The sequence below is a fragment of the Lissotriton helveticus genome, chromosome 4_1, assembly GCF_964261635.1.
Source record: "Lissotriton helveticus chromosome 4_1, aLisHel1.1, whole genome shotgun sequence".
NCBI lineage: Eukaryota > Metazoa > Chordata > Amphibia > Caudata > Salamandridae > Lissotriton > Lissotriton helveticus.
In genome coordinates, this window is record NC_136063.1 from 414032220 (window position 1) to 414176398 (window position 144179).

Sequence of the window (144179 nt, forward strand, 5' to 3'; positions counted from 1 at the left end):
TCTCAAATGTGCCGACAGCAGTCTTGCAATAAAGTATGCTCTCTCTAAAGCGAGCGAGTCAAACAATGGTTGTAGAGAAAACGCCGTTAGCACTGGTAACGCACTCCATCAACTGGTAACGTTGTCCACTAGATAGATAGACAGTTATTCACAGTTAGCTAACCAAGTCAACACGATGACACGATTACCTCCAATAATTAAGAAGTCTCAAATGTGACGACAGTACACTCTCTCCAAAACGAATCAAACAACATCACATCAACAGAAAGGCAAAATCGAAGGTCAAGTGCTTCGGAACTGCCAAATATATCGAAAAGAAAGAAAAAATAATAATGATCCACAAATCCAAGGATATTTAAACTGAAATCCACGTATTAAGAGCCTTCCAATGCTCGCAGAATAGTCCATAAAAATAAATGGTAGGGGAGATGATGCTGGAATTGCTTGTCCCCAATCAAGCAGGGTTCCTCGTTGCCAGTGTAATAAAGATAAGTACTCCAGAAAGATGTAAAACTTATAGTAAGTTTATTAGAGATTAATCAGCTCAGCATCAACGGTCCAGATGGATCAGCAGTCTCAGTCAAAATGCCCCAGCCAAGCTTAACACTCTATGATGTCATAAATTCTATGAAAGTATTCTAAACAACCGTAGGTAAATTACAACAGGAACCTTCACCCAGGGTCTGGCAACTGGAAGCACATATGCTTGCCCACGTAACAAAAGTTTGGACAAACCCATCAGAAGTGAAAAGTCACCCAGTCAGGTTGGAAGCAAACGCTTTCCCGGAAGAAGATGTGTGGAAACCGGAAGTGAAAGGTCACCCAGCTGGATTGGAAGCAGATGCTTACCCGGGGAGTGTGTGGACATCGGAAGTGAAAGGTCATCCGGTTGGATTGGAAGCAGGCACTTACCCAAGGGGAGTGTGCGGCTACCGGAAGTAAAAAGTTACCCGGTCGGGCTGGAAGCAGACGTTTGCCCGGAGTGAAAGTGAAAGGTTGCGTCCCCAGGTGATAGGTCACCAGGGGCAAATGGACTGGCACTGAATGTAAGGCACAGTGCTGAGCTTATGGGTCAAGGGCACAGGCTCGCCTAAAAAGTTAAATGGTGTTTAAAGGATCGCTTGTAATTTGAAAAATGCCTAATAAACTGCTGCCCAATTCTTCCCTAAATGTGAAATTGGTGTGGCCTGAATTTATTGGGATCTGGGTGGGGCGACTAGATGGGGGGTGCCTCTACTATGCCCCTTGGTTTGGCCCCCACTCCCCAAAGGGAGGGGGATAGTGGCTGGACCGGGGGCCTTAGGGGAGGCCACCCCCATGAAACAGAACCCGGACAGGACTGGGTCGGGACAAAGGAATGGAGGCAGGGAAGGAGTTGGACCCGCAGATCACAGCACTGGGTCAGCCCAGTCATAAATTCAATCTTAGGAATTCGGCGGAGAGGTGGGAAGGTACTTAATAGAGGCGCCTGGCACAGGGCACTCTTTCTTCTGGGAATTTCTACAAGAGAAAACCCACCCGCTTAGGAACTAGAAGTAGGGGGGGGAGACAACAGGGAACATTTGTCGCAGAGGCATAGGTGACTTGCAGGAGGTCCTTTGGTATCCAAGGTTGGGGACAGGTTGCGAAACGGGAACAGGCCACAAACGGGACAGTCAGGACCCAAGGGGGTACTGGTAAGCTCTCCCAATGGCCTTTGTTCAGAAGAATCGAGACTAAACAATTAAGTTCTTTAATTTAGGACAGAGCCTGTGGCACGGAAGTAGTTGGTGTACGGTTACCGGGTCACCTTCGCAGCGATGGGTGGGGGAACCTTCACCCAGGATCTGGTGAAAAGTTTGGACACACCAGAAGTGAAAAGTCACCCGGGCGGGTTGGAAGCAAACGCTTACCCGGAAGGAGATGTGTGGACACCGGAAGTGAAAGGTCACCTGGCCGGGTTGGAAGCAGATGCTTACCCGGGGAGTGTGTGGACACCAGAAATGAAAGGTCACCCGGTTGGGTTGGAAACAGGCGCTTACCCAAGGGGAATGTGTGGCTACTGGAAGTAAAAGGTTTTTTTTTTTGTTTTTTTTAACTTGAAAACCCTTTATTAGGAACAAGAAATCATACAGTGGTACATACACAGATGGAGTACAGTATAAGCAGGCATAGTGGCAGATACACAATAAAGACAATAATGAGATTGGAATGTGGGCAGTCTCCAACTCGCACAATACATAATGTACATGGTGGCACGGTGCACCCCGATACAGAGAGGGTGCTGCGCAGCAGCAACACGTCACCCTGAAAAGGAAGCACAGCATAAACCTCGAGGCCCCACATATCACCAGGCGTAAATCAGTACATTAACACATAATAACGATCCTCAGCCGGCAGCAGGTGTCGGGGAAAAAGGACAAAAAAAAAAAAGGTCATGAAAAGTGTACAACAGTGTAAGCAGTGCCAAACAATGCTCTATCAAAGACCATGAGAAATAGTCATGACATGCCCATCTCAGCCCACCAGAGCAAACAAGACACTGTTCAGTAGTGGGTAACCCGAGACAAGGGAAGCTGGTGTCGCAAAATGCAGTGAGAGTGAGACCCCTTACGGGAGCTCTCCCCGGCCAGCGCCGTCAGAATCCTCATCATGGGCGGGTCTAGTCAGCCAGTAGACCTGCAGTGGGCTCCAGAAATCTTTAGGCCTGCATCGCACTGGCATCAGTTCAGCATATATATTATATTGATCCTGACAATACATCATGTCGTCTAGCCAGTCCTTAAATTTTGGAGCCCTGCCTCTACCCCATCTACAGGCTATCCTACGCTTGGCCAGTAACAGGGCCACATCTGCAAACCTGCGATAGGACAAAGGTACGTCTTTCGTGTATCCCAACACCATAATTAATGGATCAAACGGGACAGTCTTTTCAGTCATGATATCCAATGCCTCTTGGACCTGGAGCCAGTAGGCATGAATCGCAGCGCACTCCCAGGCCAAATGAAGAAACCCAGCTCCCTCTGCCCGGCAGCGAGCACATTTATCATCGTCCGCCAGGCGGAATCTGAACTTCCTCACCGGAGTATAGTAAAACCTCTGCACAAATTTATAATGTATTATCTTTAATCTACAGCTAGAGGAGATATTAGCAGTAACGCCACAGCAATATGCCCATTGGTCATCAGTGATGTCTATACCCAATTCAAGAGCCCATAGTCCCCTCGCATTACTAGGAAGAGTGTCTCGCTGTTTCCTAATGGTGTTGTACAATTTAAAGACCATATGTCTACCATCAGACACTAGCAGTGCATGTAGCGGCAAGGCAACCCCCGGTTCATGTGGAAACTGTGGGAGTATAGCACGCAGACCCTGTCGAAGCCTCACATAATAGAAAACCTCCAGAGGGGAGGGTGACTCCCCCCGGAAGAACTGGCCCTGTGTGCGAAGAGTGCCCTCAAGAAAAAGGTCGCCCCAGGTGAGCACATTGTTCCGCTTGCACATAGCCCGAAACCCAGTCTCTTGTAACAAGGATAATGCCGGATGGTATGCTAGCGGCAGCGCCGGGGAATAAAGCAGCGGTAGTTCCAGAGTGGTCGCAATACGAGACCATGCATCTATAGTGCAGTGTACCGTGGTGGATCGGGTATCCACATCGCGAGCTCTTCCCAGTACCATGCCTTCTAGTGGAAGGGGGTGCACTATCCACTCCTCAGTCGCTATCTGTGGCATAAAGGGGGTGGGACGCAACTGGAAGTAAAAGGTTACCCAGTCCGGCTGGAAGCAGATGCTTGCCCGGAGTGAAAGTGAAAGGTTGTGTCCCCAGGTGATAGGTAATCTGGGGCAAATTACCGGCACTGAATGTAAGGCCATGCCGAGCTTATGGGTCAATGGCACAGGCTTGCCTAATAAGTTAAATGGTGTTTAAAGAATCGCTTCTAAATTGGGATCTGGGTGGGGCGACTAGGTGGGGGTTGCCTCTGCTAAGGATGTGTGGTGACGCTCTAGTGTTTTACCGTGCGGCGTCACTGGCGGAAACGGAAGCGCTGCCATTTTGTAGAGCCGCGACTTTCGAGCCCGTCAGACGCTCTCCCCGGCGCTCGGAGCAATTAAAGATAGTCGAATCCTGAACACCGGCTCAGTGTCATATTTTAAGGAATTGAGCACCACAGCAAGGTGTAAGGGCATCTTTACAATGGTATGGTGTAGCAGCACTGAGCCACACGCTGCACAACCTACCACCCTCATCAGTCTGAGTGCGGCAGAGGGACGAGTGCGGGCCCCAAGAGAATGAAGCCCCTCCCCAAGGCAAGAGCGTGGCACAAGGGGCACGACCTGGCCACCAGAGAGTGTAAATTGCGCCTGGCAAAAGCTGGTAAGTGCTGATTACCACGCTGAGCACCAGAAAGGGGAGGCACCACGCACGAGAACGCAACAGAGCAACAAAGTGAAAGGAGACCGCTGCAGACACGGGCGAAGGCAAACCAGGAGGGAAAAGACACACCGTCCACAGCACTCATAAGAGGGAGAACAGCAAGGGGTATAGAGCAAGAGTGCAGGAGTGTGAAGTATCCCCGGAAGGCCCCACCACGAACCGGTCAACTGAGGAATGGAAATAGCCAAACCCATTTACAAGCTTCAGAACGCAGCCCTGGACTCCCCAGGCACTTCCGGTAGTGGAGAAGGAAGCCCAGGCCCTGCACAAGAAGACAGACAGGAAGAGAGACATGCACAGGGAAGCACGCCAAGCGTTGTCGCACAGCAGAACCCAGGCCAACGCAATGCAAGGAGAATGAGTGCACAATAATCCTCCCTCACCAACCTGGTCTCATTCTTACCCAAGAGAGGGGAACCAACAATGCCATGGGAGGACTGGAAGAGGTATTTTCTGAGTTATCTATCAGCTCTAGAGGAAGAGAGCGAAGGGGCGTACTCGAGCTCCCGGAGGAAGAAGATACTCCTGCACAACCTAGCCCGGAAGGAATCAGGGTATATGACAACCTAGTGAAGAAGACCAGACTTCCTACGGACACAGATGAGTTCCAACATGCGATCGAAGATTTGGACTCGCACTACCGACCCGTGGTATGTGTAGCCATAGACAGGTGCAATTTCTTCCAGAGGAAACAGGGCGGAGGAGAATCGATCGACGAATACGTTTTGGCCCTACAGAAACTAGCAGTGACCTGCAAATTTGGAACGTTGCATGACGAACTGATAAGGGACCAGATCATAATGCATACATCCAACACGGCCATCCAAGAGAAATTGTGGGTCAACGGTGATGCTCCTCTCAAAGAAGTATTAGCGCTCGTGAAGAAGGCGAAACTATCGAAGAGGTGCACGGAAGCGGCGAGGAAGGAGACAATCAGCAAAACGGCAGTTTGCAAGGTTTCAGAAGGGAACAAACCAGCCAAGACCCAACAAGTAGGACCATCCAACACACGGTCCCAAAAGAGATACCCTCAGAGAGCAGGGGGGATGCGAAGGCCCAAATGGAACAACAAGGAAAATTGTTACCGGTGTGGAAGCCCAACGCACGTTGGCAACGACAAGGCCTGCCCAGCCTTCAGGGCCAAGTGTTCGTACTGTGGCATTATGGGCCACTATGAAAAGGTATGCCGATGCCGGCCCAGGAAGACAGAAGTGAAGTACGTAGCCCAAGGTGGCGAGGAGGAGGAAGAAACACAGGAAGAAGAAGAAGAAGAGGAAGTCTTGTGCATAGATGACCAAGTCCTGGAAATAAACTGCTCGGGATCCATGAAACCAGTACTGAAAATGAAGATCGGCGGAGTAGAAATCGACATAGTGGCGGACTCAGGGTCCCCATACACGATAATCCAATGAACGGTGTGGGAAAGAGACTTTCAACAAAAGACAAAAGCAAGCCATACGTCCTGTCACATATACAGGCGAACCCATGCCCATGGTAGGGTATTGTCCTCTCACGTTCCAATTCAAGGGGCGAATGGCGGACGGAAAACTGTAAGTTGCCGAGAAAGGGCCTTCGGTCCTGGGATGGATTGATCAAGGTGCCCTAGGAATTCAACTTAACCCAGGAGGAATCAACCAAGTCCTGATGACGGACACCGAACAAGCATACAAGGAGGGGGCGTGGAAGAGAGAGTACCCGGAGGTCTTCAAGGGGACCATAGGTCAGATGACCAAATTCATGCACAAAATACGCTTGAAGGAGTGAGCGCGCCCGGTGAGCCACAAGGTCCGCAACATTCCATTCCGAAGTAGGGAGGCAGTACAAGAGGAACTACTGCGCCTGGAAAGGTGTGGTATTATTTATTTATTTATTTATTTATTTATTGTCATTTTTAAAGCGCAGCGAATACCCGTAGGCGTCTCGGCGCTGGCTAAGGGCGTAGGTCGACATCCAGGGAAGCCAACGGAACATTCCTAACTATTGAACAAACAACCAAGTCTTAAGCTGTTTACGAAATATTAGCAGAGATGGACTAGTCCTGATATGAGAGGGTAGGGAATTCCAGAGTTTTGGGGCGGCAACCAAAAAGCGCCTATCGCCCCATGTGACTGTTCTGGTGCGTGGTACTACTAAATGATTGAGATGGATGGAGCGGAGAGAACGAGTTGGCATGTAGCGGGGAAGATTATGTTTGAGAAAGTGGGGGCCTTGATTGTTGAGTGCCTTGTAAACAATACACAGCGATTTGAACTTAATTCGACTGCAAATCGGGAGCCAATGAAGTTTCCTGATGGTGTTGGAAACAGGTGCAAACTTGGGAAGACCCGAAAGCAGCCGGGCTGCTGCGTTTTGAATTGACTGCATCTTGTTTGTCACTCGAGTTTGGGCATGTAGGAATAGGGCGTTACAATAATCCAAGGCGGACAACACCAATGCACTGATCAGAGTTTTCCTGGCTGAATCCGGTAGAAAAGGTAGAATTTTCCTTATCATTTTGAGTTTCATGTGAGCCGTGGCAGCAATTTTGTTAGCATGTGCCATGAAATTAAGACCCACATCGAAATTGACGCCAAGATTCCTGACTTTAAGAGCTGGATTAGGAGGCGTTCCAAATGATGTTGGCCACCAGACAGATGACCAGCCAGGAGAAACGTGACCGAAAATGACCACTTCAGTCTTTTCTGAATTAAGCTTAAGACAATTCGTGGCCATCCAGTCACCTATGGCTACCATCCCTCTTGTGAAACGTGTGGCCACCTCCTCACCATCCCCTTTAATGGCCAATACCAATTGGGTGTCGTCGGCATAGGAGGTTAGGCTCATCCCAAATGCTTTGATGACACTAGCAAGGTCCGACACATAGATATTAAACAGTGTCGGACTTAGGGATGAGCCTTGCGGAACCCCACAAGGCAGGGACACCTTAGAGGATTGGTATGGTCCTAGGGATACCGCCTGCGTTCTGTCAGCCAGGAACGATACAAGTAGGTCCAGCGCAGTTTTCTGGACCCCCATCCGTCCGACACGGTCGGCCAAGATCTTATGGTCGACCGTGTCGAAGGCCGCAGAGAGGTCCAGCATGACCAGAACTGCTGTCCCCCCCTGATCCCGTATGGCTCTGATATCATCAGCCGCTTTTAGGAGGGCGGTTTCCGTGCCGTGGCATTTACGGAATCCGAACTGGGTGTTATCGAGCAGCTGATGTTGCTCTACAAAGTCCGAAAGCTGCTGATTCATAGCTTTTTCTACGACTTTGGCCAGAAACGGAAGACTGGCTATAGGCCGGTAGTTTTTTAAGTCGTCTTTGTTAAGGTTGACTTTTTTTAATAAGGGCTTAACCAGTGTATGTTTCAATGAGTTGGGAAAAATCCCAGAGTTGAACATAGCATTACAGACCAAAGTAATGACCGGAATCAATGTGTCCATAACTGGGGCGAGAACTTTAAGCGGGCAAGGGTCCAGTGCTGACCCTGTTTTAATCCTGGAGATAATAAACTTTGTCTGATCCATAGAGAGGTCGGCAAAGCGTGTCAACGATTTGTCCAGCGGGGGAAGGGAGGGAGACCGATGACCGGTTTTAGTATTCAAGGCAAAAGCCTGGTAAATGTCATTTACTTTCGTGAAAAAGTAATTGGATAGGGCATCGCAAAGATGTTGTGAGGGGGGAGGTGAAAGATCCTGCGTGCTGCCGGAGAGGAGCTTAGTAATGTCAAATAACTCTTTACTTGAGTTTTTTGCCTTTTCAATTTGTTCGGCGTAATAAATTCTTTTTGCCTCTGCAATCATCTGTTTATACCGAGCGAGTGATTCCTTGTATATTATTTTGCTCTCGGTATCGTACAGCTTTCGCCAGTGTCTTTCCCTATGTTTGTGGAGTTGTTTCTGCTTTTTTAGTTCATCAGAGAACCACGGTGCACTGGGGGAAATTCGGTTCCGGGAAATAGTTTTTAAAGAAACTAACTGATGTGTGGCCTGACTAAGCCAATTATGGAACTGATTAGTCGCAAGGATAGGGTCGTCTGACAACGAAGGCAGTGTTCTTTCCAGAAATGTTTTCAGTTCCCCCTCGTTTAAGTCATTCCAAGCTTTCACCGACTTGGGGATATGGGCAAGAAGTCTAGTCTTAGAGCTGTCGGGAATAACTAACTTACTTAAAATGGCATGGTGATCCGTCCATGGCATGGGGAGGACAGCTGAAATGTGTAGCGTCTTAGTGTTGGTAAATATGCCATCCAATGTGTGACCTGCCTCATGAGTTGGGGCGGAAACTAGTTGTTGCAGACCTAACGTTTCCATGTCAGCTATGAGACATGTTGTATCGACGTCACTGCCTGATTCGAGATGGAAATTAAAATCTAGCACCGTAAAGGAGTCTTCAAGTGCAATGGATTCTAGTATTGACCCCAAACTAAGTAGGAAAGGGGCACGGGCTCCTGGTGGGCGATATATCAGCACACCTTTAAAATTGAAAAGGGCAGTGAACTTGATACTGAACATTATAGCTTCGCATGAGGTAGATGGTATCGGGGAAGTCCTGATCGGTAAATTATCTCTGGTGATAATAGCAAGCCCACCTCCCCGCTGGCCTATTCTATCCTGCCTATGTATCGTGTACCCGTGTATTGAGGCTATCGAGAGTGCGGAATGGCTCGCGCCCCTCGTCATCGCGCAGAAACCCAATGGGAAGGTACGTTTGTGTGTGGACCTAAGGGAACTGAACAAGAAGATATGGGTGGACAAGTTCCCACTACCCCGGATCAATGAGATGCTGTCGAAGACAAAAGGGATAAAGTGGTTTTCCACCGTGGATCTCTCATCCGCATACCATCAAATCGCGTTACATCCTTCCTGCAGTCACCTAACGTCATTCATAACACCGTTTGGATGTTACAAGTTCCTGAGGATGCCGTTTGGACTAGCATCGGCGGCAGCGGTATTTCAGAAACTAATGCATAGACTGTTTCAAAAGGTAGATGGAGTACAATACTTCCAAGACGATATCTTCATAATGGGGAAATCGAAAGACGACCACGATACCAAACTACACACCGTGTTGGCCATACTGGAAAAAAATGGGCTCACAGCGGAATGCGCGAAATGCAAGTTCGGCGTAAGATCTGTGACATACCTGGGTCACGAGATCAGTGAGAAGGGAATAGAGCCGAAGAGAGCAAATGTGGCAGCCATTAAAGATGCACCCACACCAACGAGAAAGGAGGACATCCGCTCGTTTTCAGGCATAGCAGAATTTTACAGCAAATTCATCCCGCATTTCGCGTCCAAAACCCATCATCTGCGGCAACACCTGAAGGAGAAGTACATGTTCAAATGGTCCAACGAAGAGCAAATGGAGTTTGATGCCCTGAAACAAGAGATCTGCAATGCTGTACCCCTCAAGGGATTCGACCAAGCCGCCTTGTCTATATTGACCACTGACGCCAGGGACAAAGGGTTGGGGGCAGTGTTGATGCAGAGATCACAAGAGGGTGAAGTCACCATGGTCAGCTTTGCCTCAAGGTCACTGGTGCCCAACGAAGAAAAGTTCAGCGTGATTGAAAAGGAGATGCTGGTAGCGGTATGACGTATGAGCCATGGAGCGCTTCAGACAGTTCATATGGGGTTCTAGTTTCATGCTCCGCACGGACCACAAACCACTAGTAAAGGTCCTCGCCTCCAGCGGACACGCTCATGCGACACCCCGCATAGCGAAGATGACCTTGAGACTAGTGGACTACGTATACGAGGTGGAGTACATTCCCGGAAACAGGAACAAAGTGGCTGATTTCTTAAGTAGGGCGGCAGCTATGGCAGGCGGCAGACCAAGAACCCTCATGATGGGAAGGCTACATGGTGGCGCTGACGCAAGACCATGAAACGGTAATCAGCGAGAAGGAATGGGAAGAGGCGTACACCCAAGACGAGACCTTGGAGGCCGTGAAAGGCTACGTGACACACGGGTGGTCGGACAAGAGACACCTCGACAGCCAGCTGAAGAAGTTCTGGGAAGTTCGAGAAGAACTGTCGATAGGAGACAATCCAGTGTTCTTACTAAGAGGGGACAAGGTAGTTCCCCCGCAGACCTTGGTGGAACACCTCCTAACTATCCTCCATGAGGGACACCTTGGCATACTAAAGACCAAGACCAGGGCAAAGCAGGAGTACTGGTGGCCTGCCATGGACAGCCAAGTGGAAAGACATGTCCGGATGTGCGAACCATGCAGCAGAGCGGACAAAACACAGATCTTGCTGAGGCCACCCCTGGGAAAATTCGCCATCCCCACCAGCCCGTGGGAGATGCTATCGGTGGACATTTTAGGACCCATCCTGGATACCCACGGAGTGCCGAAATATGCCATAGTACTGGTGGACTGGTACTCCAAGTGGCCGGAGGTGGAAGTGCGTGACACAGTGGACACGGAAGCCGTGCTTTCCTTCCTAACCTCCACATTCGTGAGGGAAGGTATCCCGAAAGTGATCACCTGTGACAATGGACCGCAGTTCGTGTCTGCAAAGTGGGATGCTTTCAGGACCCGCAACGGAATAGAGGTCAAACACACTCCACTCTACCACCCAGTGGGGAACGGATTGGCAGAGAGGTTCAATAGAGGGATAATGGGGTCAATGCAGGCTGCGATAAGTGCAGGACAAGATTGGGAGAAGGAGCTCCCGAAACTGTTATGGGCGTACCGCATCAGTCCTGCCAGCACGGGGTATAGCCCCTTCCGAATACTAAGAGGGCGGGACCCTTTCTCAAAGGACAATCTGGCGTGGAAACATCTAATAGTCCAGAGCAAGTGGTCCCCGGCTGTGGTGCGGAGGAACATTGAAAGGGCTCAAGCCTTGTATACAGAACAATACAACAAACGACTAAATGTTCAAGAAGTGGCCCTAGAAAAGGGCGAGTGGGTGAGAGTGAAACAGGCTGTGTTGAAGAAGAAGGGTGACAGCAAATTCACACCACCGTTGCAAGTAATAGAACCGTATGCTAGGCCGGCTCTGCTCAGTGATGGAAAGGTATGGTCGCAAGACAGGATGGCAAAGTGCAGCAAAATCCTAAAGTGGGAAGTTCCTGATAAGACTGATCCGCTCGGCATGGAGAGTGGCGAAGAAGCGGGACAGGAAGGAGCAGTGGAAGCGGACAAGTCAGGAAACCAACCGCATTGGGAAGGCGATGAAGACCAGCGATTTCAGGAGGAAGGTGAAGAAGATGGAAGAACCAACCCTCCAACACCAAGGAGCCAAGGACGTGATGGACGCAATCGAGGACTAAGAATGACAACACGTAAGATGGACGGAAGCACTGTCAGAGACCAAAGCGAGAACACCAGCCAGGAGCCTGTGAGAACAAGGTCAGGCAGAGAGATCAAAGCTCCCAAGAAATTCGATGACTTCAGCATGGAAATCAAGTAAGACTGTTCCATTGTTTTCCCTCATTAGACACTTCCACCAGGACTGAGCATTCATCATGTTCTAGGTGAATTTACTGTGAGGGTGTTAAAGGGGGGAGATATGTGGTGACGCTCTAGTGTTTTGCCGGGCGGGCATCGCTGGCGGAAACGGAAGTGCGGCCATTTTGTAGAGCCGCGACTTTCTAGCCCGTCAGACGCTCTCCCCGGTGCTCGGAGCAATTAAAGATAGTCGAATCCTGAACACCGGCTCAGTGTCATATTTTAGGGAATTGAGCACCACAGCAAGGTGTAAGGGCATCTTTACAGGATGCAGTTGTGCTAAAAGGAGGGGGTGGCTAGCACGCTGTATACACACTATTAAAGACACCTTTGTCCAGGCGTATGGCACTTTTTGCATGCACTTCTTTCAGAAAGGTCAGCTTATAGGCAGTGACAAGCTATTTCGTTTTTTATTAGATTCCGTAGTATTAGGCACGCAGGGATACATAAGGCGGTTTTCGTCTCACACAACACAGGCACAGAGCTCTCAAAACGAAATGAGAAAAGGGTGAGGCATTTGTGGGCAGGAGGCAAGGCATTGGGAATCATAAAATGTACATCCAAGCTATCATTGAGTAACCCGGAGGCAAAGCCAATGTACCCCTGAGGCGACAATCTTCACGCCGTACCCCGGGGGTAACAAAGCGTAGCCCGGTTTTTTTCCTGTTCCACTTCTGAGGCAGCCTGTCAGGCCTCCCCTGTTTTGCCCTGTAGATGGCGCACCCCCTCCCTCATACTGCAGAGGAAGAGTCAACGGCAGTGGCTGAAAATTAAAAGCGGGGCCCTAGTCTTCCGTGCATCGGACCCACAGTAAACAAAATTGTCTTATCCGATCGCCGTTCCCCAGCGTCGCTCCCCTGCTCGGATATGGACACGGAGGGACTGGAGCCTGCCGGACTGAGGAGTTAAAGGTGAGGCAGGGGTGGTGGCGGCGGCCATGGCGTATTTTTCTCCGCTTTGTTTTGGTTCTCCGGTAGCCGCTCTGCTGGGTTCCTGCTATCTGCACGATTGTGAGTTTCATACGTAACTATTTTCATCAACATGGCATTTTTTTTTCTATTCGGTCAGTGTGATGCCTTATGCTGCATGATGGAGAGACCCTTTTTAACGTGTTTTAATTTTAACAAATGTGTATTTTTCTATTGTATTGTAATATTTATAGAGCTTACTACTCCTATGCGAGACGTTAAAGCGCTTGCCTACATAGATGGCATATTGCCACTTGATTGCTAGAAACGGAAGTATCGCGTGATGTTGTTTTTTTTTTTTTACAAGAAAGGGCATGCTTCACATATTTTGACACAAAGAAGTGCTGTACTGCAAAATAAAAATAAAAAACACTTAATTCGCGTATATTTGATGTAGTGGTGCTAATGTGATTTTTTTTGTAGGCTAATTCTATGTTGTGCTCATTTAAAGTTTAAAAACATATGTGTTTCCTTTTATGACTGTCCAAAATATGACATTGGTGCTTTTCAGTGGAAAACTCACTGCGGACTGCGATTGCAGTGTCAGAAGAACGTGGATTGAACTTTGACAGGCTGAGAGCTTTGCAAGTTAGGAAAAATGTATCAATACCCTTGCAATTTCAGTTTGGTCTAGTTTCTTTCAGATAAATATCCCCTTTAAAAATATAATTTCTCTAATGAAATTAAGTGGTAAATAATGAATCGTCAGTAAAACTCAGAGGCGTACCCAAAACATCGGGAAGGGTGATTTGGGCACGCAACACAGTTTTGTTAAGCCACAGGCTCTGTGCTGGGCGTTAATATTTTCAGTTGGGCTTGATAATATTCAGACTATTTTAAGAGTGGCACTTTGCATTTCCAGGTTTCCAACTTACTGCAAGGACTGTCTGAGCCAGTGCTGTGTTGCCAAATGTGTCTTTGTTCGTGGTCCATGCATTGTTAGACCACTGGTGAACAGTATAGTTAGAAAAATAAGAAAACATATGAGGACTAGAAATGTATGGAGATGGTGTTGATAAGATATTCATTCATTGAGCTCCTATGTGACACTTCAGATTATTAGGAGGCAGTCACAGTGCCAATAACATACTTCTGGCTCGTGTCCATAATGACTTTAGGTGGTTCAACCTGTCTGGGTCCCATCAGCAGAAGGACTAGCCTTCCAAGGCTTTTCATGCCAGTCTATGCCACCCTGACAACACTTGCGACCTCTGTAACAAGTAGTCCAAACTCTCATAGGTGTCTGAAGAGGGTGATTTGTTCTAAACTCACATCTGCTACTTGTCACAATGAAGTTCAACACCAACAGCTAATTCAGATCTGCTTTCTGCTTTAAACACTACATTTTAACTCTCATGACATGACTTCTATAAAGGGAGAGACAGAAGACTAAGACACAGCACTCAGCTACCCGTACAGTAGTTCATAGCCCTAACCATCTCTGGCTGCATCTCCACAAAGCCAAGGCACCAATCATGGCCCCAACCCATATCCTTGAACCAGCAAAAGTGATTCAGTTGTCCGATGCAATTGCAGCCACCGTAAAGGTAATCATTTACCATCCTCAGTGTCATGGAGCCATGAATCCCAACTGCATTTCTTGATTCTGTGACAGATGGGTTAATTCTTCCATGAAACAGATGTTACCTGAAGAACACTTTATAAGAGGGGAAATCATGGTAAATGAATAATACACCACAAAGCAGAACCCAAGCAATGAGGGAATTCTTCCTCATGCCACTGGTTGTCAAGCAAGTCTTCCTTGATGCTTGACCTGTGGCAAGCTTCACCATTCTGTGTGACACTGCAGGTCCCAGGCTCCAGCAAGAAGTTCCAATATACAAATATATGCTATATAATTGTTTGGCATGTAGAAGAGAACCTTAACTGGGAAAAGGTGTCCAAGTTGGACTCCAGTGATAAAGCTAATGTATTCCGCATCCCCCTCATCCGTTCAAGAAACACTACCCAGATGGCAGACTCAGAATCTAGCCTCTCACAGTGTTATTGCTAATGAACACCTCTGCAACAGTATATGTCAGTTCCAATAAACAGTTGAAACAGTTGAAGCCTTGCCTTTAGTAACTATAGATGCCTACAGACCCAAGTCGGGGGGGTGGAGACTCAGAGTTTTTTAGCTGTCTAATGCCAAAAATTGCCTCTACTTCAATATAAGTCCTTGGGTGAAATATATTCCCCCGATTTTTCTTTTTTTCCAAAGTGTCCCATCTCTCTTCTGAAATGTTGGCATGTATGAGGTACCATCCACAAAAATCAACTCTTTTGTTGCTAGATGTCTTCAACAACTTAGCTAGACTTGAATAAAAGTAACTTCAGTGAACGCTGAGGCACTGCTTAGTTGTAGCATAGCTTAATTGCTGAGATTGATTTGCTTCAACCACTTTACACAACACATATTAAAGGAGATCCTACATATTTGCAAATGCTACTGTATGGGAGAGGTATTCTCCAGTAAATGGTGGTTTTCTGAAAAGAAAACTGGCTGCACTACACATCGGCACCACCTTCAAATGCTTATGCTGAAGCATTCCTATTCGTCAAAGCACTCCAAAGTTTTGAATGTTGGTGATGCTATTTTTGACCCCACCCACTTTTTGCCAAGCACAAGCATGTTCAAGTATAGCACTCGTCTTTTTAAACAGGTATGGTGAACAATTGGGAGAAATTCTTGAAGATCTTGGCATTTCGTTTCATCAGTACATTGATGACACACTGGCAAACATTACCTGCATCATGACTTCCCTGATTCCATATCCAAATTTGCATTTTCACCGCATTGGCACACTAATGGATCGAATCAAAGTGCCTATAATGTAATGCTTTAAATAATTAATTCCTTCTCTTAAACCCGAAATCTGACCCAGCAACCTAATATTTTTGGATTGAAACTTTAAATACTATTGACATAATTTCTAAAGTAGCTACCGTGGCAAAATCTCTGGCTTTTCTCCTTGACCAAAACCTAAACCGCATCCAATCTATGGCTATGTTGACCAGATTTAGTTTTCATTAACTCAGAAATTAAAAGCAAGCTACATTCCTTCCATCAGGATCTGAAACAGGAGTTTAGTGAACTTGTGAGTTTTCTGTGGCTCTATCCTCTTCACTGGCGCCCCGAAAAACGGACTTAGCCCACTAAGAGCTGTGCTTCATGTTGCTTCCAGGTTTGTCACCAGCAAATATAACACTGTATCATACCAACCCAGCGCTTGTCCACCTCAAATGGCTCCTGTTGAGGCACGTTGCTCCTTGTAAAATGTACTTCTCACGTACAAAGATATGAACCTCCAAATGCCTAGATTTCTCTCCCAGAAGTTATCTGTAGCTGAAGGCTCTCACTCTATACGTTGGAAAGAGGAAGGTCTTGCTTCGCTCTCCTTTCTAAGAAGGTCACAATTTACATGTCCTTCTCATGTAGTGCCCCAAAAATCCAGACTACCATCATATTAAGATTTCTCCTATTCTTAGCTCCTTCTTAAAGAATGTCCTTTGAAAAACATCTGCAGTTGGATTCCTAATTGCAACTTTTGCATACCCTGTCAGTGCCGCTCTTTGCTTTCTGTTCTACTGCTTCATAAACATATAAATTGCGACATTATTCCATATTGTTATGGACTGTAAATTTGAAATTGTTTAGTGCCTTCCATAGCTGACTAATAATTATTAGCCTGTCTGTATGAGTATTGTTTCTTTACCTGTACCTGTGCCTCATAATCCTGCCACTTTCCTAGCTAACTTAGACCACCAAATTTGATTTTATGATGCCATTATTTCAACCTACACCTATGCACTTTGTTTTGTACCCATTTCTGATGATCTGCAGCTGTGACATATTATGACCACTGTACAGCTTTGCTGCACTCATATAATGAAAATTGTCCAGCCCCGCATCATACAGGCCTACTGTTTCCTATTTGTCGCCTTCTGCTTTTGTAGCTACATGTAGACATGTAGACTTGCTGCCATTGTAACTTCGTAACCTGATTGTACAGTGCTCTGAAACCTCTTTCAGTTGGAGTTTGTGTTATGTAAGACAATACTTAAATACAATTGTATTATTTCCCTCTGAGGTTAGTCACAACATAGAATTCAAGTGTTTCTAAGGCCGAAGGGGACATCTCCCCACAGTTACCACAAGGCCTGTGACGCCCAGGCCATGATGAGAAGGCAAGGAAATAGATGGAGTCCGGCCCTGTGTATGCCGGGGAAGCTTGCACTGTTACTGCCTGGTGGTGTTTCTTCACAAGTGTATTTAAGTGACTTGAAGTATACACTGTTGCTGTCTCTAGTGTACCATCTGTGTGTACTGCTGTTGCCTGCCAGTACCTATGCTTATGAAGGAAATTTGACCAGCTGTTGCCAATGCTGCTCATTTGTGTGTAAGTTAGCTTATACTGCTGCTGCCTTTCGGTATGTGTTCAGTGTGTGAGACAGGGATGTGTGAGTACCAGCACACATACTCTACTTGGCAGTTGTGTGTGGAAAGAAGTGTGCACAGCTACTTCCAATGTTAAAACTGCTTTCACTTCTGCCTCAGTGTTGTACGTGTGCAGTATGTGGAAGTGCTGGCACTGCTGTTGCCCATAAAGTACAAGTTCAGTGTGTAATAGTGAAGCTCGTGGGAATCTGTTTTTGCAGTGAAGCAACCCAAACTATGGGCGTTACCAAGTATGGCTGATTATTGCCTAATAGAAGACATTAAAGTTGAAAGACAAAGTTAGAAACCTTGCAGGGAAGTATGCATAAAATACCAATGATCTAACACAAGCATAAATCATTTGAAAATGGTACCACCAAACTAAACTTTTAATTTTTTCTTTTTCTTTTACAGATTATATCTTATGCAGGACATTTCCCAGGCAATATATCATACACAGTACAGTACAGTATAACCGAAAACTGATATTTACGTAAAAGCAGGTATGTGATTTTTAGGTTTCGCCAGCACAGTTCTTGAGAAATCTATTGTTTTTAATTTAAAATTAAAAGGTACTTACATTACGCCTCCGCTCTTTCCTGGCTTCTCATTGGTTCCTGTGCATGCCACTTACCTTTCCTCCATTTCTATTGGCTGTAGCATATTTTCCTTTATTTTACAAATGCTTGTTTCTCATCTGCTTTTCGTATCAGTTTCCCGCTGCCAAAATACCGTTAACATCCGCTTTGGTGGAAGTATATTTTCATAAACTTTTGCCTTCTACTATTGCAGCATATTTATATGTCAATTTATCACCTGGAGAGATTAAGTGATGTGCATAGAGTCACAGGTTGTTGCGTGGCGCTGCTGAGACTCGAAACTTTATCCCCAGCTCTCGAGTCAGCAGCCTAGGTCGCTGCTCCACATCCTCTCTACTCCTGTGTTATCTGTCAGGGCGCTCCTTCCTTCTCCCAGACGATGATTGACCAAAACAGCTCTTTATTCATTACATTGGCGAAACCGATGCATTACCAATGCTTATTGCATCAGTTGCAGTTTTTGGACCAAATTACATCACGCCAACGTTACGCAATGCACTTTTTCACCTACTAACTTGAGAAAAAATTGCAATTTTGCATCATTCGGTACCAATGTTGTTGCATTGTTGGTCTTAGAAAGAAAAAATATATATCTTGCAAAGATGCTACCGTTTATAGAGTAGCATTTTAATTGTGTTGTTAGGTTAAATGACCACATTGGTCGCTACCTCACACCTTACCTATCACTAGTTCCTTGCTCTTTCTCCCAAGAAAAACCCACATTTTTTTCACAGCTAATCCCAACATTTCGTTTTGTATGGGAGGAGCAGTGTGACTAGTGTAATGCAAGTGTGTTCACAGTAGATCGTTCTTTAAGAGCTCTTGACACTCTCAACATTAAAAACAAGCATTTGCAATGCAATAGGTCTCGCATTATTAAAGTTAGAGCTATTGGCATTGTAAATGGCAATGCCTTTTATTTATGTTTTTGCTTTTAAACATAAATAAAAGGCATTGTCATTTACAATGCTAATAGCTTAAACTCTCGCAAAAGTGAGACCTATTGCATTGCAAATATGGGACGGGCAGCTATAAGTCTCCAGCTGGACGCATCCTTCGGATGCAGTACCAGCGAGACCTAAAAGGAGTGAGGGATAGAACAGGTAAGCATGAGATGCTGGTGCATGGGTGGATGGTGTGTGAGCTCTTTGGGAGAAATGATTTGATGGCTTGCCTGTATGGCAGAGACTGCTCAGATCATGCACTATAAGTATTTAGCTGTGCCAAAGAACGGATGCGATAAAGAATGAGGCGAGCCAATCACACCTACAGATACTTCCCATCTTAGGTGGTCCGGACTGGTTTGTGAAATGTATTTTTTTTTACCCCATTGATTATGGTGCATATGGAGTTGCCCAGATGGGAAGGCGCTACCTTTGAATGTAAAGTATTGCATCAGCTGCAGTATATGTTCTGTTTCCACATAAGTGTGGTGAGTTATAAACCTATACTAATTAGTAATATACAACAAGATATAGTGTCTACTTTAGGAGTCCATCCAAACTTGGCAGGAATCAAACCAAAGTAATATGATTTGAACAAACCGTTATAGAATATCTTCTAGGGGTTAGTCCAGGAATTGCAGAGAAACAACCTTGAAAAGATCAAACTCGAAATACATGAGCCTGTGGGCCACAAGATGTATCTGGACGACAACACCCACAAAAAAAAAAAAAAAAAAAAAAAATCAGACTGTATATGCACACAGGTCTGTGGGGTCCACTCAGGTGCTGCACTTGTGCAATCCACTGAAATCATACTGCTATATGTAGTAATCAGACACTACGTGTAAAGTGGGCCAGTTGAGAATGTGTTACAGTGCCTGTCTCTGGCTGTGGTACAGTCCCTGTCTCTGGCTGTGGTACAGTGCCTGTCTCTAGCTGGGGTACAGTGCCTGTCTCTAGCTGTAGTAAAGTGCCTGTCTCTAGCTGGTGTACAGTGCCTGTCTCTATCCAGGGTACAGTGTCTCTATCTAGGGTACAGTGCCTGTCTCTAGCTGGAGTAAAGTGCCTGTCTCTGTGTGTGGTACAGTGCCTGTATTTAGCTGACGTACAGTGTCTGCTTGTAGCTGGATACAGTGTCTGTCTCTATCTAGGGTACAGTGCCTTTCTTTAGCTGTGGTTAAGTGCCAGTCTCTAGCTGTGGTAAAGTGCATGTGTCTGGCTGTGGTGCAGTGCCTGTCTCTGGTGCAGTGCCTGTCTCTGGCTGTGGTACAGTGCCTGTCTCTGGCTGTAGTGCAGTGCCTGTCTCTGGCTGTGGTACAGTGCCTGTCTCTAGCTGTGGTAAAGTGCCAGTCTCTGGCTGGGGTACAGTGCCTGGCTGTGGTACAGTGCCTGTCTCTGGCTCTGGTGCAGTGCCTGTCTCTATCCAGGGTACAGTGCCGGTCTCTATCTAGGGTACAGTGCCTGTCTCTGGCTGTGCTACAGAGCCTGTGGTCCTGCCCCCACCCCCAGAGGCCTGGAGGCCGCGCTCCCACTCGTGCTTTCGGCCGCGCTCAGACAGGACATCTTATCACTCGCGCTCCGAGGCTCCAGGATGCGTGAACCAGGATAGGAAAGGCTAAGAGGGGGGGGGGGGGAGGGGCACTGCAGGGAGCGGAGGGAAGGAAGGAAAGAGCCAGGGAGGGAAGAAGCAAGAGGCGGAGATCGGGAGAGACACCCAAGGAGCAGCACAGGAGGTCGGGAGAGCAGCACCGAGGGTCCAGTGTGCCGCCCCCCCATTCCCCCCCTTCCTTCTGCATCCAGCCCTGCTCGCCTTTGCACCCTTGTGTAAAGTGGCCAGTAACCCTTAGCGCTCACTCTATAAACACGTCCAAGTGCACGCGGCACACACGCACTGGTGTTTTTATTTGAACCTGTCCCCTGCGGCTTCTTAGCACTGTAAATAAAGGTGTCACTCTTTGTATCAGCTGCAGAAGAGTTAAAAACGATGTTGCCCACAATAACGAACCTGCAGTAGAGACTTCAACCCGCTCAGCTTTTCCCACCTATCCGCGTATGAGATAGTTCTGCGGGGTAAGGCTCTCGCTGTAAAGATATGTGTGGAGAATGCACAGAGGTGTTAACTATCACACGGTACTCCGAGGGTTAACGCACGGTACGGAGCGCGGGTTCAGATACCGGTAAGGAAGCTCCGTTGTTAATGCACCTGTCCCCCCGCATCACCGCCGCAGCCCGGGACAAACGGAACATCGCCGCCGGCCTGCGACCAGGAAATCAGGCAGGCCGGGCGGGACAACCGGAAGTAGGAGGGCGGGAGCCTACCCCGCCTCCCACGGAAGAGCCGCGGCTGTTTTGAGCACCGGAGTAGGCAGGAGCTTACCCTGCGCCCCGGTGCACTCGCCCTGAGATGGAGGGAGGAAGAGTCCTGCTGCCGGCGCCTTCCACGAGGCTCCCAGGAGTGAGGGAGAGCCCGTGGTAACCGGCATAGAGGAGCCCTGCAGCTGCCGATGAGAGGAGAGCCGCCGCACCAAGGAAGCCGGTGAGTGGGGCTTCGCCTTGTTGCTGAGCTGCAAGGGCGGGGGGCATGTGTGTGTGCGTGTGCGGCGGCGGGGGGGCTCTGTATGTGTGCGATGGCGGCGGGGGGTCTTTGTATGTGTGTGTGTGTAGGTGCGCTGGTGTGTGTGTGGGGGGGTCTCTGTGTGTGCGTGTAGGTGCGCTAGTGTGTGTGTAGGTGCGGCGGCGACGGGGGGGGGTGTGTGTGCCTGTGTATGCGTGTGGCTGTGTATGCGTGTGGCTGTGTGTGTGCGCATGCGTGAGTGTGTGTATGTGCGCATGCGTGAGTGTGGGTGCGCGTGCACGCAGTCAAATCCAGCTCCAGAGAAGCGCGTGGCACCCTCTTGTCCCTCATTCCCCCGAGACGGATCACTAATGTTGTCGAGACTGCACGCATCCTTCGGATGTTATTCACATTGTACTGCTTTACAGCTTTTAAAACAGCAGAAAATTAAAGTTTTTAACAATCTAAATGTCTATGTGACTGACGTTTTGATAAAAATATGTTTCACCTCCTATATTTTTGTATCTGAAATAGATAAACCAGGAAGAAAAAAATGTGGTTCCTAATGAAATACCTTTGTATCCAGAATGCTAGCAAAATGGCATGAATGATAGTTTCATGAAATGTCTAAGCAAAACTGCAGATTTCTTAACGAACCCATCAAACTTGAGAAAGGTGAACCGCAAGGAACCTCTAGCACAAAACCCATTTGCCTTTGGTTGTACTGGGGCCCTTCAAAAGAAAGGGCTTCATGGACATATAGAGGCATTCAGCCAAACTGTGACTAAAAACAACTATGGACATGCCCAGAAACCAACCTGTGTAATTCTGTTACAAAAAGCTCTGTGCCACTCAAAACGAACAACGCAAAAGTGTGTAACAATTCTCTAATCATAAAATGCAGTGATCCCCAAAGAAAAGTTCTTGAAAGGGAGGCATGCCCATCAATCGTGCTCCTTCGTTGTTCCCACATCTTCCCAACTCCCATCTCCCTATTCCATATCTCTTCTCGTATTCCCCTCCTTTTAAAAGTATTTTTGATCAAATGTGTTTATAGAACAGTGTACATAGGTTCCAGCAGGACTTCTCACAAGCAAAATGAAAGAGAGGAGGTCCGTGCCACAACCCACTTATCTCTTTTTGTGTTTGTCTGTGCACATGCATGGGGCACCATTGTTCCCCTCCAGATCAGTTTTCTCAAGGTACCTGTAACCCACCCTGCACCCTCTTTATGTGTTGTACATGGTAGTCTAGCAACACAGCAAACTAGGTAGAGGTAGTCCTGGGATAATCAGCATATCTTTTTATGTTTAAATTTGTTTATTGGTTTCAAGGAAAAGGGTAGATTAGATAGTACAATGCCATATTGAGGCCACAGAAAAAGGTACATGACATGTTGGAAGAACCACTTCGTAGGTCATAGCACATAACTTGCAAAAGTCATAGGGCCCCACCATCGATCTCTTGTTGTGTCCACCCAATGAGTTATGGCATTGAGCAATAATCGTCTGTGAAGCCAAACGAGTAAGAACAGAAGTAACAAACCCCCCTCCCAACCCCGGAAACTCCCTCCTCCCCAACTAGTGTGCCGAACCTTGTGTATGTAGGGTATCGCAGTTACGGCACGTTCACTGCGCTTCCTTTCCAGACCCTGAGGTGACATAGTTTGTGTCTGTGAAGCGCAGCCGACAGAGGTATCTGGGGCATGTACATTTGTTAAACTCTTGAGAGAGAAGTGTAATCAGCGGTTGCCAAACTGTATGGAATGTAGTGGTAGTCTGTGTGAGTGTAGCTTGGAGACGCTCCATTCCAAATGTAAACCAAAGTCTGTGTAACCAGCCCGTGTGAGTGGGCCGAGTGCTAGTCCACCAAAGGAATAAAATGTGCTGGGAAGCAGCCTGTATCACCAGACCCATTTGGCGCCCCTAATGGATTTCAGAGGGAAAGTGAGTGTGTTCGGGGGTCCGAGAATGGTGTAGGCTGGAAACCTTGGGATTGCAGTGTCTAGGCAGCTATCTATATCGTTAAGGACTGCTGTCCAGTACGCCTTGATTTCTGTGCATTCCCATAGGAGATGTGTCAGAGTGCCTATTTCCCCGCTTCCCCTCCAACAGTACGCGCTCCGGGAGGGGTTGCCCCTGTGTAGCCTAGCAGGTGTGAGGTACCAATATTTGGCCAGCTTCACAGCTGACTCCCTGCCCGCAGTATTCCTTGCTGTGTGGTTGGCCCTGTAATAGATCGACCGCCACTCCTGAAGTGTCGATGTTCTCCCCAATTCCTCTTCCCAATTCCCCTGCCCTGCGGTGTGGTGTGCCTCTGGGAAGGGAGAGCATCTTGTAGATGTCCGTGATAAGGCCTCCATCCGAGTCCTTTGTAACCAGCCATTTCTCAAACTCAGTCAGTTGCCTCTCAACAAGTGGGCCAATCTCGGGTTGCTTGAGCCAATGCCTGAGCTGGAAATATTGATAGAGCTGTGGCGAGGTGATGTCGTACGCCTGAGACAGCCCAATGAATGGAATAAAGCCCTCTAAGTCGAAGAGATGGCCCGCTGATCTATAGCTGGAGCCTCGCCATTGTGGGAACGATTGGGGGTCAGTGCCTGGGGGAAACTCAGGATTGTCCAACAGAGGAGTGAGCGGCCAAGGGAAGGTTGTGAGCTCTCGACCGGCAGCGGCCGAGTCCCACACTTTCAGTATACTGCGCGTAATGGGTGAGTTTTGGAGGTAGCGCGGTCTGTGTAGGCGGCGGAGGAATGGTATTTTCCACAAAGACGTTTGAGCCATGGCTCTATCTTGGCAGAGCCATCTCTTCTCTGATTCGGGCCTATACCATTCCACTAGGTATCTCAGCTGCGCAGCTTGAAAGTATTGCTGTAAATTGGTAATCCCCAGGCCCCCCTCCATCCCACGATATGCCAATTGCTTATGCAATCGCGGTCTCTTTCCCCCCCAGATAAAGTGTTGGATCGCCGCCGCTGCAGAGTTTTAATGGTTCCGGCCAGCGGGATCACGGGGATAGTTTGAAAGATGTATAGTATTTTGGGGAGTGCCGACATTTTCACAGCCGAGATCCTTCCCAGCAGGGATAGCGGTTGTTTCGTCCATCTCTCCAGGTCTCTTTGAATTTCCGTTGTTATGTGAGTATAGTTCAAAGCTACCGTCTGGTCTGTAGATGGTGTGAGGGTAATACCCAGGTAAGGGAGTTGCAACTGGGTGGATAGTCCCCTCCGTCTACTGGTGCTCCACGGTGAGTGTGAGCATTTTTACTATCCGAAAGCCTGACACCCTGCCGAAAGTCTCAATCTCCTCCAAGAAGGCCGGCACCGAGCGCTCGGGATTATCTAGAACCGCCAAGATGTCATCTGCATATAGGCCGATAGAGTGTGGCTCCCCGCCAAAAGTTATACCTCTAATGTCGGGTGGTCACGTACTCTCTGTGCCAGTGGCTCGACGTAGAGCGCGAACAGGAGAGGGGAGAGGGGACACCCCTGCATGGTGCCGCGTTGGATATCGAAGGGACGGGAGCATAAGCCATTAAGGCGGACCCGTGCTCGAGGGCAATGGTAGCAGCTGGCAACCCAGGCTTGAAAACGCTCACCCACTCCGAAGTGTGTTAAAACCTTCCTCAAAAAGCTCCAATCGACGCGATCAAACGCTTTTTGAGCGTCAATGGCTAGGAGAACCGAGTCCGATTGCTGGAAATGGGCTTTGTCTATCAAGTGGAGGAAGCGTTTGGTGTTGTCACTGCATTGTCTGCCAGGGATAAAGCCCGGTTGGTCCGGCTCTATGATCCCCGGGAGCCAAGGTCCAAGCCTCGAGGCCAGCACCCCCGAAAAGAGCTTAACGTCAAGATTAAGTAAAGAAATTGGTTGGTAAGCGGAGCATTGAATGGCGTCTTTGCCCGGTTTGGGCAGCACTATTACATCTGCCTCCAGCATGTCGGGTGGGATGAAGCCGGGGCCCTGAACTGAATTAAAAAGCTTTGTAAGCAGCGGTGCAAGTAGCGGACAGAATGGTTTATAAAAACCGGCGGTCGGGAGAAGGCACTGATCACCTCATCGATTCGAATAGGTGCATCCAGAGCGCTCGCGATCCCTGTGTTTAGCACGGTAGTTGCCGCGCCCCGTAAGTAAGTGTTAGCGTCGGCCACTGATATGGGATCCGCCTTGTACAGGGATGCGTAGTAGTCTCTAAACGCTCCTGCTATTTGTGCCTCATCACGTAGTTCCTCCCCCCTCTCATTGGGCAAGGATAGAATTTTTGAGCATTGAACCTTGGCCCGCAACGCGCTCGCAAGGAGGCGTCCCGTTTCTGTTCCCCCCTACATAATAGGTATGTCGTAGGCGGAGAGCTGCGTACTCTGCCCGGTCCATGTCTAGACTCGCTAATTGTGCTCTGGCAACTTTTAGTTGCTTCCAGAATCTTGGGGCCCCTGTACGGCTCTGTACCCGTTCTAGTTCTACGACCTTGGCTGTGAGGACTTCCCGTTTGGCTTCACGGTCCTTAGCTTCCGCCGCCGCTACGGCGAAGAGTTTGCTCCGCACTACTGCTTTTAACGCCCCCCACACTGCCGTCATAGGCGTATAGGGGCGGTCATTGACCGCTATGTACTCAGTGATGCGCTGGACTATCTCTTCGCGCTGTAAGAGGGGTTCTCTCAACCTCCATCGTCCAGGGGGTCTCGTGATAGTAGGGACTCTGATTGTGATCTCCACGGCATCGTGGTCGGAGATGGCCGCCGGGGTGATGTCTACATCCACCACCCGGGTGTCCAGCTCAGAGGAGCCTATGAAGTGGTCCAGTCTAGCATAGGTGTGATGCACATGTGAGTAGAAAGTGTATTGTGATGCCCCAGGATGCTTAACCCTCCACAGGTCCTCCAACCCCCTTTGCTATAAACATTGTTTACCTGCCGCCGAGAGAGCGCCTGTGCTGCCATAGCGGTGGCCTGACCTATCCCCGTCTTTGTCCATTACTAAGTTAAGGTCCCCCCCCAGGAGTAGTAAGGAATCGGAGGAGTGCAAGGCCTCCGACAGGGCATTTTTAAGGAAGGGCTCTTGTCCCGTGTTCGGGGCGTATAGGGATCCCACCGTCAGCTGCATGCTTTCCACTGTGATACTATGGGCCAGAAGTCTGCCTTTGATCTCCCCCACTTTATCTCTAACTTGACCATGGAAGTACCTGGCTACCAGAATCACAACTCCCGCCTTTTTGTCAGAGGAGGAGAAGAATTGGTGAGGAAACGCTCAGGACCTCATCCTATGCCAGTCTTTAGAAAGTAAATGCGTTTCTTGAAGCAGGCAGATCGCGGCGCCCGAGTGCTCCAGATATGATAGTACCGCTCGCCGCTAGATGGGGTTGTTGAGGTCCTTCACATTCAATGTTATAATTTTTAATGTGGCATTAGCCATCTGGGCGGCTTTGAGTGATGTGTGCGCTGTTTGCCCACTGCTGTCGCCTTGCACTACGCGCGCGGGCCACTGCCGCTGTCGGCACACTGGTTTACAGGCCCCGCAACTTACCCAACTCCCACCCCCAGCCCAAACCACCCGTCCACCCGCCCACCCTTCCCCAACTACCCCCTTCCGGACTCGCCAACCTCCCTCCCCTACTCTGACCCCAACACCCCCTGCCTGCCTCCCCTCCTCCCTAACCCCAACATAGAGAATTCAATGTTGCATCATAGTCCCAGGCCAGGTAGCCCCTAACTCAGGCCTGTGGTAAAGTCACGTGAAGGAACTTGTGGCACTGGCGACCTCTCCGGCCCCCCGACCAGTATGACTGTGATTCGATGGAAACCCCTCACCCAGTCCGGTCAGTCTGCCGTCGATGCGCCCCTGGACACCTCCTGAATGGCCAGGGCTTGCTCCTGGGCCACAGTGGCTGGGTCCGGTTTCATGGAGGTTCTGGATGAGCGTCTGCGACCAACCCGTTGCCACCCATTCTGGGGTGGACGCTGCGACAAAGTGGGCTGGGGTCCTTGCGAGTTGTCTGGCGAGGAGGCGTCCTCGTGGAAGTCAATACCCAGAAGGGCGCAGGTATCCTGTAGGGACCTCATTTGATGCAGGGACCCATTCCATTTGAAAATCAGTCGGAAGGGGTGACCCCAGGAGTAGGGGACTCCCTTTTCACGTAGGAACGTCGTGACCGGCTTGAAGGCTTTCCTTTTGTGAAGGGTGATGGCTGAGAGATCCTGATAGAGTGTCTCTGGATGTCCCTGGTGCGTAAGGGGTTGCTTCTGTCTCGCCTCTCGCAGGATTCTCTCCTTTAAAGGGAAGTCGGGCAGGAAGGCTAGGATATCGGGAGGGGGTGCAGGTGCGTGGCGCGCCAGGCCAACTCTGTGCGTCCTGTCTATGCAAATGTCAAAATCTTTAGTTTCCCCCAGGATCTGCCGGAACATACCCTGCAAGAAGGCGACGATGTTCTCCCCCTCCGTTTTGGATGGCACTCCGCGGACCCTAATGTTGTTCCGTCTGGACCGGTTTTCAAGGTCCTCTGCGTGAGCCTGCAGGTCCATTTGCTGGTCGCGGAAGCGGATGAGTTCCTGCTGAAGTTGTTCCATTTCTTCGCCTCGAGAAAGTTCCGCTTCCTCCACTGCCGCCACTAGCTCACCCAAACCATTCACGTCTCTGCGAAGTTCGCGATGCTCACCGGCCATCTCCTGCTTCAACATTTGGAAGTCTTCGCGCAATGAGTTAAAGAGAGTTTCGAGAAAAGATTTGGTAATGGGTACCTCTCCGTCCCCCTGTTCTACAGGCGGCTTTGCTGGCGGGGAGGGGGGATTCTTGTCGCCGTTAGGAGGAACTTTGACGAGCATTTCTGTAATAGTGCGTCACCTCTCCTTCCTGCGGTGGCCATCGTCGTCTCCCACCTCGCGGCGGTCTGTTAGGTGGCTGGGGTCTGCTGGTGTTCCTTTGCCCCTCAAATATGGAGACTGATGTATCCCGGGTCGAAGACAGGGACCACGCAGGCGGAGGTACGAATGGGGAGCCGACCCAGCAGCAGATTTGCCCCCCGTGAGTCCCTGGCGGGAAGCTCCGCTTTCAAGGGTGCAACTCAAGAGGACCACCACCACAACTCGAGAAACCACTTTGGCTTTGTCCCTGGTATGGTGCTATGAGGAAGAGTGGGGCCCCAACACTGTAAGGAATCCCAGCGACAGACGCAGTGTGTGCCCCGGGGGGGCTGCAGCCCAGTTCGGCAGGAAGACGGAATGCCCTTTGTACCCCCTCAGGTGTCTCGCAAGACTGTCTCTCACCTCGAGGGCCGGTGTGCGTCCCTTTCTCCCTCTTGTCAGCTTCGTGCCAATTTCAGGCTGGGCCCCGGTCGGGAGCACCGGATAGGCCTCTGAGCCTCGGCCTAGAGTTCCACGCTGAGTTGGTGCGGGCCGCTCCAGGTAATGCGGTCTCTCGGCGCCCTCACGACCACCCAGCGCTGCGGGGGCACAACCTCCCCCGTCGTCGGTTGATGCCGGCAGCCGTCGGCCTCCTCGCCCCCACTCCACCACCGGCGACGCTCACCAGGGGTGGGGCAGGTCAGTAGCAGGGCAGTCTTATAGGCCTTCAAGCCGCGGACCAGTGTTACGAGCCCGCCCGGGCCCACGGCGTCAGCTCCCAGCAACGTCAGCCGTCAGCCTATTCCCCCTGCTCCTCCGTGCAGGCGACTCCTCACCTCTGCCGCTAGGGTGTCTTGTGGCAGCCGACACCGACCGGCACCCGGGCACTCGTTATGGGACCCACGGCACACCACCGGGATTTTAAGTTTCGCGGTCCCCTCCGGGGATCCCGTGGCCGCCGCCTCTAGCTTCCAGTCTCCGCCGCCGCCTAAGTTGATGCCCGGTTTCTCTTCTGCAACCCCTCTGGGATGGGAGTCGGTTGACCGCAGCAACGTGTCGCTGGCTCCGTTGGTCACTCAGGATCTAGGTGCATGTCACAGCGCCCGCGCCGCAGACGGCAGCCATTTCGTGGAGGCGGATCACAGATCGCACTCCTGTCTCATGGAGTCACCAGAGACCCCGCGCAGCTCCACGGCCAGGCACCCCTCATGGGACAGCACACAGCCCAGGAACGCAGCGAACTGGGGTAATGGTATGCTAAATTGGCCGGGAAAGGGGACCTGGAGCGGGGAGCCTCAGAGTTCTGCTACCGCTCAGGTCGCCATCTTGGCACGCCCCCCCAGGATATCTTTTTGATAGTTCGGAACTAGCTTTGCCTCTTCCTACCAGCCATAAAACTTGGTAAAGTAATGGAAACAGTAGCAGAAATAGATTTCCTCCTAATTGTAGCAATGCTTGTCAAACATCAGGAAATGCATTCTCTCCAAATTGGAGGAGTGTTTTGGGCAGAGGCAATGGGTGATAGTACAGTCATGGAAAAGTCTTAAGAAGTACCCAACCTTATGGGCCTTTGTAAGAAGCAGGTTCTGCATAATATATACCAAAGTAGGGAATAGTGTGCACAAAGTCCAGTGGATCCCACTAGGCTTAAGTGGATAATGCTAAAAGCTCTATTTGTGGTAGTGTGTTAGAGCAGTTAGTTGGGGGGTGGAGGGGTGCCTTTAGACGTAGAAAGATCTTTACTGGAGCCGATTGCGGTTAGGGAGACCCTTTGTGATGAGGCCGCCGACGTCTTTGTGGAGTCCAGGAGAGGTCAGCCACTGATGGTTTCGAGGTCAAATTCGCTGGGGATACTTCACTGGACAGGTGAGCCACTCAGACTCGGGCGGCGGGTGCTGGGTGCAGAGGGGCAGGCGTCGCAGTCCCAGCTGGATCCGTAGTCCTTGGAGTTGGTTTCTTGTGAACAGGGCCGCTGTACTCGGGAGATACAGCCTTTGTTGAAGAGCAGGCAGTTTTCCTTGGGTTTCTGGAAATCGCTGGCTGCAGGACAGGCGTCGTCATCTTTGCAGAGTTTTTAAGCGGGAGACAGGCCAGTAGGGCTGGGTTCAAATTAGGAGTCTTCTTCAGGCTTGGAAGCGCAGCGTCTTCTTCGTCCTTCTTTTTAAGTCACAGGAATCTGAGGATCAAGATTCAGGGATGCCCTTAAATGCTCAATTTAGAGACGCTACAGGTACTGACAGGTAGTAACCAATGGGCTACATACCTTTAGGGAGACTACACCCTTAGTATGTCCCCTCCCTTTGGAGAGTGGGCATCCCTTAATCATATTTGCTCAAATTCTTCCATCCAATATGGAGGATTTTCTAAGGCGGGTATCACTTAAGCTCGGGACACCTTAGGGGCGGTCCTGGCTCAGAGGGGACACACCTCTCCTGCTTACTAATTTTCCTACCAACCTTGCTGCCAAAAGCGGGACTTGGTCAGGGGGGGCAGGCATCTCCACTAGTTGAAGAGGCCCTGGTTAGCATAACAACGGGCAGGAAGCCTTTGCGGCTCACTGCCCTTGAATGCTGTTCCTATTTGGGGGTAGGCGTAAAGTACCTCCACCCAGAGCAAGCCTTGTTTCTGACCCACAAGAGCACAAGGCCCCCACCTCAGGGAGTCCGAAACATGTCTGGAAGTTGCAGGCTTTTAGAGACTGGTCAGCCACACACTAGAGAGTTGGTCGTTTTTTAGGGGCATCTCTAAGATTCCCTCTGAGTGCATTTTATAATCAATCCAACTCTGGCATCAATGTGGGTTTATTATGCTGAGAAGTTTGATACCAAACTTCCTAGCTGTTAGACCTGGCATCATTGGCATGAGTCTCTCCTCCATTTTTTCTGTTTGCCTCCTCTGTTTACGATGTTTTTGCTGGTAAATGCTTTGGGCACTGTGCCACTGCTGATCAGTGCCACAGTGCAAGTGCTCCCTATGTGAAATTGCTGTATTGATTGAATTCCATGTTTGGCTTATTTGGTTTACTGTCAGTCCCTAGTAGAGTGCACCAGGAGTGCCAGGGCTTGTAAATACAAATGCTGCTAGTGGGCCTGCAGCACGTGTTGTGCCACCCACAAGAGCGGCCTAGTAAAAGTATGTCTGAAGGTCTACCATTGCTAGACCACGTGCAGTCTGGTACTGTCACGCAGACTGCGCAAGTACACCTACTTGCCAGTCCCTAAACCTTCCCTTAACTTCATGTTAGTCACCCCTATGGTAGGCCCACGGGCAGGGTGCATTGTAAGCATAAGGTAGGACAAGCCTGACAAGGTTGGTATGTCCTAATAGTGAATTACAGCCATATTCGTTTTTCACTAGTGTAAGGTAACCTGCTCTCCATCAGTTAGAATGGGCTGCCAGGATTATTAATGCTATAATCCTAGCGGGCTCTGGGAGCATGGTGCAATGTCGAGTTTGGTATCCCTGAACTCAGGGTTTAATAACGCATCAGTTTGTGTGGATGGTTTTTGGACTCTGTGTTTGAAAATAGCACTTTTAGAAAGTAGCTATTTTCTTGTCTAACTGTCTACCGGTCTCTGCTGGTTCTGGTGTGCGTGTGACAGGAGCTGGGTGGCTCCAGAGGTCTGAATGAGTCAGTGTGGGATGAGTGGGGCATTTGCATTGAGAGTAGGGGAAGAGTAGCTCCTGATAGCCTGCCCTGCCTGATACAATGCTGGCTCCGCCCCCCTGCCAGGCGACTGATGACTCTGTGCCTGCCTGGGACTTTCCTGGCCCACCTCCTGCCGGGCAACTGATGGCCCTGCCCCTGCCAGTGACAATGCTGGCTCCGCTCCTGCTGGGCGGCTGAAGACTCTGCCCTGCACAGTGAATAGGCCAGGTGCTTCGGCCTGGCAACACCCACAACAAACCCAAGATGGGGGGAAATTCCCCTGCATGGACAAAGGGATCAAAGCCAAAAAGGGGTATAAGAGAAGGACCCCTGAACCAAGAATTTAGATCACTTCTGACAAGGAAACCTGAACCAAGGACAAGAAGCCTGCTGATCTAAGAACTGCCTACCCCTTCTGCCAGAGTGCTGTTTGTTGGGGGAATCCTGCATTGCTTCTTTATTTTTGCCAAGGAACCAGGAGAGAGGAACTGTGTGTGTACTCTCAATCTTTGCTAAGAAAATCTCCAAGGGCTGGAAGAGTGCCAGTCTCCTGTTGAAGTCACAGGGCTAAAGGACTTCATCTGCTTAAAGTGCTGTTTGCTGGAATTTGTGAATCCAGCACCTCTGAAAGAATCCAGCAATCGCGACGCTGACGGACGCCGCCGAATCCAGCTCGACATCGTGAGTAACGGCTCCAGTGTCCCGCTTCCTCGACGCCGGCCGCCGGGCCCGATCGATGCCAGCAACCGCGCCAGTGAGTAGTGAGTTCGGCTCCAGCTCCAAGTGACCTCGTGTCTGCACCGCTGCTGATCGCATCGACTTCGAGCCCTCTCGACGCCGTGAGCGCTGCTCACTCTTGCAACATCGACATCGACGACGCCGTATCCTGCTTCACCTCGTGAGCGCTGCTCCTGCCTGACTTCGGTCGACGCCGCTGCAGATCGCCCCGACTCCGAGGCCCGATCGACGCCGAAGACGCGACGCCGGACATCTCGACGCCGCTGATCATCGAGTGCTTCACTTTTCCAAGGTACTGTGTTGTTGGGGTCTGTGCGACTCCGGGCTCGACGTAGCGCTCCTCGCGGTCGACGCCAAGCCTTTGGATTAACTTTGCCTCGACGTCGTGTGACTCCCGTGTGGGTTACATTGTTGCCAAGAACTGTGTTTTAAAGAAGAAGAGTTGCTTTTGATACTAAAGACTTTGTGCTAAGAAGAAACCGTACTTGAACTATTATTTTTCCTTCCAAGAGTATTTATTAAGATTGTGGTATATTTTTGTCGTTATTTGGTCTTGTGCTAAGCCTTATATAAAAATCCTTATTTTTATAATACTACTGTGTCGTGTCCATTTGTAGTGTATTCACTTTATTACTGTATGTGGTCATAAATGCTTAACGCACTGCCTCTGGGATAAGCCTGTCTGCTTTGCCAAGCTACCAAGGGGGTGAACAGGGGTTATCTAAGTGTGTGATCCCCTTGCCCTGACTAGAAAAGGTGTGTCCCTATTTGTCAGAAGTGTACCTCTGCCAACTAGAGACAGCCGCTTCTAACATTGGTGGGTCAGCGGTGAGGATTTGAACTTTGCATTTATGACCCATGTGCAGTGATTAGTGTGCGCTACATAGTGAAAGCAGACCATAGCGCAGCCACAATCTAATTTGGAAGGATTCTATTTTTGTTCTCCGCTTTCCTGGAACTTGATTTTTGAAACTGCCAGTTTTGACCATGAGTGATGCCGGAGTCACTGCCCCTGTTGTTGGGGAGGAATTTGATAGGAGTAAGATAAAGGATTACAAATTAAAGGAGCTGAAATCCTTTTGCAAGAAATTTAAAGTCCCTACCAAAGGCATCTCAGCAAAGGAGGAATATCTCAAAGCTTTGGAGGCCTGGTTGGAATCCAGAGATCCCTCTGATGCGGTGGTGGTACCGCCAGGGGAAGGGGAGGAGGAGGTGCCAGTGAATGGGCCCACATCCCCTCCTGGCAGCAGTGTTTCCTCCAAAGGTCTTTCTCCTGAAGAAAGAGAAGAAAGGGAGAAAGAGCGAGCTTACAACATGGAAATGGCAAAACTTAAGATAAATGGGCAGTTGGAAATAGAGAATGCAAGAGGCAGGAGAGAAGCTGATATGGAGATCAAAAGGTTAGAGTTTGAAAGGGAAAAGTTAGCTTTGGAGCATGATACCAAGTTGAGGGAGTTGGAGCTCAAAGCTAAAGAGTTAGAATTGAATCCCTCTGGTGGCAGCATCCCATCTGTGCCTGCAGAAAGTAGGTTTTATTTTCCCAAAGATGTGATCAAAGATTTTCAGAAGAATGAGGATATTGGTCAATGGTTTAAAGCATATGAGTTAGCATTGTTGGCCCACCGGGTCCCTGAGAAGGATTGGGGAGCGGGGTTGTGGGGTCGCTTTGTGAATGAGGGAAGAGATACCCTGTTAGACATGCCTGTTGAGGATAGGATGTCTTATGCTCATATGAAAGATGCTTTAATGTTAAGGTATGGCCTAACCCCAGAAAAGTACAGACAGGCCCTTAGAGAATGTAAGAAGTTGCCTGGTACGACGTGGGTGGAATATGTGTCATATTTTTGCAGAGCCATGGATGGTTGGGTAAAGGGCAGCAAAGTGGAAAGTTATGATGCTCTTTATGATTTGTTTGCTTGGGAGCACTTGTCTAATAACTGTTTTCCAGAGCTGTGCCAGCACCTTATTGATAGCAAGATATCTAACCCTAGAAAACCTGCTGAAGAGGCGGACCGCTGGGTCAGTACCAGGGTCCACAAGGGTCCAGTGGGAGACTCAGCCAAAGGTGGGCAGGGTCCCCAGCAGAAGAGTGGGGGGGACAAGGGTAAACAGAGGGAGTTCCAGAAAGGGCCCCAAAGTAATCCCCAAGGGAACCAAGGGAAGGGTTCCCAGCCTCCCCCAGAGAAGAAATCAGAGGCCCCGACAGGTAGACCTGTTCGTAGGGGCCCAATGACCTGCTTCGCTTGTAAGCAGGTGGGACACCGGTTTTATGATCCCCAGTGTCCCTTGAAGAACTCTAGTGCACCACCCAGTGCACCACCACGTGCCGCCCCCGTCAGTTGGCGAGTGTAGCCCTGGGAGGGGAGGAGATGGTTGCCCATGGTGGGGAGGGTCCCGCAGAGATGTCCCTGGTCTCTCTAGGAGACATGGAATTGGTCCCTCCACCCCCTCTGCCTAGTAACACTAAGAAATATAGGCAGTGGGTGACCATTAATGGCCATAGAGTGGAAGCTCTCAGAGACACCGGAGCGAGTGTGACAGCTGTCAAGTGTCACTTGGTGTCCAGAGAGCAGGTTGTTCCCCACGCATTCTACCCTGTGATAGCTGCTGACCACTCCCAGAGAGAGTGTGAGGTAGCTCAAGTTTCCTTTGAATGGGGGGGAGTTTCAGGTACTCTTCAAGTTGCTGTAAGGCCCGCCATGCCTGTTGATTGTCTCCTGGGCAATCATTTGGAAGATTCCCCTTGGGCTAAGGTGGAGAGGGAGACACATTTGAAAATGTTGGGTGTGCCAGAGTGGGTGTGTGCAACCACTCGATCCATGACAGCAAGTAAGGGTGTTGATGGGGTTCTGGAGCCTGAAAGTATGGCCCAGGACACAGCTGTGAAGAGAAGAGGCAGGGGGCGCGGGAAACCGTCCCCCGTAGTTCCCGTGGTCCAGGAGGAGGCAGGCCTTGAGGGGCATGCCCTGGAACCCACAGGTGAACAGGTTGCTGAACTGGGAGACCTGCCTGAGCTGACCCATTGGCAGCAGGATGGTGGTCCCTCCAGGGAAGAATTCTGTGCAGAACAGAAAGTGTGCCCTACTCTTGTGGGTATGAGGCAGCAGGCCTCAGCCCAAACCTCAGGTGATCAGTCAGGGTCACATTTTGTTTACTGGGAGAACGACCTCCTGTATAGCGAGCCTAAGGCTGCTGAGCCTGGGTCAGCCCGTGTGCTGGTGGTACACCAGCGCTTCAGAGCCTTCCTACTGGGTTTGGCTCATGACGTTCCGTTAGCTGGACATCTGGGGCAGGACAAGACCTATGACAGGCTTGTCACCCATTTTTATTGGCCTCAGATGAGAAGGGATACAGATATCCATTGCAAGACCTGTCAAACTTGCCGGGCAAGTGGGAAAAGCGGACGGAAGCAGAAGGCTCCTCTCCAACCTTTTCCCGTGGTCAGTACCCCCTTTGACCGGGTGGGGATTGACATTGTTGGGCCCCTGGACCCCAAGACAGCCCTGGGCAACAGGTTCATCCTGGTCTTGGTGGACCATGCCACACGGTACCCGGAAGCCATCCCTCTCAGAACAGTGACGGCCCCCGTGGTGGGACGGGCACTGATGGGTGTTTTTTCCCGAATGGGGTTCCCCAGAGAGGTGGTGTCAGACCGGGGCACCAACTTCATTTCCAACTATATGAAGTCTTTGTGGAAGGAGTGTGGGGTAAACTACAAGTTCACCACTCCTTACCACCCTCAAGGTAATGGGTCGGTTGAAAGATTCAACCGTACCCTTAAAGGCATGATTATGGGTCTTGAAGAACCAATGAGGCGTAAATGGGACGTCCTCTTGCCATGCCTGTTGTTTGCTTACCGTGAGGTGCCACAGAAGTCTCTAGGGTTCAGCCCCTTTGAGCTTTTGTATGGTCACCCGGTAAGAGGACCTTTGAGTCTGGTCAAAGAAGGCTGGGAGCAATCTCCCAGGAAACCTCCCCAGGATGTATACAGTTACATGCTGGCCTTTAGGAACCAGACTAGGCGCTTCAGAGATCTTGCTCAGGCAAATCTGGAGGCCAGCCAGGAGGAGATGAAGCGGTGGTACGACCAGAAGGCCACTCTGGTAGAGCTTCAGCCTGGACAAAAAGTTTGGGTCATGTCCCCTGTGGAACCTTGTGCGCTCAAGGACAGATGGACTGGACCATTTAAGGTTGTGGAGAAAAAGAGCGATGTCACCTACATGGTGGACTTGGAATCTCCCAGGAACCCCTTGCGGGTCCTGCATGTCAACCGTTTAAAGCCCCACTTAGAAAGGTCCGAAGTGGGCATGCTCCTAGCTACAGATGCTGGAATGGAGGAGGAGAGTGAGCCTCTTCCTGACCTCCTGTATGCAAAAGAGCAAGATGGGTCAGTGGATGGTGTTGTCCTCTCTGACACACTGACCCCTGAGCAGCAGCAGGATTGTCGCCAACTGTTGGGACAATTCCCTGATCTGTTTTCCTTGGTTCCTGGTGTCACTCAGTGGTGTGTCCATGATGTGGACACCGGGGACAGCACTCCTGTCAAGCACAAGGCTTACAGAGTGACTGACAAGGTCAGAGCATACATCAAGGAGGAGGTCTCCAAAATGTTTGCCTTAGGGGTGGTTGAGTCCTCTAGCAGTCCTTGGGCCAGCCCAGTGGTCTTGGTCCCAAAGGCTGCAGCGCCTGGTGCTTCACCGGAACTTCGGTTCTGTGTGGATTACCGAGGACTCAATTCAGTCACCAAGACTGACGCGCACCCCATCCCCAGAGCTGATGAGCTCCTAGATCGTTTAGGGGCTGCCCGGTACCTTAGTACGTTTGACCTAACGTCTGGGTACTGGCAGATCGCCTTGACTGATGGGGCAAAAGAGAGGTCAGCATTCTCCACACCAGATGGGCACTACCAGTTCCGGGTTATGCCCTTTGGGATGAAGAATGCCCCTGCCACCTTCCAGAGGTTGGTCAACCAGGTCTTGGCTGGACTGGAGGATTTCAGTGCCGCCTACCTGGACGACATCGCAGTGTTCAGCGCCAGCTGGGAGGAACACTTGTGCCACCTCCAGGAAGTGTTGTTGGCCCTGCGCAGAGCAGGCCTCACAATCAAAGCCAGTAAGTGCCAGATTGGGCAGGGTTCAGTGGTGTACTTGGGGCACCAAGTAGGGAGCGGCAAGGTGGCCCCCCTGCAACCCAAGATTGATACCATCCTGGCATGGGCACCGCCCAAAACCCAGACTCCGGTGAGAGCCTTCTTGGGTCTCACGGGTTATTACAGGAGGTTCGTCAAGGATTATGGTAACATTGTGCACCCCTTGACTTCGCTGACTTCCAGGAAGCAGCCACGACTTGTGATCTGGACTGACGCCTGTCAGACGGCCTTTGACACCCTGAAAACTGCAATGTGCACAGCACCCATACTCCAGGCACCCGACTTCTCTAAAGAATTTGTTGTCCAGACGGACGCTTCAGAGCATGGCGTGGGGGCTGTTCTAGCTCAGGTGAATGAAGAGGGCCGAGACTTACCTGTAGCCTTCATAAGTAGGAGGTTACTTCCCAGGGAACAGAGGTGGAGTGCGATAGAGAGAGAAGCATTTGCTGTGGTCTGGGCGCTGAAGAAGCTAAGACCCTACCTGTTTGGGACTCACTTCCGGGTTCAGACAGACCACAGGCCCCTCAGATGGTTGATGCAGATGAGGGGTGAGAATCCAAAGCTGTTGAGGTGGTCCATTTCCCTACAGGGGATGGACTTCACGGTGGAACACCGCCCTGGCACAGATCACGCCAATGCTGATGGTCTGTCCAGATTTTTCCGCCTTAGTGATGAGGACTCCCTAGGGTAAGGGTAGTTCTCCCCACATTTCAGCTGGAGGGGACACGTGTTAGACCTGGCATCATTGGCATGAGTCTCTCCTCCATTTTTTCTGTTTGCCTCCTCTGTTTACGATGTTTTTGCTGGTAAATGCTTTGGGCACTGTGCCACTGCTGATCAGTGCCACAGTGCAAGTGCTCCCTATGTGAAATTGCTGTATTGATTGAATTCCATGTTTGGCTTATTTGGTTTACTGTCAGTCCCTAGTAGAGTGCACCAGGAGTGCCAGGGCTTGTAAATACAAATGCTGCTAGTGGGCCTGCAGCACGTGTTGTGCCACCCACAAGAGCGGCCTAGTAAAAGTATGTCTGAAGGTCTACCATTGCTAGACCACGTGCAGTCTGGTACTGTCACGCAGACTGCGCAAGTACACCTACTTGCCAGTCCCTAAACCTTCCCTTAACTTCATGTTAGTCACCCCTATGGTAGGCCCACGGGCAGGGTGCATTGTAAGCATAAGGTAGGACAAGCCTGATAAGGTTGGCATGTCCTAATAGTGAATTACAGCCATATTCGTTTTTCACTAGTGTAAGGTAACCTGCTCTCCATCAGTTAGAATGGGCTGCCAGGATTATTAATGCTATAATCCTAGCGGGCTCGGGGAGCATGGTGCAATGTCGAGTTTGGTATCCCTGAACTCAGGGTTTAATAACGCATCCGTTTGTGTGGATGGTTTTTGGACTCTGTGTTTGAAAATAGCACTTTTAGAAAGTAGCTATTTTCTTGTCTAACTGTCTACCGGTCTCTGCTGGTTCTGGTGTGCGTGTGACAGGAGCTGGGTGGCTCCAGAGGTCTGAATGAGTCAGTGTGGGATGAGTGGGGCATTTGCATTGAGAGTAGGGGAAGAGTAGCTCCTGATAGCCTGCCCTGCCTGATACAATGCTGGCTCCGCCCCCCTGCCAGGCGACTGATGACTCTGTGCCTGCCTGGGACTTTCCTGGCCCACCTCCTGCCGGGCAACTGATGGCCCTGCCCCTGCCAGTGACAATGCTGGCTCCGCTCCTGCTGGGCGGCTGAAGACTCTGCCCTGCACAGTGAATAGGCCAGGTGCTTCGGCCTGGCAACACCCACAACAAACCCAAGATGGGGGGAAATTCCCCTGCATGGACAAAGGGATCAAATCCAAAAAGGGGTATAAGAGAAGGATCCCTGAACCAAGAATTTAGATCACTTCTGACAAGGAAACCTGAACCAAGGACAAGAAGCCTGCTGATCTAAGGACTGCCTACCCCTTCTGCCAGAGTGCTGTTTGTTGGGGGAATCCTGCATTGCTTCTTTATTTTTGCCAAGGAACCAGGAGAGAGGAACTGTGTGTGTACTCTCAATCTTTGCTAAGAAAATCTCCAAGGGCTGGAAGAGTGCCAGTCTCCTGTTGAAGTCACAGGGCTAAAGGACTTCATCTGCTTAAAGTGCTGTTTGCTGGAATTTGTGAATCCAGCACCTCTGAAAGAATCCAGCAATCTCGACGCCGACGGACGCCACCGAATCCAGCTCGACATCGTGAGTAACGGCTCCAGTGTCCCGCTTCCTCGACGCCGGCCGCTGGGCCCGATCGACGCCAGCAACAACGCCAGTGAGTAGTGAGTTCGGCTCCAGCTCCAAGTGACCTCGTGTCTGCACTGCTGCTGATCGCATCGACTTCGAGCCCTCTCGACGCCGTGAGCGCTGCTCACTCTTGCAACTTCGACGACGCCGTATCCTGCTTCACCTCGTGAGCGCTGCTCCTGCCTGACTTCGGTCGACGCCGCTGCAGATCGCCCCGACTCCGAGGCCCGATCGACGCCGAAGACGCGACGCCGGACATCTCGACGCCGCTGATCATCGAGTGCTTCACTTTTCCAAGGTACTGTGTTGTTGGGGTCTGTGCGACTCCGGGCTCGACGTAGCGCTCCTCGCGGTCGATGCCGAGCCTTTGGATTAACTTTGCCTCGACGTCGTGTGACTCCCGTGTGGGTTACATTGTTGCCAAGAACTGTGTTTTAAAGAAGAAGAGTTGCTTTTGATACTAAAGACTTTGTGCTAAGAAGAAACCGTACTTGAACTATTATTTTTCCTTCCAAGAGTATTTATTAAGATTGTGGTATATTTTTGTCGTTATTTGGTCTTGTGCTAAGCCTTATATAAAAATCCTTATTTTTATAATACTACTGTGTCGTGTCCATTTGTAGTGTATTCACTTTATTACTGTATGTGGTCATAAATGCTTAACGCACTGCCTCTGGGATAAGCCTGTCTGCTTTGCCAAGCTACCAAGGGGGTGAACAGGGGTTATCTAAGTGTGTGATCCCCTTGCCCTGACTAGAAAAGGTGTGTCCCTATTTGTCAGAAGTGTACCTCTGCCAACTAGAGACAGCCGCTTCTAACATTGGTGGGTCAGCGGTGAGGATTTGAACTTTGCATTTATGACCCATGTGCAGTGATTAGTGTGCGCTACATAGTGAAAGCAGACCATAGCGCAGCCACAATCTAATTTGGAAGGATTCTATTTTTGTTCTCCGCTTTCCTGGAACTTGATTTTTGAAACTGCCAGTTTTGACCATGAGTGATGCCGGAGTCACTGCCCCTGTTGTTGGGGAGGAATTTGATAGGAGTAAGATAAAGGATTACAAATTAAAGGAGCTGAAATCCTTTTGCAAGAAATTTAAAGTCCCTACCAAAGGCATCTCAGCAAAGGAGGAATATCTCAAAGCTTTGGAGGCCTGGTTGGAATCCAGAGATCCCTCTGATGCGGTGGTGGTACCGCCAGGGGAAGGGGAGGAGGAGGTGCCAGTGAATGGGCCCACATCCCCTCCTGGCAGCAGTGTTTCCTCCAAAGGTCTTTCTCCTGAAGAAAGAGAAGAAAGGGAGAAAGAGCGAGCTTACAACATGGAAATGGCAAAACTTAAGATAAATGGGCAGTTGGAAATAGAGAATGCAAGAGGCAGGAGAGAAGCTGATATGGAGATCAAAAGGTTAGAGTTTGAAAGGGAAAAGTTAGCTTTGGAGCATGATACCAAGTTGAGGGAGTTGGAGCTCAAAGCTAAAGAGTTAGAATTGAATCCCTCTGGTGGCAGCATCCCATCTGTGCCTGCAGAAAGTAGGTTTTATTTTCCCAAAGATGTGATCAAAGATTTTCAGAAGAATGAGGATATTGGTCAATGGTTTAAAGCATATGAGTTAGCATTGTTGGCCCACCGGGTCCCTGAGAAGGATTGGGGAGCGGGGTTGTGGGGTCGCTTTGTGAATGAGGGAAGAGATACCCTGTTAGACATGCCTGTTGAGGATAGGATGTCTTATGCTCATATGAAAGATGCTTTAATGTTAAGGTATGGCCTAACCCCAGAAAAGTACAGACAGGCCTTTAGAGAATGTAAGAAGTTGCCTGGTACGACGTGGGTGGAATATGTGTCATATTTTTGCAGAGCCATGGATGGTTGGGTAAAGGGCAGCAAAGTGGAAAGTTATGATGCTCTTTATGATTTGTTTGCTTGGGAGCACTTGTCTAATAACTGTTTTCCAGAGCTGTGCCAGCACCTTATTGATAGCAAGATATCTAACCCGAGAAAACCTGCTGAAGAGGCGGACCGCTGGGTCAGTACCAGGGTCCACAAGGGTCCAGTGGGAGACTCAGCCAAAGGTGGGCAGGGTCCCCAGCAGAAGAGTGGGGGGGACAAGGGTAAACAGAGGGAGTTCCAGAAAGGGCCCCAAAGTAATCCCCAAGGGAACCAAGGGAAGGGTTCCCAGCCTCCCCCAGAGAAGAAATCAGAGGCCCCGACAGGTAGACCTGTTCGTAGGGGCCCAATGACCTGCTTCGCTTGTAAGCAGGTGGGACACCGGTTTTATGATCCCCAGTGTCCCTTGAAGAACTCTAGTGCACCACCCAGTGCACCACCACGTGCCGCCCCCGTCAGTTGGCGAGTGTAGCCCTGGGAGGGGAGGAGATGGTTGCCCATGGTGGGGAGGGTCCCGCAGAGATGTCCCTGGTCTCTCTAGGAGACATGGAATTGGTCCCTCCACCCCCTCTGCCTAGTAACACTAAGAAATATAGGCAGTGGGTGACCATTAATGGCCATAGAGTGGAAGCTCTCAGAGACACCGGAGCGAGTGTGACAGCTGTCAAGTGTCACTTGGTGTCCAGAGAGCAGGTTGTTCCCCACGCATTCTACCCTGTGATAGCTGCTGACCACTCCCAGAGAGAGTGTGAGGTAGCTCAAGTTTCCTTTGAATGGGGGGGAGTTTCAGGTACTCTTCAAGTTGCTGTAAGGCCCGCCATGCCTGTTGATTGTCTCCTGGGCAATCATTTGGAAGACTCCCCTTGGGCTAAGGTGGAGAGGGAGACACATTTGAAAATGTTGGGTGTGCCAGAGTGGGTGTGTGCAACCACTCGATCCATGACAGCAAGTAAGGGTGTTGATGGGGTTCTGGAGCCTGAAAGTATGGCCCAGGACACAGCTGTGAAGAGAAGAGGCAGGGGGCGCGGGAAACCGTCCCCCGTAGTTCCCGTGGTCCAGGAGGAGGCAGGCCTTGAGGGGCATGCCCTGGAACCCACAGGTGAACAGGTTGCTGAACTGGGAGACCTGCCTGAGCTGACCCATTGGCAGCAGGATGGTGGTCCCTCCAGGGAAGAATTCTGTGCAGAACAGAAAGTGTGCCCTTCTCTTGTGGGTATGAGGCAGCAGGCCTCAGCCTAAACCTCAGGTGATCAGTCAGGGTCACATTTTGTTTACTGGGAGAACGACCTCCTGTATAGCGAGCCTAAGGCTGCTGAGCCTGGGTCAGCCCGTGTGCTGGTGGTACACCAGCGCTTCAGAGCCTTCCTACTGGGTTTGGCTCATGACGTTCCGTTAGCTGGACATCTGGGGCAGGACAAGACCTATGACAGGCTTGTCACCCATTTTTATTGGCCTCAGATGAGAAGGGATACAGATATCCATTGCAAGACCTGTCAAACTTGCCGGGCAAGTGGGAAAAGCGGACGGAAGCAGAAGGCTCCTCTCCAACCTTTTCCCGTGGTCAGTACCCCCTTTGACCGGGTGGGGATTGACATTGTTGGGCCCCTGGACCCCAAGACAGCCCTGGGCAACAGGTTCATCCTGGTCTTGGTGGTCCATGCCACACGGTACCCGGAAGCCATCCCTCTCAGAACAGTGACGGCCCCCGTGGTGGGACGGGCACTGATGGGTGTTTTTTCCCGAATGGGGTTCCCCAGAGAGGTGGTGTCAGACCGGGGCACCAACTTCATTTCCAACTATATGAAGTCTTTGTGGAAGGAGTGTGGGGTAAACTACAAGTTCACCACTCCTTACCACCCTCAAGGTAATGGGTCGGTTGAAAGATTCAACCGTACCCTTAAAGGCATGATTATGGGTCTTGAAGAACCAATGAGGCGTAAATGGGACGTCCTCTTGCCATGCCTGTTGTTTGCTTACCGTGAGGTGCCACAGAAGTCTCTAGGGTTCAGCCCCTTTGAGCTTTTGTATGGTCACCCGGTAAGAGGACCTTTGAGTCTGGTCAAAGAAGGCTGGGAGCAATCTCCCAGGAAACCTCCCCAGGATGTATACAGTTACATGCTGGCCTTTAGGAACCAGACTAGGCGCTTCAGAGATCTTGCTCAGGCAAATCTGGAGGCCAGCCAGGAGGAGATGAAGCGGTGGTACGACCAGAAGGCCACTCTGGTAGAGCTTCAGCCTGGACAAAAAGTTTGGGTCATGTCCCCTGTGGAACCTTGTGCGCTCAAGGACAGATGGACTGGACCATTTAAGGTTGTGGAGAAAAAGAGCGATGTCACCTACATGGTGGACTTGGAATCTCCCAGGAACCCCTTGCGGGTCCTGCATGTCAACCGTTTAAAGCCCCACTTAGAAAGGTCCGAAGTGGGCATGCTCCTAGCTACAGATGCTGGAATGGAGGAGGAGAGTGAGCCTCTTCCTGACCTCCTGTATGCAAAAGAGCAAGATGGGTCAGTGGATGGTGTTGTCCTCTCTGACACACTGACCCCTGAGCAGCAGCAGGATTGTCGCCAACTGTTGGGACAATTCCCTGATCTGTTTTCCTTGGTTCCTGGTGTCACTCAGTGGTGTGTCCATGATGTGGACACCGGGGACAGCACTCCTGTCAAGCACAAGGCTTACAGAGTGACTGACAAGGTCAGAGCATACATCAAGGAGGAGGTCTCCAAAATGTTTGCCTTAGGGGTGGTTGAGTCCTCTAGCAGTCCTTGGGCCAGCCCAGTGGTCTTGGTCCCAAAGGCTGCAGCGCCTGGTGCTTCACCGGAACTTCGGTTCTGTGTGGATTACCGAGGACTCAATTCAGTCACCAAGACTGACGCGCACCCCATCCCCAGAGCTGATGAGCTCATAGATCGTTTAGGGGCTGCCCGGTACCTTAGTACGTTTGACCTAACGTCTGGGTACTGGCAGATCGCCTTGACTGATGGGGCAAAAGAGAGGTCAGCATTCTCCACACCAGATGGGCACTACCAGTTCCGGGTTATGCCCTTTGGGATGAAGAATGCCCCTGCCACCTTCCAGAGGTTGGTCAACCAGGTCTTGGCTGGACTGGAGGATTTCAGTGCCGCCTACCTGGACGACATCGCAGTGTTCAGCGCCAGCTGGGAGGAACACTTGCGCCACCTCCAGGAAGTGTTGTTGGCCCTGCGCAGAGCAGGCCTCACAATCAAAGCCAGTAAGTGCCAGATTGGGCAGGGTTCAGTGGTGTACTTGGGGCACCAAGTAGGGAGCGGCAAGGTGGCCCCCCTGCAACCCAAGATTGATACCATCCTGGCATGGGCACCGCCCAAAACCCAGACTCCGGTGAGAGCCTTCTTGGGTCTCACGGGTTATTACAGGAGGTTCGTCAAGGATTATGGTAACATTGTGCACCCCTTGACTTCGCTGACTTCCAGGAAGCAGCCACGACTTGTGATCTGGACTGACGCCTGTCAGACGGCCTTTGACACCCTGAAAACTGCAATGTGCACAGCACCCATACTCCAGGCACCCGACTTCTCTAAAGAATTTGTTGTCCAGACGGACGCTTCAGAGCATGGCGTGGGGGCTGTTCTAGCTCAGGTGAATGAAGAGGGCCGAGACTTACCTGTAGCCTTCATAAGTAGGAGGTTACTTCCCAGGGAACAGAGGTGGAGTGCGATAGAGAGAGAAGCATTTGCTGTGGTCTGGGCGCTGAAGAAGCTAAGACCCTACCTGTTTGGGACTCACTTCCGGGTTCAGACAGACCACAGGCCCCTCAGATGGTTGATGCAGATGAGGGGTGAGAATCCAAAGCTGTTGAGGTGGTCCATTTCCCTACAGGGGATGGACTTCACGGTGGAACACCGCCCTGGCACAGATCACGCCAATGCTGATGGTCTGTCCAGATTTTTCCGCCTTAGTGATGAGGACTCCCTAGGGTAAGGGTAGTTCTCCCCACATTTCAGCTGGAGGGGACACGTGTTAGACCTGGCATCATTGGCATGAGTCTCTCCTCCATTTTTTCTGTTTGCCTCCTCTGTTTACGATGTTTTTGCTGGTAAATGCTTTGGGCACTGTGCCACTGCTGATCAGTGCCACAGTGCAAGTGCTCCCTATGTGAAATTGCTGTATTGATTGAATTCCATGTTTGGCTTATTTGGTTTACTGTCAGTCCCTAGTAGAGTGCACCAGGAGTGCCAGGGCTTGTAAATACAAATGCTGCTAGTGGGCCTGCAGCACGTGTTGTGCCACCCACAAGAGCGGCCTAGTAAAAGTATGTCTGAAGGTCTACCATTGCTAGACCACGTGCAGTCTGGTACTGTCACGCAGACTGCGCAAGTACACCTACTTGCCAGTCCCTAAACCTTCCCTTAACTTCATGTTAGTCACCCCTATGGTAGGCCCACGGGCAGGGTGCATTGTAAGCATAAGGTAGGACAAGCCTGATAAGGTTGGCATGTCCTAATAGTGAATTACAGCCATATTCGTTTTTCACTAGTGTAAGGTAACCTGCTCTCCATCAGTTAGAATGGGCTGCCAGGATTATTAATGCTATAATCCTAGCGGGCTCGGGGAGCATGGTGCAATGTCGAGTTTGGTATCCCTGAACTCAGGGTTTAATAACGCATCCGTTTGTGTGGATGGTTTTTGGACTCTGTGTTTGAAAATAGCACTTTTAGAAAGTAGCTATTTTCTTGTCTAACTGTCTACCGGTCTCTGCTGGTTCTGGTGTGCGTGTGACAGGAGCTGGGTGGCTCCAGAGGTCTGAATGAGTCAGTGTGGGATGAGTGGGGCATTTGCATTGAGAGTAGGGGAAGAGTAGCTCCTGATAGCCTGCCCTGCCTGATACAATGCTGGCTCCGCCCCCCTGCCAGGCGACTGATGACTCTGTGCCTGCCTGGGACTTTCCTGGCCCACCTCCTGCCGGGCAACTGATGGCCCTGCCCCTGCCAGTGACAATGCTGGCTCCGCTCCTGCTGGGCGGCTGAAGACTCTGCCCTGCACAGTGAATAGGCCAGGTGCTTCGGCCTAGCAACACCCACAACAAACCCAAGATGGGGGGAAATTCCCCTGCATGGACAAAGGGATCAAAGCCAAAAAGGGGTATAAGAGAAGGATCCCTGAACCAAGAATTTAGATCACTTCTGACAAGGAAACCTGAACCAAGGACAAGAAGCCTGCTGATCTAAGGACTGCCTACCCCTTCTGCCAGAGTGCTGTTTGTTGGGGGAATCCTGCATTGCTTCTTTATTTTTGCCAAGGAACCAGGAGAGAGGAACTGTGTGTGTACTCTCAATCTTTGCTAAGAAAATCTCCAAGGGCTGGAAGAGTGCCAGTCTCCTGTTGAAGTCACAGGGCTAAAGGACTTCATCTGCTTAAAGTGCTGTTTGCTGGAATTTGTGAATCCAGCACCTCTGAAAGAATCCAGCAATCTCGACGCCGACGGACGCCACCGAATCCAGCTCGACATCGTGAGTAACGGCTCCAGTGTCCCGCTTCCTCGACGCCGGCCGCTGGGCCCGATCGACGCCAGCAACAACGCCAGTGAGTAGTGAGTTCGGCTCCAGCTCCAAGTGACCTCGTGTCTGCACTGCTGCTGATCGCATCGACTTCGAGCCCTCTCGACGCCGTGAGCGCTGCTCACTCTTGCAACTTCGACGACGCCGTATCCTGCTTCACCTCGTGAGCGCTGCTCCTGCCTGACTTCGGTCGACGCCGCTGCAGATCGCCCCGACTCCGAGGCCCGATCGACGCCGAAGACGCGACGCCGGACATCTCGACGCCGCTGATCATCGAGTGCTTCACTTTTCCAAGGTACTGTGTTGTTGGGGTCTGTGCGACTCCGGGCTCGACGTAGCGCTCCTCGCGGTCGACGCCGAGCCTTTGGATTAACTTTGCCTCGACGTCGTGTGACTCCCGTGTGGGTTACATTGTTGCCAAGAACTGTGTTTTAAAGAAGAAGAGTTGCTTTTGATACTAAAGACTTTGTGCTAAGAAGAAACCGTACTTGAACTATTATTTTTCCTTCCAAGAGTATTTATTAAGATTGTGGTATATTTTTGTCGTTATTTGGTCTTGTGCTAAGCCTTATATAAAAATCCTTATTTTTATAATACTACTGTGTCGTGTCCATTTGTAGTGTATTCACTTTATTACTGTATGTGGTCATAAATGCTTAACGCACTGCCTCGGGGATAAGCCTGTCTGCTTTGCCAAGCTACCAAGAGGGTGAGCAGGGGTTATCTAAGTGTGTGATCCCCTTGCCCTGACTAGAAAAGGTGTGTCCCTATTTGTCAGAAGTGTATACCTCTGCCAACTAGAGACAGCCGCTTCTAACACTAGCATTCAGTAAAGCCATCATGAAGCTGTGGAGTTCGTAGTGATAAACTCCCAGCCCATTTACTTGGACTTCGACTTAGACACTGTAGGGGCATATTGCTTATGCAGCTATGCCCTCGCCTGTGGTATAGTGCACCCTGCCATTGGGCTATAAGGTCTGCTATTTGGGTGACTTACCTATGTCACAAGCAATGTTTTGTAGGCATGACACACAGAATAGATTCATAACTAAAGCCTACATCTGGGCTATGTAATTTAGAGACATCATTCCCATGCACGTCATGGTTGCTAATCGTGCGGCAGTACATCTAAAAATCAGTTTAGGGGCAGATAAAAAGAGGTGACATTTCAGTAATGCACTATTGCATAATCATCCAAAAATATAATAAAAGAAGCATAAGTTAAATATTTTAATCATAAGAATGGTTCAGAAACTAATATCGTATTCTTTTTAAAAAAAAAAAACATTTTTATTAACATTTTGCATCATGATAACAAACATCAAGCATGTCAATATCGAGCCACACATCCCTCCCCCCACCCCGTATCCATTTTTCCATTTGGTAGATCGGAGATACATGTCACAGAGTCCAATGGGTCCGTGATGCCCTCAGCCCAAATCCATCTACAGATCAGCCACCATCCTCTCCTCCCGGTCTGCCCCTTAAAAGCGTACGGGTTCATGCCCCCTTGTAACTCACAATCCTCCATCCAGCCCATGATAGCCACTCCATTTGCCCCATACCCTGCCAAATTTCTTGGGGCACCCCCTGGCCTTGTATGTAGCTCTCTTGGCCACCATGTAGCGGTCCATTCCCCTCCTCCACTCTGCTATTTGTGGTGTGTCTGGAGCCCCCCAGTGCCGGGCAACATCTCTTTTGGCCACCACTAAGGCCAGCACCAGGAAGATTAGTAGAGGTCTAGCCAGATCCACGTCGTTTGTCATTCACAGTAGGGTCAGTTTGGGATCTGAGGGTATGGTGGTCTCTAGCACCTCTCCCAGCTCTGTCAGGACCGCCCCCCAGAAGAGTTGAATATTCGGGCATGTCCAGAGCGTATGGTAGAAATCCCCTATAGCCGTACCGCACCTTAGACAGCCTGGGTCTGCTATTCTCCCAATCTTGTATAGGCGGGCTCTATCAAAGTAGGTCCTATGAAGGACATTAAATTGTATCAAACGCAAGCGCGATTTAATTGCTACCTCCCTGGGATGCATGAGGACCGTGCCCCAGTCTACTTGGTCCATTTCCCCCACTTATTTCTCCCACGTAGACCTCAGGCTACCCAATTTATCTGGCCTATTATTCATTATCGTTTTGTACGTCAGCGATACTGCCTTGGCGTCTAGTCTTTCCTGCAGGAGGCGACCTACCAGAGGGGCATAATCTGGTAGCGCCTCTGTCAATGCCTCCTCAGCCCTCCACGCGTGTCGGAATTGTATGTATTTGAAATATTGTGTGTGATGCAGTCCATATTCCTTACGTAGTGTGGGAAATGACTGTAGTGTTCCTTTTTTCATTACGTCCTCTAGGGTCGATAAGCCTATATCATCCCAACCTCGAAATCCCTACAATTTCTTAAGTTCTTGTAGCCAGGCGCATTTCCACAAGGGGGTTTGTTTTGTTAGTTTACGTTCCCATCCTATCGCTCTCGTCGCCTTCACCCAGATCTCTACAGTAAGCCTCGTTGCTGGCAGTAGTCTAACCCTACCCTTGCCTCCGTATAAATAATGCAAATATGTGTGTGTATCCAAAGTGTGTCTTTCTAATGCAAAGGTGGGATGGGTGGCCGGGGGGCGTGCAGACATTCATTAGTAGCTATCAGGTGTTCTGCCCAGTAATAGGACTCTAAGTCGGGCAAAGAGATCTCCCCCCATCATATTGGTGTCTTTGTAACGTCGAGAGGGTCACTCTAGGCCGCTTCCCCATCCAGAGAAAGGTTCGAAGTTCCACATGGAGAGCCCTGAACACCCCGCCTCGTAAGGGAAAGTATTCATTCTGGAAGGCATACAGAAACCTGGGCAGCGTAATCATTTTGAACATTGCCGCCCGTCCGAGGAGCGTCAGGGGAAGCAGTTTCCATCTTGCAGCATCCGCAGTAAAGTTGCGCAAGATGCGGCGAATATTCCTCTCAAAGGATAGCTCCTTATCAATTGTGATGAATACCCCGAGATAGGTAAACCCCTCTGTCGTCCTTACCAGACGTTCTGGAAGCACGCCCCCCCCCCTCCTGACAGCGGGGATCATACAAGATGGACTTATGCCAGTTGATCTGGTAGCCCGCATGTGACCCATGGCGCTCCAGCTCTGAGAACAGCGCAGGTATGGTAGTCTCCGGTTTTGTAACATACAGCAGAACGTCGTCCGCGTACAGTGAGAGCTTCTCTATATACGTGTCTGACAATCTCACGCTGAAGCCACTTATGCTCTCGTTCTGTCGAATTGCACATGCCATGACCTCTATGAAGAGGGCAAACAGCAGTGGGGACAGGGGGCAACCCTGTCTGGTGCCGCGTCGTATAGGAAATTCCCTTGACAACTGCCCGTTAACCCGGACTCGTGCCCTGGGATCGGTATATAAGAGGCCTACAATCTTTCTAAATGTGGGTCCAAAACCGAAGCGGTCTAGCACTCCCTCCAAAAAGGGCCAGTGTACGGCGTCTAGAGAGAGAAACCAGTGTGGATCCTCTCTGTTGCAGACTTCCATTAGCCAATTATGGGTTCTTCTCAAATTATATCTGGTCGCCCTCTCAGGGAGGAATCCCGTCTGGTCTAAGTGGACCAGACCTGTGATAACCCGGCGGAGGGCCAATATCGTTGCATAGAGTTTTGCCTCCACATTGAGGAGGGAAGTGGGGCGATAGGATGAGCATTCATCTGGTGGCTTGCCTTCCTTAAAGACCGGGACGATCGTTGCCTGACGGAGGTCTGACAGGAGCGTTCCCTCCACCTCGGCATCCATAAATAGGCCCAATAAATGGCGGGTCACAAGGTCTGCCATTTTCTTAAAGAATTCCGCCGGAAAGCCATTAGGGCCAGCCGCCTTGCCCGTCCTGAGTTTAGCCAGAGCTACTCTGATTTCCTCTGCTGTTATGTCTGCCTCCAAATCCTGTCTATCTGTGTCTTCCAGTGCCGGGAGATCTATGTTCGCCATGTATTGTAGGGCATCTTCCGTTGTCCCCAGTGCCCTTGCCTCATAAAAGGCCCCATAGTAGTCCGCAAAAGCGTTGGCTATCTGATCATCTGTTTGGGCCCAGTTTCCCCCACCATCTTTCACCCTGTCTACCCATCGCGCATCTCTCTCTTTCTTGCTCAGCCATGCCAGGAGCCTCCCGGACTTGTCCCCCACATCGTATAGTCGGTGCAAGGTAGCCAATGCCTGTGTCTTCGCCTCATTCGTCACTAAGTGTTGATATTGGATCCGCACATCCGACAATTGATGGTGAATTCCAGGATCCCTAGTGGTCAAGTGCTCTCGCTCTAGGGCCAGAATCCGGGCCTCTAAGCCCAATACCTCTACCTGTACTTTTTTCTTTTCTTCCGCCATCCGATTGTGCGCCCTATCTCGCATTACCACTTTTAGTGCTTCCCATAACATCACCCTGGAGGCCACCGTTCCCTCATTTTCTGCTATGCTAACCTTCAGGTCCGCTCGTAGGCCTCTTAGTATGTCTGCATTTTGGAGGTCCCAGGCCGTCAATCGCAGTACCTTAGGTCGATTCACTTTCTTTCCTCCTACCCGGAGCAACAACGGTGAGTGGTCTGAGATACCTCGAGCCCGGTATTCCGCCACGTCCGTGTTGCACAATGCCTGCCTAGCCATGAAGACATAGTCCAGGCGGGAGTACACTTTATGTGCCCCCGAGAAGAAGTAGTATTCCCTACTTCCTGGGTGTAGCCACCTCGAGGCATCCACCAAGCCTACTGTTCCAATAGTGGCGGCTAGTAAAGTCGGGCCAGTTGGCCTATCCCTGTCTCCTGTCCTGTCCGTCCCTACGTCCTTTACGTCATTGAAGTCCCCTCCCAGGACTTGGATTGTGTCAGATGTGTTGAGGAGTATGTCAGTAACCCCCCTAAGCGTGGCTGCCTGTAATTTGGGCGGGGCGTATGCTGATATGAACGTGTATTCCTTTCTCTTCCAGCATCCTCTTACCCCCACGGATGTCCCCTGCGGGTATATCCAGGTCTGTGCTACATGCATAGGGGGAGACTTTTTAATCAGGACTGCGACCCCCCTTGAGCCAGATGTAAATCCTGCATGTGCTAGTACTCTATAGCTCCCTCTCGCCAGAAAGGCGCAGTTTCTACCCTGTAGGTGCGTTTCCTGTAGCAATATAACCTCTGCACCAGTTCTCTTTATATAGTTATTCACTAATCCTCGCTTGAACTTACAACCCAGGCCATTAACGTTCCAAGTGAGTACCTGGAGCTCATCTAGAGATTCAGTTCCCCCCGTCAGGCTATGACCTCTTGTGGCATGCATTACAGGATAATCACATCCATTGTCCTGCACGTAGGACTGTCAGGTTGTGTGTGTGTATGCTCATCATGTCATGCTTAACAAATCTCCCTCCCTCCAACTCCCCCCCCTCCCTCGTCCCTCCCCCCAAAATCCCCCTTGAACCTCCAACCATGAAATTGCAGAAAACCCCCTCGCCTCCCCCCACCCCACCCCCCTTCCCTCCAGCCCCGTCTTTGGTTCCAACATCGTAAGGGACTGTTAGGCCGAGAAGGTCTATCGCCCACCCCTACCAATCCCCTAGCACCCCGGCTCTCGGACAGTAGTCCAAGTGCAGATAAGACTCCCCTCCGCCAGAGTTACGTATAGGAAAACAATACACATCAAACTACGTGGAATATGAAAGTTTGTAAGGTGCGTATCAACTTGCATGCACTCCATCCGAGCCGGAAAATTCTCGTCCACCATGTCCCTTAATCATGAATGTGAGTCCTGGACCGCATCTTGGGAGGTCGTGTTCCCCCGGGGGCGTCCTGTTCCATTTCTCGGCTCACTGCCACCAGCGAGTGCGAAGACTGCGGTTCGTTGTCCTCTTCCTCAGATTCGTCACCGATCCTTTCTTCCTCTGCTTCCGAGTGTGTGGTCCTCTCCAGGCAGCGAAACCTGGACCCCGCATCATCCCGGATCTCCGGTAGCCGTCAGCCTCTTGCGTGCCCTCGAGCCTCTAGATCTTTGAGACTTCGGGAATCCCCAGGAGGCCTCCATGGGCTGCGGTCTGTCCTGCGCCTCTCGTCGCTCCCCCCCCCGGTGTGCGTTATACAGGCCTCTCCTCCAGCCACTGCCACGCATCGTCGGGGTGCGTTAAAAATTGTGTTTTGTCCTTGTGTATGACCTTTAACTTTGCAGGGAAGAGCAGCATGTATTGTATTTTTAAGTCCCGAAGCCTTGCCTTCACTGTGTCAAAGGATCGTCTCTGTTTCTGGACTTCTTGGCTGTTGTCCGGGAAGATCATAATTACTGCATTTTCAAAGCGTATTTCACCCATTTTCCTCGCTTCCCGCAGAATGAGGTCACGATCTGCAAAGTTCAAGAAACTGGCAATTATCGGTCGGGGTCTCGCTCCCTCCGGAGGTTTAGCTAGCAGCGCCCTGTGTGCCCTTTCCACAATAAAGCAGTTAGAGAAACGCGCCCCGGGAAGGTTTTTTGCAGCCAAGTATGAAGGAAGGCCGCCGCGTTGGTCTCCTCAAGTCCTTCCCTAAAGCCCACAAAACGCAGGTTGTTGCGGCACGCTCTGTTTTCTGCATCGTCTACCTTCCATTGGAGTTGTTTGCGCGACGCCTGAAGATCCGCCATGTCTTTTCTTAGCGTGGTGAGCGTATCCTCTGCTTCCCCCAGCCTGGTCTCAGCCGTGGTCACCCTCTCCGTCAAATTGCAGAAGTCCTGCCGCAGCAGTGTAACCTCCGATCCCACTTCACCAATCTTGACTTCCAGGGCCGCCCTGGATGCTTTTATATCATCTTGCGATGCCTGAATGGCGTCCATCAGGAGCGCCGTGTCCGAGCGCGGTCCTGGGACTGCTGACTCCGTGGCAGGAGAGGCCGTCGCATACCGGTCCAGGGTGCCCTGCTTCGGGGCGCGGGTGGGCACATCCCTTTTCCCCATGTCGTGTTCACCTGGTTGCTGTTTGACTCCGGTGTGCCAGTAGGCTCAGCTGGGGCGACCCACCACCAGGCCCTCGCGTCCAGGGGGGGCCAGCCGCTGTAATGAGTCGTTGTGTGCCCGTCTAATCGATCTCCTGTCTGGGCAAGGGGATCTGTTCTTGCGTCCCTTCTGTCAATGGGGGAGGAGCGAGGCGTACGCGTCTGGCCTCCCCTTGTGGCTTCGCTATCTCCCCGCGGCGGTCAGTGCCCGGTGGCAGCGCCCTAAGATGCTCCCGGCGTGTCCCTGGTATGTCCGGTGCCAGCCGCCATCCCCCCCTGTATCACCAGGGTGCCAAGTCCAGGGTGCCAAGTCGGGGTGGGGGGGGGGGGGAAGGGGGTGCAGGTTTCTCAGCTGAGGTCCGGCGGCGTGCTTTTCCGGGCCCAGACCCCTACTGGGGCAATCTCCCCCAAGTCTTGCTGCCATCCAGGTTACCCACAATCAGGCCTCCCGGTATGGGGGTCTCCCCACAATGCCAAGGCGGGAGGCACTTTGCACCAGGGCCCCCGCTGTCCTCCCGGTCGGGCCTCACCTCACGAGGGCTCGTCGCAACAGTTCCCGCCACTCCTGCCGTCCAGCTCCCGCTGAGTGTCGCAGGGCGGGCAGGCGGGCCCCAGATCTGTGTATCCCCGCTGGCCCGGGTGCTTCTGTCTCGGCTCCCTGCAGTTGTTTGCCGCCCCGGGAGCCGGCTCTCTGTGTCGGACTCGGCTTCGGGGGCCCCGCCCGGCAGAGCTCAAGACCGTGGAGTATGTTCAGGTGAGGAGGGGGGGCGGATTGGCCGTTCGTTCTAGGCTCCAGCAGGCCTCAGAGCCCCCCCAGGTGAGACCGTCGGTGTCCCGATCTTGCTGGGCCGGACTCCTCGCTCCGAGTCTCAGGGCGCCGCCATCTTGACAGGCGGGCCGCGGTCACCTCTCTTCAGGGTAGCGCGTCTTCGTCCCTCACTCCTCCGAGGCGATCAGGTTACCGATGGCACCCCCAGTCACTCGGGATCCACGGCATGTCCCGGATCGTCTCTCTGGGATCCGTGAACGCGTTTTTATGACGGATTGGTAAAAGCTCGGCGGAGCTCACTAAAGGCACAGCTTACCCGGCCATGTTGCTGGCCTCACCCCCCTAATATCGTATTCTTAAGGAGGCTTTTATGTCCCGTTACGAGCACCATAGTAGATGTCCACTTAAAAGAAGCAAAGTTACTAAATCAAAACAATGCAAATTAGATAATAAAATAAATCTAAAGTTTTCACGTAATTTTTTTTGGGGGGGGGGTTTTATATAGCGCAAGCTTGACCCGAAGGTATCAGAGCGCATTACATGAGCACCAGTTGCATTACAGACGGACACATTCATTTTGTTAGGTATGGAGAGATTAAGTGTTATGCTCAAAATCACAGAATGTTGAGCGTCCCTGCCTAGACTAGAAAGAGGTTTCCCCAGCTTCGAGGTCGACCGCTCTAGCCATTAGGCCACATCCTCTCCTCTAACTTGTAATTGTAATCCCTCAAATACTTGCATTATCTCAAATCTACCCAGAACAAATCTAAGAAAATGTTATATAAAAGGAGTGATAGTGGCTTTTTTAACAAAAAGAAAATATTTTCCAAGAAGTTATTACACCTTTAAAATTGTTAGTGAACTGTATGAAGGCCATAAAGCATAGTCTGCGAACAGAAGCCCTAGAGAATGAAAGCCATTAAAAGACCGCTATATCAAATTTAAAGTGACTGTCTTTGCAAAACGTTGCAGGCAATATATCCGGTGCCAAATGAAATCGAAATACAAAAAGTTGAAAATTCCTACATAATGTGCCCGTTGCCAAAACTGGCAGTGCAGACTGAACTAAAAACTCACAATGCCAGATTAAAACCCTCACAGGTCCTAAAATGATTAAAACCTGGTACAGCACCTGGCCTGATAATTTCCTGCCTGTCCTGGAGCAAATGGGCCACAGGGCTTGAGATGGCATCCCCCCCAGGTCTGGGGGAAGTAGGGGCCGCATATCAAAGGCTTTGAAGCCCCTAACCTTGATATGCTAAATCACTAGCCATCCTGATGGAGGAGGTGTGAACACCTTCCTCCGGAGCAGACATTGTTCCTGGCCTCAGAGAGTGTGTGTGCTTACCTGCAGGGGGTCAGAAACATGTCTGTAGTGGCAGGCTGGCGATACCAGTTAGCCAGTACACTAGATAGTGGTAGGTTTTTCAGGGGGCAACACTAAGGTGCCCTCTGGGTGCCTGTCATAATTCATCTTGTACTGGCAACAGTATAGATTTATTAAGACAAGATGTTTGATAGAAAACACAATAGGTTTCAGTAAAGTCATTATGTAGCTGGGAAACTCTTAATGGACAGTGCACAGTACATATACTTGGATGGCTTCCCTATACTATTGTACCATCTAGTATTTGGACTAGACAGCACAGAGGCATATTTGTTCATGGAGATATGCCCTCACATAAAACATAATGCACAATTCCATAGTGCTACAAGGCCTGCTTTAGGGGTAATATGCATGTATTACATGCAGGGACTTTGGTATGGCACACACTGAGTGTGCCATGAGGTGTATTTACTCCTGGTTTGCACCATCATACACAGTCTGCGATTGCAGTCTGCATGCAGTTTGTATGGGGTCCCTTAGGGTGGCATAATACATGCTGGAGCCCTTAGGGACCCTCTTTGGTACCCATGCCCTCGGTACCAGAGGTACCACTTACTAGGAACGTACAAGGGAGTCAAGGTGTGTGCCAATTGTGTTGCAATAAAACTATTTTACCTTGTTTCAGGGAAAGAGCACTGGCACTGGGCCCTGGTTTGCAGGGGCACAATGCACCACAGTTGAAAAAACATCAATAACAGTGGCAAAAAGCAGGAGTGACCATGGCAAAAAGGGTCACGGGACACCTTCAAACATTGCTCCACACCAACTAAGGCAGATGCATCAAGAGGTGATGGGAAAAGTAGTCTATACTATGGGCATAGTATCTTAGAGTCTTCTTTACTCCAGTGATGGATGGCTTCTTGTAAAAGAGAGCACACTGAGTGAAAGGCAAATTATGGAGTTGCAAACTGTGCCCTCCACCAAAGGCCACATTACAACTGTAGCCCAGCCATTGAGCTTTCTGATGTCATGACTACAACTGCCTGAGCGCGAGTCCCAGAGAGAAGGAAAAAAAAGACATAAATGCAAACTTTGGTGTCAAAATAGCAGTACGAGGAGAACTCCCAAAGGTGGTGTGGTAGATGAAGTGGTAGATTTGTATTTTCTACATATTTACGGAACAATGATGTTAAGTAGGTCTCAGAATGTTTGCAATTAGGAACTTAAACACCCTACATGAGGCCATGGACTGGCATCAAATGCTGGTGTTGGATTGCATGAATAGAACATCTTGACATCTTATTCTAGCAATCGCTGTGTCTCCCTGGAAACCCATCAGGGTTGGAATAGAAGAAGGTAGCTGAGGAAAAGTTGGCAGTGCAAAACACAAAAAATCCCTACAAAAAGTTTTAGGATCAAATGAATGCATTAAGTTAGCAGTCACAGAGAAATAACAAAAACATACAGGCTCAAAACAAAGTAACCAACAGAAATTAAAAGGGAAATAAAAAGTAAAAATTATTATTGTAGGAAAGTGCCCCTTTGTGTATGGTCACCTCCTAACACTTTGCCTGCTATCTGATGCACCTTTAGCATCTTATTTTGTACTTAACATATCATGATTGACACAATTGTGTTGTGATATAACTATAAACGAAATATGCCCACATTGTCTTTTATTTTATTATTATTATTTCTTTCTAACTTGTTGCTGTTCTTTTATCTTCATTCCTAGTTTTTGTTATTTCAGCTTTAGCATACCATTCCTTTGGGTATTTTATCTGGATTCTAGACCATAGTCTGAAAGGGTGCTGGAAGTGTAAAATGATACTTATTTCTTTTAATTATTATTATAGAAATCGTGATGTAATGTAAAGAAGTTCTTTAAGAAGATTTGTAATTTTAAGTCCATGGTTGTGTTTAAATACCTTTTAGCTGCACACAATAAACTAGCAACATTAAAGAAGCACTGATTACATTACCGCACTTGAAGGTGCTATCCCAAATAGTAGGACAGGCAGTCACTCAGCCTTGTAATGCAAAATTACAAGCATCTTCCTTGGGGCCAGGTGTTTAGCTCTGATGATAAAAGTTGCTGGGTGTGAATAATACCTAAATGTATACCCATGTGTGTCTAAACTCATCTCTTTTATCCAAATAATCGTGTTCATGTATAGTCTTCAAACTTCTATCTTGTATCTTCCGAACAGTAGCAATTGCACCTGTTGTCCAAAGCACCCTGTGTAGGGCTCTGTTAGCTCCACTCCAAACCTTCTGCCCTTGTACAGACCCTGCTCTCTCTGTGCTTATATAGACTGTTGTATCCTGCATTCTCTCAACTCGCCATAATCCCACACAAATACTTTAAAAAGCATTTATGCACAATCTCCAGCAGAGTTGCCTTCTGCCCATAGTCTCTCCTTGTACATTCTCCTTATCATAAGAGTGCTGATGATTATGGGTTTATCTCTCCCTCTTGTACCAGAGTATTCAACTCCCTTCTACGGCAGGTTTTCTAGTATTGTGAAAGTAATTTACATAAAAGTGGACCTATTCTCATGATCAGTGCTTCGCCCTAGTTTCTGCTTCGTTAACGTTTTGTTTTCTATTCCCTACGCTGTCCTTTTAAATGTGGTTGCGGGTAGCACTTTCTCTTCTTAATCAATCTCTTTTATTTGCAGGTGATCTACATACATAACCTTGTAGACAGAAGTATGTCTTATGTATTTGTAAACGATTCTTCCCAAACAAACGTCCCTCTGCTGCAGGCGTGCATTGATGGAGACTTTACCTATTCCAAGCGACTCCTGGAAAGCGGCTTTGACCCAAACATTCGTGACACAAGAGGGCGAACAGGCCTTCACCTAGCAGCAGCCCGTGGGAATGTGGATATCTGTCAACTGCTGCACAAATTTGGTGCTGATCTTCTTGCCACAGATTATCAGGGGAACACAGCCCTCCACATGTGTGGCCATGTTGATACTATCCAGTTCCTAGTGTCAAATGGGCTCAAAATTGACATATGGTAAGCTTGCTTTACAATCCCTTCTCTTGGTAGGTTCAGTCATTCTGCTAGCCATCTATGACATTATTTTGTAGGCTTGACTGACTTTGAAATGTCACAAAGTTTGTTCCCTTTGCAAAAAGAAAAGAGTTCAGAGGAAAATATTCCCACAAAAACATTTTGTGTGTGACAAAAGTGTTTTTCGCATGGGTCATTTCCAACAACATACTTTTTACAGGATTTTTTGCCTTCAGTTTTTATTCCAAAAGTACCTCAACATTCGTGTATTTCAAAAAAGGTTGCAGAGTTGAAAAATCTTCATGAGGGTTGCAGAGGAAATCTATGCAAATTAGCTCACCTCTAGTCTATTGTGACCTTCCGTTTTGAAAGAAGAATTAAATATTCATTAACAAATATGGTCAAGTCAAGAATATCAGAGCTGTGTCCGGTTGATGTTTGGCAGTGTGATATACAGTAATGATGCAGTGTTAAATGCTTTACCAAAGTTAGGTTTGCAAGATGTGAATAGGCTCAACTTTATTGTAATGGTAGTTCTTTAGTTTGAGAATTTCTGTTAAATACACGTGCAACCACATATATTAAAAATGCTTTTAAATGTATATATATTTGTCTTACACATGCATAAATGTATAATTGTGTTGGATCATTCAGTTTATGTAGCTTTTTTTACCACACTGAAAAGTGCAGGGGAAGTGAGTCTTTATCTCCAATTTTTGTTTTAATGATATGCATTAACTCATTATTAGCACCTCCAAATCATCACTCTGTTTATAGACCTTGCGCTGCTCATAGCCAAGCCAGAATGACCACAAACTGGAAAGCAAAACTTCCATCAGGAAATGTAATGGAAACATGGGGTCATTAAATGGTTGGTGCCAAAAGCAAGGCCCTGCACAGGGAGGTGCCCAAAGACGACACACGATTCCCATACTCCACCCTCGGTGTTTTACCTGTGCCTGTTTGCCCTGGAATAGTCACACTGACCATGACCCCATAGAAGTATTGACTCTATTAGGAACACCCCTCAGTAGGACGCCCAACCTGCCTTCTCCTGGATAACAAATAGATCGGATAAAATCCTCTTTTCTCTCCCCTACCTAGTACTTGCACCTCTCTATATTAAATTGATTCTCTGCTCCATTCTTGCAACCATAGTAACCCATGTAAATTAATAGACCTATCATGCTTCTTAATGGGTCCACAAGCACCACTAGCTCACCATAGCTAGGTTTTCTTTTCAAAGTTGAAGTTTATAACCGGAAAAACCTAGCCACAACCCTTCTTCTCTTTTTCGGGATACATTCTAATGCTGTTCCATACTGTTTCTAGAAGTTGGTTTATAAGCATAGCCTCTTTAATATATTATATCAAAGTTCAGGTGCTTTACAGTTGTGCACCACAAACGCACACGTGTAAACATACGGTATCCAAATATTGTGACGTCTTGTAATTGTTTAGAGTCCTGGTTGTAAAACTATCTTCATCCTCTCCTTTTCGTCTGTTTGAAACAATCAACTAAGAGAAAAATTCAATAAAGTAGTTTTAAAAAAATAGTGCCACAAAATCAGATGTTAGTTGAGTGGAAAAAAATGAAATGTAAGGCACGCCCAGAATAAAATCTGATACCAGAAAAAGATTCACATTTCCCTTGCACTTTTCTAATGCTGTAAATATTGTATTGCTCCATTGACACTGCAAATCATTTTCATACTCATGCTCTCAAAGTGTATTGTTTGATTCCACTCTTGTTTGTATTTTGTTGCTGTATTTGGGTAAAATAATCACTGTACGGACTGCTATGAAATGAATATGAATATTCAGAGCCATAAAAGCTCAGCTAAACAACGAACAGCAGATCTTATTTGTATGTTAAGGTGTGTAAAACCACTTTAGAAAGTTTTATATTTTGCTGTAAATTTAAAGGCATGGAATCATATTATTAGGTTAGCTGGGTTTCCAGACTAGTTTTATTCAATAGTCTAATCAGAAGCTCAATTCCAAAGCCTTACTGAAAAACTTTTCCACCTTCCATAGCCTGGTAACACTTTAACACCTTCATATTTCCAACCTCTGCTTTGGAGACTAAACACCATAATTTATGCACATATCATTTGCAGCATTACAATCATCTCCCACTTTTACTAAAGGAATCCCACGTGCAGTCTGTACACGTTGATTCATTGGTCTGTCTCATTGCCGATACCACAAGCTAAAGCTTGAGGCAGTGAGTATCTCTTTAAACTGTGATTGGATTTTAGAATATTATTTACTTAAAGTTTCAGCTTTAAAATGGAGGGCACTTTTACTAACTGAAGTTAAATGTTTCCATAACATTTTCCTAAAGCATTGAACCATCCGAATCTAGATTTATATCTTAAAATTAAAATGTTTACTTTTCATGTTATGTGGAGCATCATGACCTTCAGAATATTTGTAATGGTCCTTTCTTTGATATTCATGTCTTGTTGATCAGTAATCATCAGGGTGCAACACCGCTTGTCCTCGCAAAACGTAGAGGCGTGAATAAGGAAGTGATCCGATTATTGGAGTCTTTAGAAGAGCAAGAGATGAAAGGATTTAATAGAAGTGCTCCCTGCAAGCTGGAGACCATGCAGACTGCTGAAAGCGAAAGGTACATCTGGGAATAGTAATCTACTGACACCCTCTCCTACTTTTGAAATCAGTGGAGCAAGAGCTTTAGTTCTACTCATTACGCTTACTAAACTAATATACTTATAATTCAGACACAACACTGAATAGCATATTTCCTAGTATGTATTCCTTTAAAGTACCTTATTGTTGAACATTTTAGCTCAGTCCTGGAAAGATCCTCAGATCGTCTTTTAGACAGGGGTTCGCTATACCCAACTCCATTTGTCTTATCTTATTACTGTTATTTTATGGCTTGGGGTGGGGGACTGGAATCTTTGACTCCACTTGCCTTTTTGCTGCATATTTGATTTCCTCGATTTGTTACTTTTCTTTGAGTTTGGTGGCTCTGCAAGTGATGCCTATCGCTCGCCTCAAGATGGAGGAATTACACCGTTTGTAAGAGAATCCTGAGATCAGAAAGTGGTATAATTTAAAGGAAAAACATGTTATTTTTTCTGTTTGTTTGGCATTGGGTTTTGTACCGGGGAATCCTGTTGGTAGAACAAGTTTACCGAATTGTAGTGCTCTGCAAATTGTTGTTGGTAAACTAACCAATACGAAACAGCAAGGCACTGGATAGTAAGTAAAGGCAGACATCTTAGAAGGCTTATGAACTAAGCCTAATTTTCAAAGGATTTGAGCTGTGGCAGTCAAGATAACTAATTATTGCAAAGTTTTGAAAAGAGAGGACTAAATATTCTATTGAACTCTATTCTCTGCCATGTTATAAACATTGCTGTTATGTACATGGAGCACAAATCAACATAAAACTAGTGGTTTTAGAGGGAAGGGTGTAGATAGCAATTATCTGTGCTGAATGCTTTCCTTTTGAAATGAAAAATTTGAGAGGGCTTGATTATAGTCTTTGTGCACCCGAGGGCATTCTCAAACAGTCTTGCATCTTTCTATGTTGCACTGCTTATTTGAAAGTACAAATGATCTCCCTAAAAATAATCTAGCCTTGGTCAGTTTTGTTTCATGATCTGTGGAAGGGTAAACATTAGATATGAGTTTTCCAGAGTAGGGAATAGCAACTCTTTGTGAGCAGTCCGTGGATGTGCTTTAATCGGCTACATTTGCCAGTGTCAGAGCAGCGCCTTCGACATATGTATACAGGATTAGACATTCAGACATTCATACCAAGGTGTTATCTCCACTATTCGTAAGCCATCTTTCTCTTGCTTTTATTTATAGGTAGTCTTCTTGCAGTTACTAGTTCCTTTTGTGAGGTCTCATATTGTGTACAATGCTCTAAATCTGCATTCATTATCTGTGGGTATTGGAGGACAAGCTTTTTTGCTTTATTCATTTCTCTTCTTTTTTAATTTAAAATAAAGCATATGTCGGGCATGTCCTAGTAAATTGACTCAATCATGGTTGTTTTGTCACACATTTTAAAGCAAATTTGTGTTTTTGGCAAATGGAAAACATTGTTTAGGTGCAATAGTCTGCTTATGTCCCTAAATTTGACACACAGCATTTCAGTTATCCAAGAAGCTTAAATAGCAACGCTTTTAAAATTATATCAAATGGCAGCTCTGTAATACATTTAGAGGAATACATGAGTGGTTTTATTCACAGAAAGTTTTAAAACGTGATCTTAAAAAATACTTGCAGGTTGTGATTTACAACTCCCGAAGCAGTGTTTTAGGGTTTTATTTGCCCTGGTTATATATCTGATTCTCAAACAGCATGTCCCTCAGAATGATTTGTCAATCAAGGATGTTTTCCTTTTTTGAATAAGGAATATTTTTCTGTTTAAGAATATTTTGCATTTAAGGAAAGTAATAATTTCGATGGAAAAATGTGCTTTCTCAATTCCTATTATTTTAATTTCCAGTACAGCATAGAAGAAAACTAGACTGGAAAGTTGGCATCCCCCAGTTGTTTCTTCACTTTCCTTATGTCATATTTGTAGCAAAATGTTTCATTTATTGCACCATTCCTGCATTTGTGTTCTAGTAATAAACGCAATAACTCTAAAGGGGTGATTAAGAAAAATCATCTGAACCTGGTGTGTGGAATTTAATAAAATATCTATTTGTCCATGGGGCAAGTTGCATCATAAATGTACATGTCCTGTAACAAAATCCACTTGCCCTTTTTGTGTCATGTAATGCGGCGACAAATTATGGCAGCAATCTCATTATATAGGAGCTCTGATATAGCCTCCCAGGTTATGCCAGCGCTCATACCATAGTAGGGTTTAAATACTAGCAATTCCTTTAAGTTGCCACATTTTCACGGTTCTACATACTGGGGCTGAAGGTAGTGGTAAGCAATAGTTACAACGTTAGAATGCCCTTTTGAGTTGGTGCAAACCTACTTACTTGCATGTTTTAAAGGTTTTGACCAACTCTTCTCTAATCTTTTCCCATACTGAGAAAGGTTGAAAATTTACTCCTGACGATGGCAGACGTAAAACTACTTCCAGGTTAGGGAAAAAAGTGGTTTGAAGGAAAGTGAACTTACAAACACTCAGATTTACGCCTGAGCAAATCTACACATGCATATTTGCTCATGCTAAAATGCAGTTCACAGATATTTTCTAGGAGAACTATTTCTTGGCCTTCTTTTGTAAATTCTTGTGAATTTATAAAAGCTGTACATCTGCGCTTAATGCAAGGACATATACCATGGGTGCACTTTTGAGATTTTCTTTAATAATTGGGCTTCTAATTAGGTCTGGTGTTAACCATGACCTTTTGTGTTTATTAAAATTCTGTTTCTCTCTCTCTATGAGCTGGCTTCACTGTGAGTGACATCATTCTGCTCTTTCACAAGGAGCATTACAGCACACAAAGTAGTTTTGTTCAGTGCCGGGAACTACTGTAGCAATGTGTGCTTTTTGGGACCCAAAACAATTTTTGCTTTTGCCAATGTTTGCTATAATGATGAGGGCCAGGTAGCTTCCACACCAATATGGTTTTACTAAAACCTTCCTAAAGCAAGTCACGCATTGACATACCAAAAGGCTGACCACTAATTTCAGACCTACTGGCTTTGCCAATGCTTGTTTACTTTTTTATGTTTCCCATAATCTTATTGAAACGGGTTATACTGATTTTCCATTATGAATGTTTTTGGGAAATACTAGCATACATCAACACATTTTACTAAGTGAGGCTGCAAAGAAATGGTACCTAAAAGTTTACAGTAGTTTAGAGAAATGTTTTCTTTCCTACTTGCATTTTTTTGTGAACATTTTATTTTGAAAGCAAAGAATCGTCAATCTTGCTTTCAAGCTTCTGCAAATATTTGTATCCAATCAGAGAGCAGTCTGGGAGCATTATACGTAGCCTCATATTGCCAAACTTTGAAAATGTGTGTACACATTTTTATACTGGAACCACTGTCAGTGGTGCAGTCCAAGCTTACAACATTTACTTAGAGCTTTCACCCTAATAATAAAGGTTTTGCATTAATGAACCATAAATACAAGTTTGAACATCATTCACATATGGACACAAATAGTACCTTTACTGCAGACAATGCCTTTCCCTTATCCATAATGAGGTACTGCAAACTGGTAGCCAAACGGTTTGTGATGTAAGGGGTTTGGGCCTATTTGTTCCAAGGACAAAATACACATGAAAACCTGTTGCCCTTAACCCTAAAGAAAATGTTCTGGACATCGGGCTATAGAAATTCCACATCCCTGCCTAAACAGTCCTATAGATTTATCAGAGGGCAGAAGTATAAGACATTGTGTATTGTGGGGGCAAAATGGACATTTCTGCAAAATTTGTTAGCACAAAATTAAAAGACAGTACTTAAAGCCATGTAGACTGTTGATGTAAATGCTACTGTTTTTCTATTAACAGTAGATGGTGTGTTTGATGTTGAGACCTACAGTTCTAACTGGTTGTTATAACAAAATAGAACAAATGCCAAGTCTCATTTTAGAGCCTGAGGGATCTGTGGCTTGGCTCTAGATCTCTGCATATGAAGTGCAGAAAACCTTTTTGTATTATGCACTATTATTAAAAAACGGATTGCCGTATTAAGGAAATGTGTTGTTGCTTAATGTAAAGCGCAACCATGGCAGTGAAACCTAAAGCTTTTATAAACTTACATTGTCTTTTGTCCATACATTGTCAATCAATGAGCAAGTGGTCAACTTTAAGGCACTCATAAAATCTAAAAATCTTTTCTTAAAAATTTTAGAACCATACATCTATGCAAGGCTTTCAGTTACCCAGAACTTAGCTTTTCAAAGTCCTTTTGTCTTTCAAGAACTTCACCAGCAAGACACATTTTTTGTTCAGGCAAAATACCCCTAAAAAAGCAACAAGATAAAGGTTGAGCAATTATTAGTTGTCTTTAGTTGAACTAGAGATAAAGACTTTTGCTTTGCGTTGATAGCACAAATGCAGTATAGAGTGGTGTGAGCTGGACTCAGTAAATGCCAGCAACCTGATAAGATGGATGTTTGTAGACAGTTGCCATATCAGCCCCTCCTCCTTGGTCCATAAAAAGCAATGATCTAAAAAAAGACAATTTGTAGGTCTCACCTGCACCGTCTGTTATCGAACACCTGTAGTCACTTTTACATTAAAATATATATGCAATAGTCGGATTTGGGTCAGCTCCTAGCTCTTGATTGGATAGCTTTCTTGTCTATCTCAATTTCCTGCATCTTATTTGATGGCTTTCCTTTGGAATGCTCACACCTCTAGAGCACTTCTCGTTTCTGGAGTGTCCTCCGATTACTCACATTCACTGAACTACTTTTTGATGTATTTTAGCACTCTGTGCGAGTCCATGTGTGTTCTTGCGCTCGTCCCCCCTCTCCTTTGTGCTGCTCCTCTCTTCCCTCGTCCCATTCCCACCTCGCACTCTCCGTGTTTCTCTCCTACTACCCTGTTTGTCTTTTGCTTGTCCTAGCCGTACCTGGCCCACTCAGCCTTTTTATTTAAATGAATACTCCCCACTCATTTTAGCTTGCCAGTGCCTCTTGTCATTGTATAATTGCTTGATCAAAACCCTTGGGCTTCTCTTATTCACTTGCTCCTCTCCATCCCTCACTTATTTTTGTTACGTTTTAGAAGCGTGAGACTTCTGCAATTTGCTACCAGGCTGCTCCGTTTTGTAACTGTGCATTCGTACACATTTTATCATTACTATTTTGTTTTAATTTACTGCTCCAAGATGGGCATCCGCTACAATGAAATGGTAAGTTGAATAATTTGGCCATCGCGTGCTGTATGAGAGCTGACTCATGCATGCATAAACGTCATCACGTGGGAACAATTGTAGTGTCAAGGCGCATATGCCTGCGTGCATGATGCTTGCATGACTATTGCGCTTGGTATGTTGTTGTTTTTTGGGGGGTTTTCTTTGTGTGTTTTTTGCTGATACTGAACAGCATCAACAAATAGCTTTGGCAAAGCCATTATGTTTGCATTGGCAAAGCCAAAAGGGAAGACCAATTTACTTTTCCAATTTTAGTTAAACCAGTGCATTACGTAGGATGTAAGTAGCCAATTAGAATACTTGTCAAGCCTATAAAAAGCAATTCATGCAACAAATTGTAGTTAAAAGTGTATTCAACATGCCCTGTTGGTTTTCTTAGGTGACAATTTCTGGAATAACTAACAGAAACCATCAACTGCCTTTTGCCAGAGGGTAGTACTTTCTCTTCTATTTGTAAATGTGGGAACAGAAGGTGAGATTAATATTGTGAATAATCGGAGCAGTAGACTGGAAAAAAAATCCAGTGTTCCAGAAGCCATGACCGTAATAAGAGCAGTGCATCATTAGCACCAGCATTGATAATAGTAATGGGAAGAATGTATGAGCATGGACAATGCAATTAAAATTGACAAAACTTTCTAGGTTTATGCTGCAATAGTTGTGAGTGAAGATCTTTAGGAGTAATATCTTGTTAAGCAAGAAACAGGAAGTGCTGGGATGCCCTCGGGTAGCCATGCGCTATACACATGTGTATTCATTCAGTCATTCTTTAAGAGTGCAAAGGGCATCCGTTTAAACTGGAAACACCCAGTTGAGAACCATGCTGCCCCCTTGAGACTAGACACCATCTACGTACCTGAATACCTCCCATATAACTCAAAGATCTCCCTTGCTCTCTTTAGGAATATATCTTGGTCTGCCAGGTATAGCAAAATGTCATCTGCATAGAGGTATATCCATTCTTCCCAAGTCCATTCCCATTGCCAGCCCCATGTCTGGGTATCTACCCTTATCCATTCCGCCAGGGGCTGTACTGCTAAAGCAAATAGCATGGGGGATGGGGCAGCCCTGTCTGGTGCCTCTCTTTATTGTCATCGCCCAAGTTTCATTCACTTTGAGTCGCGCCCTGGGGTTCCTGTAGAAAAACGTAATCCAGGCCAAAAACTTGGGCCCGAATCCCATTTTCCTCAGAATAGCAAAGAGGGAGGACCACATTACCCAGTCAAAAGCCTTATTGGCATCCAGAGACGCCACAGCCGAATAAATTGTTGCCCTCATTACCATATTTTATTATTATACAATTTGTGAGGGTTCAGTTTAATCGATCTGTGTGGCATGAATCCGGTCTGGTCTGGATGCACCGGGTCTTTGATTATTCCTCGTCAGTAGATTAGACAAGACCTTGGCCAGTATTTTGGCTTCAGAGTTAAGCAGCGGAGTTGGGCAGTAGAAACCCCTTCTGTCTGTAGGCTTCACAGCTTGGAGAATGGGTATAACTGTCTCCATGCGGAGGTATCTAGGTAGTTGGTGCACCTCCGCGTATTGTAATGGCATATTAATCTTACAGGACCTTTTCTTTAGAAATACAGCGGAAACACCATTTGGGATCAGGGCCTTCCCAGCCTGCAGCTGTGTCAGTGTCCTCTGTATTTCCTCTTCTGTCAAGTCTACCTCTAGATCAAGGGCTCTATCCGTGCTAACCTCTGGCATGGGCAGTCCAGTACGAAGCCCTTCAGGACTGAGTCCTGGAAGGACACTTTCCTTGCCTAGAATTCCAACATGTAGTCTGCCATGGTGGTCGCTATCCCCTCACTGCCTCTGATTTATTCACTGGTAGGGCCCAGTATTTTGGTTATGTGCTTCCTACCTAGTTCTCTGCAGGGAGCCGAGCCACAACCTTGCCCGCTTTACCAACCGCTTCATATATACGGCCCTCTTAAGCTAGATGAGTCTGTTTTAATTTCATTGGTTACAAGGGATCTATATTCCTCCTGTTTGTAGCTCATCTGCGTTTTGGTGCGAGCTGCCGGTTGCCTGGCATACTCCGTCTCCAGTACCCAGATTTCCCTCACAAAGTCAAAACAGGATTTATCTCTCTGTCTCTCTTCCCCAACTTCTCCTGAGACTATCACTCCCTGTATGGTAGCTTTATAGGCTTTCCATAGGGTAGCCTTTTTCTGTGTTCTCCCCGAAGTAGTTTCTGTGTTTTCCCCGAAGTAGTTTCTGTGTTCTCCCCAAAGTAGTTTTCCACTGCCGTCTTAAGGCGTGTCACCTCCCCCTGATTTCTCTATGTAGCCATCCTCCATTTGCCTCTCCCTCTTTATTTGGCCATCTCTAGCTTAACAGTCAAGGGGCCATGATCTGAAATCCCCTGTGAGTGTATATCTTGATTGGGGCCAATCTTGGTTTGAGTCCAGTACCATATTAAAGTCTCCACCTAATACACCTGTGACCCGTGGCAAATCTGCCATAAGTGGACCAAGACTATGTAATCTATAAATTTATAACCCCCAGCCGGATATAAACATTAATAAGCTCCACCTTTCCCCCCCTCCCAGTTTACCTCCATGGGATACCTGCCTATCGTGTCCGTCCTTACCTTGATCTCCATGAATGCCATTGTGCAACAGGTTGGTAAAATGTGTTGGAAACTGCATCTGCAGCATCCTTTGTATTTCAGATGCAGAGTGGGCTGTTTGTAAGTCAAAAGTTCCTGCCCCTGAAGTTAAGGCACCTCTTTTTAGATTGCTATTGCAACAAGCATATTCAATTTATCAAAGCACATATTTATCATGTTTATTTTTGGCCAAGGAATATTTTCAAACAACCTCGGTAGAGTAGTATACAAAGTGATACCACAATATTGTAGTGTTTTTTTTCGCAGTTCGTAAGCAGGTAAACCCAGAACATTCCTCAACAGCTATCATTTGTCCTTATAAGATGGGACCCGATGCCTAGAAGCATTCAATAAGCGGGAATGAAGGGGGGCAGGTATTCCAACCAACCAACAGTTCAGTCCTGGCTTCAAAGGGTTACAAGATCCATGCAGAGTGATGGAATCTGGGAAGAGTGAGTCAGCTAAAACATTTGAACACCCAAAAGTGCTTATAAATGATAGATTGTCTGTGTTGGTGCAAAATAATTCAAGCTAGAATTCCCCAGGCATGATCTCTAAAAAGGCATTGTGTATTTTGTATACCAGCCCATTGACCTCTGTTTTTGACAGTCCTAGAAATTGAAAGCCATAATTGGTAAGATGATTACTCCAGGTAGGCGCCACATGGAGGATGGATGTTCTGCCACAGGAAACTGGGTACTTTCTATCTCCTCAATACTTAAGAGTATATATCTCCTCAATACTTAAAAGGGTATATGTTTCCTCAATACTTAAATATTTCCTCATTACTTAAAACGGTATATGTTGCTTATTTTTTGGCCATCATTTTCTGGTTTGAGGTCAGATGGTAAGGATCAAACATGCCAATATCGTTTATAAGCTGTCATGGTATTTTGCCATCTTTTAAGTAAAGGCTAATTTAATTTTGTTATAGCTCAAATATGAGATTTTAAGATGCACTGCAGATAAAATTATTGTGCTGATGTTGTTTTTTAGGGGTGGGTGGTAAACACCGCTCCTCCGTTGGAGTTACCAAAGTTTTGCCCGCACTGCCTGGAGCGCGGAGTTCTGGATAAGCTCTGTGAACCACCGCACGGTGGACTTTTCCTTGCCTATCACCCGTCACCTGTGTCTCACAGCAGGCAGTGCGCTGCAATACCAGGAAATGAGGGATTTGAACTGAGAGCCAGGTGCACGCTTTGTCAAGGATTTGAATGCAGACACACTTCTGCTTACTCCAGACTTTATGAAAACAGCATTTGATCCTGGTCCTCTCTGATAAGGGTCATCACCTTGAGGATGCAACAATTAAGCTGGTGTTCACAACGGCCAGGGGGTCGAAGAATGCAGTGTGAGTCCGGTGAGCTGGTGCATAATTCTAACGGTAGATCCAGTTTTACTAATGCCTTAAGTGAAATGTGCATACAAGTGAACTATGGTCTACATTTTTGAGTATCTCTGTGAGCTATCCTTGGCAATGGTGTTTTAACAAATGCTAGGATGAGCAACAATAAAACATTTTTGTTTAGTCTCTTTTTTTTGCTATTTTTCGGTAGTACTTCTTTGAAAAGACTGTCATTTAAAACCTCATCACTAGTCTTTTGCCACTTCCGGTTTGGAGGTGTGCTGGGACCTGCACTCATCCATCTCCAGTATCTTGGCAACAGGAGGACCTGCCCAGTACGTGAACCAAGATCATTAGATTGCCACATGTAGGTGGCAGCCCCCAAAACATCAAACTGTGGACCAGATTTACTAAAAAAAGCAGTGCTGCGTTGTGTGAACAGGGAAAGATAAGGTGACACCATATCTATGATGAGTCAAGTGTAAACTATATCAACTGTACTCCTGCAAAGGATTTCATTTTCGTATGTTGGCAAGTAGTGTTGTGCCAAATGTGTATACAAGCTACACCCTCGAGTACAAAATTAGTATCAAAATTTGGTGCAAGAATATCTTTTTGCACACTAGTAGGAGGATGGTACCATTTGTCCCACTCCGCTTCTTGTGGGCACCCGCGCAAAATGAATCTTGCATTGCTAAAAGAAACCATGAAAATTCCTTAAAGCCAACTGGTTCCATATCTTAAGTGTGGTGTTCAAACCATCTCGGTTTTTTAACCAACAAGAGAAATTATTCTGAGACTTGTAATGACCCTCATTTCGTGAGTGTAGTTTTACTGTGCAGTAAACAAGAAACTTTATTACAGGAGCGTAACAAACGCCCCCACAGCCCCCGCGGTGCGGGGGGCCCCACTCTCTTCAGTAAATGAAGGGGGCCCCGGGCCCCCTCAGCTCTTCTGAGAGCTGTGAGAGAGGCTAAGAGAGGCTTGTGCTGAAGCAAACCTCTCTCCCTCCAAAGCAGGTGCAGGCTGTCTGCAGCCTGCTCTGAGCCCCTCGCCCCCTCCCGCTGACTGAAGAGAAACAAAGTATCAACTGGCATTGTTTCTCTTCAGTCAGAGGCGCCAGGACCCTGATTGGGGGTGCAGCCGATCCCGCAGCGAGACAAGACTGTAAATTAACCGCATGCGCGGTAGCGGTTTTCGTCCTGCGCGCCGCGATTCGCAAAAACCCGCGTTACATACGAGCTCAGCTCGTCATCCGCGTAGGGCAGGTTACGCCCATGACGAGCTGAGCTCGTCATCAGCCCCGAAGGGGTTAAGGAAGAGGTCCAGTACACCTCAGATTTGGAGGGGAGTAGAGCTGAGCAAGGAGGGGCGCCCAGCAGCAGCAATTAGGGGGCAGCCTGGAGGGGGGTGGGGGGGGGGGCGGGGGACGTGCTTCGAATTGTATCCCTCCTCCTACACATTTATTAAAACCCCGGTGGCTGCAGATACCCACCCATCCCACAGCTCCCACGACGTGCCCCTGCAATCTGCCTAGGTGTCTGCACACTGGCCCTGGGACAGAGAATACACTCACCCCCCCCCCCCCCCCCCCTCCCTGAGTCCAGCACAGTGAGCCGCCTCCTCACTTGCCTGGACAGCAGAGCTTTCCATCATTCATCACAAGCAGCAGCGCTACCTCGCTTGTGACAGACATCAGTTATCCATTCCACTGCACCCTCGCTTGCTGCTGACAGCAGAGCTATCCCTCGCTTGGCCACAGACAGCAGAACTATGTCTTGCTCCACTGATATACCCCTAGTGAGGCACGTTCCTGTACTCATGAACTGAGGACACAAAGAGACACAGGGTGCTGTCGACACAGGGAGACAAGGGTACAGCGGGCATAGGTACTGAGCATACAGGAAGACAGGTAGCGAGGACACAGGATGACACAATACTGAAGACACGTGAAGACACAGAGACACAGGTACTGAGGACACAGGGAGACAAAGGTACAGCGGGCATAGTTACTGAGCATACAGGAAGACAGGTAGCGAGGACACAGGATGACACAATACTGAAGACACGTGAAGACACAGGTACCGATGACACAGGAAGACAAGGGTACTGTGGACACGTGGAGACACATGAACTGAGGACACAGGAAGACTGGTACCGAGGACACAAGAATGTAAATGTTTTTGTACTTGTATAGCGCACAGCTACCCAACAAGGGTCTCCCGGCGCTTGTACTCATACCGCTGAGGAACCCTTCCTGGCTTTCCTTGTGAAGTGTCCACTCCTGGACACCCCCATGGTGAAACCAGGCATCCCCAGCGCTGTTGGGGGCCGTTGTGGAGATTAAGCAAGCTATTGCCCAGAGTTGCAGCGTGGGGCCCATGATTAGAATAGGCGCTGAGGCGAGAATATCAGGTCAGAGGAATTTATGAGCCCGAGACCCGCCGAGGCAGGAATCGAACCCTGGTCCCAGGCCTGAGCTCTGCATCAAGGTCTGCCGCTCTAACCATTTGAGCCACACTTCTCCACAGACACAGAAGACACGGGTACTGATGACACAGGCAGACACAGGTACTGAGGACTCGTGGAGACAAAGATACCGAGCACACAGGAAGAAACAGATACCGAGGACACAAGAAGACATGGGTACTGAGGACACAAGAAGACATGGGTACAGCGGGCATAGGTACTGATGGCACAGGGAGACACAGATACGGAGGACACAGGAAGACATGGGGTGCTGTGGACACAGGGAGACAAGGGTACAGCGGGCATAGGTACTGAGCATACAGGAAGACAAGTAGACAGAACACAGGAAGACACGGGTACCGATGACACAGGAAGACACGGTACTGAGGACACAGAGAAACACATGTACTGAGGACACAGCAAGACACAGGTACTGATGGCACAGAAAGACTCGGATACCGAGCACACAAGAAGACATGGGTACCGAGGACACAGGAAGACACGGGTACCGATGACAAAGAAAGACACGGGTACTGAGGACACAGAGACACAGGTACTGAGGACACAGGGAGACAAAGGTACAGCGGCATAGGTACTGAGCATACCGGAAGACAGGCAGCGAGGACACAGGATGACACAATACTGAAGACACGTGAAGACACAGGTACCGAGGACACAGGAAGACAAGGGTACTGAGGACACGTGGAGACACATGAACTGAGGACACAGGAAGACTGGTAGCGAGGACACAAGAAGATACGGGTACTGATGACACCGGCAGACACAGGTACTGAGGACTCGTGGAGACAAAGATACCGAGCACACAGGAAGAAACGGATACCGAGGACACAAGAAGACACGGGTACTGAGGACACAGAGACACAGGTACTGAGGACACAGGGAGACAAAGGTACAGCGGCATAGGTACTGAGCATACCGGAAGACAGGTAGCGAGGACACAGGATGACACAATACTGAAGACACGTGAAGACACAGGTACCGAGGACACAGAGACACAGGTACTGAGGACACAGGGAGACAAAGGTACTGAGGACTCGTGGAGACAAAGATACCGAGCACACAGGAAGAAACAGATACCGAGGACACAAGAAGACATGGGTACTGAGGACACCGGCAGACACAGGTACTGAGGACTCGTGGAGACAAAGATACCGAGCACACAGGAAGAAACAGATACCGAGGACACAAGAAGACATGGGTACTGAGGACACAAGAAGACATGGGTACAGCGGGCATAGGTACTGATGGCACAGGGAGACACAGATACGGAGGAAACAGGAAGACATAGGGTGCTGTGGACACAGGGAGACAAGGGTACAGCGGGCATAGGTACTGAGCATACAGGAAGACAAGTAGACAGAACACAGGAAGACACTGATACCGATGACACAGGAAGACACGGGTACTGAGGACACAGAGAAACGCATGTACTGAGGACACAGCAAGACACAGGTACTGATGGCACAGGAAGACTCAGATACCGAGCACACATGAAGACATGGATACCGAGGACACAGGTAGACACGGGTACCGATGACAAAGAAAGAAATGGGTACTGAGGACATAGAGACACAGGTACTGAGGACACAGGGAGACAAAGGTACTGATGACACAGGGAGACAAAGATACAGAGGACACAAAAAGACCTGGGTACTGAGGACACAGGGAGACAAGGGTACAGCGGGCATAGGTACTGAGCATACAGGAAGACAGGTAGACAGGACACAGGAAGACACGGGTACTGAGGACACAGCAAGAAACAGGTACTGAGGACTCGTGGAGACAAAGATACCGAGCACACAGGAAGACACGGGTACTGAGGACACAGGGAGACACATGTACTGATGACACAGGGAGACAAAGATACCGAGGACACAAGAAGACATGGGTACTAAGGACAGAGGAAGACGGGTAGCGAGGACACAGGAAGACACGGGTACTGAGGACGCAGAGAGACAAGGGTACAGCGGCATAGGTTCTGAGCATACAGGAAGACAGGTAGCGAGGACACAGGAAGACACAATACTGAAGACACGGGAAGACACATGTACTGAGGACACAGGAAGACTGGTACCGAGGACACAAGAAGACACAGGTACCAATGACAAGGAAGACACGGGTACTGAGGACACAGAGACACATGTACTGAGGACACAGGGAGACACAGGTACTGATGACACAGGGAGACAAAGATACCGAGCACACAGGAAGACACAGATACCGAGGACAAAAGAAGACGGGTACTGAGGACACAGGGAGACAAGGGTACAGCGGGCATAGGTACTGATGGCACAGGGAGACACAGATACAGAGGACACAGGAAGACATGGGGTGCTGTGGACACAGGGAGACAAGGGTACAGCAGGCATAGGTACTGAGCATACAGGTAGACAGGACACAGGAAGACACGGGTACCGATGACACAGGAAGACACGGGTACTTAGGACACAGAGAGACACATGTACTGAGGACACAGCAAGACACAGGTACTGAGGACTCGTGGAGACAAAGATACCGAGCACACAGGAAGACACAGATACCGAGGACACAGGAAGACACGGGTACTGAGGACACAGAGAGACAAGGGTACAGTGGCATAGGTACTGAGCATACAGGAAGACAGGTAGCGAGGACACAGGAAGACACAATACTGAAGACACGGGAAGACACAGGTACTGAGGACACAGAGAGACACAGGTACTGAGGACACAGGAAGACTGGTACTGAGGACACAAGAAGACATGGGTACATAGGACACAGGAAGACATGGGATGCTGTGGACACAGGGAGACAAGGGTACAGCGGGCATAGGTACTGAGCATACAGGAAGACAGGTAGACGGGACACAGGAAGACACAGGTACCGATGACACAGGAAGACACGGATACTGAAGACACAGGAAGCCAGGGGTACTGAGTACACAGGTAGACACGGGGTAGTGAAGCCATAGGAAGCTGCGAGTACCATGCATGGTGGTGCTGAGGCGAACACACGGAGTTATATCCAGGGAGCCCTCTCAGCACAGTAATTTCGCCTGAGAGTTCCTCACAAAATTAGGAGGGGGGCCCTCCATGCATCTTGCAGGGGGGGGCCTCAAATTTCGTTACGCCACTGCTTTCTTATTCACTATGTCGAACAATTTCTTTAAGGAATGACCGCTGCATACGTTCTTTATTGTGATTACACCAGAAATGAAGGGTATATAAAAATACCAGGACTGCCATACCAGATGAATCCATTACCACGGTGTGTGTGAAATAAAAAGTGATGTGTGTTTTTTTTTAATTTAAACTATGAAAGGCAGGGACGTCGTAAATTTGACACCACTTATTCGAGTCTGACTTCAGACCTCACAGTACAACGGTAACGCAATGAAGCAGCAGGATAATCCCAGTTTTAAAAACCTGGAAATAATATCAGGCAGGAGAGCAAAGAGAAGAAAGGGACTATTTTGCCCGACCTCATATAAGTTAAATCCAGTCATGTGGGTGAGTTACCAAGTCCTACTGGGATTATGGGTTTTCAAAGGGCTCACAGTGACATCAAAGGGAAGCCCTCTTCCGGTCCACGGTCACACTGCTACAGTGTGACCGTGAACCGAAATATGAAAGTGTTTGAAAATCCTTTACGCTGTGGATATGAAACTAATATCAACCATGGAAAGTAAATAAAACAGACAAATTGATTAACAGCAATTATTTTCTTGAAGAATATTTGAACAAATATATCAGACAGAGTGCCTTAGGGATGTCATCAATGACCCATTGATTGCACTTGTTTTGATTTATCAATACTCGCCCGGAGTGATGGGCGACACCTAAGAGCACCTACAAAACCATTACCTTTTCTAGAAGAATTATCAAAGGCTGTGCCCGGCTCTTATACTTTTAGTTTATCAATTTTGGATCACTCCAAGAACTGGCAGCACGCAACCTTAAATTTTTCATCAGTTCTCCAAATTTACCCATAAAGCAATATGGAATTCGAGGATATAGCACGATCTACGGAAGCAAGGGCAGACACCTTTGCATTTGCCAACGAGGAAGCCACAAGGATATATGCTTTAATACAAGACGATATATCACAGTCATCCACTAGCAGGAGTAAGGAACAGAACATAAAACAGCTATTATACCTGTCTAAACGCCAAATAAATCAAAAACTACATGCTAACACTTTGGTGAAATACCACAAAACGCAACGCATACCCCGTGGTCTGCGAATTGCATTGAAACCATCATTGTGCAAAAATTCAAAAACATTTCAAGATCGTTGGTACGCTATATTAAATAAGTGCAGCCTTGACCTGATTCTCCTCATTATCGAAGAATTGTCAAACATATTGAAAGAATTGGATAAGGAGATATCGGAAACCACGGATGAACTAAGTAAAATGATGACATCAGATGAAATGGAGATTTTCATGAATGACATAAAACAACAGTTGGAAAAACACACCAATGATATTAATGATCGTAAATTGAGGAAATATCGCAGAGACACCCTGGACTACAAATTAGGGGAGGTCTACACCTGGGCGGAGGTGTATGCCCAGAAGAGAAGAAGTCGCCCTTACACTCAGAATACCGAAACCTCATCTTCGGACAGCGACACCACTAACCGACGGAGGAAAACAGGTCCAATGACATCTGGAACCACAACTGAACAAACACCGAGAACATCCACCACTTCTCTTAATACTGATTTTTTAGAACAGGTCGTAGAACCCGACGATCCAGGAGGAGCAAAACAAAAAACAGTTCCACCACAAACAAGGAGTGTGACTCAACCGAAAAAAGACAACAAGAAAAAACCGACTTAGTCATCAATATATCAGACTACTCTTTCACTGATCATGAAATGAAATTACTACAAAAAGGCACCTCTTTCGTACCAACGTCCAGAACAGATTTACTTGAGCTTGAAGTCAGCACATTTAAACTGACCAGAAAGTTAAAACTACGTCACTTCTTCACTAATATAATGCCCGCATCTGGAGAAAAGGAACCGGACCCTCTAATGGGACTAAAAACATCTAGTTCATTCCAGGCTCCTCAAAGCCATAAAACGATTGACCTATTCGAACAAATGGTCAGACAAGACCTATCATCGATAAACTTTGAGAAAAACAAACATAAGAATATCACACAAAAAGATCGAGACACACTCAAAAAAATAGCTAACAACCAAAATATAACTTGCACTAAGGCTGACAAGGGCGGAGCCCTCGTCATTATGAACTCAACCATGTACCACCAGAAAATAAATCAGCACCTATCTGACGATTCGACCTATTTACAACTACCAGGGAATCCTACATCAGAATACACGAGGATCTTGACTGAAATAATAAACAAGGCCTTAACACAGGGAGTGATCAATCAAAAGACTAAGAACTTTTTGCTAAAATCTAACCCTAGAAGCCCCAATATATACGCGGTACCAAAGATACATAAAAATTTAATGGATCCTCCAATTCGACCTATAGGGTCAACCCGCAATAGTATACACCAATCCATAGGTCAATATTTGGACCGCCACCTCCAACCTATCGTTCAAGCCTTACACAGTTATATCCGAGATACAACAGATTTCCTGAAAAAATTGGAGACCATCACCATAGACCCTAATGAAGAACTGTGGTTATGCACCGCTGATGTCAACTCGTTATACACGACCATCCCACACCAAGAGGGCATAGAAGCTATGGAACAGGCCATCTTGAAACTTGAAGTAGACGAACCCATGAAAATATTTTTAATGGAGTTAGTTATGTTTACTTTATACCACAGTTACTTTACGTATAAAGACAATTGGTTTCTGCAACTAGTGGGCACCAGCATGGGAAATAGCGCTGCCCCAGTATACGCGAATATCTTTATGGGAGAATTTGAACAGTCTCATATATGGTCAAACCCAAAGTGGAAGAATAACCTTAGAATGTATGGTCGATTCATCGATGACCTTTTTATTCTTTGGAACGACACACGATTTAATTTGGAACAAGCATTAGTAATGTTGAATGCAGCCAACCCAAGAATACAGTTCACATGGACAATAGATCCTAAAACCATCACATTTTTGGATGTTCAAGTTACTCTACAAAACAATCGAATAACAACGGACATTTTCCGGAAACCCACAGACCGTAACAACATGTTACATTACAACAGTTTTCATCAGTCTTCACTGAAGAAGCATCTTCCGAAATCACAATTAATGAGAGTCAAACGTATCACTTCAGACCCGAACCTAACAAAAATAAGAATGGAGGAAATGAGAGAGCGTTTCAGAGATAGGAAATACCCAGAGGAACTACTAACACAAGCCACAAATGAAGTAGATAAATTAGACCGACGAAACCTACTTCATCAGATTACAAAGAAACAGAACAGTGACCGGATGGTCATAGTGTCAAAATATTCCAATGTAAGCACTGAGTACAAAAACATAATACTTAAACATTGGCCAATGTTAGTATTAGAACCAGACTTTAAAGACATGTTTAAAGAAAGACCAATATTTGCTCATACAAGGAGTAAAAATTTGGGAGAGATTCTGAAACAATCAACAGAACCCTCACTAACAGCAAAAGGAACTAAACCATGCAACAATTGTAACAATTGTCACAATGTCATTCCGGGAAACATGATAACTCATCCCATGAGAGGATACAATATCAGATTACAAGTGACAGCAACGTGTGATTCTAACAACCTCATATACCTCCTCAAATGTCCTTGCGGAAAAGTTTATGTCGGCAAGACCGAACGTAAACTGAAGACTAGGGTGAACGAACATAAATCTAATATTCGCACAAACAACCTAAAGTCATCAGTTGCAGCACACTTTTTGGAAAAGAACCATAATATATCCCAACTGAGATTTATGGCTTTGGAAATCATCCAAAAAAAAGAAGGTAGAGACAATAACAGGATGTTGCTACAACGGGAAAATTATTGGATCTATAAACTGAATTCGATTAAGCCCGCGGGCTTAAATGAACGTGTGGAGTTTGCATGTTACCTATAAGACTATTACAATGGCAATATCATGCCACCCTGTTCTGTCCTGATCCCAGCCAGTGGGTAGTCCACAAGACCTTATTCCTGTTGAATGTATTCCTGTTTAACACATTTTTTAATGTATTATTTTAATGCATTATTTTATTCTGTTAGTTTCCTCTTGTTTATAATGTTAGAAATTATCATTTATTTAGATAGCGTTTAGACGCACTTTGTTTACTTTGGCTAGATCCGGAGTCTTTCATCTAGCTTTATTATCCCACACCTAGTCCCCTTTCTAGGTCTAGGTCACATGACACACATAGTTCGGCGTCTATTTCAACACGCCATAAACCATCCGGTTTACTAAGCCGTCTCCGGCGTCCGGAACGATTGAAAGTTTCACTAAAAGTAAGTAATGCTGAATTTGTAGCACCGCTGTATGCGTGCAGTTATTTCTTTTAACTTTGCACGGTTACGCTACTTTTAAAGCCTGAACCCATATGACGCCCCTTACTTCCAATCGTATTTAACCCTGCATGCCTTTTATAGAACTTTATTTAAAGTACCCACATGTTGTTTGCACCGACTCGGTTTCTTTTTAGACCACATGCCCGTAGCAAACCTGATTACACACATTATCGGTGATAGTAAGGGTAACACGCACTTTTAATTTAATTAATTTTGTTAGTCACCCTATTAGTGATATGTTTTGGACTAGGAATAAGGATTATATCAATATATCGTTTCATTGTAGATGCTCCCCGATGAAGGGCGGTGGCCCGAAATGCATTGGAGCGGACTTTATGTTTTGCATTTGTGAAATATGAAAGTGTTTGAAAATCCTTTACGCTGTGGATATGAAACTAATATCAACCATGGAAAGTAAATAAAACAGACAAATTGATTAACAGCAATTATTTTCTTGAAGAATATTTGAACAAATATATCAGACAGAGTGCCTTAGGGATGTCATCTATGACCCATTGATTGCACTTGTTTTGACAGTGCGAGAGCAGCCACAGTGCTGAAAGCCTGCTGCTTTCGGAACGTTTTTATGTAACTGCGGAGTTCCGCTGGGTAAACTCCACGAGTTCCGCCCACCCCTAGTGTATACGTGTTTTTGAGTGTTTGGAAGCCATTATCAATCACTTTAAATGTTGTTCGCATTATTTCTCTGTCTGCCATATAATTCTTTGTGTGGCTTAATGTTGATTGGTTATCAAACTTTTATAGAGTTTCTCTGCTTTTTGAGAACAATAAAAAGAAGATCCGTCTGACATCATTACTATTAAAATAAGAGAACCTTGGCTGAAAGTTTTGGGGATTATATATGGTCGGGCCCTGTAATTATCCCACTTTGTATAACGACATATTTCTCGGGGGCTACTTGTCCTACGTATGTAGTGGTGACCATAGTGATAGAAACAAAACAATTCTTGCTGATTTTCACAATCTTATCAGGAATATAGTTCCCATTCATCAAAAGCAAGGCTGTAATTGGCATCATAAACCCCCTTAGAAGAAAGAATTATGCACTATCAATCCAAACATAAGACTAAGGAGGAAAAAAATGTCTGTCACAAACCAACAAATTGTAATCCATCTGCAACATTGATGAATTGTAGAAGGACTTGTTATGCCGCTTTATATCAAAATCTGCTTCTGAATCCTTTTCATACTGCACAGCTTCTTGAGGGGGACCCTTTCAATTGATGTTGGCTCGGTTGGTGGCTCATAGCAAACCACAGCAGTTGTTTAAAATGTAGGATTGTTGAAATCACAGCATCCAGCTCCTCTACGAAAGCCGGTACCTGGTGTACAGAATTTCAGAATGGCTGTACTCTTTTTGGGATAGTCCTTTTGGAGCAGGGTTAGTATGCACTGTTCTGCTCCAGAAGCATCTTGTCAGTGGGGTCTGCTGAACAGAATCGGCCACATAATGTTTTTTAATGTGATTGTAGGACTCCCTCCTATTTTTTTCCTTGAACCTGGCAAATGCTGTAGTATCACAGTTTGAGTGTTTTCTATCCAAAGAACTTCAATGGATATGATGTCCTGAAAACTTGATTTCTAGAATTTTTTCTCGTACTAAATGTGCCTGCTTTGGGAGTCAGCAGCTTTAAGAATTTTATCTACACATGTAACAGCCTGTGGTTCACATTAGATCAAATCAGGAAGTTTATTTCTGATGTCTTGAATATTCTGCAACAAATTCAAATTCACTGATGTAGCGGGTCAACGTAATCCTACTCTGGTGCATAGTTTATAGCGCCAGTTACTCCCCCTCCTGTAAGATTTGGTCTTCTTCCTCCCCTAAGGGGCTTCATCCCTTCAACTTCTGGATGCGTTGGCCCAGCTATGCCGATGCATTTATTCAGTGAATTTTATAATGTAATCATTTTGGGGTCTATGTGAACTTTCAAGGCCCCACTCCCTAGTAGGGTAGGTTCTCACTTTGTCCTGATGAAATGCCACTAATGCTCCTGGCTTCCAGGCATGAAGCATGTTGACCTCACTTAACACTTAATGAAAGTATCACAGTATATTGACACTCTCGATAGCTCCCCTGCTTTTAATATGTCAAGGGAACCACCACCCCATTAAAATCTTCTGGGGGTCCCATAGACTTTTTTTTAACCACCTGTGCACCACCCTACACTTACACCCCCTTACTTGCTCGCATCATACAGCTTTAAGATCAAAAAATCTAGCCCAAATAGCCCCCACTGAGGGGCCGGTCTGGCATTTCAGCGCTGACCCAACAAGGAGCGCCCTATGATGAAGCATGACACTACTGGGTGTGTGAGGGCCCTTTGATCTGATATATCGGATCTCGCCTTCCCCTGGATCAATTCCACCTAATTTGCAAGGGTCTCCCTCCAGTAGGAGGAACTGCACCTGTCTGATAATTTACTGTTCACATAGGAGCGTAGGTGCTCAACCTGCTTAGAAATCTGTCTTTTTACCCTTCACTTGATAATTGGCTACCTTGGTTTTCGCCACAGTGCACCCTTAACTCAGTATACCCTGAGCAGACTGGAACAGTAAACTGATTACACTAACACAATGTGCTGTCGCAGCACCGGTGCAAACTCTGGTTTGAAACTGCACCTGAGTCTTTCACTGGAGGCAGACCTGCTTCAGTTTAAAAATGGGGCAGAGAAGCCCATTCATGCGGGTGAAATGTGTTACTTCACCAGCCTGTAACAAGGATGCCTCTGAGGTCCTAGGGACCACGACAACCATGCTATGTGCCATCTTCGATGTGGTGTGTAATCGCCCACGGCTGGCTAGAACGTGGAATGCCTAAGCAGGCAACTCCGGATTGATCCATGACTGTCCTCACGTTGAGTTTACCATTGCACCCATGTCTGTAATAGGGCAAGGTCCCAGTGGCTAAGTGTTCACTCATGTGTGTGCATGGGACCACACACCCTTATAAATGAGGGAGCGCCCCCTCGTAATCAGGCGGGTGCACATCTTGTGCAGGCGCGATCCATATTTCACAAGAGGTTGCACACGCACTTCGGCCCCTTCTGTAATACCAGAGTGCCTCAAAAGTGAATACAGGCACTTAGACCATTTGCACCCCATTTACCCTTTTTCATGATCTTATCTACGGAAGACAATGCCAGCAGTGATGTGATCCAGACTGCGTCCCACACTTTGTGTGTTCTGTAGGTGTGTGAATTTGAAAACTTAAATAACGGAAGAACGTTCAGTGGCGGCTGGTTCATAGGGGCGAAAGGGGCGTTGCCCCACTAGACTCGGGACAAGGGAGCAGCCTCAAATGAAGTGCTCACTGCTCACTGCCCCTTGTCGGACTCGAGTCTCGATTCCGAACACAAATGAAAAATGATTCTGTTTTCTCTTTTCTTGTGGTTTTTTTTCCCTAGGAAGGGAGTCGGAACGAGGTCACAGCCAGTCAGAGACACCTCCTTCGCATGTGCTGGCCAGGGCGAGGACTATTGCTCGCCCTCGCAGCACATACGAGAGGAATGATGTCATCCTAAACCTGCTCTCCAAGCCCTCCATTGGCTCCCGATGGAGAAGAGAGTTGAGTTTAAGGCCCTCTCAACGTGCCACCGCATTCTGAGCGGCAAAGCCCCTGTGCCGCTCCAGAGTCTGGTGTCTCACTATGAGCCTACCTGCAATCTACGGTCCTCTCAGATGGGACTACTGGTGGTTCCCAGAGTTAGGAAGGCACGGATGGGGGGGAGATCTTTTAGATATCTTGCTCCCAAATGCTGGAATGTCCTGCCTCCAGACCTGCGTCTTGAACCATCAGAGGTCCAGTTCAGAAAAAAACTGAAAACTCACCTTTTTAGTAGATAACTCCTGAGGGAGGGGGGATGGCAAACTGCTCACTTATCATAGCGCGGGGACACGCCTTCTGGCGTCACCAGGCGCTTTACAAATGCCCTAAACTAAACTAAACTAAAGGAGTGGCCAGAGAAAGCGCAGAATGAATGGTTTCGCCTGGGGCGCCTAAGCTGCGCCCAAGGCGACTTCAGTAGCGCGCCACTGAAATCAATGGCAATGGGCACGGCAGTGGGTGGCAACAACCGGAGCACTCTCCCTTCGCCTTTGCGCTAGTCCCAGACTTCCTGATTGGACAGTGGGGAGGTGAGGGAGTGGGCTGCGGATTGCAGAAGAGCCCGCCAACCCCTAAGTGCCCGAGGCAGTGGGAAGGAGAGAGGTGGGCTGCGAGCGGGAGAGTATGAAAGAAGAGTGGAGCATGGAAGATACCAGTGGCGGCTGGTGACATTTGAAAGTGGTAGGGCGTAAAAGTTTGGGATGAGTGCCCAGTGGCGAGCGAGCGAGGCCAACTGTAACAAGGAGGGTCCGTGGGGGTGGGGGGGGTTCCCCCGGGAAATTTAGAATAAACAGAGTGTGTGTGTGTGTATAAATATATATGTCAGCAGTTTTCTTTACAAGAAAGAAGGTGAGTCGCACTCCTGGAGGTAATTTCCGAAAATCTTTTATTTCGTTGCAGTTTGCTGGCCAAATTGTGTCCCAATGCATTTCAGTCTCTCCGAGACCTTTCTCAAGGGGGTCAGTGGCATCAATGAAGGAAGGAGCGGTATCACGGCCTCATGGTCTTTATGTTCGTCACTCAGGCTGGATGACTTGATTGCCCCCTGGTGGGCGCCGTAGTCGGCTGGTCCGATGAGGTTTGTGGTTTTTGTAGTCCGCTCCTGCTGCCCTCTTTAACTCCGTCGGGGAGCGATGCCTCCTGTTGCTGCTGTATACCTTCGCCTCGGTTTCCTATGTTTATATATATATATACTGCTGTAAGAGGTAGTGATTTCGAGTATCCACTAATGTGTGGAAACTTACCTGACTCGATCCATACTCAAGAAAGGCTCCATAAAGGTGCGCTTAGAATGTATTGACTGGGATGGTGGGGGGCCGGAGTTAAATGTTTCTGGTGTATTGTTTTATTTTACCAGCACTTTTAGACGGCAAACATTTGAAGCTCGGATTTTGAGGATTTCGTCAATTAAGACATTTGCAAATTATTTGACAGTGAAACAAATGTACCTGTTCAGATTTGAAATGTTTTGACAGGTTTTATTTTTGTTGCATGCTCATGCAAACATAGTGCCCGTCGTTTAAATCTGCTTTAAAAAAAGCTAGTTAGACCTGTTGTTGTCTGTGTAAAGCGGGCGAATGCTGTTTACCATTGGTTAACGATGTAAACTCATTGACAACACTAGAGGGCGTGCTAAACACGCAACGGACTCGAAAAACTCCTTAATGTATCATGCACGTGTGATTCTGGTGAGCTGCATTGCCGGCATAATAATTTGCGTTGAGAAAGCTCTTGTCCCAGTGATGCTGCCGAGCCGATACGCCGTTTGATACTTGTTCCTCATTCACTGTTTTGTGTATGTATCCCTCTTACGCGCCATGGATTTACATAACAGTATACAATCGACAATTCTGTAAAATAGGCCTGCGGTCTATAAAGAGTCCCCATATGTATTTGCGTTGTTTGGGACTTTTTATTATTATTTAAATATATTGTTTCTAAAGCGCGAACTCCAACCTTCCATTTACAGTACGCTCTATGGGATATACAATAACAATTGAAGCATATGGTGAAAGAAATTCGGAGCGTTAATAGTAATAGAAGTAAAGGAAGCAGAGCATGAAATAATTGAGATAAACCTACAAAAAATAATAGTAGTTTACGTAGGGCATTTCATGTCCACAAAGCTGTACAAGATTTCAATAATATGAAAGTGGGGCTAAGTAATTGTGTAATAAATGGTATTAAACCATGTTATATATAAATACATTTATTGAGCGCACGAATCATCGCCGAGGGGATCTCTATGTATACCATAAGATATGAAAATGGTTAAAGGCGCACAGTAATTGGTTCTCCAGAGCAGTGGTTCTTAACATTGTGACTTCTGTGGACCCCCACTGAGTCATTGCTGGAAGCTTGGGACCCATGCCCTAAGCAATTTCTATAATTTGAACTTCGAAACAATACAGGGAAATGCAAAACACGTATACAACCAAACAAATGCTCAAATATTAAAATATTTTGTTTAATTCACAAGCAAATCTAGAAAAAGTGTTCACATTTTCAATGTTGTTGTTTGCACTTTATTTTAATTTATTAATATTCTTTAATTTTGTGAAATAGTTGCGGACTCCCAGAGTAGGCCTCGTGGTCCTTGGACCACAGGTTAAGAATCACTGGTCTGGAGTATGAACATTCCAATCCAAAAGTGAGTACAAGACATAGCTGAGTACAATAAAAGGAGTAAAGCTAGAGCCTTTCAAGCCAAAACACAATCCGCAAGGCCCTGCACCGCAAAGTGGTTACATTGAACTGAGGAAGTTCTGACTGACGAGAATTAAGACAGTGACGATACACTCTCAATAGCGTAACGGAAAATAATGGACCCCTGCAGAATGTTAGGAGGGGCCCATTAAACTCCTATATCTCACAGATATCGATTGGTCTTGAGCTAAATGGGGCCCCATTAAATGGCTGAAGGGCCCCTGTAGGATTGCCGGGGACCCCTTCACCGTAGGGTCCGCAGGGGTGTGCGTTACGCCTCTTGTCACTATTCATTTAATGTGGGGGTGAGTTTAGGCTAGTGAGCTTGTTAGATGAGGTAGTAAGTCCACCAGCGGTCTTACTTTGGGTCAGTGGACAGGCCCCCTAAACTGTTGTCTACTGTTGTCCATTGTTGCCTGTGCACAACAGTTTCAGAGTGTAAAGAGCGCTGCATCAGGAGTTGGGTGTCCAGGCACGTCGAGGACCAGTGTGTGTGTGTGATATTCAAAGTACGGCCCAGGGCTGCTTGTGGCCCTCTTTACCTGTGCATGCGGCCCCCCTGGTGAACCGCAGAACAAGCTGCTGTTTAGTTGCTGAGCGCTAATATTCAGAAAAATATGTTAAATAAACGAGCAATCATTTAGTAACCTGCAAATAAATGCTTGCCTGTTTATTTAAAAGTTTTTTAGACTTCTTTACACAATCACTTACCCACCCCGACCCACTACCACAAACCCTGGGGGCATCATTGCGGCCCTCGGTCACACCACCGACCGTACTTTGCAGCCCCTGGGCAAATGTTTGCCAGTACCCATGCCTTAGGATGTCCATTTAGATCCAAGACTCTCTGCACTTCCTTTTTATTTGCTATGGTTGTTCTGTTGGTGAGTAGCCGTGAATAGTGTCTTGTTGTGTTTGGAATGTCATTCTAGACCTGAGGGAAGTTAATAGCCATCTCCTTTATATGCCCTGAGAGAGGTTTATGTTGTACGCATTTGTATTGCATGTGGTCCATCATTTTATTGCCTCTCAGTGCCAATGGGGGGTCTGTTAATATCTCGCCCCGGTTTAGAGGATTCCATCAAAGACCAAAGTCTGATTGTTTATGAATTTTAGTCTGTAAGCATCACTGTGAATATAGTTGACGTTTTGTAGGTAAACCAATGTGTTGTTACAACTGTTAATCTTTGCCTAATTTCTTGCCATGGTACTTGCATGCATTTTTAGTTGTTAGTAGATGTGTGTATTACCTGGGTGGATTTGGCAAACAACCCGAATATTGATATGTTTTCCTGCCTTGGTTGTGTTGGGTGAATGTTACAGATTTTATTCAGAAGTGTTCTGTTTTATGTTGTTGTGGTGCTCTGATGTGTATTAGTTAATGTACACACCCACTTGGTATGTCTGTGCAGGGTTGAGTGTCTCACCTTGGTGTCCCTTTCTGCCGCTAAGAGCCCCAGCCAACAAAGAAACAGTTTGTTCGCAGCAGTTGATTCCATGACTGAGTTTGTTTATAGCCTCAGTTGTGGACTGTGGTACTACAACTTAATTTAACTTCAGTGTCTATTAGCAAGTGAGAAATGCTACTGTATGGCCAGCTCTAATAGCAGAGGATCAGCCTGTGCGTACCCTGCCAGCCCAGTGCTTTCCTCTCTATTATTCTATATTAAAAAAGCATAACGTGTCTAGACTGAAAAGTGAATTTGCCTGATGCGTTTCTAGCAGTCCTCCTGCTCTGAAATCAGCAGAGAAATCTCTGCTTCTCTCCGAGGTTACCTCTGTAGCTTGCATTCTGTTCTGTCTTCGTCAAAGTTAAACCAGTGGTTGATTGGAGCATCTACTAGGTTGTGTTGTAAAGTACCCGTAATGTTCCTTCCTTCCCTAGGTGGACTACTGTTGCGTATTCTGCGGGTGGTTGTTTATCAGTTGCTCCTTGGTGTAGCCACCATAGCATGTATAATGGCTCGGTGTATAATGTCTGTTTCTGTGGATTGTTCCCTGTTGCTCTTGAGTGATTTCCTCAGCACGGGCAGTAGCTGATTGTTCAATACCCATTCCTATGCTTTGCTCGCAGCCACATGTAGATGGAAACCTCAGGCATATTATATGACTGATTATATAATAGTTTCAACTCTGCGGCTCCATGGTTATTCATCGAAGCATGTAGTACATACAACTGGTTGTATTGTGCCCATTCCTAAAGTTTGCCCCTGGGCACACCCGTTGTGTCACCTTAGGCATACAATTCAGCTGCTCGTATAATAGTTTCTCCTCTGTCACTCCCTGTTGGTCGCATCAGTGTATATAGTCTGGTTTACTGTGACTATGGGTTGTTATTCTCCAGTTCTTTGTGGACTTCTCAGAGCATAAACCTTGGTTGGGTGCTTAATGGCAATTCCCTTGGGTTATTTCTCCCTTGCCCCACTGTGAACTCCCAAGCATATGTTACAGTAGATGCAAGATTTCTCCCTCCAAGAGTACCCTTCCTTCACCTGAGAACATCCGATACCAATATCTCTGTGGTTTAACCCCTTCCACGCTGATGACGAGCTGGGCTCGTCATGGCGTAGCCTCCTCGCACGCTGATGACGAGCCCAGCTCGTCACGTAAAATGCGCTTTAAAAACTCTGCGCGTACGAGCGGAATTCCGCCCGCACGCATGCGGTTAAACTGTATGAAACAGCCCTTGCCTGATATTATGTATCGCAATGCATGCACAATAGCAGCTTTTCTGCCACTTTTATCATATACTACGTGTTTAATAGGTAAAAGAATGAATATGCCTCTTCACGCTGCATACCATTATCCCGCATGCTGTCACAACGTGGTTGTAACAACGACCGCGTTGTGACAATGCATACCATTACTCCACAAGTTGTTACAACGACTTGCGGATAGGGGGCGCTGAATTTTGGAATAGTAAAATTTACTATTCCAACTCCAGTCTGTGCGGACTTTAGGGAAGGTGTTGGATTTTAAATCCAACACTTTCTCCCCGCCTCCGCAAGTCGTTGTAACGATTTGCAGAGTAATGGTATGCACTGTCACAACGCGGTCTTTAAAACAACTGCGTTGTGACCGCACGCGGGGTCACGGATGCAGGGTGATGGTGCTTTACCTAAAAAAATAAGTGTGGGAGCCCAAAGTTTTGTTGAGAAGCCAGCAGCCGACCCCGTTGAATTTCAGGAGTGATAAATACCAAGGCAACATGGTATTAATTCCACCTAATGCATTTTCATACACCACTAGACTCACTCTGCTCTTTTATCTCACTCTTTCAGGTACTTTTTCATCCCTGCTTTCTTTCTTTATTACTGTTTTTCTCTCATTCTCTTCCTTCCTCGTTCTTTCCCCTTGTGGGTTTGTCTTTGACTTGCTCCGGGTTAAAGTCTGATGAGGAAAGGTTAGTACCAATCCCCAAACATAAGTGCCCATGGCCCCACCAGCAACCATCGGCTCAAATTCAGCACTGCCTACACCCGATATGTAGGCATAGTATTATGTTTTTAGTGTCATAGTTTGAGTATTCTCTGCCATACACGTACAACACCAACACACTTCCACATCGGCTGCTCTCACAGTTTTCTCTCATCTATACACAACACCTAATGCTTAAGGCTCCAGTCTCTCTCTCTCTCTCTCTCTCTCCTTCTCCCTCCCCCCTCCCCCTCTCCCTCTCACCCTCTCCCTCCCCTCTCACCCCCCTCTCCCTCTCACCCTCTACCTCCCCTCTCACCCCCCCTCCCCTTTTTACTTAATTCACGCATAGGCACATTGACAAAATACAATAAGAGCGCAATTCTGGTCATTACTCACAACATGAAAACACTACTCCTTTGGGGCCACATTACGGATACACACTTTTCGATCAAAAGCACTCTCACAGAGTACTTTGCTTCCAGTTGGCAACAGCTGTTCAGCGCCTTGCCAAGGGCCTGTAGCTCTACATAAATGCATCTTCAGTACAAAACAATACAGCCGGGGGATTAAGAACGAGATCCTGGTAAAGAGAGAACCCATAGTTGACAGACACAGGGAGAGAAATCAAGAAATAAACAATATTGTTTCAGATACTGCACCCCTGATGAATACTTTAATGTAAGACGTAGACATTTTTTTAAAAATTGGTTTTTCATTAACATGAGATACCACAGTAACAGTTCTTATCATGCAGAAGCTCACTCAGGTTAATCAGTATACCAATGCCAGTTGTCTCTTACGGGTGCAGTCCAGGGCGTAATCGGATGCTTTAAGAGTCCATAATGTCCTTGTAATTTGACTTCCTTACGCAGTAAAAAAGAATGGAACATAACCTACCACATTCCTTTGTCCTATCCTTTTTTTTAATTACACATGAGGTAAGAGGGTTGGCTACAGCATTTATTAGAGCAAATACACTGGAGACACAAGAGCAAGCCCTGTGGGGTGTGGCTCACAGAATAGTGAGTTAAAAAAGAGGTAAGGGGAGAGGGTTTGGTGATGTAGGGAGCATGAGGCGTAGTGTACATGAACGTTGTATGATAGGATCCCTAAACGTCAAGCGTCTCTGTGGCGATCACAGGGGCGGTCACTGGGTGTGTGAGGAGATAAGTTCTGTGAGGGTCCCAAATGTCCCGGGGCCGTGAAGCTAGTGGGAGCAGTTCAGCATAGTTGCTCAGTTGCTCTTGACAGTAAAGTAGGTCACTGAGCCAGACCTTAAACTTTGGCGTTCGTCCCCTGCCCCATCTACAGGCAACACAGCTTTTAGTCATTAGCAAGACAGTGGCGCTATACCGGCAGTACGGCTTGGCAATGAGTGCAGTGTATTCCAGTAAAGCAACCAGTGGAGTGCACTCGAGTGATAGCAGTGTCATCTGCTCTAGGGCAGTAAAAACCTGTTCCCAGTAGTCGTGTTCCTCCGGGCCAAGTGAAGGAAATCCGCCTCCGAGGCATTGCACCTATCACAGCGGACTGTGTCTTTCAGTTTATACCTATGCATTTTGACCTGGGTGTAATAAAGACGGTGCTAGAATTTAAAATGCGTAATGTACAGTCTGTTACTTGCAGAGATTTGTTGTGTTTGCTGGCAGCAGTATGTCCATTGGTCGTCCGTGAGCTCTTGTCCTAACTCTAAGTCACAGTGCGTACAAGATGGGTAAGGTGATACAGTCTGCAGCGTGTGTATGGTATGGTATAATATGGATACCATGTGACCCGGAGATTTTGCATGGGCACAGGGTCGGCTAACCAGTGTTCCACAGCAACTTGCGACATATAGCGGGAGGATCGAACCCAGCAGTAGGCGTAGTGTGCTTGAGCTAATAAGTAATAAAGTTCAAAATTTGGGATGTCAAACCTCCTAGAGAGTAAGGTCTAGTAAGGATGTTCCACTGTAGCCGCGGTTGTTTGCCTCCCCATACCAACCTGATAATTTCCAAACGTAGCGCCCTAAAAAAATGCCTCCCAATATGATAAGGGATATTTAGGAACAAGTACAACAGTTGTGGGAGAACCACCATTTTAATCAAGGAGGCTAGAGAGAAAGGTAGTGCGATCCAGTGGGTATCATTGTCTGTGATGCGATCCAAGGCAGTGCCATAATTGAGGCGCAGCAATTCCTCCCTGTCGCTGGTGACGCGGGTTCAGAGATACTGCATATCGGAGTTACACCACTCCAGTGGGAAATCTTGGGAGAACTGCTGTGCAGCGGGAGTAAGGGGGAATATCTACGACTTACTCTAGTTTATTTGAATCCCAGAAAGTTTCCCAAATACAATGAACTCTCTTTAGAGGGGATTTATGTTGTCCTGCGGATTCCTGACATATAGAGTAATATCATCCGCATAAAGCGGCAGCAATATTTGGCGCAATTGACATTGCAATCCCTTATCCTGATGGTGTTGGTGTATTTTTGCCGCCAGGGGTTCTATCGCTATAGCGAACAGCAGGGGTGAGAGTGGGCACCCCTGCCTGGTGCCTCTGGTGATGGGGAAAGTGGCAGAAAGGTGACCATTAATGAGAACTTTGGCTGTAGGGAGTTGATATAGAAATCTGATACAGAGAAACAGTGGAGGGAAGCCCATCCGTTGCAATTTGCCCAATAAGTAGTCCCATTCAACTGAATCAAACACCTTCATGACATCTAGGAAGACCGCCGCCAAAGATAAATCAGGATCAACATTATGGAGGATAGAAAAGAAGGTGCAGAGGTTGTGTGATGTCACCCGTCCAGGAATAAAACCCGCTTGGTCTAGAAGAACCAGTTCTCCAGTAGCAGGTTTAATCGATTAGCTATGACTTTGGCTAAAATGCTGGTATCGTAGTTGATTAGAGACAGCAGCCTGTAGGAATCGCATTGTGTGGCAGGTTTGCCAGGTTTGAGAAGGGAAATGATGAGAGCTTCCCTCGTGGAAGGGGGGAGTGATCCAGGCTCAAGGGCGTCTTCATACAATTCTTTAAGGATAGGGGCTAATAGGTCTACATATGTTTTATAGAACTCGATGCGGAGTCCGTCTAAGCAGGGGCTTTGCCTGATTTCATTTGCATTATTGCTTCCCGTACTTCATCTATCTCAAAGGGGGCACAAAGGAACAAGACATAGACATTTATTTTTAAATTTATGATCTGACTTTTTATTTAATCATCTAGTGTATTCTCTTCAGATATTCTTTTGCAATATACTCTTGTTGATCCAAAATATTGGTGTTTGCGGTTTGTCTGGATCAGACATCAATTTACTACTGTTTTTGGCCAAGAAGCATAACTCTTCCTGCAGCCAATGAGCTTAGTGATTAAACTGATTGTTTTGTTGATTGTAACAGTAATGCCTTTGCCAAGCTCAAGTTTTGATTAAACTCCACAATGTTTTTTGTTTGATTTTCCTTGTCATTCCTTTGCAGTGCTATGGAAAGCCATTCCCTGCTGAACCCAAACCTGCAGCAAGGCGAAGGGGTCCTCTCCAGCTTTCGGACAACATGGCAAGAGTTTGTCGAGGATCTGGGCTTCTGGAGGGTTCTGCTTCTAATCGTTGTAATTGCCCTCCTTTCGCTTGGCATTGCATATTATGTCAGTGGGGTGCTTCCTTTTGTAGAAAACCAACCAGAGTTGGTACATTAAAGTCAGTGTTGTTGGTCATGTTACTTTAAGTGGCTATTTCTGCCATCATTATTGCAGCTGATTGTACAGTACTTCCATAGCTATTTATACAATGCTTTCATATTAGAGTATTATTGCATAAATCATCATGCATGATCTTACTAAAACATTAGTCCACTGCATATCAAAGCATCCTTACGTTGTGTTTTTCATTGTTAATGTCTTGTATGGTAAGAGCTGCGGTTCCACGCGAGAGCTGAGACATCACCGGAGCAGCGACAAAATAAAAGCTGTCCACATTAGTAACTATTTGTTTTGCTTCATTGATGTCCTTACTACATACAAATAAAACATTTAGCTTCTGCCATTCCACATTATTTAGCATTGTTTCATAGAACTTCTAACATAACAAGAAAATCTTCGTTTTAACTGCTATGTTTAGCTTTGTCTTTTCAGTCCTTTGCAGTATTCCCTTAAAAGGTTGCCACCCTAAAGTGAAGTAGCATGCATATTTTTACAGCATTTTTGATATTGGAGTGTTGAAGGAGCTATAAATTACTGCCATCTACTACAGCTACAGTTGGACTAAAAAAAGGACAGGATATCACCCATGTGTATTCCTCCAATATGACCTGTATGGTAAAATACACATTATGTTAGTCATCTTTTGGTAGCAAAATGTAAAATTACGCAAAACAAGGCTTTCATCATTGTTATATCAGCTGCCAGGATAAAACCAATTAAATCTAGGACATAATCCTTTATTTGACATTACATTTGCAAACCCAGCACCCAAAATATCAATATTCAGTGTCTTCAATCAATGGGTCAATATTACGCCAACCGATTGGTATTAAACATTCTAACAAGAAGGTATAATGCTCAATCCAGTGGCGAACAGCCCCACACCCACAGCAGGATACATCGTTCATCTGATTTTCACACCCAGCATTGAACACAGGTCACAGATCTATCCGCACTTATGGTCAGACTGCACTTTTATTTCCCCACATCTCTTGAATTTGGGCTATCGCCCATACCAACATGCCAGCACTGAACAGATACCAACACCCAGGAGACACACCCACCCTCAGTGAGTTAGAGTTTGACATACTTTACAAAGTGATTGCACCTACTGCTTCCATTTCAAATACGATAAATTGGAACAACCGTAAAATCACACTTGCCCCTAACAGACAGACCTCAATAAAGATGGGAAAATGCAAGCACAGCTCAAAATGACTAACAGATAGTTCAGCCACGCTATGGTGGAAGGAACAAACCTGTGCCATAACCTGGGACGTAGATGGCATAACTAACAATGGGAGACTGATAAAATAACCTGCACGAGTAGTAGAAGTGGCTATCAAACCGGATTAATAACAACAAACTGGGGGTGTGGGGAACGTCTAAATTCTTACACCCCAATACGACTTCTCAATGACATTCTCATGGTTGATGGGTTGTGGACGGTGTTAAACCTCTATTTCTTGAGGGAATGTGTCCCAAGACAAGGCACCACACAACATATAAAAAATACAGTGCATTGAGTAAGGACAGATTAAAAAAGGGATTTGTTGGGTGGAATTGGACATTTTTTAAACATTTATTACAAAAATTTAAGGAGTGCAATACCAAGGTTTTAAGTGCAAATGCCTAAAATAATTGCCACAAAGGCTCTTAGTAATAGGGCATTACAGAATAATAGGCTTAGTCAAAAAATATTTTAAGTCCCAAATGAGCAGCAAAAGTCAATAAGAAATTGGGCAGCACCCCAAGTAGCATTGGAAAAGTCTCTGACTCAGCCCCCATATTCATGAGTTTAGATAAAAAAACTTCTCATAAGACAAAATGAAAACTGCAGATTCATCCTGGTGTGAATAAAATGATACCATTGTTAGCAAATCAGAACACCGAAAATTAAAGCGCTGTACCTCCTTACCACCTAAGCACTAGCCCACTACATGACTACTAATTTAGCTAGAGAGCACTGAAGTGATTCAAAGATGGCAGAACAAACTAGTTACAAAGACAACAGTGAACTATTGTGAATGCATTTAATACAGTAGGCAGCTGAAGACACTCAAGAACAGTGTAATTCAGAAATAAACAAAAATGGCGTTTAATTTAACTGTGTGCAGCAGAAATAATAAAGTAAACTTTCATGGTGAAACTGCATTTTGAACAAGATGGCACCACAGCCTAATTGAGCCATAGTTAACATAAGCCAAAGAAAAGCACTTTAACGGGTCATTATGTGTACACATGTAATGTCAAGTGTTGATCTGTATTTCACATGTTGTGGATACTGCTCTGTTTTAAAAATGCACCAAAAACTTCCACAAACCCAAACAAGGAATTTTCCAGCATTTGTAAAAAACTTATCAACCATGAAAATATCCCATACGCACATTACACATAATGCTCAGGTTGGCAGCCACATCGATGAATATGGTAAGAAGTGGAGCACTATGGGACTTGTAGTGTGTGTGGACTCTAGTTAACTATGTAAGCACTAATGACATCACTTTATCCATTTAGGACATTGAGAGGCAGTGTACGTTACTGTGTGCTCGTAACAACAATACCGTTACAATAGAAATAATAAGTGAGTAGGTTTGAAATTGTATCGGTTAGTTATGGCGGATCTTGGCGTTCGAACACAATACAGTGGAAGTGTGGAACAACATGGGTTTTGATAATAGAAATTGTGAGGTTCTCCATTGATGCAGCGCTACTCCACAAATAATTTCTGAAACCATATCACTTATCCCTGAAACACCAGAACATGCATTCACTCACCAGTGGGGCCCATATCACTGTGAGATTTGTACACACAATTTCTATCTCACTCTTGGGATCAGTGAATCTCAATGGAGAGCTGTTGTATCATAGCAAAATGTTTAAATTAACTAAACGTTTATATTATATACATCTGCAGTTTTTGAAAGATTACCATGGTTTTATCATAAGAAAATATACATTTAGACATATCGCCATAAGGGTCGATGAGTCTGCTAGTAAGACAATTGGGCGTAGGAAAACTCGAGAACAACTTTAATTTCCCATTTATCTAATTTTATTAGAGCAATTTAACATGTCTAAAAGTTTATTTTCTTTATTTATTTATTTAGTCTTCAAATGACATTTAAACGAAAGTGTCTAGTTCAAAACAGTTAATTTCATTTATTTTAGAAAATTTCAGAAATAACGTTAACATTTTTTAGGTTCAGAACACAAGTTTTAGCAAAAGACAGATAGTTCCCAAAGTCCATTCTCCTAACTCCCTAACTAAAATCCCTTAATAAAGTGCCATTCCTGCAAAGAAAAGTCATAAGTTGAGATAAAGGGGTCTTACATCACAGGAACATCAGCATTCCGACAGCATCTCTGGAGGAAATTAAGAAGACGTTTTTTACTCTGTAAAATCAGCACTTGTTATACCTTTTTCACTAGCTCTATCTATCTAAAAGAGTAACTTTTAAAGAAAAGTTGAGTCCTCATTGGTCAGTTCGGTGGTGGATGAGCATAACCTCATCTCCACATTATACAATTTCTTCCTGTCAGGGTTTTTTTTTAATGCCCCTATTGTCTCTCAAAGTCCGGCCTAGTCAAGTTTCCTTAACTCGCAACTTCAAGTAAAAGTCTCACGTTCAGAACCATTGCTCTCATCATTTGGCAGCCATCTAGACTTCCAGGCCACAGCAGCCTTGAACCGCCTTCCGCACAGGCCCAAGCAGCTCACATTCATTCTCATCTCTTCGGCTGCGCATGCGTTCTGCCTTTGGCTGTCACAGTAAACCAGTGACTCCAACTTGTCACAGGCCTCTCGAGTCAGAATGGGAACTATCATAGAAACAAACTCAAATAAACGTTAATTCTAGAAAAATAGCCTTTCTGTTTACCTGCCCCCTTACTAAGGTTTTCCCTATTAGTAATTACCTAGCAGATAAGCGACACTTATGCGTGATATACTCACTTTAGGTCCCGTTTCCGGCCACAAATACATAAACAAAAGCACATTTATGCTTCATTCCATTATATCAATGCAGCATATTAGTACAGGACACGACAAAATTACATAGTTAGTTAATTATAATTGCAACATAAGCAGAGATTAGTTTCCCACGCGTGTGTATGTCCAAGTTTTTATTCTAGGTTGGTTATTCTCATGCACAACTCTATTGGTTCAGATTACATGTTATCGAAGTGTGACTTCACAAGGGGTGTACACAATTTTGTTTCTCCACCTTGCTCCATCACCATCATGTCTCTTCTCTCTTCATTTCTTTCCTCTTATTGTTTCCGCCTGGTGTAAACAAAAAATATTTTTGATAACCGATCACACTAATCATGGGACTCACTTTGGGTGTATCCACGATACTGGAACATGATCACACTAGTTATTTATGGCAATTTCTATATGGTGTTCTCCGCTTGCGATCTATACACTCTTTACTGATGGTTATCATCACTGAGGGGATAAACGTATCTACATCAACTCGTTGTGGAAACTCTGTGATTTGAACATTGGTGCTCAGGATTATTTTGTTTGTGATTAGGGGCAAATTTGTCGCCTATTTGGAAGCGTGGAGTGGCCGCTTCGCGTTCGTGGAGCATCACTTTGGACTTTGTGCGTTAATTAGTGAAAACGATAGTGTGCAGAAATCACCCTGCCACATTATTTTTGTATAATAACCCATACTCACATCATGCTCGGTACTCACTTGTGCCCACGCTTATCCGTATCCAGGGAAACCATCCTTGACCAACTTTAGCCAAGTTCCCTGGGAGGAAATAGCCAAGTTATCCTCTAGGTCCGACTCATCTAATCTAGCAGTGGAACAATATCCTGCATCAAAAATGCCTTTTCCACTATAACTAATGAAATGGGCACCTCCAGTCAACTGTTCGCTGTTCAGGGCAATAGCTCCTTCCCAACTGAAAGATGGAATTATCACTCCACGTCAAATGAAACCCACAGTACGCAAGCCGCAAACTACCTGCCAAGCCCAAACAGAATTCTGGAAATAACTGGTACAAACGCACTACAAGAATATGGGCTACTGCACAACATAATAACGTTTATATCTGTTAGAGGAAGAGAAACAGTTCAGGCAGACACCAAAGAAAATGTATTTCCACTTTTGATGACAGTTCCAGCTACTTTGTTTTATGGCAAGATACTTTTATTTACTACCCCTACTGTAGCGCTTTGAAGAACAGACGATTTAGAACAATAGGACTACGCAATATGAACTAGAACTCCTCTATCCTGTAATCAGGCCTCGAAAAATCTACTCGCCAAGCCATATTTTTAAGTTCTTTTGCCCTGTTAGGGGAAGGGGGCTCAAGCAGGAAAGGAGCAAGTATTCTGTTCATTTAGAAAGTGAGTGAGCAATAAAGATGTCTTTAAATCTTGTTTTTACGTTGTCACATTTGCTGTGCATTGAAATTGTAATATTTGCCAGGAATAGAGAACTGTCTAGCAGATTGGAATTCTCAACATTTAATAGATTATAGTGATTGGAAGTTATGGGGAAAGGATTTTCTAGAGATAAAGAGAGGGCAGTAGTTTGGGGGATCGCAAACACCCGAGGTCTGATTTCAAAAGAAAATAATTTTTGAGATCCCCATTTAGTCTGCCACAGAGCATCCCTACGTTACCATTATTTGTCGACACCAGGCCTAAACGGTTGGAAGATCTGGCAATGCTGAAACCCCTTTTATGGGGGGTTGGACTGTGGTACACTGAAGAGCTTCATCACTACAGACTGGCTGCGGACGAAGGCCTGAGCAAGGCGCAACCGCCTTCCTGGTTCAAGTTTGTCAAATTGTAACTTGACGACCTAGGTCTGGCTGGGTATTGGGATAATCCAACCGCTATTGAAGATGATAGCAAGGGTAGTGTCAAAGATACCTTTTGAAATAGAAATACTATTGAACACCACTGTACGGCTGAAACCTAGGGTCTGGGGGAGGAATTTCTAGCTTGTAAACCCACCCCTACAAATGAATTGTAATAAGATTAGATCCAACCTCCCATACCTCGCACACTATTTATAAAATTTAGCTTGAAAACATTATTTGTTAACAAATTCACACATAACTGGAAATATCGCCAACCTATTTTGGCAAAATGTGGGTTCTATAATCATGCAAGCTAGGATATTGAACATGGCTTAAAGCTTGTGTTCCTCCATTGAGCTGAGCCAGAGGTGGGAGGCTTATGGAATCCTGCACACAGGTACAAATTAGCCGATAATTATGTGCAGTATGGTTACTTTGGAAAAAGGTGGTTTCAATGTTTTAAATTTCGTATGCACCCTTTTAAGAGCACCGTTCAGGTTGTCTAACACTACCAGAATCCAGGGCATTGATTGGAGCTATGCATTGAAAATTAATAACTGTTTTTATATAAATACTATAATATATGTTTAATATGACTTCCAAAACTAATGTTGAATTGATTTACATTTTTTTGGTAACTTTTTACGCTGGGTCGATCGGAACAGAGTGCATGGGCCCAATGTTAGCCAGATGGGCCTTTGCCTAGGGACAGCTGACCAGCAGGCCATTGTGTGTGGGAGCGCAGCTCCTGGGTTTAAGATCACTTCTGAAGGGGCCAGCGATCAGCTCAGGAGTTGCACCACCAGTGGCACTGGGGCAGCCGGGTACAGAGTGCCAAGGCGACATTGGGGACTCGATGGATACCAATGAAGATATGTGGTCTGGAAACGAGGCTGCAGGCTCAGGCTGGGGGCCTTCCTGAAGGCGACCACTGGCTGGAGAGGTAAGCTGGGATCTTGAGGGATGCTTGGGCACCGTTGGTGGGGTCACCCTATGCCGGGGAAGGTCTGATTGCGATGAAGTCTTCTGACCACCTACGGTCGCGGTCTGATTCTTCTTAACGCCTTCGGTCGGGTGGTCCTTCAGATTGAGGCTGCAGGTATTGCCTCGAAGCTTGTAGGAGGTTGGGGATCACCAGATCCTAGGCCATGATCACTAGGAAGACCTATTTAGGGTGTCGGGCCACTCAGGCTCGGGTCGTGGCAGCCGGTTGCAGAGTGGTGTAGGACCAGGGGACCATCACAGTCCAGGTTCCGGTCCAGGAGTCTCTGACGTGAGCAAATCCGGTGCTCACGGGAGACCGAGTTCATAAGGGGAGTGCAGGGCAAGTCCTCCCGGCTCTGGAGGCTGCTGGCTGTGGGACACGCTGGTTTCTTCGCTGCCCCAGTTTTCAAGCATGGGCCACTTTTTTAGGTATCTAATTCACTAATGGGGCCACTTTTATTTTGGTGACCCACTCTATTTTCTGTCCCACTCCGACCCCGGTTGCAGGCAGCAATTGTACTTTCTGCAGTCTGTACTTGCCTTTTGTGTCGGAGAAAGCCTCAGTCTCAACTAAGGGCGCTCAGGTATTTTGTATCTTAATCTGGGAGAGGGGTTGGCCTAACGGCTAAGGCGCTCGACCTCGGACCTGGGGATCTGGGTTCGAGTCTCGGTAACGACGCCAAAAAAACCCCTGTGATTCTGGGCAAATCACTTAATCTCCCCGTGCCTAAAATGAAAGTGTGTCCTCATGTAACGTAACTGGTGCTATGTAAAGCGCTCTGATAACTGATTCGGTTCGGTTCTAGTTTGCGCTATATAAAACTCTGCAAAAAATAAAAATGTTACACTCCTTGTGTAATACACAAAAGTTTATTATTATTTGATGTTAATCTCCACCTGTGGAATGATTGCTTTATCCATTGTGGCATACTACATTTTAATTAGCTGGAGTTACAAAAACAGAAGGTTTTACCAGGTGGCAATAGGAGATTTTAAGGTTTAATACACTGCAATATTTGCAGCCCTGCCCAGTAGAGGCTGCCAACTTCGGCGAGTGGAGAGACAGGCAAATGGGTGTTGGTTGGGTGGGTGGTTTCATAAAATCAAAACAATTAAGTAAACTAAATAAAAATGTACTTACCGTGTTTGCTGCTGTGTCGTCCTTGCTCTGGCCTTCTTCCCTTGTAACACCAGGGCCCCATCTAACTCCCTTAACCAATCCTGGCGCTGCTAATGGGAGCAGCCTCTATCAGCGCTCGCAAAAGCACTGGAGGCTTTTGCTTTCTCTTACACAGCTGTCTTAACACAGCTGAGTTAGAGAGGTTTAAAGTGTGCATGCGTGGCTGGCGGTTGCAAGAAAGCTGGCCAAAGAGACATGCGCACTTTAAACAAGTGTAAAAGGCAGCCCACCCTCCTCACTGCTGCTGCCACCATTTAGCAGTGGTCCGTCACCAGTCCTGACACGCCATTCAGGACGGGGTGACGAAAAATAAAATAGTAATAAATTAACTTCTTTATCATTTTAGTTTTCCATATCTGGGGGCATTTCAGTGGGGCGACGCTCCTCCGCTATAACGGAGGAGACGCCCCTGGGGTCCCTGCCAAGTACTACGTATCAAGAATCAGACTAACGCATTTCAGTGCTGATGTCTGCATTACTGCGCTAAAATGCTTAGTCACCCATATTAATTAAGGTAGCTCCCAGCAGCCCGACTAGACAGGCAGCTAACTTTGTGGGGGGGGGATAATTTGCAAAGCAGCAGTAAGCGCTCTTGCAATGCGCTGCTACCCAAAGCATTTACGAGCAGGTTTTAGGAGTGGTGACTGGTTGCTGGGTGACGACCTGGTCCACCGGACAAGTTTGTTTACTTGCGCTTTCATTTGAACCATTTAAGCTGTGGCCTCTAGGAGGCACTCTCAGCACTGTGGATCCAGCTTCACGTTTTAAGAACTTCTTATGTCAGACCTGTTCTAACCCAGTTGCTTGTGCTACAGCATAAAAGGCGCAGGAGCGCTGCTAATAGCCACCACCTCCTTGATAGCCGTTGAATTGAAACCAGTCCAGCGGTTCCTGTGTGCGGGCAGCAGCAGACTGGTAGTTTTCAAGAACCTCCCTCCTGTGAGACTCCAAAGTAATCTGCCAGTGTGTTTTTCAGTGTATAATACAAAGATTCTAGTCTCATGAAAAAATAAAACATAATTAAGTGACACTATACCTTCTTCAGCAGTCTGAAAACTTGTTCATTTTTATTTTGCCGTATTTAGGTGGAGATTTGCTTTTGGACATGATAAAGCTAAAAGTTTAAACTGGCGAGATTACAGTGGTTTTCCTAATAAAAATGATGTTTACAGGACCTGCAGTTTTCAAAACTAAACAGAACAGTTTGCAGTATGTGAAATTCAGTTTGTGTGTATTTGTGTGTGCATGCGAGTTTGTGTTTTCATGCATAGGGGCAAGATGGAAAAGTGGCAACTTATGACATATGATATAGCTGGCAAATCATCCTGTCCTTGGATGACTGACTGAAATCTCAAGTCTGTTTTTGCTTTTCACTGAAGATCACTTTTCTTTCTGCTCTGTTTTAAGGCAATTTCTAAACCACTCTAATGCGTAAAGCATGCGTTTCCCAATATATTTATCTTATTTCATGGTTATAGCTGCTTTTATTTATATCACAATAAAGTCAGTAGCGGCTGCTATTAGTGCTTAGTGGTAGGACGGGCGGAAAAAAAAACGCACAACAAAAAAATTATGACAAGCACACTTACCTTGCGCTCCAATGGCCACCCCTTTCCTTTTCTCTGCCAATCCTGGACTATGACTGCGCAGGTTCCTAGATGCAAAATCCCAGCGCTTCTCTCGTGTTGTGAATGCTATTCCCAGCATGAGAAAAGCACTGGGATTGGTCTGAGCAGCTTCCTTTGCCGGTCAGACAGTGCATTGGAGCCTTGGGTGTTTTTTCAACCTGGCTGTGCAACACCGGATTGGAGAAACTTAAGTGCGCTTGTGTGTTTGGCGGGCCTAGGACAGCCGGCCAAACACACATGTGCACTTAAAAGTGATCACCACTCGTCCCCGTGCCATGCCTTTCCAACAGGATTGCCTTGCCCCGCCCCACTGAAGACTCGCTAGTTAGCTTTTAGGCAAAATGATAGTAAAATGTTTTTATTATTATTTTATTTTTCCTCTTTTAGCACCTCTCTATATATTTTCTTTAGAATCTCTTTATTTATTTTGGATCATAACGCACCTCCTCCCCACACCATCCAAGGGCATGTAGGCCAGATTCGTGTTTATTACAACAATTCCCATCTTAGGGGGCCACCTCTCTATTTGAGTGTCTGTGTACATCTGGACGTTCATCTTACATTGGATCAAAAGTTCTGACAAGTGATGCAAGTGGCAGTTAAACAGCGGCAGCGATGGAGCAGAGTTTTGGGGAGACATCCTACTGTAGTACACAAGAGAAAGAATACAAATATCCCAGGCATACCACTCCTTATTGAATGAGGAAGGAACTGATCTAGTTTAGAGCAATTCTAGAGATAACAAACCATTATTCTAATCCAGTTAACAGAATGTTGTGGTTGACTGTCATAGACAGCAGAGAGTTCAAGGATAATGGAAATTCTCCATACAATTGTATCTGGAGAATCGTGGTTTAATTAAATACTAGGAAGCTAGCATTATGCACAATTCATTTAATTAAATTTACATAGCACTCAATTGTTTTTTATAATCATATGTCTTAAATACGCCATGAAACCTATAGTTTCTACTTCTGAAAACAAATACATTAACTTTGTTTCAAAATATACTACTAACATTATAACGAGAGTGGCTGGGTGGGATAATGTTAACCTCCTACTAATCTTAAAAAATCACAATTCTCCTGTTACAATTGCTTGGAGGATCACCATTTTATGGCAAGACAGCAGGCTAGCATTACGCATGTTGAAAGCTCCTAAAAGTCAATTCAGTCAGATGCGCTACTTGTTTGAAATAAAATCTACTCAAAACTTTGGCTTTTGACCAATTTGCTGCTTGAAGGATGTCCTCTAGTTTTCCACCTAAAAAAATATTTTACTTGCAATCCCATTGTCCTGTTTACAGAATGTGATTTGAATATATCTTTATTAACTACTGCCTCAAGCCATCAATGTATTCACCCAGCTAGTAGTTGTAGCGATTGTAACTGCTTTATAAAGTTTTACATAAGAGATCAACAATGACTTTCCTCACTAGCTTTATATTTAAGCACTCCACTCTGAAACACTTTTAAACACACTACAGACAAACTTGGATTATCGTCACAGCTTATATAGAAAACAGCCTGAATCATTGTCTTTGTCCCCTTTCAAATCTCAAAGTAAACTCCATCCGGTTGGAAAATATATCTTTTATTTCAAGAGTGTAGGAAAGTGGGTTTCTGTTGCAGTAATCTCCCCCACTTTGTGCCAGATGTCTGATGTACTTTGACTTGGTGTGCCCTGGGTCACTGCCAATCGGGTACATAGGGCCTGGGTTCTTTCCCAAAACTGTACCTTTTTACCCCCAATTGGCACCTCTCTGGCCACATGTAAGTACCTTGCAAAAGGCACCATGGGTACCACGGGCACTGTTGCCACGTAAGGCCTCTAAGGGCTGCAGCACATATTGTGTGACCCTTAGAGGTCCTGTCCCTTAACACACACACACACACTGCCATTGCAGGCTGCATGTCTTGGTGCAGGGCAAAGTGAAGAGTCGACATGGCACTCATATCAGTGTGCCATGCCTGCAACCCACTGCCTATGGTATAGTTAAGGCACCCGTCTAGCATGGTGCAATATACCACTGGTGAGGATACAGTTGCATGAGCACTGTACCCTAACAGTGTCTAAGTCCATTCTTAGACATTGTAAGTTCCTGTTTCCTTACCCCCTGTATTTGTAAAGCGCTCTGATATCTGCAAAGATCTTGTTCGCGCTATATAAAACTTTCAAAATAAAAATAAAATAAATAAGTGCAGTAAAGCCATAAAGAGTCTATGGTTTGAGAGTTTGTCATTACAAACTCCACAGCACCATGATGGCTTTACTGAATTCTGAGAAGTTTGGTAGCAAACTTCTCAGCATAATAACCCACACTGATGCCAGTGTGGGGTTTATTATACAATGTATGCAGAGGTCATCTTAGAGATGCCCCTGGAAAACCACCCGCCTCTGGTGGGTTCCCTGACTGGTATACACCAGCCTACCACCAAAAGACAGGTTTCTGGACCCCTGGGGTGGGAGCCTTCACTCCCTGAGCCCCGAAACTAAGCCTTTTCTGGGCAGAGGTGTTCACACCTCCCGCAGGTCAGGAAGAGCCCTCTGTGGCAGGGGAGCTTCAAAGACCTTTGCAACGCAAACCCCAGCCTCCCCTAATGTCAGGAGCAGGCCCCCTTCCTGCCTCTCCCCATTTTCGGCTCGAAGACTGGCAGGAAAAATTAGAGCAGCCCAGAAGGTGTGCCCAACCCTGCCAACCCCACCCTTCAGGTGGGTAGAGGCGAGGTGAAGCCAATCTTCAGTGTCCGCCGTCTTGCAGATGGCAGGCACTCTCCAATCAGGATAAAGGATTGTACCCACTCCCCCACATGAGGAGAGCACAGCGGGGATGTAGTCACCCTAAGGTCAGTAGCCCATTGGCTACTCCCTCAAGACCTTTTTTAACGCTCCTAAATTTAGTATTTAGGGGCGACCCTGAACCTTGCCTCCTCAGCTTCGAGGAAGTAACAAGAAGGACCGAATAGCTGTGCTGACCCAGGAAGAAAGGACACCAACTGCTTTGGCCCCAGCCCTACTGTCCTGTCCCGACTCCCGCAGCCAGCAGCCCCCCAAAGCCCGGAGGACTTCGACTGCACTCCCCTTACGAACTCTGTCTCCCGTAAGCACCGGATTTGCTCATGTCAAAGACTCCCTGACCGTAACCCGGACCGCAACCGTCCCCCGGTCCTGCACCAGTCTGCAACTTGCTGCCTCGGCCCGAGTGGTTCAACACCCCAAAGATGCCTCCCCAGCAATCCTGGCCTAGGATCTTGTGACCCCCGACCTCCCACAAGCTTTGAGACGATACATGCAGCCTCAATCTGAAGACCCCCGACTGCGACCAAAGGCGGTAAGAAGTCCACAAAAGCGACCAGAGTAGTCTGAAGAGTTAGACCGCGACCGTAGGCGGTAGAAGACTCCATCGTCAAAATCCATCTCCGGCCTTGGCCTTGGGTGGCCACACTGCAATGGCAGGCCTGAGACAAGTTTATAGATCTACTCGTGGTGGCACAACCCGTGCTGCAAGCCCTCTAGTAGCATTTGATTTACAGGCCCTGTGCACCCATAATGCCCTTTACTAGGTACTTACCAGCAACAAACATGCCAATCATGGAGAACCAATCCGAATTAGAATTTATACAGAGCGCTTATACACGTAACCCTGATTAGCAGTGGCAAAGTACCCAGAGCCCTAAAGCCAAAAAAAACAGGGTCAGAAAAATAGGAGGCAAAAACTCAGGTGATAAACCTGCAAAAAGGGCCAGGTCGAACAGTACCCAAAGTTTTTTTGGTGGGGGGGTGAGAAAAGGGAACATACTGGCAATATTGTTTGTAATGTAATAGTGCATTCTATTTATTATAAACACCTTTCTAGATAAAAATAAAGAAAAATTGACATAAACTCCCACGCCACCAGCCCAAGAAAAACAATATCCTGGTTCGGCCAGTTTAGCTTTTGATTTTTGTGGTTTAGATACTTGGACTACCATTCAGCCAGTGATCGATTGCAACACCTGTTATTTAGGGGAGAGGTGTGGCGCCGCGGCCAGGGCGACTGACGCTAGAATCTGGGGATCAGGGTTCGATCCCCGGCTCCGGCGGCAGGTTAGTCCAGCACCATGTGACTCTGGGCAATAGCTTGCTTAATCTTCCCGACGGCCCCCAGCGCCTAGAGACCCTTACGGGTGATTGTGCGCTTTACAAATGTGGATATTTAGGCGCTATGAAATGACATCACACATGTAGTAAAACGAGATATTGTTCTTATTTTCTTATTATCATCATTAGTAGTGGTAGCAGGAGTAATATCTAGGAGTCAGCAATAACTAAATACATAACTATACCTTCCATCTGTTGAGCCTCTTGTGGGGTGAATGGGAGAAGGGTTCACTATGCATGTAGTATGAAGGCTATATGCTTTTGATGTCTAATGTTGGCACTTAGTTTTCTTCCGTTGTAACTAGATCTATGGTGCTTCCCAGATGGCATGTAGGAAGTGATAATGGCGCTCTCATTTCTTTGCTTTCTGGTATTGTGTGTGTTGGTACTTTATCCTAACACTCTACTAGATTGGTGGATGATTTCATGTCTGGGTGTCCTCCTCCAGTAGAGCTCTTGTCCATACAAAGCCACCGCTCCCCACCACATCCTTGTAAATATGGATACCTACTGTGTTTTCAGTTCAGCTCATGCACTACTCGTTCATTGCATGTTATCCTCTTTACCTCCGACCAGTGCGACTGTCATACTGTACCTTTTCTGCAACTAACCTAACATTATGTTGCACTGTTTTTTGTTTTTTTTAATTTTGTTTTGAACATAAAACAAAACGTCAAACAAGGCATGATACACAATGCACAGTGATTGTCCATCCAAAATGGACTTATATGGCAGTTGTACGAGTAAAATGTCTGTTGTAGTTGGATCTTGAACGGTCAGGGTGCACATGGAGAAAGGTTCACAGTTATAATGCTCGTGGTTACCAACAACAAAGACATACATTGCATCTTTCAAGGCTCCTCCCCTGATCTTCCAGGTAACTGTCCCCTTCCCTCTGCTTACCCTTCCACCTTCAGATCATTGTATTTTATCCATGGTGCCTATATCTTCCCGAATTTCTAAGGGCAGCCCCTAGCCTTGTAAGTCATTTGTTCCGCAACCATATACAGATCAAGGCTTTCTCTCCATTCATTAAGTGTAGGTAGTTGTGTGTGTCCCCAGTATTTAGCGATATCTCGTTTGGCTACCACTAGCCCCAAATTGGCTAATACAAGTTTACGTCGCGGGATGTCCACGTCTGTCAGGATTCCCAGTAGGAGAAATCTTGATTCCAGCTCTATTTGGACTTCCAGTATGTTGTTAAGCTCTCCCACAATTCTTCCCTAGTAGACCTGGATCTTGTTGCATTCCCAAAGGGTATATATGAATGTTCTGCATTCTACACGGCATCTAAGACAATCTGGGCTTTCAGCTCTCCCTATTTTATGCAATCGTGCTCTATCAAAATAAGTTTGGTGCAGGATTTTGTATTGGATGAGACGTAACCTAAGTTTAATTACCACCTCACGTGGATGCATGAGAGTGGCCTCCCAGTCTATATCGTCCAGTACACGAGTAGTCCTCTCCCATTTTGCTCGAAGTGGACCCGATTTGTCAGGCATGGTATTGAGTAACATTTTATAGGTAAACGAAAGGGCTTTCGCCGGGATCTCCTCCTGTAGGAGTCGACCCTCTAACTGGGCATATACCGGTAGTGTCTCCCCATCCAACCCCTCCGCAATCCATGCATGTTTCAAACGGAGGTATGCATATGCCTGAGTGTCGTAGAGTTGCTGTCTGGCTTGGGGTGTGCTGAAAGAGGCCAACACACCATTTTCCAGGACATCCCATATTTTGGAAATGCCAATTAGGTCCCATTGCCTAAAGCCTCTCAGCTTTCCAATCTCAGTTAGCCTATTCCCTTCCCACAGCAGGTCTCTCTGGTGCATTTTTGGTCCCACTTTATTTGTCGTTCGGTGCTTTTCCATGCCTCTAATGTTCTCTGGGTCACCTGTAGCAATTGGCTACCTCCCTTGCCTCCATAGATATAGTGATGGTGTGTACGTTCCCTAAACTGCATCCTTTCTAGCCTATATGTCGAGTGATCCCCAGGTGCAGGAATCCATTCATTGATGACAATGAGGTGGGATGCTCTATAGTATGCCCTAATGTCTGGGAGGGCCAAACCCCCATTATACAGATTTCTTTGTAGTGTTTTAAGTGCAAGGCATAGATGGGCCCCGTCCCATAGGAGCAAGTGCAATTCACTGTCTATGTTTTTGAACATCGTGTCCACAATCTCACTGTAAGTGTTTTGCAGCACTTAGAGCAGCTGGGGAAGTGTAATCATTTTAAACAGGGCGGCCCTTCCCATAATACTTAAGGGAAGTCTTCTCCACCTCTTAGCTTCTTCCTGAAAATTTAAGAAGACCCGCCTAATGTTACGCGCTAGGCTAGCTGCCACGTCTGTGGTAATGTAGAGGCCAAGATAGGTAAATCCCTCTGTCGACCAGCGCAAACAACTAGGGTATGTCGAGGGCTCCCCCCCCCCCGCCCCCCAGGTATAGGGTAGATTTACTCCAGTTGATTCTATTTCCGCAAGACGCCCATAGTTCTCAGAAATTTGTAGGATTTGAGGGAGCATCTCCTTCGGGTTCGTCACATATAATAAAATGTTGTCCGCATATAAAGATACTCGTTCTTCACCTAGCAGTCGGGATTCATCTACAAAACCACCCAGCCCCGGGAAGGCTCTGATGACAGGCCATGGGTTGCAGAATAAGAGCAAACAGTAGGGGGGAAAGGGGACATCCCTGCCTGGTCCCCCTTTGAATCGGCCAGGTCTCCAAAAGAGCTCCGTTACCCCTAACCCTAGCCTCTGGCTCAGTAGATAACAGCGCCACCCATTCCCTGAATCCCGGGCCAAATCCGAATTTCTCTTGTGCGTGTCTCATAAAAGGCCAACGGATGGTGTTAAATCCTTTCTCAGCGTCAAGGGAGAGGAGCAGGTGGGCATCTTCTCGGTGTCGGACAGCATCCGTCCAATTGACCACTCTCCGTAGGTTGTAGCGTGTGGCTCGTTTCGGCATAAAGCTGGATTGATCTCCGAGTATCAGAGAGTTAATGAGAGTTGAGAGTTGTGTCGCAAGGATAGTGGCAAGGATCTTGGTCTCTATAATAACGAGATGGGACGATAAGACCCACACTCATCCGGGGGTTTCCCCGCTTTGGGTATCACCACCACTGTTGCCATTCTAAGGTCTGCAGGGAGTATCCCATTTTCTTTGGAAGCCTTAAACATCTTAAGTAGATATGGGGCCAGTAGGTCACTGTGTTTTAAAGGATTCCCCCGGGAGGCCATTAGGTCCTGGGGTTTTTCCCGCTTTCAGCCGAACAATGGCCTCTGTTACCTCTTCCAGTGTAATATCTTCCTCAAGCCTATCTCTCTCATCTGGGGTGAGGCAAGTGCATTCAATTCCTTCAAGGTACCGCGGTATTTGTGCCGCACTCATTTGTGTCTGGGCTGCATAAAGTGCTGAGTAGTATCGGGCAAAGGCTCCCGCAATATCTTGGTGTATGGTATAACTCCTGCCTAGTTCCCTAATAGACATCACCCACCTAGACTCTTGTTCCTTCCTGCCCAACCATGCCAGCCGTTTACCAGTCCTATCCCCAGTCGCATACAATCTGTGTTGAACTGCGAGCTGGTGCGCCTGTGTCTCTTTGGTAACCAGTGCCTGGTATTCCCTTTTAGTAATGTCAATTTGGCGGATGGCATGTACACTCAATGGAGAGGCACCCATACTTTCGAGGTCTACCAGCCTCCGTTCCAACGTCAAAAGCTCCTGAAGTTCCTGCCACTTTTTATGGGCAATAATATTTTGGGCTCTATCGCACATTACCGCTTTGAAAGCTTCCCATAGAATGACGGCCGATTGCACCGAGCCATTGTTCTCTTTGAAATATAGCTTGGTGTCCACCCTAAGTTCTTTGGCCACTGTTTCATCCTTCAGGGCCCAGGCGTTCTGTCTCCGAAGGTACTCTGCCCTCCTCTTCTCCTTCCCACCCTTAAGTAGAACGGCGAGTGTTCTGAGATACCCCTAGCCAAGTATTCCAACTCTTCTACCTATTCAACCTTGCCAACGGGGGCAAAAAGGTAGTCCAGCCTTGAAAACACTCTGTGGGCCCGGAAAAGTATGAATATGCACGTGTGGATGTATGGTGACACCTCCAGAGGTCAGTTAACCCAAGGGCCTCTTGGAACCTCGCCAGTGCAGTTGCCTCGTGCCACCCTGGTCGCGTTATCGAAAGGTCCAGAGAGGGATCGCTCCCATCATTGAAGTCGCCCCCAATGAAATGTGTGGTGGGCCAGATTGTAAGAGGAGGTCCGCTAGTTTATCCAGCGTACGTTGCTGGAGACGTGGGGGAGCATAGACACTAATTATTAACCAGGGTGCTTGGTTCCAGGTGCCCTGGACTGCTACATAGGTGCCCTCTGGGTCCGCCCATCGTCGAGTGACCCGGAAGGGGGGCAATTGTCTAATGAGGATTGCCACGCCCCTCGAGCCTCGGGTGAAACCCGCGTGTGCCAGGGTGGTGTATTGCCCCTACCCAGAAATGAACAGTGCGACTCCATAAGATGCGTTTCCTGTAATAATATGATATCTTGTTTGAGTCTTTGAAGGTAGTTAGATACTAAACCATGTTTGATTTTGTTCCCTATCCCATTGACGTTCCACATTACCGTGTAGTTTTCCCCGCCCATTGTGTAAATAGATTTAAAGCGTCCTCCGTCCACCTCCATCCCTGAATAATGCCCCGCCATTGCCATTTCTGCTCAGTGTCAGTATGCATGCAAATTGACTGAACACAACTGCCCTCCCCTCTTCCCAATAAACATATACCAGGACATTGAACAGTATCCATTATGTCCCACTCCCCACACTCTGTAGGCACCCCCACCATCCCCAATTTCGTCAACATGACAACTCTGGCACGGGTAAACCACCCAGAGGTCTGTAGCCCTCCCCCTTCCCCTATACAACAATTTAGTAACAGCAACACACTGTATACTTCCCTTAATCGTGCCAAATGCCCCAAATGTCTGCTAGGCCTCGGGAATCTTACAGCGCCTCTAAGTGGGCGTATGGCCCCAGTTCGTCATTCCTCTTCGCCATTATTGTGAGGCTGCTGTGATGGAGGGTTCTCACCCGGAAGGTTCAGGCCTGAAGCTTCCAGCCGTTGAATGCTTTCCAAAAGAGGGTGTTCACTGTCCACATCCAGAGACTCGTGTCTCTCCGACTAGTCGGATTCTCCATTGTCGATTGCTCTTTGAGAGGTACAAGACATACGTTCTTGAACAGTGTCATCGTCCGTATCCGATACGTTGGTGCTCTGTTCCCTATGCCTTAGGGAACTCTTCGGCGTGGCCATGGTAGGAATCCGGTGTTTCAGCACTCGTCCCCACTTTTTTTCCTTAGTTTGCTCTTGTCTGGGGCTTGGTCGTTTGTCAATGGGCAGGGCAGCCACTAATGGCGACCCTCGCCTCAGCCGAGGCCGTTCTTTAATCCAGGACCATGCCTCCTTAGGTGTCTGGAAGAAGTGTGTAGTATCCTGGAAGATAACTTTAAGTTTGGCTGGGAACAGCAAGATGTATTGGATTTCGAGAGCGTGCAGTTTCACTTTTATAGATCAAAGTCGTGTTGCAGTTTTTGTTCATCTCGCAAGTAGTCTGGAAACGGCATTACTCTTGTGTTTTCATATTTGATCTCACCCTTCTTTCGTAGCTCCCTAAGTTTGAGATCACTGTCTTGGTTCTAGATCTGAATGTAAGCACCAAATCCCCAAATAAAGGTATTTACTGCAACTCTTAGACTTTGGGATGGCTCCTGAAGCCCTCACCCCTCTGACAGGTATTGTTTTTGTCTTGGACCGCTGGAGACTGCTTTCAGAAAATACTGAGCGACAAATTGCAGGTAGTCCTGTGGAGCAGAGGTCTTCATATGCAGTGCCCCATTTTGTATTAGTAAGTCAAAATACAGCTGAATACAGTATACAGCAGCAACTGCTGAGCACCCCCTGCCTCTGTTTCGAAGTTGCTAAAAAGCCAAAGGGGGCCATGGTCGAAGAAAAGAAGCAGAAACTGGCAACATCCTTTTCCCCACTAAGTCCGTGAAGGTAATTGATGAATCCAATGGCATTTTGCAGGTACCTGAGGAGGCATGCCAGGTCAACTTCTGGTTAAAAGCGATTACCCAGCATGCCTTGAAATTCATGTACGTGGGCAAGTGACAGAAACTGACCATTGACAGGACTGACTGTGCCTAAAGGTTTACTCTAATACAACTAACTTTCACTCAACCTCATCTCCATGAGTAGTTTTGGGTGATCTGCGAATTATGACCTATGTGCACTTAATTAAGGTGCACAAATATTACGTTATGTCATAGTTTCTTATATAGCGCACGTACACCAAGTGGTTTCATGGCGCTGAGGTCCAGGAGAAGCTGCAGCAACGGAGATTTTAGCCATATGCTTGTCGGAACAGCCAGGTCTTTAACTGTTTCCTAAATGGAGCAAAGGAGGTCAAAGATCGAATTTCCAAAGGGAGAGAATTCCAGAAATGGGGAGCCAGGACCGCAAATCTTAGTCCCTGATATTTCTTCAGTTTGGAGGACGGGATGACCAACAAATTCGGATGGGAAGATTTAATGTCCCGAATAGGAACAAAGCACTAAATCCGGGAGGATATGAATGCTGTGCTGTTGCAATGAAGGGCCTTAAAGGTGATGCACCCAGCTTGAATGCGCATTGTTTGGCTACTGAAAGCCAATAAAGTCTGACCATTAAAGGCGTAGCGTGATGCCATTTGGGATGATGGAAAATCAGTCTGGCTGCCAGATTTTGAATTAGTTGCAGACGTTTTAAGTTGGTATGCCGGGATGCCCACGTTAAGCGAGTTGGCGTAGTCAATGCGAGAGATGACTAAGGCCAACACAACTTGAATCAGGGCTTCAGTGGTAAAGCATCTAATAATTTTCCTGATCCTACGTAGCTGGAAAAAGCAGGAAGAGACCACTGTCCCAATCTGGGCTTTCACCGACAAGTCACTGCTAATGGTGATACCCAAGCTTTTAGTTGAGCATGCTGGTAGTGGAGGGCTTCCTAGTTCGGATGGCCAGAAGTTGGAGTTCCAAGGGTTAGCTGGCCCGCCAATCAGGATCAGCTCCGTTTTATCAGGATTCAGCGTTGGATGGTTTCTATTCATCCACTCGCTTATAAATCGCATAGTGGATTGGAAGTTGAGAACAGACGAGGCCGATTGATTGATATCAACTATCAATTGGAGGTTGTCGGCATAGTTAAAGGTGCCGATCTTCCTTTCTCCAAGGGAGCAGATCAGGAGCGATAGGTACAGGTTAAATATAAGCAGTGAGAGAGAGGAGCTCTGCAATACTCCGCAAGCCAGTTTCATTTTGGGGGAGGAAATGTGAGCAAGACTAACAGCCTGAGAGCGATCACTGAGGAAAGATATGATCCACTTGAGAGCCGGGCCCCGGATTCCAGCACTGCTGACAAAATTGACCAAAAAATCATGATCAACCGTATCAAATGCTGCCACGAGATCAAGAAGCACCAACGCCTGAGTAGTGCCCAATGTCAGCCCCTTTCCTAAGTTCGTCCACAACTGTAAGAATTACGGTCTTAGTAGAGTGAGCAGGCCGGAAGCCGGCTTGGTGGGGATCCAGCAAGTGAGAGCTTTCAATAAAAGAACTGATGCTACTAGCCACATGAGCTTCCAGGACCTTAGCCAGGTAGGGGAGCTAAGAGATAGGGCGCTAATTTGTAAAGACTAGGGGGTCCACCCCAGGTTTCTTTAATATTGGAACAATTTCTGCCTCTTTGTTATGTTATGTTATAACGAGTTTTATTAAGCGCTCAGCTACTCGGACCGAGTGTCTTTAAATACGTTTGGGACAATACCCCGCTTGAGGGAGTTATTGAGGAGTGCAAGGGGGTTGGGGTGGGGGGGGGGGGCCTGGCAGATAATAAAATCTTCCTGTAATATGTGCGGAGGGTAACAATCATTTTTTAGCCTTCCTCTGAAGGCTAAAAAAGACTTCCCTGGAGATGGGTGGGAGCTGGTCTAGAAATAAGGGATTCGTACAAATAGATGGTGGGACCGCTGAAGTGTGGCTCACTGGTTAGAGGAGGCAGACCTGGAAGCAGAGGTCAGCCCGGGACTAGGGTTCAATTCCCGGCTCGGCGGGGTCTTGAGTCTTAAAATGTCCATGGACTCGACAATTCTCGCTCCGGTGCCTACTCGATTCACGGGTTCACACTCTGCGACTCTGGGCAATAGCTTGCTTAATCTCCACAACGGCCCCTCGCGGCGGGATGCCTGGCTTTCACCTTGCGCATACCCTGCCGGGGTTATCTCACAGGGGAATACCAGGACGGGTTCCCTAAGCAAGCGCTTAGAAACCGCTTGGTGATTTGCGCTATATAAATTCCTGTACATTTACATTTACATTTGAATTGGTATTTGTCGGAATGCTAGCTTTGATACTAGTTATTTTATCAATAAAATAGGTGTTGAGGGAGTCACATAGGGCTTGAGTGGGAGCAGGCTCCGCTGTCACTCAATCAGGCTTGGATAGTTCATCCACAATAGCAAAGATTTTCTTGGATGTATTTGCAGAGTTTAAAATTCTATTGGAAAAATAAGCAGCCTTGGTTTGCAGGATAGTATTTTTGTATTCTTTTAACTGTGCTACAAATGCCTCCTTTTTTTGTCTGGAGAGTAATTACATCTCCAGTTATGTTCGGCTTGACGCAGGGCAAGTTTCTTAAGTTTTAAGTCGTCGGAGAACCATTGATGTGCTTCAAGAGGTCTCGATATTTGAATTTTTTTTTAAGGGAGCAAAGCTGTCGCTAGCAGATTTGAGCCAAGATTTGATATTTTCAGCTTGGTTGTTAATAGACTGCTGCTCAGCCTGAGCAGTGGAGACTAGCATGTTACAGAAATCTCCCAAATTGGCCCCTCTCCAATTTCTGGCCATGCGGCCTACCTTTGGCAGGGTTTTAGTTAAGTGATTTTGGAGAGGATAAATGTTATAAAGTGATGATCTGACTAAGTGCAAGAGGTGATCTTTAAATTAGAGACCTTCAGATTAGATGTCCAGACTTGGCCAAGCTTGTGGCCCTTGACGTGCGTAGCCACACTCACATGCTGGCTACAATTTAGCCCAGAAAGTAGTTCTGTCAGTTCACCAGAACTAACACTTTCCATAATGACATTGGCCCAATAATTAAAATCTCCAATAATGATGACTTTTGTATAGTTAATGACAAATTGGGAAATCATTTCACCCAATAACTGAGGAAATAGTGGCATATGCTATAGGGGTCTGTAGGTCAATACACAGATCAGGGGAGAGTGAGGTGAATAAAGTTTCAAGATTAGTCTGTCGACAGAGGGTATACCAACCACCGCAGGCGATGTAAACTGTAGCTTTTGATGTATAATCGCTGCAACCCCTCTCCCTTGGTTTTCCCCGCATTCCTGTTAGCCTGGATAACGTAATAGCTATTGGCACTGCTGCTAATTTAGCCGGGGTGGACTCTTCTGTGAGCCAGGTTTCGGTAAGGAGGAGTATGTCCGGTTTATCCGAGTCCAAGAGCTGAAAAATATCTAATTGGTGCTTAACCAGAGAGCGGGTGTTCAGATATCTGACTTTTAGTTCAGTTTGTTGCAAAACCCAGTCTGGTTGAAGGGGTACAGATAGGCTTTTGCTTGGTATGAAGCTCCCGGCAGGGGGTGTCAGATAGATCCCGGGGAAGAGGTCTCTATACTTCAGTATCCCAGCGTTATCAAGTTTAATGCGAGTGGCACTATCAAGTGTCTTACTACTGTGCAAAGATTTCAACTCTGTAGGGGAATAGCACGAGATTTAGGCATAATAACTGGCCCTTGGACCCACCCGGACGCGGAAGGGCGCAGACGGGCTTGCCTTAGGCGTGTCTGCTGCGCTCCTGCACACGTAGCGACATTTAAATGTCAAAATGCTGAGTGGACTCCTCTCCCCCTCCCGCAGTGATTGGCTGTTGGGTTAAGGTGTGAGGCTTCCGGGTTAAGGACCGGGAGACCGGAAAGATCATTACGGGACGCAGCACAACAGCAAGGGGAGCGCAAACAGTTCAAATTCAACAAACAATTTCCTGACTCAATATAGCAGCATTACAGATTTTAAAGTGCATAGAAAGCTAAAAGAATGTTTTAAGATAATGTTTTAAAAGCAGCATATCAGGGTAAAAGTGAAAGGACCAAAAACACAATATGGCAGTTTCACCTAAGACAAAGGTTCATGTGTCATTTGGGCAAGAGCTGAAAAGTGTCCAGCCAATCACAGTTCCAGTAAAAGTTCAGGATTCTGCCAGAGGTTTAAACATTGTGGGCCTATTCACAAAGGTAATTTTACATGTGTGCGGGTCTTCATGTGTAGACTACTTCCTAGCTGTCGTTCTCCTCACAGAGGCAAATCACCAGTTGTGAGGAACTCCACCAAGATGCGTACTTGGGGGTCTCCAACCTCTCAAATGGGGGCAGACCTGCTACAATTGAACTTACAGTGGAAAACTTTCCACCTGTTTGTGGAGATCTCCATACAGAACCAAATGGAGAAACGATGGTAGTAATCTCTCGCCATAGGTTTGTGATTTTCACTTTGAATAGGTAAAGGAGTGCTGCTTTACATACTCCAAACAGCATGCATGAATAGAATCATTACGCCAATGGCACCGACAGGGGTGGACAGGAAATAGCAGAAGGTTTCAGCCAGGAATGGTGGAGACAAGAGTAACACATACAGACAGTCTTGGAGTCTGACTGAGCTTGGAGGCGCCCAGCAGTTATGCGAGCCCTATAAGTCTGCCTCCTTTCTAATGCTTCCTGGATACCAAGCACAGGGCTTTGCAAAGGTGCAGCCTCCGAGGAGACGCGTCCGAGAGCGGCTCTGCTGACGGAGCCAGCGGCGCCCGGAAGTGACTTTGCGGCAGATTTCCATGACGCACACTGGCGGCCATTAAATGAAGTGCCAGGCAGGGAGGCGACGGCAGCGGGCTTTCAGTTAGTTGAGTCCCGCTTTCAGCCTACTGGCGACGAGCACCTTCTGTGGCAGTTTAGAGCGGCATAAAAAGCGTTATACATTAAACATTCACCTGGCATCGCCCTCTGGGTTCATCTGAGCAGGCGCGCGGCCGGGTAGGGTCGGCAGGGTCCATTGTGGATGATGACGTTTAATAGATTTATTGTTTTTTCTCGGTAGACTCCGTGATAAACGCGCCGAGGCCTTTATACGGGAGCGCCTCGGGTGACATGCAACAGAGAACAAGCGTTCTTCTTTCAATATGCGCTGTGTTTTTAATTATTTTTTTTTTGCAGCCATTTCGTTGATTGGATGGGTGTGCCATCTGTGGAGATGTAAGTTTAATTGTCACCTTAGATGAACTAACAAGTTCTCGGCTCTTTCACCTGAATTAAGGTTACCTGATGATTCCTCACCAGGAACACCACGTACTAGTTCTGGGATTTTATATAGCATTTCCAAAAAAGCTGGACTGGTGTATGGAAATCTTACTATATATCTTTTGTTGGTGCTGCTGTTCTGAGCTCTAAGCTTAACCAATCAGACGCAGTCTAAGGCTTTCTGGGTAATGCCTGCGGTGGTGCCTGTTGTTAACTACTAGTGTTCCTAGACCTTTGGGTACTATTGCAATCCCACGTGATAGACAAGTGCTCACTTTGCACTATTGACTTTATAATGGAATTTTGTGAAAGGATTAAAGTCTTACTCCAGGATGTGGTATTTATTTATTTCAGTTTTATATAGAATAAAGAAAAGAAAATTAACATTTTATCTTCAAATTCAACTGAAGTTATTCAAGGGTGTAACCTTATGAGATAGCCTCAACGCGGCAGTTGGCTTTCATCAGCACCCACCCACAAACCTCATAGTCAATTCCCGCTTTCATGGCTGCTTTTCCTGCCATCTGGCAAGCGTAAAGGGGCCAATCAGAGGCATACTCAATAACATTTTCGACTCAAAGTGGTAGCTAGCTTTTGTAGGCCATCAGCCTGCAACCCGACCACTAAACCCTGCTCTCAAGGCTCCTTTTCTAGCAGTTTTTCAGGGAGACCCTCTGCCTGTGTCTCCCTTGCTAAGGACAGACACAAACAAAGGCGTCACCTGTTTGGGTGGGTTTGGGGCAGGAAGGACCTAGGGACAGAAACGATGCCCCTCAGGTCAGCCATTATCACATAATTCACTGTCATGAATGTGAGGTGGCATCGATGACAAAGACTGGTCACACTCCACCTGGAGCCCTGCTATGACCCACAGTTCTATGCAAATAGATATGAAAACGGATGGCAAGGAAAAAAAGACAAGATGAAGGGCCAGATTTAGATGTTTGTAGAAATGGTTCATTGTTGCAATGGCGAGAGGGTACCTTTTCCACAAACTTGAAGGGCCCTCCACCTCATTTAGAGTCGGGCAGACCATCAGTGTATAAACGACAGAGCCTATGGGTGTGAAAAAAAGGAGGTATCCCCAACTAGAGTTCCTAAATCGGGATCACTAAATGTTTGGAAGGACAAATATTTAGGAACATGAGTTTTAAATGGACACGGACTGACAACAAAGGTTACTGACGACAAAAATTACTGACTATGGATAGACACTACACTGGAACATATCATAGAAAAGAAAAGGTACTTTATTCAACAATATACTTATTAGGGATCTGGTTTTTAAACATTCATTGCCGACCCAACATTGATTCTCATGATGTGCATTTTATGCAATGTCAAATCACCTTTAGCCATGTTCTTTTGATTAACAACATTTATCCTTGTGTATATATTATTATTACTTTTTGTATTACTTTAATTTATTTATGAAATGTATATTTATACTAAAATGTACCGTGATGCACAATAAGCATAAAATGCACATCATGAGAATCAATGTTGGATCGGCAATGAATGTTTAAAAACCAGATCCCTAATAAGTATATTGTTGAATAAAGTACCTTTTTCTATGATATGTTCCAGTGATTGTCTATCCATAGTCAGTAATTTTTGTTGTCAGTAACCTTTGTTGTCAGTCCGTGTCCATTTAAAACTCATGTTCCTAAATATTTGTCCTTCCAAACATAAACGACAGAGCCAACCAACTCCATCTCTGCCACCTACATACACCTTTAATGGAGTAATGGTCATTGAAGTGTTGGCCATGTGTCCGCCCTGCCAACTTTGAGTGGGAGGACACATGTCCAGTTTTCACTGTCCATCACTGCGACGGAAAACATGGCAGTAAGGGGGAGCAACAACTTTTGAATGCCCCCCATGCCATCCGAGAATGCTCTCATGATGGGCGGGGGCTCATTTTTTTATTTTCAGAAAGAAAATCCTGCTTTGAAATTTACTTTTTGAAAATAAAAAAGTCGTAAGTTTGATGCACTGCCCGTCATGTTGATGGAGCCGTCCGTCAAACTTACAATGCATTTCCAGGAACCACTGTGATGCGGTTCCTAGAGATGCAAGAGATGTCTGCAGGGGCAGAGGACATCTCTAAATAAAGTTGGCAGAGTTAGTATCCACACCAGGGCGGGAGTAAAGAACCCCGCTAAGGTAACAGCAATTACTCCGTCCACCAAGATTTATATCAGCCCCAAAGTTCAATCATCAGGGAACATCCAAGCTTCTAAAAATGCAAGTAACAAGGCGTTAGAAAGTGTCGGAAAGCGGTAACAAGATGGGTTTTCAGTATTCAGATTCCAACGTACACTCTTGCAGTTTCAGGGGCTGCTGACTGAGATATTAAGAAACTGCAGACTGGTCCAGAGGAAGATAAACCAGAGAACTGTATATGGAGCAAGTCACAAAAAGCTAAAGCAACAAAACAATCTGCAGTCATTCATGGAATGAGTTACCCAACAGTAATTGCAAGAAAAGCAAACAAGGTGTGGTGAGTGAAGGGCTGGTGAATAAGCTAACAGCAGCAGAGAAAACCCATTATACAGGATATTGTTAGGCACTGTCTTCTTGTGTAGTTCATTCTGATCTGAACCAGAACCTCTGCCCTCATCCAGCCTCCCATCCTAAAGAGATTTCCACCTACCTGGCAACCACAGCACAACGACAATGAGAGAATCAGTTGACACACTCCTCAGCACTCTGGACATCAAGCAACACATAACCAAAGTCACCCCTTTCAAAGGCAACACCCCCTTTGTGGGGACTCAGTATCCCTGGAATGGACAGACTCATTTGCCATCGCCTTCTCCACCCCTCCACCCCGACACCACTCCACTGCATTAAGGTCAGCCAAAGAGAGGAAAGCACATATTCTGTTCTTTCAAAGACCTACCAGGGATGCCCTCTCAGCAGATCTCGCCAAGCTGTTGAAAACCAGCCAGATTACCTCAGATGCCAACAAACTCCTCGACGTCCACAACATCAAACTGAAACAAGCATTGGCAAAGGCAACAGTTTTTGCATATGCTAGACCTATTGGTGATTTCAATGTTGTTTTTAAGAGATGTTGCACAGCAGCATGGGTTACTGGGTAATATGGCTTAAAGCACATATAAAGAAAGTGCTATGGTGCTGCCAGCATTGACGGCGCCTTAACCCTTTTTTGATTACTTTTAGCCATGTTTCATGGCAGCCGCTGTTCAACATCTTTAAAAAAACTTTAAAAATGCAAGTCGATCTGAGAGAGCTATTTTTCTTTGTTAATTTGTTTTTGTGGCAGAGGCTAGGGCCAGAGGGAGCATTAAAACAAGACAATAAATAAAACAAGTCGCACAAGGGAGGGGAGGGACAGGAGGGAGGGAGCAGCAAGAAGGACATCAGGAGGGGAGAGGTAAATGAGCACAAGAGAGCTGCAGGGAACATCAACAGACAGCTTTGAGCAAGGTCGGAGGGAGCACAACAATGGCTGATGGGAGGGACACACAATATAAAGATATGCACTCTTCGAGAGTGCAGGTCCAAATCTAAATAAGCACTGGCATAGCCAATAGGTCTCGCCCTTGGGACCTTATAATTATTTAGCCATGCAGCACATTATCCTTGGTGCTGTGCCGCCATGAATTGAAGAGCTATATCATTACTGTACACTGGGTGATTCAGTCCTTAACTACTGAGAAATGTTAGGTACAATTTCTTTGAAGCATCATTTCACTGTGTTTATTATGAAAGTTATTAACTTTAGCCAAATTAAGATTATTAGAAAGTGTTACATGTATATAGCGCTTACTACCCCTGATGAGGCGTTGATATTAATTTGAGATCTATTTTGATCGGTCAGCACCGGCTGCCTCTTAAACTGAGCTATATTTTGTTAACCCAAAGACATGACCAATAAGAAGAACTGCTGACCTTCTTATACCTCCACCGCCAAAGGCATTTGAGGGCGGAAATGTACATGAAAAAATCAGACTGTAACAAACAAAAAGTTTACAGAGTGTCTGTATAAATAGAAATGTTCTTTTCTTTAGGAGTTGCTGCATGTACAAGGCAGAGTACATGTAAGGGTGGATGAAGCAGGCAGCGGAGAGCACAGACGCCTGAGCAGGCAGAGGGGCCAGAGGGCTGAGTTGGCAGAGTACATGTAAGGGTGGATGAAGCAGGCAGCAGAGAGGACAGAAGCCCGAGCAGGCAGAGGGCGTGAGAACGGAGCAGCCTGACAGGCACTCATTTGACTACTCAAGAAACGCATCTCCTGCTAAGTATAAAGTGCTAAGTGTAAAGTGCAGATCAGAGGGCCTTGCCCTGTTGGACAAAAAAGAACGCAAGGGACCCCGTTGGCTAATGACGGCCATATTAAAACGGGAAAAGGCGCGATGTCTGTCACTGTTTAGGAAGGCCTTGTGTGCAGACCCACACGCAAGCACTGGCGAGATTAGCGCAGAGCTGCCTGTGGGAAGAGAAATGAGCAAGAATGCCTCGAGACCAGCACCATCTTATGGAAGCCACAGACGGGCGATGCTGGGTGCCAGGCGAGAAGGGGTGGGATAGAAGGAAGGCTCAGAAGACAAGGGGCAAGGAGAAATAAAAGGCAGGATAAGAGAGAAAAGAAGCAGAAAAGAAGAGAGCACGGAGACTGAGTTAGGGAAGGAGGAGTGCGAAAGAGGCATGTTAAAAATTGGGTGGGGGTGAAGAAGAGCTGGGAAAAGGGTTTAATCAATGAAGGTATGGAGGGAAAGAGGAATTTGGGGAAGGACGTAACAGAGGGATGGAGGCAAAGGAGATGAAAGGATGTACTCGAGAGAGACAGTAAGGAGGAAATGATAGGAAGGATGCGGAATAAGAAGGGGAGAAGAGAGAATGGTGAACGAAAACTTCTGGTTTGGAGAAGTGGGTGAATGACATGTATTGAAAGGTGGCCTTTTTAAGCACACATTGCAGCACTGTTTCTCTCATCATGGTAAATCATCTTACAACTTCACCTGGGCACTTAGCAGCCGTTCCTGTCACGTGGAAGAAAACATGCCCACGTTGGCAAGCGTGACAGTAGTTTTTTTTGGTCGGGTACCTCCTATCACTTACAATTTAAGAAGTACATGTGAGCCAGAACTGTTAGTCGCACTCTCCCTGCCCTTCAATGGAAGCAAGGAGGGGCGCACTGCTCGGTATGTCCTTGTAGTATCCTGGGTTGCTATCATTTATGCTGTACCTGTGGAACCCTGCCTGGGTGATGTAAGATGGAATGTTGGGAGTGGGAACTCACACTTGATTACTACAGTCCTGCTGGCCTGCACTTCCTTTAAGATGTCCCCAACAGTGGTGATGGCATCCACGGCCCTGACTTTTCATGCACATATGGATGCAAACTCGATGCATCGAAGGACGCAAACTATAAGCACAGTTGATCCAAACACGAAGCACCAGAGGACGTAAACGGCACCGGTTGATCCAGACAGGAAGCACCAGTTGATCAAAGCTCGAACACCTGGTCGATATAAGTTATTTGCACCAGTCGACATCACCTCGATGCACCAGTCTGCACATGCTGGAGCCTCCGATGGATACAAGTTACATGCTTAAGTTGAAACAAGCTCCGTACGCCTGTTGATACGAGTTATAGACATCAGTTGACACAAGCTACATGCACCAGTTGATGTAAACTCGATTCACCAGTCTGCACAAGCCTCCGGTTCATGCAAGTTATTATTTTTATTATTTAGCTTATAAGGCGCACAGCTACCCGTAGTGGGTTTCCCGGCGCCAAGGGACAGATTAAGAGAGAGGAAAAAAGAGCAACCATAAATCATTACTGAAAGAGCCAGGTTTTAAGTCCCTTGCGGAATCGAAGGAGATTGGTTTCAGTTTTTAAGGCAGCGGGCAAAGCATTCCAGAACTTCGGACCCAGGTGGGAAAATGAGCGGCCGCCCATCTTCACCAACCTGAATCTCGGAATCACAAAATCACCTTTCCCAGAGGATCTCAGTGAACGACTAGGATGATAGGCTTGAATGAGGTCATGTAAATGTGCAGGGGCTAAGCCTTGTTTAATCTTAAAAATGTAACAAAGAGCCTTGAATTTAATTCGACTGGCAATCCTAAGCCAGTGAAGATCATAAAGTGCTTGGGAGACGGAGGCTCTCTGAGGAACATGACCTAGGAGCTGTGCAGCCGCATTCTGCACAACCTGAAGTTTGTTTAAAGTTGCTAGATCAGCTCCTGAGTAAAGACCATTTTCATAGTCCAGGCGGGAAACAACCAGCGCCTGGACCACCGTCCTCTGTGTGGTGACAGGGAGCATCCATAGGATTTTTTAGAGCCATCTTAGAATGACAAAGCAGATGGAAGCCACTTTTACTACCTGCTGGCGCATCGTAAGTTTTGCATCAATGAGAAATCCGAGGTTGCGGACCTGGGCAACAGGTTTGGGAGTAAGGCCCATTTTATTGGGCCAATGTTGAGGACCCCATGAATCTCTCCCCTTGCCCAGGATGACAACCTCAGTCTTATCTCCATTAAGTTTAAGGAAGTTACTGCGCATCCACTCAGAAACCCTAGTCAATCCTTGTTTAAGAACAGAGATTTTGCCACCTTCCACATTTGAAAGAGAGAAGATAATTTGCGTATCGTCGGCGTAAGAAAATAAAGTGAGGCCAGCTTCCTCCACCATGGTGGCTAGGGGTCTAAATGCAAGGTATTAGTTATATGTATTATAGGAATATGCTCTATGTGTCAGTTGCCAAAAGCTTGGTGCAGTACTTCCGATCAACATGCACAGGGGGCTTTAAAGTGTGCACTAAAAAGAAGTCACTCTTGGAAATAAATTACCTTTAGTCAGTTTGCCGGCTGTTGTTGCTGTTGCAATAAATTATGGGAAGTGGCGGCGGCAGCCGCCGTCTGTAACTGCCCTTGTTTCAGCCTCCAAATGCATAGGGGCAAAGGGCTGCCCCGTGCTCCCGGGGTTGGCATAGCTGCACACTCCCCCCCAACCCCCCCTGCACCCGCTTAATGTAAACATCTCGCACACACAGTTTATAAATGCCACCATCCACGCACAGAGAAGATAAACCGAGGTAACCCGGGACAGACACTCGGACAGATGCGATCTGTCTGCAGGCATCGTGCTCAAGCGTGCGCGACAGTCTGGAGGACCCGCACATCCTCCCACCCTGAACCGAGTGCGGCGACACACCAGGGAATAGAAAACACTACTCAACACGCTTCCTCCACAGTCCGAAAGCGACCCACAATACACAAGAAACAGCTTTTTGCAATCAGAAAATCTTGAAAGCAAGCATGAGCTGGTTTTAAAGGACACTGCATTTTTTCCCAGATAATTCCAAAAGTTAAGCCCTCATCTCTTTCGGTTGGCTACGCTGTCCCTATATTGTTAAACTACTGTGTTTGCCCAGTTGCGAATTGCTTGCCTTTGTTGAGCAAACGAGAAGATGGGAAAGTATTTTGAAATGCCACAATAAGGGCTTTATGCTTGGGCTGCGGTCTAGAAAAGCGTGCACATTTCGAAATTCGCCATCACTTCCTGTTTCATCCTATTCATGAAAATATACACCTAATTTTTTTTTTTTAACATTTGTATTTTTTGGCAGCGCTTGAAAAATCACCAAGAATGCCATTGTCCAAAAGGAGACGGTCTGGTTTTCTGAAACGCACGCGAATTTTGGACGGCAGCCACAGCTAAAATGGTTATTGTACAAGTACCCAACAGACATGAGAAATTCCAGTGGTTAATTTGTAAAAAGAAAATAAAGAAGTAGTGCGGGGGCTCTCGTCAGAAGGCAGCATCCGCCAGCCCATTTCTCCTCATCAGCTCCGCCTATATAGACCTAACTACTTTACATGAAAGTAGGGAGAGCATGTGGTGTAATGGCAAGAGCTGCGGGGGGTGGTTGTGGGAGCAGGTTCGAATCTAGGCGTTAATATGGCAACATCCTGTGATTTTAGGCATCGGCTCAACATTCTGTGATTCCTGTCACATCACCTAATGAATAAACGTGCCGGTAACTGGTGCTCATGAAAAGCGCTGGTGTGGATGATTAAGTGAGGTGCTGAGCACCGGAAACCACTGGCTCAAATAAAGCATTGTAAATTACTATTTTAAAGAAAGCTTACTACCAATTAAGCCCTATGAAATGACATTTTGAATATCTGGAAAGCCAGGAGCTTAGCTTCCAGGGGGGGCGTATGGGAAGTGACCAGCCGAATGCCCCTCCATTTAAATGCATTCTGGGCTTAGTAGTTGACTTTGGGGGCCCAGAGTCGGGTGTAAAACGTCTGTGTTACTTTTGTTCCACTTTTTTAGTTTGGAATTTTGAGATTCACACTCTCGTGAATCTCGCTGACGATGTTACACCCCTGTTGAAAGCACGGATAAATGTCACAATTCGAGACCGATTTACACTCTGGGATGGGGCATCCAAGTACACGCCTCACATCCTGAACCGCTGTTGTTTAAAAATCCACCGACTGAGAATGTATGACAGTGTTTGAAACGTGGCTAGTCTGGGCTATATCCTGCTCTTCTAATCCTAATATGGTATTCCTTAAACATAATATACAAAAAGAGGAAAGCCAAACAAAAGCAAATCTTGAGAACTCTGTTTACCTACATTTTATAAACTGATATCCGGTAGTTGTAAGTTTGTTTACCATGTGAATTATCAGAAAAAAATATAAACAGTTTCGTTATAACGTTCATGTACGAAAGCAGTATTTAACTACAATGCTGCAGGTAATACTCGGAACTCGTGTTAACCAAAAAAAAAGCGCGTGCGCCTCGTGCTGCAGCAAGGGGAGAGAGGAGGGGACCTGCGACGGATTCCCTTGTGGGAGCGAGCGACAAGACACAATAATTGCTAACATATGGTGCCGCTTGGTGCTGCTGCTCGCTCCCGCAAGGGAATCGCCAATCGGGCATGCATTGCCATTCAAAGCAATTCAACTCGTGCACGTTTTTGCCTGCAAAGCTGTGCCGATTGCTAACAGACTTTTTCCATTGAAGCGCATGCGCGCTGCGTAGGCGAGACCTAAAAAAGTACCTCCAGCAGCCTGCATCCAGTGGAAGGACACTGGCCACAGACAGAAAACTGTAGTTGTTCCATGCTGCACTGCAGGGATCGAAACATGAAGTCCAGGAGGAAGCAAGAAGCCCAGGAAGCCACTGATCAATAAGAATCAAGGAAATGAGAGCAACATGAATGTCAACCAATAATAAGTAATGGTAAGTTAGGGGGAGGCTCTAAGCCCCTTTTAAGCTTTTTTTGTTTACAAGAGGTTTTGCAAGGACAGCGAATGTGCTGCATACACTGTCCAGGCAAAACCTAAAAACATGTATAAGTAATTGGTCCACTTAAAACTCAAGGGCTGATTCACAAACTGCATTTTGCAGTACTTTAGTAGTCTTTATTAGTACTACAATATTAGTACAACTAAATTACTACAAAAGGCTATTCACCAAGCTTTGAGTGCAACTCTGCACTTCCATGTCTCCTTTCTTTTCAGTGGGGAGATCCTCAGACATGTTTGTTTGTTTCCTAATAGTAAATGTGGGAGGATCCTGGTGGAGTGGGAAAAAGGATCATACTTAGTGGCCGACTCCAATCTGGGTCAGAAAGCACTCCGACCGAGCCGGATCCGGGGTGTTTTCCGACCGATCCGGACTCCTGCAGTCCGACCGAGCGAGTACGATGCGGCCGTATGCTGTCGGACTCGGTTCGGTCGGACTCCCATAGAAGTCAATGGGAGCCTGTCGTACGACGCGCGCATGGGTTCCCATTGACTGAATGGGTACGTCGCGGACAAGTGCGCCCCCTGCAGTGGGTACGTGTCAGTGCCATCCGCACCGTACATGCCTGAGTTGGGGAGACCCATGGGTTTCCCCTGTGTCCGAGTCGTAAGCTGCGGGTAACAAGGGGTCCCCCGAAGTCCAACTCCGGGACCTATTGCGAGCCGGACGCTCTGACTCGATGCGGCTGTCTGAATCAAGCATCGTACTAGCTCGGTCGTGAAACGTCTTCATTGCGCGCCACGGTTTGCTTGTGACTGAGTCGTACGGAGCGGTTCGGACCCGGAAACGATTCGGACGGAGATTTCGTGCTTGATTGCATCGTACTTCGACGTCCGGACCCGTGTACGACTCGGACGGAAATTCAGCCTCGAATCAGATCCGCTAATGCCGAACCCGATTCGGTGCCCTTCCAACCGAGATCGGAATCGGCCCCTTAGTGCTTAATTTGAGCCGGTGGTTGCCAACACTCTTTTTTGGGGACTGGCACTTATTTTTCCTCATCAGACATTTCCTGAGAGCACAAGAGGAAAAAACAAAAAAAGGAGAAAGATAAAGATGAAAAACCGTCACAAAGGAAAAAAGTAGGAACCTTCAAGAGTGAGAAGACAGGGAGTGTCTGGTAGTCGAGTTAAGAGGCATGAGGTGTATTCAGGGCTATGCAGGCTTGGTAGTTGGTGCAATGACATTTAATAGCACCGGCTGCAGGCTTTGAAGCAGAGCTTCGGGCACCAGCTTTCTTGTTTTTACAAATTAAGCACTGTATACTTACTACTAAATGGGAGGGGCTTAGGGAAGAGTAAGGAGGGGCTCAGGAAGGGATATGGATGAGTTTACACACAAAAGAGTGAACACTTTGCTGTTCACAAACTGCTCTACTAAAATTACTACAGCCAATAAGGGACACAAAACAGTAGTAGATTATTCTAGCTTGATGTTTAAGTAAGTCCTGCTACTGCAAAACCCTCCAATAGACAATATGGAGGTAGGGACTTAAAATAAAACCCCAAAGGAATTTCTTTTAAATTATTTAAAATTTTAAAATGTTGAAAAATATAAATAGGTGAAATTTAATGTTTAAAAAATCCTAAAAACTGTCTATATTTATTAATTAATTATAACCTATTTTAATAATATTTTTGGAGTGGTGTATCCACACTGTTGTGATGTGATTCCCTGAGCCTGGTGGCATCAAGCCAGTTATTGGGGGGTGGAATTGACCCTGCTGTGGCATTCGCAGAGGGGTCAAGAGCTCGTGAGGGAGGCTGTGAGAGCAAGGAATAAGGCTGCGTCCATGTGGTGGTTGAAAACAATACAGATTGCAAGGTAGTTCTCACTGAAAAACTCTGTGTTAAATATGGGGATGTGATTTGCAGGCCAGCAGTGGGGAGACGACCACAGATATGCTATCTAGGCAGGTAGTTCCTGGGACAGGAAAGTTCTGTGTCAAGGCTCCATATGCCGGCACTTAATACAAGAGTGCGTGGGGCGAACATGTACCTCATACTAAAGCAATGCAATGTGGCTTATAACTGAGGCATGGAGGACCAGTGTTTGATTTGCCTCCTCCCCCTTTAGTACTCCTGCTCTGCTAGTCCCCCTTAGGACAGAGCAAGGGAGATGCACAGCCCAGGGAGGCACCACTTGTATATCTGAGTGGGAGATGGCGTGTATCTCAGCGGGTGGGCTATAGTCAGCATTGCAGCTGAACTTCATGGGAGTGCCGCATCAGCGAAGGCAGTAGGTGACCTCTAGCCCTGGATGCCAGTCAGACAGGATGTAGGGGGGAACACAATTTATACATCCCACCTGTCTGGGTCAGGTTCATGTCTAGGAAATCTATGGGTAATGAGCCACAATAAATTGTTTGAAGAGATAAATAATAATTTGCTCTTCATAAGTCTCAATTTTACAAGAATCTGCACATGAGCCATGCTTTATCAATCTACTGGTATATAGACACAAGGGAAACCCTAGGATCGTTAGGGACCAAGGACACTTAAATAATTCTAGAACCAACGGCCTCTTAACAAGGTTATGAAAACAGTCATTATGGAATAAAAAAAATAGTTATATGAACGGATTCAATGATCAGAATTTTGAGTTTGAATTGCAACAAATACATTTAGCCAAAAGAATATGGGCATTACCCCCGCCAGAGTAATTTCAGAAAACAACAAGCATTTGCAATGCAATAGGTCTCGCATTATTAACGTTTGAGCTATTGGTGTTGCATTATTTAGCAATGCCAATAGCTCAAACTTTAATAATGCAATACCTATTGCATTGCAATTGTTTTGAGAGGGAGAGTACCTGCAATTCTCAAGAGAAAAATAATACTTTTAATTGGAGAGTACCGGCACTTCTCAGAAACGAGTAGGTACCTGCACTTTTATTTTTCCATTTCAAGTACTGAATGTGATGAAAAGGGGGAGCAGGTCCCCAGATTCGCATTTGAAGATGCGGAAAGAAAGGAACTGACATTGTGTGCAGAGGTGGTGCTCATGTGCAGTTCCATTTTGCCATTTTCAGTGTGGAATGAAGTCAACGCGGGGCTACACAGTTCCACCTACTGGCCCACAGGAGAACTGCTATGGATCCGGATCCAATTGGGCGCCTGCGGAAATCCTAAAGGTGAGGAATATGTGGTTAAAAGTATCCAATAGAAATATGGAGATTTTGAGATGGAAACTGGGAATCAACTGCCACTGGGCATGCTGGACTGAGTTGTTAAACTTATTTCACGTTGACCAGGAACCGCTTATGTGTAAATTGCCCGCTACAAATAACTGCCCAGTTTGACTTCTAAATAGTAAAAAATCTCTAACTCTGATAAATCATTGGACCAAAACGCCCGGTCACCCAACCTTATCAATCAAAAGGGTTCCTCTTAAAGATGGCTTGGCCGACATGCTGAGATATTTGCAAATCTTATAAAGCATAAACTGCAATGGCAAGACAACAGGCGCTCTGTTCTTGTTGGCTGGGACTGCACCAAAATTACTTGGGGGAAAACTGCTGTCCGGGGTGCCTAACGCGCATGGCTTTAATGAATTGCAAATTGTTGTTTACCAGAAGCGCTCTATGTGAAAAATCATTATAAGAGCTGAGTCAGGGTGGGCGGAGCCTTGGCAGAGGCCCCTACAAACGCAGACAGAAACACGTATCACTCATACTCGCATGGCCTAACCACGCGGCAGCCGTTTCCCATACATCATTCACTGACGTCTAACTTTCCCAGCAGTTCATTCCTGCCCACAGTACATCGTTGCAATAACACTGTTCAGCAAGCGCAATTTAACTTCCACACCAAAATGCATCCCCGCTTCTCTCCACTGCACACCACAGACGCTCAGCTGTTTAATCAGCTGCACGGAGCACGAACGCGCCGTAATTGACCACAGAGCGAAATTGCTCAAGATATTAAAGCAATCATTCACGTGGGGCAGGTCCTGGCAGACCTTCATCATAATTACTGCTGATGTACAAGGCACATGCGCCTCGGCAGCAGCTATTAGCTGTTAAGCTGATTAGCAAACATGTCGAAACTCCCAGCGAGGCAAGTAGTACTTAAAAAAAAAACACGCCCGTGGGTGGTGCGCTGGCGCCACAGCAAGCTATATGTTTTTAATTATTGCGCCTGTGTCTGGGCACAATAATTGAAACCACATGGGCTTTGGTGTGCGTAAAAGACACCAATAGGCCATGGGCAGAGCAATGCGTCCGCCTTTGGCCTATTGCGTGCTGTTTAAAAAAAACATGCACTGAAAGCCCAATAACAGAAGCCAAAATTAAAAACACACGCACGAGCGTGCTGCACACTGCATTGTTAGGCGCGAGCCCAAAAGAGCACAAAACCAGGTGTTAAAAACTGACAAGACAAGACAAACAAAAACATACAGGCAAGAAGACAGTGACCAACATTTGTATGCAACCCTTAGGCCACTTGTTATAAAAAACGAAACACTGTTGCACCTAGAACAGAAACAATACAAAGCATAGTATAACGGGTCAGAGTGTGTGTCTACGGCGTTTCGAGCCCCTGAGAATATGGGATGATCATCAGGACTGAAGATCAATTGCGTGGCATGACACCAATTGATATATTACATGAAGAACCTGATTTAAATCTAGGTTTCTAGAATTACCAATCTACTGGGCGCGATTGCTGACTCTCCTACAGTTCAGCCCCTTAGAGGCAACAATAACACTAGCATTGCCTGGCAAGATTGGTGTCTCATGGACTTACAGCTTACTGGTGATAAATACCACAGACTGTCTCGTAAACCTCCAGTTCCACTGGGTGAAACATTTAGAATATTTAGATGAATACGAGTGGAGAGATGAAAAATGTCTCCCAAGATTTGGTGATTTCAACTCACCCGTGCCTCGTAAAATGTAATTACCTTTTTATAATATACTACACTCCTGCGTGGCTGTGTGAGATGCTATGCTTAATTATGTTATAGGGATTTACTGGCATATGCATCAACATAGGCTTTTGCGATTCCTTAATTGTTATTATTAAGAAATCGCAATTAAGGAATTGCAAAAGCCTATGCATGTAGGAATCGCTATAAAAATAGCGATTCCTACACATTGCTTAATTGCGACTCGCAAATTGGTAGTCGCAATTAAGGAATGCTGTCCCATTCATTCCTATGGGCCTCCAGGCCCATAGGAATGAATTGGAGATCGCATGAGCAATTTGCGAGTACCAGTAGGTACTCGCAAATTGCTCATGCAATTTCAAGGGTGCAAGGGTGTCAAAATGACACCCTGTTGCACCCGTGAAATAGATCGGTGCACATAAGGGCATGTGCGTTCACAACATGAAACTTTGAAAAATGCACACAAGTTTTTACAAATTACCATGAAGTTCAACTTCATGGTAATTTGCTACTCCTATTAGCGAAATCGCTAATTTTTTTACTTTAATGCATTGCATTTAAGGAATCTCAATTTGGGATTCCTTAAATGCAATCGCAATTTGAGGGAATCGCAATTTAGAGATTTCTTAAATTGAGATTTTTGCATTTGGGATGATGAATCCCAAATGCAAAAATACCGGTCGCAAAGGGGCAGATTCTGAGAATCTGCCTCTTTGCGACTGGTTTTTCCTTTGATGCATGTGCCTGTTTGTATAGCGTAGAACAGCTCACTCCATCCCAGCGCTATTATCTAGAAGAGGAGGCAGCGACAAGTATCATCCAGCATTTACAATCGTTATCGTTTTTAAAAATTCAGAAAGACGTTACATGAGCAACTGTGAACAGTTAACTTGTTTCAGAGACATTTTAAGGCATCGGCAAAGTGGATGGTAGTCCAGGACCCCAGTCTTTCAGGGGGCCCTCTTATGGTCAGCTTTGTTCTGCAGAGAGTCTTGTCCCAATGACCTCAAATAGTTCTTAAACCGTCTTTTTTGAAATACCGTTTTCCTTTCATTTATTTTTAATGAGGGTGATGTGTGAGAGTGCATTACAGATATTTTGCAGATAAATGTTGTGTTTATGTTTCAAGCAAAATCCCTGAAAAAAGTTTCCTTCACATCAAAGCAGGACCTCATGAGAAATGTGAGAATATCAGAGATTATTTGCAATAATAGTTAGATGCTGCTGTGATACAATATTGAAAAGACACATCACTATCCCTGAAATATTAGAAGTAAACACATTTTGAATTTGGACAAGTGTGTCTGTGCACTGTCAGTGACCTGTCCAAAGAGGGCATGAAAGAGCTGAAAATGGATCATAAATTCAAAGCTGTTCCGAAGAGGGCCCCCAAAAATCCTTTGACCCAGGGGCCCCAAAATCCTTAAGATTTTCCTGTTCTCACCTAGGGCTGACCAATTAGATCTTCCCCCGATTGTACACCTTATGTGGAGGTTTTAGTGGATATGCCTGCACTTAGGTCGAACGCTAGTGAAGGGTTTTAACAGTTAAAGGACAAGGTGACACACTGGCTTTCTAGGAGGGATGGGGCCGATGTTAACATTGACACCGAAATTAACATGGTGGGCTGGGTTGATTGTGACACCAAATTGTTCCATTGTGACTGAATTGTGGTGAATTCGGCAGAATCTTAGACTCTTTTCAGAGGACAGAAGGTTCCGTTTCGAGCACAGGGCTGCAACTGGTGGGGTTTTTCTAAATACCAGGGTTTGCACCTAAGGCGAGAACTCCCAGGCCCACTCACTCCCAGGTGAGTCTAGGCTAGGTCCCCACGAGATACATCTCAGGCTCTCCAAGGAGCCTGCATTTCTCCTTATATCTTCTAATAGATTTGACGTTTTTGATTCTCTTGAGGATGTGAACTGACTACTCTTTACTGAGCCGGTGTTCATTTTCCCAATACAGGAGGGGAGGCTATTAGTTTCTCTTTAGGGTTTGATTCTAATGATCAGCTTAGTTTCCTTTCATGGAATGTAGCAGGGCTTGAGGAAAAGGCCAGGGACCTGAATTGGCTAGATTTTATCAGACCATATAATATATTGGCCCTTCAGGAAACCTGGTTTGCTCAGAACACATCTTTTTTTATCGTGTTGCCCATTTTTTCCACCCAGTAATTCCACCTTCTTTGGGGTGAGCCAAGGTGGGGTTGTGCACTCAAATATCTTTGTCCCTGAATTATGTTATGGTCGAGGGGAAATCACATTGCCCATATCTAGAGGTGGTACTACTTACTTTACAGGACAAATCAATTTTATTAATTGTAAATATTTATAATTCTCATGGACACAGCCCTCATTCTGAATTCATCTTTTCGTTAGGTATAGCTGTAGAGAAACATAAGAACCTTTTTACGGCTCCGGGCATAAGTTCCACCGTGCTCATATTAATTGTGGTTCTGGGTGACCTTATCATCCATCCTTGTTTAGAAACCTGTCACATTTTTTCGGATTTCCCCTCTGGATCTGATTTTGAACACACCACCCAAGGGTACCAAGCAAATCTATTCATCCAATCCCTGAATCTGGTCATACCCAGAATCTAGGTAGCCCCTGCCAATGTTGGAAGAAGGTAGGATTCAATTGTGGACTGTATTTTGATCTCCTGGCCCCTTTTTAGCTCTTTAGTTGATTACCAGACCAAATGGTCCAGTTGGAGCGACCATAATCCTTTATGCTAGTATTAAAAGTTCAGAGTCTGAGACCGCTACTATCGGCCCTTTCCATCATTCATTTGGCTCCCTCAAACCAGGGCAGAGGACTGAAATGGACTAAAGTGATACCTGAGGAGTTTTGTGGTAATCTGTTCAAGCAGAAGATCCATAAATTAGAATGTTGTCTCAATCCCAATCTAGACCCCACTGATGTTCTAAATGCCTTTTGCTGCATTATGTGCTGGTGTGAGATTTTCCCTTACTGCACCCAACCAAGGCTATACTATCTCCAGGGTGGCTGGTTGGTTTAATGCGCCTTGTACTAAAGCTCACTGTGCCCTTATGAAGGTCCTTAAATATTCATTTAGGGATAGGAGGCAGATTACACGCTTACATGCCATCTACAAAAAGGTAATAAAGGAGAGAAAAGAGCCCCTTAAAGACGATGTCTGGGAACAGTAAATGAGAGCGGGTGACCTTAATAACACCTCTACCTTCTGTAGAGTCCTTAACCATCCGTTTTTAGTTGCAGAGGCTGCTCCAACTCTGTCCTCCGTGATAGTAGATCTGTGACTGGGGGTGAGTGTCTGAAAAGTTTCAGCACTCCGTCCATCATCTCCTTGTGTTTTCTCCTCAGTTGAAGCCAAGTGGCATGACCACTTTTCCCAAATCTACTCATTTGAGGATGGTACGGAGCCTGCAAATAAAAATACTGGTAAAAAGGCACAGGACAACCCTAGCCTTTCTTTTTCAATTAAAGAAGTATTGTGTGCCATTAGGCACTTAACTTGTAAATAATAAGGCTCCTGGTCTTGATGGTGCCCCGGCAGACCTTTTCAAGAGTGATGTAGCCATCTGGGCCACTCTGCTGTCCAACATTCTAAATGCTGCTGTGTTAGCAGTACCCCTAGTTCATGGTCCTATTCCATCATTGCACCAATTTTCAAGATGGGTAACTGGGTTGGCCCAAGATGCTACAGGCCATATCTCTGATAGATACTACTGTTAAGGTTCTGGGTCAGGTGGTCCTGGAACGACTGCATCTGTGGGCCGAGAAGTCAAACATCATCTCCAACCCACAGTACGGGTTCAGGCCTGGCCTGAGTACTATTGATAAGAATTAGAATCTGCATTTACTAATCCAGAAGTACACGCTAGCAAAAAAAAGCACTTTTTTCTTGGGTTTTATGAACCTTACATCATTTGACTGGGTCTGATCAATGTTGTTGTCTCTTGGCAATTTTCCAGCTCTGGTATCCATTTTGGTGGACATTCACATGGAAATCTTTGCATCAGAAAGATTCGGGGAGGATGGTTCATGCACCAAACGTTTCCCTATTACTCAAGGTGTCAGGCAGAGTTGCATTTTGCGCCCTTTTTTATATTTAACATTTATATTAACGGCCTAGAGGAGGTGCTGCTGCGAATGCAATGTGACGTCCCTCGTGCAGGCGCCCACCCACTACCAGTTCTTTTATATGCAGGAAATGCCGTCCTAATGTCACGGACGGCATTAGGCCTCAACTGCTACTTGATTATTTTGCTGATTTTATGGCCAGCTTAGAACTTTCGATAAATAATACAACATTTTTTGTCCTGCTCACTGGCGCCATACCTGTTAAATTGAAAGACCATTTTTTGCAATAAAACAAAGATTAGTCAAGTACACACAATTAATTATCTGGGCATCCTTCTTGATTAAAAGAACATGTGGGGCCCTTTACTTTTCTCAAAAAGAACATGCTTGCTCGTTCTTGTGGGTCGGTCATGGATTTTAGCACAAGGGTGGCCAATCACGGGGGGCGTGGCTTGGCCCCCGGCAAGATGGCCGCATTGTAGTGCTGCTCCGCCGGCCGCCTTGATTATCCTGCAGCATCCTGCTCCTTGAGGGCTCACTGCCCCTACCCAAACTGTGGATCTTGCAGCCCGTGCGACAGACTATCGGAATCTGCCGCCGTTGGTGACGGAGGGGATACCTGGACCGAGCCGTGGTAGTGGACATCTCACCCCGGGCTGCTGCTGAGCACGGGCCAGAATTGGTGCGGGCCGCCTGTGGAGGCACTGGATGATCGATGGGAGCATGACTTGTGGGGAGGCGCGAAGAGTGCGATGCACGGACTGCCGGGCCGGTGAGGTGATTTCCTGCTATTGCACCGCGGGAGCTGTCAATTCAGAGTTGAGCCCATACGGCCGCTGCTAAGGCCGCGGGAGGCTCCGCCTACGTAAGCCGCTGGTCTGCCTTGGCAGGATAGGCCTTGGCGGGCTGGGGCCTAACTGACAACGCGCAATCCGGCCAGCGGTCACCACTATGCTGCAGGAGGCAACATTAAGACACCGGCATGAGGCTGAATTAGCTGCTGGCGCCGAAAATCAACATGGGGCAGCGCGCAACGGCTGATCTTCTCATATAAAGACCCGGCAATGATGGAATCCTGCCTTTAACTGCCAGGGTGCCTGTGCAATATTGAATAGTGCGCGCCCACGGACGGCATCACATAGGCCTCGCATTGTTGACCCACCTTGTGCCGGGGCTTGCTGTACGTGGGACTCACATGGGTGGCAGCCATCTTCTTCTTGGGAAACCCACATTGCCTTTGCCGCCATTTTCGAAAAGACACTGTTGGGGAATCGCGACTGCAGAACTGAGCTGACTGTGGGCCTGCATAAGCGGGGGGATCAGGGTGCACATTCAACACTGGCTGCCCAACACAACTGCGGAGAGTGAGAGCAGTAAACTGGCACGGAAAGGCACCCTCCCTACACAATAGAGACTCGGTGAATATCTTACTGCCTTGCTGGCCCCTGTGCATTGCCTCTGCTCAGGTCCCCCACACGGACACCACCTGAAGGTATGGGCAAGCCAGAGAAGAACCAACCTTTGAGCTACGGAAAGGGAGCAAATCATCGCAAAATGCAGCCTCAGACTCTGAACTGGACACTGCGGCGCAGGCCCTGTCCGCTATAGAGAAAACACTTTCCGCCATTCAGGCCGTCCTACAATCTATAGGTGGGAAGATAGAAGACCTCAATGGCCGAATGGACCACATGTCCACGAAATTGGACAAACAGGCAACCAGAATCGGCGAGGCGGAACAAAGGATCTCAGACACTGAGGACGGCCTACAACAATTTGCAGCAAAAACCAACGACATCACACAGCTACTGGCGGTGATTCAGGCAAAAAATGATGACATTGAAGCGCGCTCGCGGCGCAATAATGTGCGCATTTTGGGATTACCAGAATCTACAAACGTAGGGCGGCTGGAAGACTTTATGGAATCAATGATCAAAGATATTTGTGGAGCCGAGAGCCTGTCTTCCATGTTCGCTATTGAACGAGTGCACAGATCCCTAGTGCCCGCCCGAAACCTGGGGCCCCACCTCGACCCATTATAGCGAGACTTTTAAACTTTCAAGACCGCGATACTACACTGCGCATTACCCGGCAAAAGGGCACTGTCAATCATCAGGGTAATGTCTTGTCCTTTTCCCCGGATTTTACAGCCACAGTGCAGGCGGCCCGAAAGGAATTCCAAGGCGTTAAAAAACTGCTCATGCAAGAACAGATCCCGTACGCTATACTGTACCCACCCCGGCTTCGCATAGGTACGGACCGAGAGGCCAAGATTTTTTCGAACCCGAAGCTTGCCATGGACCACGCCAAAAAACTGCGAAGAAGCCGGAAATCCTCCACACAGACGTCGGACATTGATGAATGACTGGTGCACTCACTATTTTCCACACTATATCCTTTGGTTGAGTTAACTGCATAATTATCTTTGGCTCAATGACCCTATTGACATGTTCCAATGTTTCTCCCTGAGTATGATCCGCAAATATTGTTGGGATGTGTTTATTGAGTGTTATTTCGTTTTGTTTTTTGGGGGGGTTCGCACTCAGATATAACACTGTACAGAGCTTTGGGCAGGACATAGACGGTCTTACACTGAGATCATTGGATTTGGGACTGCGAAAACCTTTGAGACTATGTTCGGCATTGTTCTAAACAATTGGGTGTGACTCCCTCCTTCTCTGTGAGATGAGAGGGCTGTAGAAGATAAAGAGAGTACTCCTTTTGGGCTGGTGCGGTGGGCTAGCGGATAGGAGCGCTAACACTAACACTCCTAAGGCGGCCCATCCCTGGGATTTTCTAGGGAGTGGTTGTAGCCTCTACGTCCCCCATTGGGTGTTCCCCACTACTATTGCTTGTTCCTAAAGTTTGTTATGATGGTTGTTCTGCCTTTGGCAAGATTGGGTTGCTGAAGTGGGAGGGGGGAGGGAGTTTGTTCTGGGTTCAAGAGACTGCCATTAGTGAGATCAAAGTGATAAATGTGATGAAACTTACAGTGATGTTGCGGGGAGGGTACTGGTGGCTGCACGTACGATGCATATCAAGATTTTCTACAATAGATAATGGGTGAGGAATATCAATGTATGACATGGAATATTCGTGGCCTTAATTCCCCGAAAAAAGACACGGCAGGTACTATCGTACATAGACAGACACAAGATACAGATTGCTCTATTGCAAGAGGCTCACCTGAATAATCACACTGACACCAAGGTGGCACAGAGATGGTCGGGGTTTCGCCTGGTTTCGTCCTATTCCTCATATACACATAGCATCCAATTTCACCCATCGCACACTCATACGGATACAGAGTGCCATTGCGCCATGGTGCAGGGCAGACTAGGGATGACCAATCTGACCATCATTAATATGTACGGGCCGGTGGTGGATGATCCCGCACCTTTTACGCGCATGCTTACTACTCTGCAATCATGGCCTGAGATGGCTGTGCTGTGGGTGGGGACTTGAACACGTACCTGGACCCGCAGGTAGACAAGTCTAATCCATCGGGGGCCCGCACACTTAAGGTTGCTCATAGATTGCGAAATGGGCAAGCTCAGGAGGGCACACATATCACACTTGCCCATAATAGTTGGTCGAGGTTAGACTATTGGTTGCTCAATGAAAACGCAAATAACTGGGTCACTCACATACATACACTTCCCCGCACGCTGTCAGATCATAATCCTGTGTTGCTAAAATTACACATCCCCACTAATCCCCATCACCCATTCACTTGGCGCTTCCATGCTGAAGCGCTACTTGATCCCTGTTTTAGTGAAACCATTAGGTTGGCTATAGTCCATTACTTTGACGAGAATACTGGCACTGTGGACAGCCAGGCGTCCCTTTAAGAGGCGTTCAAGGTGACGATAGGTGGTGTCTGTATAGGTACGTCGTCGGGCATAATAAAGGACATTAGGTGACAACTATCCAAAAGGGAGTCAGCACTGGAGAAGCTGGAGGCAGATTACTGGGCAGTGCCATCTAATGCGACACTCGCTCGCATCAGGGAACTGCAGCAAGAATACGATAAGTTAGCAGACATGGAAGCGCGTTATAGAGGGAGGAGACACGTAGCCAGGGCATTTGGGGAAGGGGTAGACCAGGCAGGGTACTGACTGCCAAGATTATATCTCGCGAACACCATAATCAAATTGATAAGATTGAAGACAGCAATGGCTCAGGTCATTTTACTCCACAAGCTATTGTAGAACAATTCCGGGACTATTACGAGACGTTATATACCACGCAGGGCTGCACAGACGAGGTAGCCATGTCAGAATATCTTTCAGATATTGCCTGTGCGTGGCTGTCAGATGTGCATCGTAAGTACTTATCCCTCCCCATAGATGAAACGGATGTTAAGGATGCCATCCTATCCCTTCCTAATGGTAAGGCCCCAGGGCCTTATGGCCTGACAGCAGAATTTTATAAAGCATACTCTGACCTTCTAGTGCCCCATCTTTTGGAAATGTATGCAGAAGCACATGAATCTGGAAGCTTACCCCCTTCACTTCGACAAGCCATGATCATCATGCTTCTCAAAAAAGATAAACCCCCTGCCTCAGTGGACTCCTACCACGCAAAAATATTGGTGAAAATACTAACTACGAAGATTCAACCCTTGATGCCCCTCCTTGTGCTCCCAAATCAGTCTGGATTTATCCCGGAAAGATCCACTCACCATGACTTGCGCACTATTTTCTCCATGTTTCATGTCCTGAATCCAAATTTACCTGCGGCCGCTATCATGCTTGATGGGGCCAAGGCATTTGATTCTATGGAGTGAGGATACATGTTTCATATACTACGCAAGATTGGATTCCCGGGTGTAATACTACGGTGGATTAAGATCTTGTATACTAACACGACGGCCAGGGTACGCATGGGTGGTTCTGCCTCCATGCCACTACAAATACAGCGTAGCACCAGGCAGGGGTGTCCCCTATCCCCTCTCCTGTTCGCCCTAGTGCTCGAACCCCTTGCATGTAAGATCAGACAAAAACACAGAGAGTCTGCTCTCAACTGTAAGCACAGGCCGGTTGGCATTTCAATGTATCCGGATGACATGGTCCTGTTTATTAGAGAGCCTCAACAACATCTGTCCCCCGTTCTCCATGAATATATAAAGTTTGGTCTGTTTTCTGTCTCACGATCAATTGGGAAAAGTCAGTCATCATACCGTTAACTACAATAACTTCTCGGCCCTCCCTAGATTATCCCCTATAATGGACAACAGATCCTATTAAATATCTAGGTGTTTGGGTACACCGTGATCCTGAAGTAGTAGTAAGAGAGAACTATGGCCGAGCACACAACATGCTGGAGCAACAAGTGAGTAGATGGATGCACCTTCCACTATCTTTAGCTGACCGCATTGCTGTAATAAAGATGATTGTGCTGCCCCGCTTTTTGTATCTATTTAGCAATATACCAATCAAACTAACCCAACATTTTTTTTAAACACTGAGGACTCTCCTCCTGAGACTGATCTGGGGTACAGGGCAGCCGAGAATTAGCTGGCAAACGCGGGCGCTTCCATATGACAAAGGCGGCTTTACAGCGCCAGAGTTTTATGTATATTACCTTTGTGCTCAGGCGCAGTATGCATATTACTGGGTCAGACCTAATGCCTATACACCGCAGGTGGCTGTGGAAGACGGTGATGCCTACCCAACCCCACTTAGCAGCGTACTGACACATGTGAACAGACACACGCCGAAGACAGAAATTAACACGAAAGATGCGACTGTGGCTGCATGGCAAGCAATGGGTAAACGAGCACGTAAGCTGCCACTGTATGCACCCGCACTCCCACCGGCCCATCACGCCGCTCTATCAGTTACGCAGGAGGCAGGATCTATGAAATCTCTTACAGAGGCGGGCATAACTCAGGTGGGCGACCTGTACACTAATGGGCAGTATCTTACACAAAGCGACCTGGAATATATACAAAACCATACCTCCTTATTTAAATATACCTGCTACCGCCTAAAGCGGGCCATACAAGACCATTATCCGG

At 46.7% G+C, this 144179-nt stretch overlaps 1 protein-coding gene across 1 annotated transcript; it reads left to right on the forward strand.

Moving 5' to 3' along the window:
* The first annotated feature begins 12572 nt into the window (after positions 1 to 12572).
* Positions 12573 to 95077, forward strand: ANKRD46 (ankyrin repeat domain 46). Its single transcript, XM_078686949.1, has 5 exons — positions 12573 to 12773; positions 17683 to 17771; positions 59179 to 59522; positions 61996 to 62154; positions 94510 to 95077. Exons 3-5 carry the CDS (start codon positions 59212 to 59214, stop codon positions 94724 to 94726), a joined length of 687 nt encoding a protein of 228 aa, XP_078543075.1. The 5' UTR covers positions 12573 to 12773; positions 17683 to 17771; positions 59179 to 59211; the 3' UTR covers positions 94727 to 95077.
* Positions 95078 to 144179: the final 49102 nt, after the last annotated feature.

Excerpts from the sequence above, each read along its gene's own strand:
- ANKRD46 (XM_078686949.1), top strand. The coding sequence starts at position 59,212 with ATGTCTTATGTATTTGTAAACGATTCTTCCCAAACAAACGTCCCTCTG. Across the intron at positions 59,523-61,995 it reads GGGCTCAAAATTGACATATG|TAATCATCAGGGTGCAACAC; the intron begins GTAAGCTTGCTT and ends CTTGTTGATCAG. Across the intron at positions 62,155-94,509 it reads CAGACTGCTGAAAGCGAAAG|TGCTATGGAAAGCCATTCCC; the intron begins GTACATCTGGGA and ends ATTCCTTTGCAG.